We start from the raw sequence: 141,071 nt of genomic DNA, 5'->3' as shown, positions 1-141,071 counted from the left end.
GATTCAATCAATGAAAAACAGATTTGTAACTCTAAACTCAATTGTAAAATAAATCAGTTCTCACTGAAAATATTATCTAAGTTTTAAAACCCAAAAATCCAAATTTTTTTGTAAAATTCAAGTTAAAACCAGCTTTAAAAATAAGTTTAGATTTGTTCACAAAATCACTAATTCAAATCTCTTTGCAAAACCTAATTTTGCTCATCAAAGGTTTTATCAGGAAAATCAATTATATTTTCATATCAATTTATTTTCTTAGGTTTTTAATTATAGGTAATCAATCAAGAGTTAATATGAAGAACAAACAGAGATGGTGAAACAGATCTACTCAACAGAAGAATAAGAATTTCAATAAATCAACAGATCTAATTAACCATAAAACCCTATAAAAATCATGAATCTAACAACAGGTCTACTCAGACATGGTGAAAAAAAAATCATCATGAATAAAATAGATATCATAAAAGAATTGAAAAGAGAAAAACAAAGGAGTTTAGAAGTTTCTTTCAACAGGGTTGAGTTCTTGGCTTGTCTCTCTCTCTCTCAAAAGGTTACAAAAAATAAAACTTAGGTCTAAAGAATGACTTAAAAATCATATTTATATTCCTAAAACACGTCCAAGGACTAATGATGCAAATATTGAAACTTTAGGACAGCTCCGTAAATCTTCAAAAATTTAGAGAAAACTTCTAAGTTATCTTGTAAGCATTGCATCGGTCGATGCATCCTTTTGAACTCTTCTCCTGACTTCACAGCTCAGCCTCAATGCTTGAATATGGTCCAAATCGTCCTATTTAGCTCCATTATGCTCCATCAGTGCTAATAAGTACATAATCCTATAAAAACTCAAAAATAACCTAGATAACAAAACAAAAGACTGTAAAAGACTTCTTATATCATGGTTAAAAATCGTAAAAACCATGTTTTTAAATAGATGGACATAACATACCCTATGTTGCACCAAAGAAAACACTCTACGTAGCCTTGCATATATTGATGCATGTCTTTCAGCGACAAACACTAGTTCTTCATCTGGCACAATTTTTTTAAGATTCTCAAAGAACCCCATCCATCCTCCTTCATTTGCCCCATCAACTACTCCAAATGCCAAGGGAAAATTTGCATATTCCCATCTTGTCCACTCGCTGCAACCAAGCACCCTTTATAATTCCCTTTCATTGATGTGCCATCAACTACAATCACCTTCCTCAAATATTGATAACCAGCAATGGAAGCTCCAAAGGCAAAAATAGGTACTTGAACAAAGCATTCCCTTATTTGTCCACCGTAGTGTGCATGCCAATCAACATCCCAGGGTTATATGCCTTCAATAGGTGCAACTATGTTGACAGAAACCGATAACTCTCTTCATCATTCCCTCGAGCTGATGCAATTGCTAGCTCTTTCGCGTTTCATGCCTTCGTATAAGAGATTGTTATGTGTAATTCAAACAAAACAATGGGAGCTTTCACGAGCGTGAATGGCTGAAATTTTGTAGCTCTCACGCTCGGGATCTCCATACTTCGACCTAGCACCAACATCACACATATGCTTCGATGTAAATGTCTTTATTTCCAAGTTTTTAGAATTTTCGTGAGTTGTTGCATATATTCTCTACCCGCAGTTATTCTCTATGCAATTTTCAATAACTCTCACTGGATCTAACTTTGTTATTATGAAAGTAAACAGCCTTGTCATCACATAAAGTGATAGCATCTTATGCAACTCCTTTTTGTTTGCAAATATACGTCCAACAAATAGTGCATTAGTTGTCATTTTAAGATCCATGTTCCTTTCTTCGTTTGGTGCTCCTCCGATATTCTCATGCACAGGAGGAGCATCATTCAAAAGATGAGGATCGTCTTCCCTTATAATTGCTATGTTACTCCAGTTACACGTCATCTGCTCGTTGCCATGCTTAACCATGACTAAGCCATTATCCATCCCTCTGATACACTGCTAAGATATTCTTGTGTCTGACCTTTAACATTGTCACGCACTGGTCGTACATCACCCCATAGGAATGGATTGTCTGGCACTACTACTCCCCTGGTTATAGCACTGACATCATCACCTAAGACGTCCTGATCCTGCAATTACTCGTCTAGCTCTATCCCAAGTCCAAAACCTTTATGTTACATCCTCTCCACCCTTCCTTTGTAAGGATCTCATTCAGGCGAGTATTCTTTGTTAATCTGTTATGTCCACTCGTTAAAATTATAATCTAGCTCATCCTCAGAGCCCCCCAATGTTTCACCTCCTAGGTCAGCATAGTCTAACATCTAGGCTGGACCCTCATATTCTATTTGGGGTGAAGTTCCTGTCAAGTTTCTCAATATCGAACCCAGTGGACCATTTGCATCTTCATACAATTCGACTAACATGTCAACTGCTTCCTGTTCAATGTCCCCCTCCACAATATTTCCACGAGTATTAGACCATTCCACAATATCATCAATTGACGTCTTCGAATCACCTTCTTTTTTTTTCCTTGGTTTCCTCTTCTCTTTTACTCCTTTCCTCGTCCCATTCTTGTACCTAAGCTTGAATCATTTCCCCACTCGTCGTCTGATTCCTTGTGTAACTTACCTCACGGTGGGCTTCTTCAACATTTCTCAAATACTCTAACAAAATTTCATCATCATCGTCCATAGTTGCACCTTCTTTATTAACACTCATATTTGCTTCGACAAATAAATTGTTGTCCTCTAACAAGATGAACAAGAAGTTCGATTCACCAAGTTCGATTCACCGTTCTGTCAACACGTTATAGACAATGAGAGTTCACCACCAAAAGATAACATGTTGTTCACTGTTCTTTCCACATTTGGTAGACAACATGATTTGTCCACCCTCGACCAAGTTTTCCACACTGTTCTTCTCACCCGCGGTAGACAACATGGTTTGTCTGTCGTCGGTTGTCAACACGTTTTTCTTGTTCATTGAAACATACAAATACGGACCACCACACTCTTCATTCTTCACTTTAAACTGTTCAAACCCAACATTATTGTCTACTGAAACAGGGGGCATCTTACCTTGTGTGAAGACAATTGTGTCTCCTGGATGCCAAAAGCTTAACTCTATGTTACTTTCCTCTGGTTTGACACCCAACAACTCTCTTATATTTGCCTTTAACCCTACAAAAGTTGTCTCTCTGTCGATAAACAAAAATCTTGGCATTTGCCCATGACGGACAGAAAACTTCCACACCTCAGTATCTGAATATGTCCATTTACCAACAAGAACACACTCTGTCGTCCATCTACAGAAACATGAAAAACATTTTTAACCACAATTAATGCAATTTTAGCTTTTTTCCCCCAACCATAAACAACATTCTTTCGCAACCGGCCAAATTAAATGCTACAACATGTTTCTTTGGCAAACGCCCATATTAAATGCGAAGACATACCTCCGATTTTCCGACAACCACCAACTCCACTTTCTGTTCACCAATCGCGTTCTTCAGATCTATTTAAGTTTACTCCTAAACAATGACATCATTAACTACCATTAACTCTTTTTTAATACACTAAAACACTTAATTGAACGAGGCTTATTGTCATGAATGCATATCCCATCAGTATTAACATCGGCCATTTGAATCCGCTCGCCTCTGTTATTCTCTTCTTTTAATTAAGGGATACTGATAAACAGATTTTCACCCAGGGTATCAATTCCCTATGCAGTTGTAGTACAAAGGGTTATCAATCCAAATAGTTGTCTATTGCTAGCAGGAAGGATATGATCAGAACAGTGCAAGTCAAGCCAAGCAAATAGGGTTTTGATCTAACAATCCTAAAATAACTAAAAGTAAAGAATATAAACAAGAAACCACACGACCTAAGCACTCGATGCAAGCATTCGAGTACAGGATCGGGTGGGGTGATCGAGTAAGCAAATGGGATATGAACAACTCGAGGTGTTACTCGATGCAGGTTATCGTGTATCTGATCGGGTAAGGGATCGAGTAATGAAAGAAAATGTAAACAATTAAAATGTGAACGCTTCTAAGGATGAGGTAATCGAATCCTAAGTATTCTTGACTGGTACAGATGCCTTACATGCCTGAAGCAAAGATTTCCTAGACAATGAATCTCTAAACCTTGTTACCACACTCTCGCACTAGCAACAATCAACCTTGATCACTCCCCTACCCAACTCTCGTTGGAGAAACATGACCAAGTAGGCATTAAGATCCGATTCATTATTATCAGTAAACCCCTTACTCATCTAATCTCTTAGGCTAAGTGAGTAAACCTCTAACATTGGTTGATTCAAGCATCTCATCTACACCTCTCGGTGGTAAAATACCTTAGATCTAATCTCAACCTCTCGGTCTGTTGACAGCATTAAGAACACCAACCTAGAAGGAAATCTATCAAACGTATACAATCAAGCTAAGGCATCCTAACCGATCAAGAACACAAAATCATCTATCCCATCCCTAGAAACTTTACTACACTACTCGGACATAATAACAAGAAACATAACAACGAATAAGAATGAAAATTGCATTATAACAAATGGTAGAGTAGAGTAGAAAGAATACATGATAGAAATCTAAAGAAACGATTAAAAGTATGAAATAAAATGTAAAACAAAAAGGGAAACATGTTTGAGTCGCTCAATTCTCTCACAGAAGCTCTCGCTCTCTGGTTTGAGGGTCTGCGGCGTGCTAGTTTGCGAGCTAGGAGAGGAGGGATTTATATATGGAAACCACTTTGACCTAGCTTCCCAGACCTGCCCGATGGTCTACTCGATGGGGTACACGAGGATGAAGTCGGGTTACTTCTCGGGTAGATCTTCGGGTTGTTCTTCCGGCTCTTGGATCCTCCTCGATCGTGTTGGGGTTCGGACTTGTTCTTCCAGCTCGATGGCTCCTTCAGGTACATGCTCGGGTTTGTCCTTGTTTTCCCTATTTTAGGCTCTTAAGCACCTGTTTTCATCCAAAACATGCAAATGCAAAAATGCAACACCCTAAATGGCCTAAAAGTGAATTCCTACAATAAATGACCTAAAAATGCTAAGTTAAGGGTATGAACAATGCAAAATATGGACAAAAAAAGATGCTAAAAACATGCAAATTAGAGAGTTATCAGACCCCCAAACTTAAATCTTGCTAGTCCTCTAGCAAGGAAGTAAGAGGGTGCGGTTTGAAAGTGGGGACTCATAGCCTTTATATGCTAAGCGAAGGATTCAAGCTATAGTCCTTAAAGATAGTTTAGTGGTGCTAAGATCAATCAACATACTTACAAATATTTTTCTATGCTTATTACCATGCATCGATCTAGTTCAACCTCCAACTAAAAGTAAAGAACATCTCTTTCACATTAAATTAAGTGTTTGGCGAATTCTTGCAAATGGAAGGTGAATCAAGCTCAATCGGTTTCAAGGGTAAGGCTTTTTGGTAAGGTGGTTTCAAAATAAATTCTTTGGGTGGTTTTCTCTCAAAAGAAGGAATGCTAGACAGTTGTGAAAACTATCTAAGATTGAGAACAATTTGGGCATACAAAGCTTAACTCTTGATAATCTACCCTTTTCTTATTCACTTTTTTTTTTTTTTTTTTATATCAAACCCCCTAGAACTACACTACCCACATTCTTGATTTAAACTCTCTTTTTTTTTTACTCCCTAAGGTTTAGACTTTAAACTTCTAGCTCTCTACTCTTTTTTTTTTCTTTTCTTTCTTTGCTAAACTCCTAATATGTATATATATATATATATAAATTTTCTTTCTTTCTAGGAGACTATAGCAAGATTTCTTCTCTCTTTTTTTTTTTAAATTTTTATTTTATTTTAGAGACTTAGAGCTAATTGATTCTAACCTTAGGGACTCCTATTTTTTTATTCCTCAACCCAACCCCAAATAAACATTCTAACCACCTATCTTTCAAAACAGAATCTATTTGCTAGTTCAAACTCTAACTTAGCTAAATCAAGAGGCAGTTCTTTGTCATTCTCAATACTCTCAAGGTTTCACAACCTATAGCACAATGAAAAAGGCCTCACTCAACAATTCACAACAAGGTTTGAAAGAAAGGTTTGGGTTCATGGGTAGGACAAAAAAATTGGGTTAAACGAAAAAGATTGGTGAAATGGAATGTCAACCCGAGTTTAGAGTTACCATGAGCAAGACAATTGAAGTTCAAATTAAATCCAATAATATAGAGATGTTCTAATGTTCAAACAAGTGGAGGAAGCATTCAAAAGACACAAGGTTCTAAGCAAAGATTTTTTATTTTTTTCCAAAGATTGATCTAGCAAAAATGAACTGTGACTAAGGGCTATAGCTTCAATCCTAAGGTTTGATTTTAAACAAGGTTGTTTTAATCATTGACCCCTAAGATGCATATGCAACAATCCTATATGAAACAAACTAGACTCAATCCTAATATGTAAATGCAACTACATGAACACACTTTTTTTTTTTTTTTTTTTTTTTTTAAAAAAATCTTTAAATTTTTTTTTTTAAAAAAAATCTTTAATTTTTTTTTTTTTTTTTGGGTTTTTCAATGCACATAGATGCAAACTCAAATGAATAAAACTAGCATGCAAATTTAAAATAAGAAAATAAAATACAATGTTAAAAATATTCTAGGACCCTCCCCCAAACTTAAATTACACAGTCTCTGTGTAAATAAAAGTTGGAAAAAGAATCGAAAAATCACACAAAATGAAATAAGCTAAATGCAATGTTATTTACAAAGATCGGATGAAAGTGGTACCTCATGGGTTGGTGAAGAAGGAGGTTGCAGCGGCCTTCATACTCGCCAACGTGTAGCCATGGTCGTCTCCGGTTTCAGCAGGCGCCGGTGTTTGCTCGTCAGAGAACTCGGTGATATGCACAGACGACTTACTCGGACCAGCATCCGAGGGGTTGATCGAGGGTGGGATCGCGTAACTCATCGGGTAGGGCATCGGGTAGTATGACGGGTATGGCGGAAGAGGTCTTGAATGATCACCCATGTAGCCACTCGCAGGCTGCATCGTGTATGTCATCATGAATGGTATCTGGTAAGTCGGAGGGAAGAGTCCCGAGTAATCACCCGACTGGGTGCTCGATGGGTGCATCGGATAAGGCATCGTGTATCCCATCGTGTTCGACGTCAGATAGGCATCTGAATGGCTTCTCCGCGCTACTTCTGGTCGGGTGATGTTCTCCTTGGCTTGGGGCTCATATGATGATGCTTGGTAAGGTTCTGGAGGTGGCAGTCCTCGAGTTCCTCCTAGCGGTCCGCTTCTCCCCATCCAAGTTGGTGCATGTGCCGAGGTAGGAGCTGAGGCACAGCTTGCCTTGTCTTGCAGCTCCTTGATCTGACCTCCCATAGTCGTCACCGAACCTGTAAGGTCCTTTACCTTCTTCACCAAAAACTTGTTCATCCTCTTCAGCCATCCGATCCTCTTGTGGGCTTCCCTCACTCCGACCGGTTGCTTTTGAGAGCAAACACACTCCTCAAAATGGAAATTTCCGAGCTATCTCTCTGTCTCTGCCCGGTTTCCTCTCTCTTCTCAGCTTCGGACTCCTCCTCTGGATTGTACAGCTCCTCCAAAGGTGGTGCAAAGTCGATGTTGTCTCCCAGCCGAACCTTGGTGCACATGACATTAGGTAGGATCATTTGGGAAGCTCCGGCGGTTGGATGGACGAACTTGAAAAGCATCATATCATTAGGCCTCTCATGGGCCAAAAATCTCGCCAGCACGAGGTAATCTGCATCCAGCCATCTCGGTTCGTGCACTATTCCCTTCAAGGGCACATCGCATGCCACCAAGATCGGTGTAATCAGTCCTCCAATGGAGATCTATCCGCCTCCTTCTCTTCTCTTAATCACCCATGACTTGAGGTAGAGGAACTGATCGAGCAGTACAAACACCATACTAGTATCCGCGACATCTTCGACTAGTGGTGTACCATCCCTAGCATTGTCCAAAACTCCACACAATGCAACATCCAGCAGTTGAAGCTCGTGGTCATTCACATTCCCACTCTTTTTTCTAGCAAAAAGAGTGCATGTGAGGGACTTGTGAAAATCCTCAAGATAGGACTCCTTATTTGAGCGAATTTGGAGCTTGTGGATTTGTAGGGGAGCTTGTCTCCTATTGTCAGCCATAGGGACCTCATTTCCTCCTTTGCAACCTCCATTCCTTCTCCACTACCAGCTTTGAAACCATACAGCTTCACCATCTCCTTGAAAGTGAGCCGGTACTCTTTGTTCCTCATAGAGAAGATGATGAACTCGATCCCCCCCATCGGGTAGTAGGGTCGGGTGGTCCTCAAAGTAGTGCAGCTTCAAAGTTGAGAGAAAGTGGACCGTCTAATCCTCATAGGCTTCAAGGTGAGCTCGCATCATATGGCCCAGGTGGCACATGTCGAACAGAAACTCAACATCTCTAGCGATGCCCAACTGCTTCATTGTCTCACGGTGAGGGTATCGGGTACCAACAAAGCTCATCTTCCGGAAAACTTTGAAGAGTCTTGCCGGAGTCTCCACCTCCTTCTGCTTCAGCCTCCGCGAGGCTTGGCGTGTTCTCTCTCTCTGCTCCTCTTCTCTCTCTCGGTTCTCCTCCTCTGCGTCTTGATCCTCTTCCTCAGATGCTCTCTCAGCTACCCTCTCAGCCTTCTCTGAATCCGGTCTCTTCCCTCTTGAAATCGCAGCTCTGCTCCTTGATCGAGAGGTTTGGATCTCCCCTTGCTCTTCTCCACCAGCATCAGAATCGACCTCCATGGGGTCGGTAATGGTTCTTTCAGACGTAGATAGGTCCCTACGTCGAGGAGATCGGCGAACAACACTCGCCATTGGACTAGGTGAGCGAACTCGATGGTCTACACGATCGGTTGCTCGAGCACCGGATCGGGTGACAGATCGGGTTGAACATCGGGTTAGGGAGGCAAAACATCCAGCCTGCGTTTGGGAATGCGGAACGTTTCCTCTCCCTTGAAACTCTCGGGGTTCGGCGGTATCAACTCCGGTTGTAGCAGCCGTGGAGGTTGATCTTCTTCCCTTCCTTTGGTAGGTTTTCGCGTGTGACTCCATGTTCGAATCCTTGAGAAGAAAAAGCTAAGCTTCGAGGTTAATAGGATTAGTTCCCAAAGAAAATCAAATAAGACTTGAGATTTAGAGAGAATAGAAACTATGGAAACTTAAAGCTCTAGGGTTGAGAGAAGACTTATCGGTGATAATGAGGGAGAAGGGTTTCGAAACCCTTAAGTAGGCTAGGGTTTGGTTGGTGGGCTTCACCGAGAGTGGGCTTGGCTTGTGGAATTCGGAATCCACCCGCCACTCGAGCAGGGACACGATCAAGCGCGTCGAGTACGGTGTCGGGTTGACCCTCGGGTTTCCCAATTTCCTCTTTTACTTTTCCTTTTTTTTTTTTTTTTTTTTTTTCTTTTATGAAAATTCAAAAATAGAAATGAGATAAAACAAATAAATCAAAATTAAAACAAAGCAAAAGACACTTTTGGGACTTCCTCCCAAGTGAGCTTGTTTAAAGTCGCTAAGGTTGACTCTTCATGCTCTTTAAGCATGGGTTCTTTCAGGGAGAGGTTCTGGGATCCTCTCCACTGTAGCAGGCCGGTTCAACAGATTCTCCAGGTTTTTTCCAGGTTCTAAGGCAAATGTGGTGTTGACCTCCTCAAGATGTTTGACTTTCCTCTGCTTAGTCTTAGTGGAAAAAGCTTGACCATCAATGGTTGGCCTCTTAATTTCCTTCTTCACATCAAACTCCATCTCAAAGTGGTCACCATGCTCTATTCTGATCTTGCCTTGCTTTACCTCAATCACAGCACCAAATGTTGCCAAGAATGGTCTTCCTAGGATCAGTGGATCGTATGGTTCTTTATCCATGTCAAGGATCATAAAATCAGTAGGGACTTCCACTCTTCCAATCCTGAGAGGCAGATTTTCCAGGATCCCAATCATATGCCTCACCGTTCTATCAGCCAGAACCAAATACAGATTACTTGGTTTAAAACTGGTGAATCCCATCTTGTTGGCTACTGACAGCGGCATAATGCTAACTGAAGCTCCAAGGTCGCACAAACAATTCTTGAAGATCCGAAGTCCTATCGAGCATGGTAAAGTAAAAGAGCTAGGATCTTCCAATTTTTCCTCGATTCGCAGCTCAGGATCCAAGCACACTCCACTCCTGAGAATTTCAAACCCAACTTCTTTAACAGCTTCCTTAACCTCATTCTCCAATCGAGCTGCTTCCTTGGTAGCTTCCTCCTGAAGTTTGTGTGGTGGCAAAAGCTTAGGTGGTGGAGCTTTACGCTTTGCCATACGCTTTGCAAGCGCCTTCAGCTGGATGTCAAGTGCAACATTGAACCTTTCCTCTAGCTCCCCTTCCGCTGGTACGGGTAGTTGAGGCTGATCTCTTGTTTCAACATCTACTCGATGTATCATCCGATCACCATCATCGGGTAGGTCATTGGGTTCAGCTTTGGGTGGTTCTTCAATTTGTGATTCTCGAACCAGTGCTCGATCATCAACTCGATCAGTCTCCTCGGGTGAAAGCTCGGGTTCATACTCAGATATATAGTATTTGGCCTCATTTATCATTGGGTGATCCATATCCTCCCCATCTTGATCATCACTGTCCTCAGTGAGGTAATCCTCATAGTCATCATCAAGGAAGATGGCTTGGGCAGTGGCATAATCCTTAGGGTTTTGAACAGCCTTTCTTGGGAGTTGGTTAATCTTTGGGGCCGGTTGGTTGTTGTGGTGGCCTTCGAGGTATCTAACCTTAGTGTTGAGCGATTCGTACTTGGCATTCAAATCATTGTATCCTGAGTCGATCTTGTTGCTCATCTCTGCAAACCGTTTTGCGATGTCCATAGATGTTGAAGCCTGATTCTAAATCATCTGCTGAATGAGGCCGCGTAACTCAGCTTCTTGTGATTGGTTCTGCGGACCTTGAGGTTGTTGGAATCCAGGTGATTGGTTGTAGTTTCTAGAGTATTGTTGCTTAGGTGCATAACCTTGGTTGTACTGGACAAAAGGCTTCTGTTGTACCTGGTTCCCTTGAACTGCAGATGGGTAAGTTTGGTCCTAAGGATTGGCAACATTCGGGTTCCAATAAGATAGATTCGGATTCGGCTTGTAATTGTTGTACCCTTTGTTGTAACCTCCCTGATTGTTGATGTAGTGAACATCATCTATCTGTATAGTCTCCCCATCTTGTTGTAGAAACTGCTCTTCCTCTGATATTGAATGAACATGCTTCTGCTGGTTGAGGAGCTTGTCGAGCTTGTCATTGAGGGCTTGCATGTCCCTCTTGTACTTTGCATCTTCCTCTCCTGTAGATCGCACAGAGCGATCTTATTCCTCATTGTAATTGCCATCAGATTGAGCCAAGTTCTCCACTAGGTCCCAACCTTCATCAACATCCTTGTTGAGGAAGTTACCATTGCTTGCGGTGTCCAACAACATCCGTATCTTGGGTACCACTCCTCTGTAAAGTGTGCTCAGCAATGAAGCATTGCTAAAACCATGATGAGGACATCGGGTAGTGTATCCCTTAAAACGTTCCAAAGCTACACTAAACGCTTCATTGTTCTTCTGTACAAAGCTTGAAATGTCATTTCGCAGCCTTGCGGTTCTAGAGTTGGAGAAGAATTTGTCCAGGAATGCCTTCTTGCACGCTTCCCAAGTGGTGATGGACTCCTTGGGGAGTGATTTCTCCCAGATGTGTGCCTTGTCTCCCAAAGAGCATGGGAAAAGTCTGAGTTTGAATCCATCCTCACTAACTCCATTGATCTTGGTGAGGCTACAGAGCCTATCAAATTCATCCAGATGATCCAATGGGTCCTCCATTGGCAATCCATGAAACTTATTACTCTGTATCATCTGGATGAGACTACTCTTGATCTCAAAATTGTTGTTCTGCACAGCAGGTGGCACAATGCCATTCGTTTGAGTATGAGTGGATGGAGCATCGCCTGCTCCTATGTTGGTCCTTGCTTGAGGAGCTGGTGGACCGTTCTGATTATATATTATCTCCTCAATGATTGCTGGTTCTGGTTGAGCTTGTTGTTGTCTGAGTAGCCTTGGTCTGTCAATGTTGTCGATGAAAGGACTCAGGTTCTGGCTACCTCTGGATCGTGTTTGCATGCACAGGTAGGTGTCCGAGTGTGTACACGAGAGTCTACTCGATCCAGGTGATCGAGTGACGGGTCGGGTGGGTGCTCGGGTTGTACCTGAGATTCAAAACAAACAAGAGCGAAAGCAAACAAGTCTGATTTCGAACCAATATAAACAAAAAGAACTTGATCGAGCTAGTGCTGAAATCCTAAACGTAGCAAAATGAAATCAATCAAATGGCAACGACGCCAAATTGATAAACAGGTTTTCACCCAGGGTATCAATTCCCTATGCAGTCGTAGTACAAAGGGTTATCAATCCAAATGGTTGTCTATTGCTAGCAGGAAAGATATCATCAGAACAGTGCAAGTCAAGCCAAGCAAATAGGGTTTTGATCTAACAATCCTAAAATAACTAAAAGGAAAGAATATAAACAATAAACACGACCTAAGCACTCGATGCAAGCATTCGAGTATAGGATTAGGTGGGGTGATCGAGTAAGCAAATGGGATATGAACAACTAGAGGTGTTACTCGATGCAGGTTATTGTGTACCTGATCGGGTAAGGGATCGAGTAATGAAAGAAAATGTAAACAATTAAAATGCGAACGCTTCTAAGGATGAGGTAATCAAATCCTAAGTATTCTTGACTGGTACAGATGCCTTACATGCCTCAAGCAAATATTTCCTAGACAATGAATCTCTAAACCTTGTTACCACACTCTCGCACTAGCAACAATCAACCTTGATCACTCCCCTACCCAACTCTCGTTGGAGAAACATGACCAAGCAGGCATTAAGATCCGATTTATTATTGTCAGTAAACCCCTTACTCATCTAATCTCTTAGGCTAAGTGAGTAAACCTCTAGCATTGGTTGATTCAAGCATCTCATCTACACCTCTCGGTGGTAAAACACCTTAGATCTAATCTCAACCTCTCGGTCTGTTGACATCATTAAGAACACCAACCTAGAAGGAAATCTATCAAACGTATACAATCAAGCTAAGGCATCCTAACCGATTAAGAACACAAAATCATCTATCCCATCCCTAGAAACTTTACTACACTACTCAGACATAATAACAAGAAACATAACAACGAATAAGAATGAAAATTGCATTATAACAAACGGTAGAGTAGAGTGGAAAGAATACAGGATAGAAATCTAAAGAAACGATAAAAGTATGAAATAAAATGTAAAACAAAAAGGGAAAAATGTTTGAGTCGCTCAATTCTCTCACAGAAGCTCTCGCTCTCTGGTTTGAGGGTCTGCGGCGTGCTAGTTTGCGAGCTAGGAGAGGAGGGATTTATATATGGAAACCCCTTTGACCTAGCTTCCCAGACCTGCCCGATGGTCTACTCGATGGGGTACACGAGGATGAAGTCGGGTTACTCCTCGGGTAGATCTTTGGGTTGTTCTTCCGGCTCTTGGATCCTCCTCGATCGTGTTGGGGTTCGGACTTGTTCTTCCAGCTCGATGGCTCCTTCGGGTACATGCTCGGGTTTGTCCTTGTTTTTCCCCATTTTTGGCTCTTAAGCACATGTTTTCATCCAAAACATGCAAATGCTAAAATGCAACACCTTCGTCATTTTCTCATCCCCTAAAGATAGAAATTGACATTTTTCACAAGGCAATAATCAAACTGGCATTTCTAAAAAGTTTTTTCTCGAAACTGGCATTCTTGGCCAAATTCCCTTTAGAGATTCTGAGTTTGAAATCTTTCAAATGATTAAAAAATAACAAAAAAAACAAAAATTGTTTTTATGACTTTGAATATTTGATCATACAAAAACAACTTAGGTTAAGTATAAATTTATTAGATCATTGCCACATTGGCCATCCAGTCACCAGAATTCATAGTTAGTTAATTTTTATTTGGTTTAATTTTGATTAAGCAAGTTAAATGCAATTTAATATAGTTAGGTTATTTGAATATTTTGTTTGTTCAGTGTGTAAATGCAATGCTACTTTGTTCGCATAGAAAAAGACACGATTGGAATTGTTGAATGTGATATAGCCCCTTTTCCACTTCGATTAGTGTTTAGCTTTTTTTGACAAACTATTAGTGTTTAGTTTAAATACTTAAATCTATATATGGGTGCTTGAACAAAAAAACAAAAAAAAAACTATAACATGAGTATTTTATTCAGTGCCAGAACAAAACTTGTATGAATTTTGGATAATCGTTACCGCAATTTATTACAAGGAAAAACATCAGAAAGCCCAAAACCATTATGACAATTGAACCCTAAAAAGTGAAAACGATCAAAATACTTTCGGCTAAACAAAATCAACCAAAAGATATCTGCAAAAGCACTCAAGAGTAAAAGTTCTCCGACAAATTTCTTTCTCAACATCATCACTTCCTCGATTCGTCCCTTTTCTTCTTTGACATTATTGAACTACGTTTTCCAAAATCACAAGTCCAGCTTGAAAGAGGTAAAACCAGAGAGAGACAGAAAAAAACGTTGTGAACACTTGGAATTTTTGATCGATGACCGCAAAATAAATATTAAGAAGAAGAAAGCTTACTGGACGAGTAAGTTAGGTGCCCCATCAGATAACGATACCCTAAACAAAAGATTCATACTGATCAGTTCTTATGCCCCTGCACTACTGTCCTTTAAGATTAATGTCTTTTAAGATCATCTTCATAATGATGGTAGTCTAATGATAGAAATATAAGGACTACAAACCTCAGGAGGGTTAAATTGTGCTCCAAGATTGCTGAGCTTCGCATGGGCTACAGCGTAATCCTTGAAGAATGCATCCTGATCTGCAGCATACTTCTCAGCATATACCTGCAATTGCATTGCAGTTTTCAGTTTTAAAGGAAATGATTCGGCAAGTTCATTAGTATGGATGTGTATTTTTAACCTCAGTGTCTTATTTTACCTTGAAAGAAGAATCTTCAAAGATGGCAGCATCAGTGGGTAGGACAAGGAGATCTTCTTCTCTCTTTTCCTTGATTTCCTGTTACAACAGTTATATTAATAACAGACATTAAAAAACGGAAAAATGAAGACTTTCATAACAAAGAGTGAAGAAAGAGTTAAGTTCTGAAACGCAACCGTGAAGTAAGAATTATCAAACTTCAGCCACTCGGGTGTCCATGACTGTCCTCCTGGTGCCCCAGGTCCCTCTTTCTATAATGCAAAGAATAACACATGTAAGAACTAAACATTCAAAATGTACTCCATTTACGTTTTGCAGTACCATATCTTACAATACATTTAAGAACTGGATTATACCGTGTACTTCGTCTCTGGCTTCCCCCACCCGCTACGTTCTGGCCTAGATCTTCCCAAGGTGTGAGCACCAGATAATGCAACAATATCCTGCAGTCACAAAAGCCTTTCGATATAGATCATTCTCTTTTATTAATTGATATTTCATAACTCAATAAAAAAATTCGACGGCAATCACCTTGTCATCTAGTCCCATTCTGTAAAAAACTTCTCTGAGATGATTAGCAGGTGAAGGAGGACCGGCATCTATAGAACAAACATACAGCATCTGTAATTAGTAAAACTTAGGTATACTGATGTAACCAATGAACATCCACCAACGCTGGAAATAAAGACACTATATAAACCTGGGAGCCTTCCTTCTTCAGGACAATCCTCAGGACCAGATGCATCAACTCTTCCATATTTCATAGGTATTTTAGGTCCTCCAGCTTCCTGAAATATTCCGAAAAAACTTTATAGTAAATGTTTTCAAAACCACTAGAAACTAGGTTACAGAATTATCAACCTCACCTCAATAGCAGTAGCACTAGCCAATTGGAATAAGTCAGCATAAGTGATCCCAGAGTATTTTTCTTTGATATCCTTAATCAAGTTTAAAGCATTCACAAGACCTAATAATAAAAGCAACAAACAAAGCTTATAAGCAAATAAACGAAACAAACAAGTGTAAAAAGATGCTAACTAACACATATGGTATCAAGTGATATTTACCAGCATTAGCAGCATGCTTAAGCTCAATATCGAATCTGAGACTTCCATTAGCTCCACCTCTTTGTGGCCATTCTTTGATGTTCTTGTTGTACGTACCAGCATCATGCCACCCTAATCGAACCTTTGATTCAATCACAGCACAGACATAAAGATCAAAATCAATTAAACGTAGCAATTTCTTAGGAATCAGAGAAGTTTTTTTTTTTTTTTTTTAACGCACCAAAATTGGATGGCAGAATTTGGAGTTGAGAAGCTCTTTGATGTCTTCTCTAGCATTCTTCAACTGATCAGGATCCGAAGAAGCTGAACATTTCGTAGCGGCGGTGGAGCTAAAGCTCCGATTCACCGACGCAACTCGACATCTCTTCTGAAATTCAACAGATATGAATCAAATTAAGTCGTAAGATTATAGAATATGACTAAATCAGGCTACGATTTTGAAGAGAGAGAGAGTGAAAGCATACCTGAGAGAAGGATGAAGAAGAGAGAAGTGGAGAAGAGACGAGGGATCTGGCGAATGAGAGGGAAGTAGAAGCGGAGAGAGTGAGTGTAGATCTGGAGGAGGAGTAGCGGAGGAGACGAGAAGCAGCGGTGGTAGTGCGGAGAGAAGAAGACATGGTTGTGGTGGATTTGGGAGGAGGAGAAAGGAGGAAGCTGCCGTTGTTGAGTGTGAGAGACACACGCCCTGCCATTTTGGGGGTATAACAGTAATTTTGGTTTTGGAAGAGTCGGCTGAGATTAGCGGCAATGGATACGGCCACGCCGATAAGGGTTTTTGTGTTAAATTAGGTTCACCAACCCACTAAATGCAATGCACATTGTTTTATTTCTTCTTTAAGAGTTAATTAGGTAGATGATTAGGAGATACTGTATTAGCTATGAGACTTCACTGATCATATGGATAAAATATAGACAAAAATCAAAACCATAAACAAAGCTTGGTTGACAGTAATCTGAGATCTTAGGTTTTAATAAAATGATTTTTTTTTTGTGAAAAAAAAACAGATGTCTATCATATATTATAAATCGATTTAAGGACTTATGTGTTTGACGTTACTGTTTTACTAACTGAGATTTAAGAAAAAAAACCCCGTGGGTACCATAGTTTTATAGGGTAAACCCGAGTAATACTTTATTAATTTGGGTACCTATCCAATTTAAACCCATATTTTTTTGTTACAGAAAACAGGTCCCTAAACTTGATTTTAAAGACGGGTCCCGGGTACCCAATGGGTTTTAACCCATCTTTAACATCCTTAGTCTTCAGTTTATTCGGTTAGTTTGGTTCTTTGGTTCTTTTAAGTTTTGAAAATATTGTCGAAATTAACTGCCAAAAATTTCGGTTCGATTTCTCTCGCAATTTCTTTTTTAAATTTGAAAACCCAAATTTTGATTTTTTTTAAAAAAAAAAATCTGATTTTTCCATTATTTTGAGATAATTTTGGTTAGATTGAGGTAGTTCGGTTCGATTTGGTTTGGTTATTAACAAAAAGTTGTTTAGGTTTTTTTGTAAAACCAGTTTAATTGTGGTATACTATTATGGTTTAAAATAATATATATTTATTAGTATTACTTAATTTCAAATATTGTCGATCACTTGATGATTCATAACCTAAACCTAACCGACCAACCAGGATTCGCTTCGGTTAGTTATTACAGCTCTAAGATAATCTCCTATATAATAAAATGGAAGTACGTTAAATATAAGTTGGTTACAAGATAAGTTATACATTAAATATAGGTTGGTTACAAAAAAAATGTTACAAATTAATTGGTCAATTTGTGGGCTATATGAATACACTTCAAAATATCACAAAGAATCTTTCACCAAATTAACAATAAACTGGTCATAAAATTAATAGCACAGGTCATATTAAAAAACTTTCACCAAACATGTTCAAAAATTAAAATAAAAACAAACAACAAACATAACCATTTCTGATACATAAAATTACAAAATTAACAATATAAAAACTACAAAATAAGTATTTTTTTTAAGTCATCATATTTAGCATATGATTTTATTGCATACTGTTTTATTAAAAAAAATTTAATAAGAGTTCTAGTTGTACCGAAATAATCTCAGTTGTACATATAAAATCCAGTTGTACCTATGAGATCCATCTGATTTATAAATAATCCGTCTCACACTACATCATGCACAAAGATACTACTATGTATGGTAGGGAATTCAATTTTCAATTCAGAAATAAGTTTCATTCATGTGAAATCTTTGGTGTCTTCCTGAGCTTTTGCAGTACCAAGTTTCTTTTCACAAACTCTAAATTTACAATCAATTTTTTTGATAGTTTTTAATTTTGACTATGTGTGTTTGATTGTCAAGGAGGATGCAAAATATGATGAAAATTGATTAAGATTGTGAAAAAAGGGAGAAGATTTTGGAGAAGTAGAACCAAGAGAAAATAAGAGCAAATAGGAGAAAAAGAGAGAGAGATGAAGTTTTTTGGGTTTTAGATCTGTATAAAATAAAACCAGACTAAAGTAAGTTGTAGATCCATTGATAACTGGATTTGGGTGGAGGATCCGAAAAAGTAGTGGTTGAGTCAGTAAATATTGACAAGTCTTAAGGATTATAAGGTAGTTTCGTAATTTTATGATTAAAAAAAACAGAAAATAAAATAAATATGATAAGGAAGAGATTTGAGAAATGATTTTTTGGTGAAAGGATACAAAAGAATTAAATCTTAAAAAAAACATATCAAACGGTTAGGGTAAGGTACTATTTTCAGTAAATATATTTGAAAATGGGCAGTTGTATACACATATGACATAACGAAATAATATGTTAACGAAGTTATCAACATTTGGCAAATTTACTCAAAAGAAAAGCTGAAAATTATGATTCATGACAAGATCCATGTATAAATCTCCAAGATGCAATATAGAACTACAGTTATACAAATTCTGTGATAGAAAATTCTGAAAGAAATTTTCTTTTAAAAAATGACGTCGAATTAAAACTGAGAACTTCAAACTCAAAGACATATGGTAAGAGGTTTACCAAAGACATATTCTTCTCGGCTTTTTCTTTACATTTAGACAAAATCAGCATAAACTAGTTTGACTTATTAAACAATATAATTTCTCTAGTTAGATGCTTTCATAAACTAGTTTGACTTATTAAACAATATAGTTTCTCTAGTTATACGCTTTCATAAACTTCTGTAAACAAATATTCTAGTTGTTGCAATGTGTGCTATATATAAACTACCTTCTTTAGATTACAATTCATTCAATAACAGATCGGTTTCGAAGTAAGAATCATACTAACAAAAGCTAAGTCTAGAACAAGAGCACACGAATTCAATCAACATGGCCAATCCTAGTAATTGGCCATCTCTTCTTATGTTGGTTCTGGCCTTGTACGCCATTGCTGCTCATACAAGTGCTCAGTACACATACTCTCCACCATCACCACCACCATACGTCTACAATTATCCATCACCACCTCCTCCTTACGTATATAACTCTCCACCATATACTCCATATGTTTACAAGTCTCCACCACCCCCACCTTACGTCTATAGCTCCCCACCACCTCCTCCATATGTTTACAAATCCCCACCACCACCTCCTTATGTCTACAGCTCCCCACCACCTCCTCCATATGTTTACAAGTCTCCACCACCCCCGCCTTACGTCTATAGCTCCCCACCACCTCCTCCATATGTTTACAAGTCTCCACCACCCCCACCTTACGTCTATAGCTCCCCACCACCTCCTCCATATGTTTACAAGTCTCCACCACCCCCGCCTTACGTCTATAGCTCCCCACCACCTCCTCCATATATTTACAAGTCCCCACCACCACCTCCTTATGTCTACAGCTCCCCACCACCTCCCCCATATGTTTACAAGTCTCCACCACCCCCGCCTTACGTCTATAGCTCCCCACCAAGTCCTCCATATGTTTACAAGTCCCCACCACCACCTCCTTACGTCTACAGCTCCCCACCACCTCCTCCAAATTTTTACAAGTCTCCACCACCTCCTCCTTATGTCTATAGCTCTCCACCACCACCTCCATATGTTTACAAGCCACCACCACCTCCTCCTTACGTCTATAGCTCTCCTCCATATGTTTACAAGCCACCACCACCTCCTCCTTACGTCTACAGTTCTCCTCCATATGTTTACAAGCCACCACCACCTCCTCCTTACGTCTACAGCTCTCCTCCATATGTTTACAAGCCACCACCTCCAAGCTACAGTTATAGCTCTCCCCCTCCTCCAAAATACTAAACAAACATATACATGATATATTCGTTTACCAGCCATCATATTCATGGAATTAAATATTTCCTTAATAAATTTTCATATATGAAATGTATTTCTTTGGTTACAACCAAGTGCATTTTTGTTGTTTGATTGCTTCGTTTGATGTTATTTTACTCACTAAAAATCCATGTACTTGTTGTCCATCTTTTATTGTCTAATAAACTCAATGAATTTTATTTTAACAGACTGAAATAAGTCTATTAATCTTCGGGCATCTCAAAGTTTTTCAACTATCATAGTTTATACATGAGATATATATAAACTCTCAAAGTTTCTCTCAACTATAGATTTAAAAACTTTTTCACTCATAAGAAAACAAAGGAAATGTAGCGATAACCTATGTTTCCAAGGAATGTTGATTAGGTTTTAAATAATGAGATTACTTCTTCATACAAGCAATAACCTATATTTTGTTATTTTTATAATACTTAAGTAAATACGATGATATCTCTTATAATCATAATCATAATCATAATAAGAATAATATCTAAGCTAGAAAAAACTACAATTCGTCTACTTTTTAACCTAATTCTAGTCCAAAAAGGTGGTGACAAAAACAAATTAATTAAGTAGGCAGATTTAAATACTATCTTTTTATATCCTAAAATTAGGAAGTTGTATATGTCCCTATAACGACATAAAATGTTACAAAAAAAATCGTTTTCTATATAGTTAAACGAAGAATATAATTAATTGTTACTAAAAAGATATTGACAGTAAACCATGTGAATTGTCATTATATACCTAGTTAGATCAAAGTTATTTCTATCTTTCAAATTAATTATAAAGAAAATTAGAAAAATATATACCATGACATATCCATATTTCAAAATTACAAGATGTAATATAGAACTCCCTAGGATGAAACTCTGATGGAGGCTGATGACAGGTAAGAGGCGACATGAATTGAAGGTGATGATGCACAAGTGGATTGCGAGTGACGGCAAGTGATGTTCGAGAGAAAAAAGCAATGATTCGATGGTGAGAAGTGTTAGATGGTTATATGGATTTAAAAATAAAGCGAAGAGTTTCTTAATCACAAAGTGTTTAGAAACTCGGAATCATGAACGCATTCACGAGTTCGGATTGAGAGAAGAAAGATTCAACAATACTTGTTACATAAAACTTCTTCGCTACCAAACAAGGAGGCGTCGCTTTTGGGTTTTATAATCAACCCTAAGGCTCGACACTCCAAAGAACAGGAAGTTCAAAATAAAACAACAAGGCAGGTAAAGGAAATAAGAAAAACAACGAAGCGTCTAGGTGATCTGTAGTAGTACAGAAGTCACTTGTATTAGTACAGAAGTCATGGTGATTGTACATTATTCCCCATTGGTAATGACTTCTAGATAACTCGACGTAGTGATCCATTTGTCTCATTAAAAACCATACCGAGAAAACCCATTGGGACAAAACTCAGCTATGGGAAAAAGAGTACAAACTTCACACCTAAGTTATCTAGTTATCATTACCGGGTGAAGTCTTCAGGGTGGATATATTGAAGACTTGGATCCTCGGTAGATTGAATGACCCGTCAGCTATGAGTGCATGAGCTTCCTTGGCCATCTCCTTAGCTCTTGAACGAGTGATCCTTCCCACGATCTCCGGTTTCTCTGCAGCTTCTGTCTCCTTGCTGGCCACGATCATATCATCCTCCCCCTCTTCAAAAGGATTTGTCCTCAAGGTTTCTCTGCAGCAAGTCAGAAACATTGAATGTTGAAGATATATTATACTTACCTTGAAGATCAATCTGGTAGGCGTTGTCGTTGATCTTCTTGATGACTTCAAATGGACCATCAGCTCGTGGTAGAAGCTTGCTTTTCCTCTCTTATGGGAACCTATCCTTGCGTAGATGAATCCACACCAAGTCTCCTTCTTTGAAAACGATCTCCTTTCTGCCCTTGTTCGCATGTTTCTCGTACTGCTTGGTTCTTTTCTCTATGTTCTCCTTAGCTTTAGCATGTATCCTCCTGACCTGTTCAGCCTTTTCTTTGCCATCAAAGCTACACTTCACACTTAAAGGTAAAGGAATCAAGTCTAGAGGTGATTGTGGATTAAAACCATAAACAATTTCAAAAGGAGATAATAGAGTAGCAGAATGCTTAGCGTGATTATATGCGAACTCTACGTGTGGTAAACATTCTTCCCATGACTTGAGATTGCTTTTCACTAAGGTCCTGAGGAGTGTAGATAGCGTCATGTTCACCACTTCGGTTTGCCCATCTGTTTGCGGATGACATGTGGTTGAGAATGATAGCTTGGTTCTGAGTTTAGCCCATAGCGTTCTCCAGAAGTGTCCTAGAAACTTAGTATCTTGGTCTGAAACGATTACTTGAGGTATTCCATGCAGACGTACTACTTCCCTGAAAAACAAGTTAGCTACAATAACAGCATCATCCGTCTTGTGACTGGCAATGAAGTGAACCATTTTGCTAAACCTGTCAACCACAACGAAAATCGAATCTCTACCATTTCTGGTTCGAGGTAAGCCAAGAACAAAATCCATAGAAATATGAGTCCAAGGTTGAGAAGGGATAGGGAGAGGAGTGTACAAGTCGTTGGGCTGTACTTTACCCTTGGCCATTTTGCAGATATGGCACCTAGAACAGACTTTCTCAACGTCTTTCTTCATTTGAGGCCAATAGAAGTGTTCTTGCAGTCCAAGTAGAGTCTTTGACACTCCGAAATGTCCAGCTAGTCCACCTCCGTGAGCTTCTCTAATCAACAGTTCCCTTATGGATCCTCTTGGTATGCACAATCGATCCTTATAAAATAGATATCCATCCTGCCTATAGTAGTTTTCAAAAGCAAACTTATGGCATTTGCCATAGCTCTCAGCAAATTCTATGTTAGTCTCATAAAGTTCTACTATTTTATCAAAACCTTCAAGCTTAGAAGACAAGGTAGAAACGAGAGTGTACCTCCTGGATAATGCATCTGCGACTACATTATCCTTACCTTTCTTGTATTTAACCGTGTAGGGAAAAGTCTCTATGAAGTCCATCCATCTGGCATGTCTCTTGTTGAGCTTCTGTTGTCCTTTGAGATGCTTCAAGGACTCATGATCAGTATGAATAACGAACTCCTTTGGCCACAGGTAATGCTGCCACGTTTGAAGAGCCCGAACCAAGGCGTACAGCTCCTTGTCATATGTAGGATAGTTTAGCGTCGATCCTCCTAGCTTCTCACTGAAGTAAGCTACTGGCTTCCTATCCTGCATCAAAACAGCACCTATACCCACTCTGGAGGCATCACATTCAATCTCAAAAGTTTTCATAAAATTAGGAAGTAAGAGAATAGGGGCAGTGATAAGCTTCTCTTTTAAGGCTGAAAACACCTTCTCTTGTGCTTCCTCCCATCTGAATCCTACATCCTTCTTGATAACTTTTGTAAGTGGCGCTGCAATAGTACTGAAGTCTTGGACAAATCGCCTGTAGAATCCTGCTAGTCCATGAAAGCTCCTGACTTCTGCCACGTTTTTGGGTGTTGGCCACTCCTTAATAGCCTTGACCTTCTCATCGTCCACTCTAACTCCTTCTGCACTGACAACAAAGCCTTTGCTGTAGATGAGGATGTCGTCGAAGTACACAACCACGAAGACGCCAATGAAAGGTTTGAGAGCATGATTCATTAAACGCATGAAGGTGCTAGGAGCATTGGTGAGACCAAACGGCATGACTAGCTATTCGTAGAGCCCTTGCTTGGTCTTGAAAGCTGTTTTCCATTCATCTCCTTCCTTCATTTTGATCTGATGATACCCACTCTTCAAATCGATCTTTGAGAAGACTGTTGACTCACATAGCTCGTCCAGCATGTCATCTAATCTCGGGATCGGATGTCTGTACTTCACTGTGATATTGTTAATAGCTCTGCAGTCAACACACATCCTCCATGAACCATCTTTCTTTGGTAAGAGCAAGACTGGTACTGCGCATGGACTGAGGTTCTCTCTGATGTGTCCCTTGTACATCAACTCTTCTACTTGTTTCTGCAGCTCTTTAGTCTCTACAGGATTGGTTCTGTAAGCTGGTCTGTTCGGTAGAGCTGAACCTGGTACCAATTCGATCTGATGCTCTATCCCACGTATTGGAGGCAAGCCTGGAGGTATCTCTTCTGGAAATACATCCTTGTACTCCTCTATAATCTCTATCATCTCGCGTGGAAGCTCTTCTGCTGGCTTGGTACTAGCGAGTGTCTCTTTGTAGACAAACATGAATGTGGTCATCTCTGGGTCAAATAGCTTATTGAACTTGCTGTGATTGATGTACAGGCTGTGAGACACTTTCTCTGTATCCTTGCGGTTCATGTGAAGCTGATCCTTGTAGATCTCGCTTGGTGTAAGTGGTAGAAGAGTGACCTTGCGTCCTTTGAACTCAAATGACTGCCTGTTGGTGTAGCCATCATGAAACACTCTTCTATCAAACTGCCATGGTCTTCCCAAAAGAATATGACTGGACTTCATCGGAATCACATCACAAAGCTGCGCATCTTCATACTTCCCAATTGTGAGTTTCACTACCACTTGCTACGAAACTGTTAAAGCTCCTTTGTTATTCAACCATTGTAGCTGATAAGGTCTTGGATGTGAAGTGGTCTTGAGATTAAGCTTCTGTACCATCTCTTCACTAGCAGCATTAGTACAGCTACCACCATCAACGATCAAGGTGCAGACCTTGTCTTGAACCATACACCGGGTGTGGAAGAGATTCTCACGCTGCCCTCGATCATCTGGATGAGTCTGAACACTTAAAGCTCGGCGTGCTACTAACATCTCTCCCATGACTGCTGGTTCACCTTCTTCACCTAAATCAGACTCTGGTTTACTCTCTGAACTGTCTACAGGCACAATCTCTCCTCCTTCTTGAAGAAGAAACATCTTCTTGTTAGGACAGTCTCTGGAATAATGCCCCATCCCTTGGCATTTGAAACACCTGATATGACTTGTAGAGGTGCTACTCTTGGGCTTGAAATCGATCTTAACTTCCTCTTTGACTGTGGCTGTCGCGGGTTTGCTGTCCTTGGTGAAGGCGGGTTTACTGAACTCTCTTGGCTAGGGAATGTTAGGCATAAACGTTGACCTCACTCCCTTTCTCTTGATCTGTGATTCAATTAGCTCTGCCTTATGTACCATTTCTTGCACATCTTCATAGTTCTGCAGCTCTATCTTGTCTTGAATCTCTCTGTTCAAACCTCCAAGAAACCTAGACATAACCATGTCTTCACTTTCTCTCAGATCAGCCCTGATCATAAGCGTTTCCAGCTCCTGATAGTAGTCTCTTACAGACTTAGTGCCTTGAGTGAGACGCCTCAGCTTGTTAAGAATCTCTCTCTGGTAGTATGTAGGCACAAACTTCTTTCTCATCTGCTTGACTAACTGTTCCCATGTAGTGATAGCAGGCTCTCTCTGTCGATGTCTAGTGAGTCCCAACTGCTCCCACCACAACAAAGCATAGCCATTGAATTCAGATATGGCTATCTTCACCTTGTTCAACTCATAGGTACCTTGAACTTGAAAGTTTGACTCCATCTTCCTTTCCCAGTCTAGATAAGTCTCTGAATCATTGGTACCATGGAATGAAGGATACTGAATCTTGAGATGATTCAGCTGCTGCCTCAAAGGATCATAATCCCTACTGTGATCTCTGTTTCTGTTTCTCCTCATTGTCTCTTGGCTATGATCTGAGGCTTCCTCTTCTTCTGAATACTCTCTATTTGTATCAAAGTATATTCGATGCCCAGCTACTTATTCAGCTCGTCGTGGGCGTGTAGGATCTCTACCAGTTCTTCGATGCTCTCTTTCTGTGCTTTGAGTGTTTCTTCTTGGTTGAAACAAGTCTCTCTTCCCCCAGTAGGTGACTCAGCTGTTCTGATTCGTGTATGTTTGGAAGAAGCTCCCACGTGTGCCTTTCCTTTAGCTAAGCGGAGAGCCTCAATAGGACTCGGCGGTTCTGAAGAACTCTGATCTGAAGCGCTAGTTACTTGAGCTATATCTTTGATCTGCTTCTCAAACTTATTATTGAGCTGCTCCATCTGTTGCTGGAACTGAGTAGACATTGTCTTGTTTACTTTTGTTATTTGCTTAGCCATGGCTTGGTACAAAGCTTCCATAGCTTCTGGAGAAAGCTCCATTGTACCTGCAAAATAAAGAAGAAAACTCAAAGTAAAACGTTCCTTGAGTGAAAGAACAAAATAAACTCTAAGACTCGTAATCTAGACACGAACGAACAACAAAAAAACAAATCCTAAAACTAAACAAGACTCACAACGAAAGCTAAAAACAGCAGAGACTAACACAACAAAAGAATTTAATCAAATGAACAAAATCAAAACAACACAAAACGAGACTAGGGTTTAGAATCGCTCAGCCTTTGGCACAGAGTTGGCTCTGATACCACATAATACGAACTCCCTAGGATGAAACTCTGATGGAGGCTGATGACAGGTAAGAGGCGACGTGAATTGAAGGTGATGATGCACAAGTGGATTGCGAGTGACGGCAGGTGATGTTCGAGAGAGAAAAGCAATGATTCGATGGTGAGAAGTGTTAGATGGTTATATGGATTCAAAAATAAAGTGAAGAGTTTCTTAATCACAAAGTGTTTAGAAACTCGGAATCATGAACGCATTCACGAGTTCGGATTGAGAGAAGAAAGATTCAACAATACTTGTTACATAAAACTTCTTCGCTACCAAACAAGGAGGCGTCGCTTTTGGGTTTTATAATCAACCCTAAGGCTCGACACTCCAAACAACAGGAAGTTCAAAATAAAACAACAAGGCGTGTAAAGGAAATAAGAAAAACAACAAAGCGTCTAGGTGATCAATAGTAGTACAGAAGTCACTTGTATTAGTACAGAAGTCATGGTGATTGTACATTATTCCCCATTGCTAATGACTTCTAGATAACTCGACGTAGTGATCCATTTGCCTCATTAAAAACTATACCGAGAAAACCCATTGGGACAAAACTCAGCTATGGGAAAAAGAGTACAAACTTCACACCTAAGTTATCTAGTTATCATTACCGGGTGAAGTCTTCAGGGTGGATATGTTGAAGACTTGGATCCTCGGTAGATTGAATGACCCGTCAGCTATGAGTGCATGAGCTTCCTTGGCCATCTCCTTAGCTCTTGAACGAGTGATCCTTCCCACGATCTCCAGTTTTTCTGCAGGTTCTGTCTCTTTGCTGGCCACGATCATATCACTGTCCGCAGCTGGCAACACAGGGACAGAAACGGGTAAGCGAGGTGTTCTCGTTGCCACCACTGCCAAAGCGACCAGCGATTATGCCTAGGGTGTACTCGATCGCGGACGGCCAGGTGGAAGCGAGCACTTTGCCACTTGCCTTAGTGAAATTTTTTAGTGAAAAATTGTGTGTGTGTGTGGATAGGTTCTTAGCAAGCAGGATTTGTGTAGGGACCATACCCATGGGTGGTGTGGAAACTGATGTGATGTTTGATACCGGATCTACACATTGTTTTGTGTGCCTGGAGATGATTGGGAAAGGAGGAGTTCATAAAGAACACGGAGATCATTTTCGGTTGGTACAAACGGTTAGTGGTCAAGTGATGATGACCTATGGAGTGGTCAGGAACATCTCTGTCATGATGTGCGGTATGGACATGCAGGCAGATTTGGTCATATGCCGAGTGAAATCACACGATATGATCTTGGGCATGGATTGGCTCGGAAAACACATAGCCCACTTGGACTGCCACCGTGGGTGAGTTCTCTTTGAGACCGCTAAAGGAATGTTGGAATATCAGAGCATTAAGCTGATTTCAGGGAGTCTGTTAGTGTCGGCAGTTCTAGCTTAATAGATTATCAAAAACGGGTGTGAGGCTTACATAGCTTCGATAACAATAGAGGAAGTAGGAACTGACATGTGACTCCAGGACATACCAGTGGTAAGAGAGTTTGAGAGCATGTTCGAACAACTATGCAGACTACAACCTGTAACACCCCCTAACCGTCCCTATGGCCGGACAAACCGTGGACCGGCCCGGAGGTCGTCACATAGAGGACAGCTGCCCGCGATCCGGCAAAGGTTCCACCAACGAATTAGGTTCCTTAGCCAGTTCACTGGCAGTCGCCTACCCGTGACGTACGTACCCTAGGCTTTTCAACCCTTGGTACGCACAAGACGTTGTGGTGGCCCGGACTAGGCTATGTACCATTTCCACTTGTCCGAATATATACGAAAATATCTCGATTTATTACTTATGTATAATGTTTACATTTCAAAACAAAAAATACTAAAGTAAAATTGGATCCATTTTGAAGAAAACATGTGAAGGAAAATAGGATTTTCTTTAGTAAAAACACAACATGAAACATCCTATCCGGTTTCCTAGCTGCCCAAGTCTACCCACTTAGTCTTCCCTGCAAGACAAAAACATTATTGGAAAGGAATGAGTAATCTAAGATTACTCAGTGAGTTGGGTACACCTCTATCATGCTTTTCTCCCCACCCAACTACCCCAAACAACAAAAACAAACACGCAATGCGGAAGCTTTGACCAACAGGCAAACAAACATGCAAACAAGACTAGAAATGACCAAGACCCTTGACACTTCTAGACACTTAGCCACCAAAGGCAATCATAACACAACTCCCAAAACTCAAAGGGTAATAGTACAAGTAATGTAACAAGAAAACTTGTACACACTAGACTTTCCACACATACACATCCTAGGGCCCGATGATCTTCTGTCCCATTTCCTCATACCCACTCCGCGTTGAAACCACAAAGATTACCAACCGGTTCACCACATAAGTGCATCATCATGTAATAGATTGGGCACGAATGTCCTTGCCACGAGACCGCGAAGGTTCCCTCGCCGGACCATCTCATTCTCTTTAGGGACATAAGTCGTTTACTAGTCCAACATGACGTATGTGAACTAGCTAGACAAGTACTAAATTCTAAGCCTACTGACACAAAGAATTAGTACTTAAATTTTACAAACAATTATTTCAAGCAAGAATCAAGCAATGCATGCAAGAAAATCAAGCAAGAAATTCACCAAAAATTTTTAAGAAGCAAGAAATAAATATTCAAGCAACTTAAGATAAATCTACATGCATGCAATCGATTTTAAACACAAGAAAATATTGTGCATAAATTCTTAAATACTTTTCTTTAACATGCATGTGCTACTCACAAATTTTTCCTCCCTTTTTAACATGCATGCAAGCCATTTTTAACCCAAAATTATGCAAGAAAAATATTGCATGTTTAACTCATCAAATCACCTCATTTGTATTCTTTTTAATCAGTTTAATTTCTTAAAGTTTTGCATGCATATTCATCCATTTCGGATTTGATCATGCATGCAACCTCAACCATCATTTTTATGCAAACAATAATTTTTCTTCTCAAGATCTCATCTAGATCTGACTTCACTCCCATCTTTTTAAGCATTCATGTTCATTTTAATCCACTTTAAGACCACATGCACTTAAATGAATGAATGATAGTCTACTCTTAGATCTTAGCTTAGTTGACATGCAAATCTAACAAGAAGAACATGCAACGAACAAACAAACAAAGAGAGATACATGAGCTACAAAGCTCATGCATCCTCCAACACACACAAAACCGCAACTCACAGTGATTTAGGCAGAGATTCGATTGAGTCAAGCTCCACCACACCGCAAATCCGACAGCACTTCGCCTCTTCTTCAGTCTCTAGCTCCGGCAAACTCTCTCTCTCTCTCTTCCTCCTCTTGATTGGAAAAGCTCTCAACTCTCTCTCAAAGCTCACTCGAAAATTGGACAGAATTTGGGCGTGTTTTATTTTTGGTGTTGGGTTGCAAATGAGGCAAAGGGGAAGTATTTATAGGGAAGTTTCATCCTCCATTGCATGCGACACATGGGAGAAGAGAAGCAACACTTGGCGAGGAGAGTGGAGCATGTGTCGCCACGTGTTGGCTGCGTAGCCAATCACGCGCGTGACGCCCACTCTCGCGAGTGCACAACACTCACTCGCCCAAGACTCTTGGCATTTCTACCTTATTTTATTTGCTTTGGCCAATCATATTAAAACATGTGGCAACGCAGAACTTATTCCCCCTCTCCTGTACGCATAGTGCCCACGGTTTGCATGGCTTGGCCACTGTCGGTACTATCCCTTTTATGTTTGTATGGTATGTGATATCCGACTGGGTACGGTCCTTGGATAGTTTTTCTCGACCTTACCTCCACAGTTTGGTTTTCTTATCAGACTTGTCTCCTTTACTCCATCCTTCCTCTTGTCCCGACGTACTTGGTACATACCATGAATTACCTGCGACAGTTCCTCGGTAAATTGGCTGGTTCATCGGTACACGGCCATGTTAATTCCTTCGTCCGTTCGTCGTCCTTTCTTGTTTCTATCGCGGTGGTTCCTCCATTTCCCGACTTATAGATTTTTCTCCATAACTTTCTTGGTCGTTCTCCTTTATTTTTCCTTTTCCTCCTTTCCATGTTCTTTCCGGGTCCTTTTTAGCAAAATTTTTCTCTGGGTCCATATCCTTTAATACGGGTCACTACACCACTGACACGTTTGGACCCATTCACCATTGAGCTATAACCGGGTACAGCCCGAATACCCAAAGCTCCGTACCGGATGGCACCAGCGGAGATGGCTGAATTAAAGAAACAGTTGGGTGGTCTTGGTATAGAAGGGGTTTTGTCAGACCAAGCAGTTGACCATGGGGTGCACCAGTCCTCTTTGTGAAGAAAAAGGATGGAACCTTTCGTCTTTGCATTGTTTACCGGGGACTGAATAAGGTAACAGTTAAGAATAAGTACCCATTGCCAAGGATAGATGAGTTGTTGGACCAACTCCGAGGAGCGACATACTTCTCAAAGATCGATTTGGCCTTTGGAAAAAAGAGATTGGGTTCTTAGGACATGTCGTGTCGGACAAAGGAGTGTCCGTCGACCAGGAAAAGATACGGTCCATAACAGAATGGCTTAGACCGCAAAATGCCTCAGAAATAAGAAGTTTCCTAAGACTGGCCGGGTACTATCGGCGTTTCATGAAAGGATTCGCAAGTATGGCCCAGCCACTGACCAAACTTACGGGAAAAGACGAACTGTATGTATGGTCGGCCGAGTGTGAGCAGAGTTTCTCGAAGTTAAAGGACATGCTTACGGGTGCTACGGTTTTAGCCTTACCTGAACCAGATGAACCGTACGTCGTGTACACGGACGCGCCCAGACGGGGAATAGGATGTGTGCTAATGCAGAACGGTAGAGTGATTGCTAATGCTTCACAACAGTTAAGGAAGCATAAAGCAAACTACCCAACCCACAACTTAGATATGGCGGCCGTAGTGTTTGCACTAAAAATTTGGTGATCCTACCTGTAAAGCCCCCGATCCGTTCACACAGCCGGACTAACCGCGGGCCGGCCCAAAGGACGTTACCCTTGATACCTACACGGCATTATGATAGCCCGGACTGATCCGTACCAGCTCCACTTGTCCGAATTACATATGAAAATAATCGATTTATTATATAGTATAATGTTTACATTTCATCAAATACAAATTAAAAACGTTGGATCCGACTCGAATGCGAAAACGAATGAACAAACAAAATATGGACTTTGCAACACAGCACGAAAACATCCTATCCGATCCATTAAACTCGATTCTACCCTCTTAAACCCATGCAAGAAAAAAAATTGTGGAGAAGGGTGAGTAATCTAGTATTACTCAGTAAGTTGGGCAACCTTCTAACATGCTATCCTCCTATAACATGCTATCTCAACCCATCCAACTACCCCAACTACCCCACAATCAAAGCACACAATGCGGAAGCACAAACAAGCAGGCAAACAAATACACACAATCAAGCAAGGAACAAACAAGACACGACTCGTCTAATCCTTGACTCTAACTTGGCCTCTACGCCACTTCACCCGCAATCACTGCCAAGGTGGAAAAGGTTAGCAGTGTATCAAGATCACTTGACCACCCTAGTCACCACACCGTCAGGGATCCATGCCGTGACCGATGCTACCAACTCACCCAGGGATATAACAATCAACCTAGGGAAAACAACTCCACAACCCAGGGCCCATTGATCCTCTGTTCCGACCCAACACTCTTCCGCGTTGATACCACAAAGGCAACAAACCGGACACCCCCCAAATTCCTCCGCGTTGTTACCCCAAGTAAACAACCGGGCATTCCATGCCGCATCGTCATGCGGTTCGGGCTAGTAGCTCGCTAGGCACCAAATCTGTCCTGCCATGAGATCCCTCTGGATTAGCTCACCGAACAGTTTCCACACATGTCAGGAACATAGATCAATCATCTTGCTATGAGCTGAGACGTTTAACTGGAGAACTAGCAAGGACATCACTTAACTCTAGGACTTAAGACTCCAAGAATTAAGCACAACCATACGACACCCAAACATGCTAGCGTCACACGCAAGAAACAATCAATCACCATAAACAAGGCTTAAACCGCAAGAAAACAATCAAGCAACATAAGAAAACAATAAACATGCATGCATCCTATATGCTCCCAACCCCAAAGTTTTAACCTCAAGTTAAATGTAAAATTTTGCATGCATCTTAACCCCCATATTTTTCACATGCATGCGGCTCTTTCCATCCCGGAGCTTCTCGCATGACTTAAAAACAACATTCCACGGTCTGATCACCCATCAACACCATGAGATTATATTTCTTTGGTTTTGGGTACACATGCGGCTCTTTCCTCCCCGAAGATTCTCGCATGGCCTCAACAACAACCATCTTTCACAATTTAGAGGTTAAGCTTTTCCCTTTTAAATTTTTGAATCCTAATACGGCTCTTTCCACACATGATATTCTCGTATGGACTCACCAAAAATAGTATCCCCTCCACTAGACTGATCTCCCATCAAGTCTAGGGATTTAACCTCTCCCAAAATTCATGCAAAAATTAAAATAAAATTTAACATGCATGACACACCCCCAAATTACTCGATTTTAAGTAACAAAAATCTTACTAATTTTTCCATCGATCCCCATGACCGAGAAAAACCCAAAATCGAACATGCAAGGCATTTCACTATTGCATGTGATTTTTAAAATTATTTTCCACTTTTGGAAAAATCTCAAAACCCCCAAAATCAATCATGAAAGGCATTTCACACTTGCATGAGAGTTTTTTAAAAACTATTCTTTCACCCCAAATTATTTAAAACCTTTCGATCTAGCATGCAAGGCATTTCACACTTGCATCTAGTCTAAGAAAAAGCAATTCTTCCCCATGAATGCCTAAAACCCCTAAAAAATCCCTCTTGTATTCATGAAACCTACCAGATCTATATGCAACAAGGAATAATGCAACACACAAGGGCCGATGCAATAGCTAGAGAGCTAACGCACCTCCCATCAACACATCCACAACTCACCTTGGCTTTGAAGACCTTTGGCTGATTGGGACTTCACCACACCACGCCGATCTGACAGCACTTCCCTTGATCTTTAGCTTCTCTCACCGCCGAGATCTCCTCCTCTTCTTCCCCTTCTCTCGAATATCTCTTGATTTTCTTCACAAAAGCTTGAGAGAAAGTTTTTGGCAAGGTTTTGGTGTTTGAGAGAGTTTTGGTCGAAATGAGAAGCCAAGGGGGGGATATATATAGCCCCTTTGGTCGACTCTTGACTTAGGCAAGTGGCAAATTTCTCTTGACACGTGTCAATTATTTTGTATGTACTCTCTCCACGCGCGCGTGCATCTCAAACGCTGGCGGAGAGAGCTTAATCATGTGACACGTGACGTCTCTCTCCCATTCACAGACTCTTCCGCTTTCCGCATCCTTCCGCGTCTCTCTTGCGTCCTAAACTCCTGCACTTGTCCGCAGAAACAACCCAATCGTCTGCAAGTCTACTTCCTCGGCAGTCCCCGGTCCTCCCGACCGTGACATCGATCTTTCGCGACTTTCTTCGGACCTCTCGTCTGTGACACTAGATTGTCTCATCCATCTTCGGACCTCCCATCCTATACGTGTGATCCATCTATCGTCCGTCGTACATTGACCTTTTGGTCGGTACGTGGCCTTTCTGATCCCATGGTCCGTTTTACGTCCTTTGTACCATTTTCCACGGCCATTACTTCCCTTTTTCCTTCCTTTGGTCCTTCCACCATCTTCCTTGATCATTCATCGTCTGATGAACCGGATGTCCCAACAGTTCACTTTCGTTCTTTGGCTCTGGACCCTTCCGCGACTTGGTAACTTGAAACACAAGTTACTTAGGGCGTTCTCGGAAATTTTCTTTTCTGTCTTTCCGAGACATCTTTACGTCCTTTGCACACGTTCTTCGTGTCTAGTACCTACTTCGTGATACAAGTCATTATATTCTACCCCCCTTAAAAGAATTCATCCTCGAATTCTAGCGTCTTGATCCCCTCTTTGTGATGTCCATGACTTCTCGTCAGTTGCGTCTTCCTTTGAATATCTCCATGACCACCGTCATAATTATCACCCGCTGTATTTATTACCAATACAACAATAGCTCGATTGACTTGCGTCATCAAAGCTTCTTCATCTCAAACATTTTTTTCTTCTGGATCCCTACTTCTCTAGGTTATGAGTTTCTTCTCCTCATAGCTTTACTCAACACATCACCTTCATGTCCGTTTTTCTCACTTTCCGGTACGTTTTGCTCTCACCTCTTAACTTAGAGCCTTTTTCTTAGTCGTTATCACGAATCCGTGCGAATTTTTTCACTCTTTTTCTCAAGCTGGTTCATAAGAACTTCCTTTGGTACTAGACTCTTTACATAGAGTTTAAGTGCTCGATCCATGATCTTCTTGCACCCTCTTTCTTGCCACATTATCTTCTTGCACCCTCTTTCTTGACTTAGTCGATTATCGAATAACACTAGTTCGCTATTTCAGTTTCTAAACCACTCTCTTGGTTTAACCTTTGCCTCTTGTCCCAACTTGCCTTAGCATTCTCTCTTTCCCAACATTGAATTGCCCTTCCCGGATCAATCGTTCGACCTTTTACATTTTGCCCCTTGCAATAATGTCTTCTCTCATTTTCTCTTTTTCCCAATTTGATTGTCCCTCCCGGATAAATCCTTCGCCCTTCTCTTAGAGATTGCCTTCGCGACAACTCTCTTTTCTCTCTTTTTCCTCTAATCCCATTCACTTAAACTCGGCTCAGCGTCTCCGAGTGTCCTCCCGATCACTCTCATGCTGTCTCGAGTTTGTCAGATCACGTTTCTATGGTGTTAGGTGAATCCTCAATCAAACATGCCAAAACAAAACAAGCTCAAACATTTGGTTAGTTATGAAATCTATACCAACATGCAAGCTACCACACACAACCGCAATCAAACAATCACACAAGGGGTTAGAAAGCAATCACACAACCACAACCAACAAGGCTACACTTAGCACTTTTTCCTTAACATCTTATACCAAAAGATAAAAGGGTTTAGCTTGCTACCAGGTTCAATATCTATTCCTCAAGACCTAGATAGAATATTACACACCAAAAGGATATAATTTCTAACCTTCCCCAAAAGGTTTCCACAACACCCTATAACATGGCTAACAGGTGCCTACGGTTCTCTCAAGAACTTACACATCCTACGGTTGCACTCGCATTGTTCAGGCGACAAGTCAGCACTTGGTTCAGTAGGCGGGTTCACAGAAGTCGAGGCTGCAGGCTCCGGAGCTTCACTCTCACTTGGTCCACCTTCATCCGTCCTCACGGGTCTGGTCCGACAGTTTGGTTGTTGACGCCCAAATGCACCACACTCCCAACACACTACCATATATCCCGGTCCTGGAGTGCACAAAGCGGCTCTCCAGCAATAGCGAGCTCGGTGACCACTCTCACCACACGCCGCACAATGGACCGTGTTCCTTATTTGCACTCGGGAAGGGTTAGTCACTCGCTTCCTGGCTTGTGCACGGGTTCTCACCATTCCCCTCCGTGGTCGTATCTCCTCACGTTCCAGAGGTCTGATGATATCACTCATCAGCCTAGTCCGCTTCTCACTCGGCTGTCCTTGTTCCAGTCGGACTATTTCCTTTCTCAGCCGGCCCTCCTCGGCTAACCTCTCAACTAACTCCATCATAGAGTCCTTGAGTTCTTGGACCATTCCTTCCACTATCTCATCCCTTGATTCTTCGTCAGGTACCATCTCTTGGTTTCCTCTTGGCTCACCATTAGCCTTATCTGCTTCACGTTTCTTGGTTATATCATTATCCTCTTCAGGTTCACCCCCGACTTCTATTGTACCACTTCTCGCGTTGGTATCCTCTTGATCTTGGCTCGGTTCATCCTCGGCCATAGGTACAGGGTCATCCTTTTGTTCTGCCTTGGCCATACCCTCTCGTTGACCTTCCGGCTCCGTCTCACTCAATCTCAATTGCATCATCAAGGCCTCGTTGTTGATTTCCACTTCTAGCAACATTGGATCCTATTGGCCCATCCTCCTTGCCGCATCTCTTTGGTTCTCAATGTTTGGAGCCTCCACACTCTGGTTTTGATCATCACGGTTTTGGTTTGCCCTCATCACTGGGTCAGAAACCGTCTCTCCTTGATCTGGAACTAACATTGGTACTGCCACGAGTTTGGGTCGTGTACCCTCTCCGGTTGATTCTCTTGGCCTCCTTTTTCGTTTCGACAATGAGGGTTGGTACGCCCTCCTCGTCACTGGACAACACTTCCACGACTTCCATGTACTCCTCCTGGTCACTATCACTTGAGCTAGAGTTCCCATCACCCTCAGCTACATTCTCACTAATATTGGCTTCACCGCCATCATTGAGTTCAGGTCCACCGTTGGTTTCATCTCCGATCGGCTCCTCACCATCAATCTCTCCCATGATCTCGGCCAACATGTTTGTAACTCGGTTTCTCATTCCTTCTCTTTCATCTTCCGGTACTGAATCCGGAACTGTCACTAACAAGCCACGTCCATCAATGGTGATTTGAATTTGGAGTGGCATCTCGGCCCACACTGCCGCTGCCTGGTAATCCCAACCATTGTTGACCTCCTCGTCATCTCCCAAACATTCGGAAGGATCAGTCTCAATAGACGGGTCCATTCCGTCACCATTATCCTCTCCACCATATATCCGGTAGATTCGGACTCAACACGTTGGTCCACCTCCTCCTCATAACCATCCAACAAACCACTAACACCCCAATAGTGCACACGGGTACTTTCCGACTCCGTCGAAAGATAGCCGTTATGTGACCTTGGCTCCTCCTGCCCTGAAATCTGTCCTCCTGAACCAATGCCACCATTCACGCTGCCTGAAGACATTTGCAACACCACCACCACAACAAGGTTACCACAAGTCAGTCTAAGGTATTCCTCAAAACTTAACAAGCATAATGAATCGATTTCTAAGTATTGTGTGCGACTCATTTACTCGATAAAACATTTGAAAAGCCCAAGTAGACACGGGTTTCTCAACCCGTTCTGATACCACCCGTTGTAATGCCTCCGATCCGTCCACACAGCCAGACTAACTGCGGGCCGGCCCGAAGGTCATCACAATCAGACAACTGTTAGCAATCCGGCCAAGGTTCCACAAACGAATTAGGTTCCCCGGCCAGTTCACTGGCAGCCATCTATCCACTACTTACATTCCCTAGGCTTTTCAACCCTTGGTACATACGCGGCATTATGCTGGCCCTGACTGATCTGTACCAGCTCCACTTGTCCGAATTACATATGAATATAATTGATTTATTATATAGTATAATGTTTACATTTCATTAAATACAAATTAAAAACGTTGGATCCAACTCGAATTCGAAAACGAATGAACAAAGAAAATATAGACTTTGCAACACAGCACGAAAATATCCTATTCGATCCATTAAACTCGATTCTACCCTCTTAAACCCCTGCAAGAAAAACAATTGTAGAGAAGGGTGAGTAATCTAGTATTACTCAGTGAGTTGGGCAACCCTCTAACATGCTATCCTCCTATAACATGCTATCTCAACCCATCCAACTACCCCCAACTACCCTACAATCAAAGCACGCAATGCGGAAGCGCAAACAAGCAGGCAAACAAACACACACAATCAAGCAAGGAACAAACAAGACAGGACTCGTCTAATCCTTGACTCTAACTTGACCTCTACGCCACTTCACCCGCAATCACTGCCAAGGTGGAAAAGGATAGCAGTGCATCAAGAACACTTGACCACCCTAGTCACCACACCGTCAGGCATCCATGCCGTGACCGATGCTACCAACTCACCCAGGGATATAACAATCAACCTAGGGAAATCAACTCCACAACCTAGGGCCCATCGATCCTCTGTTCCGACCCAACACTCTTCTGTGTTGATATCACAAAGGAAACCAACCGGAGACACCCCAAATTCCTCCGCGTTGTTACCCCCAAGTAAACAACCGGGCATTCCATGCCGCATCGTCATGCGGTTCGGGTTAGTAGCTAGCTAGGCACCGAATTTGTCCTGCCATAAGATCCCTCTGGATTAGTTCACCGAAAAGTTTCCACACATGTCAGGAACAAAGATCAATCATCTAGCTAAGAGCCGAGACGTTTAACTCGAGAACTAGCAAGGACATCACTTAACTCTAGGACTCAAGACTCCAAGAATTAAGCACAACCATACCACACCCAAACATGCTAGCGTCACACGCAAGAAACAATCAATCACAACACAAGACTTAAACCGCAAGAAAACAATCAAGCAACTTAAGAAAACAATAAACATGCATGCATCCTATATGCTCGCAACCCCAATGTTTTAACCTCAAGTTAAATGTAAAATTTTGCATGCATCTTAACCCCCATATTTTTCACATGCATGTGCCTCTTTTCATCCTGGAGATTCTCGCATGACTTAAAAACAACACTCCAATGGTCTGATTTCCCATCAACACCATGAGATTATATTTCTTTGGTTTTGGGTACACATGCGGCTCTTTCCTCCCCGGAGATTCTCGCATGACCTCACCAACATCCACCTTTCACAATTTAGAGGTTAAGCTTTTCCCTTTAAAATTTTTGGGTCCTCATACGGCTCTTTCCACACATGAGATTCTCGTATGGACTCACCAAAACTAATATCTCCTCCACTAGACTGATCTCCTATCAAGTCTAGGGATTTAACCTCTCCCAAAATTCATGCAAAAATTAAAATAAAATTTAACATGCATGACACACCCCCAAATTACTAATTTTTCCACCGATCCCCATGACCGAGAAAAAGCCAAAATCGAACATGCAAGGCATTTCACAATTGCATGTGATTTTTAAAATTATTTTCCACCCTTGGAAAAATCTCAAAACTCCCTAAATCAATCATGCAACTCAAAAATGCCTTGCATGAGATTGTTTTAAAAACTATTCTTTCACCCCAAATTATTTAAAACCTTTAGATCTAGCATGCAAGGCATTTCACACTTGCATCTAGTCTAAGAAAAAGCAATTCTCCCCCAAGAATGCCTAAAACCCCTTAAAAATCCCTCTTGTCTACATGCAATCTACCAGATCTACATGCAACAAGGAATAATGCAATACACAAGGGCTGATGCAAGAGCTAGAGAGCTAATCCACCTCCCATCAACACATCCACAACTCACCACGGCCATTACTTCCCTTTTTCCTTCCTTTGGTCCTTCCACCATCTTCCTTGATCATTCATCGTCCGATGAACCGGATGTCCCAACGGTTCACGTCCGTTCTTCGGCTCTGGACCCTTCCGCGACTTGGTAACTTTAAACACAAGTTTCTTAGGCCGTTCTCTGAAATTTTCTTTTCTTTGTCTTTCCAAGACATCTCCACGTCCTTTGCACACGTTCTTCGTGATACGGGTCATTACAACACCCCCGAACCATCCCTACGGCCGGACAAACCGCGGACCAGCCCGGAGGTCATCACGAGAGGACAACTGCCCGTGATCCGGTCGAGGTTCCACCAACGAATTAGGTTCCACAGCCAGTCCACTAGCAGCCGCCTACCCGCTACGTACGTACCCTATTCTTTTCAACCACTGTGGCGTTGTGCTGGCCCAGACTAGACCATGTACGATTTCCACTTGTCCGAATATACATGAAAATATTTTGATTTACTTAAGTATAATGTTACAAATCAAAACAAAAATACTCAAGTAAAACAGTTGGATCCATTTCGAAGAAAAACATGTTACAGGAAACATAGGATTTTAATTAGCAAATAACACAGCATAAAACATCCTATCCGGCTTCCGAGCTGCCCAACTCTACCCACTTAGTCTTCCCTGCAAGAAAAAAATTATTGGAAAGGAATGAGTAATCTAAGATTACTCAGTGAGTTGGGTAATTCTCTAATATGAAATCTCCCACCCAACTACCCCACTACAACACACAATCAAACACGCAAATGCGGAAGCGGTAACAAGCAGGCAAACATCACACACACAAACAAGACTAGAAATGACCAAGACTCTTGACACTTCTAGACTCATATCCACTACGGGTAATCACAATACCAACATAACCACACCCGCCAACCCTACAATGGGTATGAGTGCTAGTAATGCAACAAGACAGCTTGTACAAAACTAGACTTTCCACACACACACAACCTAGGGCCCTGTGAAATTCTGTTCCATCCCCTCACACCCACTCCGCGTTGAAACCACAAAGGTTACCAACCGGTTCATCACTTCATTGCATCGTCATGCAAAAAATTGGGCTAGTAGCTTGCTAAGCACCGAATGTCCTTGCTAGGAGACCGCAAATGTTCACTCGGCGGACCATCTTATCAATCTTTGGGGATAGAAATCATTTACTAGTCCAAATATAAAATTATGTGAACTAGCTAGACAAGTACTAAATTCTAAGTCTATTGATTTTATGTGCTAAATTCCACATTATAAATAGGTCTGGCACATTTCTTAAGCAAAAAACACATTTCTTAAGCAAAATACAAAAACCGTTGGGACCATCAAAATTCAAATAATACCCATTACCAACCCACGTTTTTGATTTACTCATCCATAAGTAATTGACCACATGGATATGTATACTTATGTGTATTGAGTTTTCCGTTTTGATGTCATGGATTGGTTGCACCGATATAGAGTACATCTGAATTGCCATCGGGGTAGAGTTGTGTTTGAGAGGCCCAGAGCAAGGAGTTGGTTTTATGAGGGAGTGAGGCCGACATCAGGGAGTCTGGTTATCTCAGCTATGCAGGCAGAGAAAATGATCTGAAAGGAGCGTGAAGCGTACTTGGCTACGATTTCGATGCCAGAGTCTGTGGGGCAGGTTGGTGTGGGTGAAATTCCTGTGGTTTGGGAGTTTAAGGATGTTTTCTAGTTGTTGCAGGGGTTACCACCATCTTGGTCTAATCCCTTCACGATTGAATTGGAACCAGGGACTACGCCATTTTATAAGGCACCCTACAGGATGGCTCCAGCAAAGATGGCAGAGCTGAAGAAGCAGTTGGAGGACTTGCTGGACAAGGGATTCATTCATCCTAGTACTTCACCGTGGGGAGCGCCGGTGTTGTTTGTTAAGAAGAAGGACAGAAGTATCTGCTTGTGTATAGATTATCGGGGTCTGAACCGAGTCACTGTGAAGAACAAGTACCCTCTCCCGCGGATTAATGAGTTGTTGGATCAGTTTAGGGGTACTACTTGGTTCTCCAAGATTGATTTGGCGTCAGGTTAGCACCGATAGATGAGGTAGATGTCGGGAAGAAAGCTTTCAGGAAGAGGTATGGGCACTATGAGTTTGTGGTGATGCCCTTTGGTTTGACCAATGCACCAGCTGCGTTTATTAGGTTAATGAACAGCGTATTCCAGAAGTTTCTGGATGAGTTTGTCATCATCTTCATCTATGACATCCTAGTGTATTCCAAGAGTCCTTAGGAGCACGAGATCCATATGAGAGCAACTCTGAAGAAGTTGCAGGAACAGAAGTTTGTTGCTAAGCTGAGCAAGTGCAGTTTATAGCAGAGGGAGATGGGTTTCTTGGGTCATACTGTTTCTACAGCAGGAGTGTCTGTAGGTCCAAAGAAGATTCAGGCCATCAGGGATTGGCCTAGATCGCGGAACGCCATAGAGAACAGGAGTTTTCTTGAGTTGGCATGGTACTACAGGAAGTTATGTGAGGGGTTTTGCAAGTATCGCACAGTCGATGATTAAGCTGACATGAAAGAATGTTTCCTTTTTGTGGTTGCCGGAGTGCGAGACGACTTTCGAGAGCCTGAAGCAGATGTTGACGAGTACACTAGTGTTGGCCTTGCTCGAGCAGGATAAGCAATATACGTGGTGTATACAGATGCTTTCAGAGTTGGTTTGGGATGTGTGCTGATGCAGGAGGGAAAGGTTATTGCCTATGCTTCGTGGCAGTTGCGGAAGCATGAGGGCAACTACCCTACCCATGACTTGGAGATGGCAGCTGTAGTTTTCGCTTTGAAGATTTGGAGATCTTATCTTTATGACGGAAAGGTACAGGTGTACAGATCATAAGAGTCTGAAGTATATCTTCACTAATCCTGAGTTGAATTTGAGACAGAGGCGGTGGATTGAGTTAGTAGCAGATTCTGATCTGGATATAGCTTACCACCTCGGTAAAGCTAACTTGGTAGCAGAGGCTCTAAGCAGGAAGCAGGCGACGTCTGCTCAGGAGCAGGATATGGAGTCTCTGGTGAGTGAGATCCGAACTTTGAGGTTATGTGCTATCTCACAAGAGCCATTGGGATTGGAAGAAGTTGACAGAGCGGATCTACTGAGTAGAGTGCAGTTGGCTCAGGATATTGATGTGGGGCTGGTGAATGTCTCTAAGGCTGAGGGTTCAGAGTATCAGGTCTCTACTAATGGGACTATCCTGGTGCATGGTCAGGTTTGTGTGCCCAAGGATGAGGGCCTGAGGTAGTAGATTCTAAGAGAGTCTCATTAGAGCAAGTACTCTGTTTATCCTGGAGCGACCAAGATGTACCGTGATCTCAAACGGTATTATCACTAGGTCGGGATGAAGAGGGATGTCGCTATCTGGGTATCGAGGTGTGACAAATGCCAGCTAGTGAAACCTGAGAATCATGTGCTAGGAGGTCTGTTGCAGAGTTTACCCATTCCAGAGTGGAAGTGGGATATGATCACGATGGACTTTGTGGTTGGATTGGCTGTGTCGCGGACTATGGATGCTATCTGGGTGATTGTGGATCATCTGATCAAGTCTGCACATTTTCTGGCCATTAAAAAGACTGATGGAGCAGCAATTTTGGCTAAGACATATGTTAGGGAGATTGTGAGGTTGCATGGTATGCCTGTGAGCATAGTGTCAGATAGGGATTTCAAGTTCACTTCAGCGTTCTGGAGAGCGTTTCAGGCAGAGTTGGACACTAAGGTGCAAATGAGTACTTACCATCCTCAGACAGATGGGCAGTTAGAGAGGACGATTCAGACTCTGGAGGACTTGCTGAGGATATGTGTGCTGGATTGGGGTGGTCACTGGACCGATCACCTGAACCTGTTAGAGTTTGCTGACAACAACAGCTATCAGGCGAGTATTGGTATGGCTCATTATGAGGCGTTGTATGAGAGGCCATGTCGCACACCTCTATGCTGGACTCAGGTGGGGGAGAGGAGCATATTGGATACGGTTTTTGTTCATGAGACCACGGAGAAGATCCGAGGGCTCAAGCTGAACATGAGGGAGGCTCAGGATCGGCAGAGGAGTTATGCTGATCAGAGGAGAAAGGACATTGAGTTTCAGGTGGATGATAGAGTGTACCTCAAGATGGCCATGTTGCGGGGTCCGAACAGGCCTATCTCAGAGACTAAGTTGATTCCAAGGTACATGGGTACTTTCAAGATTGTGGAGCGGGTGGGATCGGTTGCATATAGGTTTGAGTTGCCTGAGGTTATGCATGCGTTCCACAAGGTCTTCCATGTGTCGATGCTGAGGAAGTGTCTTCAGAAGGATGACGAGGTGTTGACCATACTTAACTCTTGAGGCGAGACTGGTGAGGTTACTCGAGAGGTGGATCAAGGAACTTCGGCGGAAGAAAATTTCTTTGATGAGAGACCAGTGGGACTGCAATGGTGTGTTAGAGGAGACTTGGGAGCCATAGGCGCGGATGAAGGTAAGGTTCAAGAAGTGGTTCGAGAAGCAGGTCGAGGCTTGAACTTGCCTAATCTTGGTCCCAGTGTTGTGATGGTTTGAAGACCGTGGCTAGAGCGGATGGAGTATTTCAACCCATCTCTCTTGATATTTGGTCGCCTAAGGATGATATTTTTGAAAATCGTCCTATTTTTTTTTTGTTCTAAGATAAATAAAGAATAAGAAAACAAAAAAAATTATACAATAAGAAAAGGTCCATATAATGTACGATGGACATAAGATGATTGAGATACGAAGAGGACATAATAAAAAACATATCAAACGGTTCGGGTAAGGTACTATTTTCAGTACATATATTTGAAAAAGTGCAGTTGTATACACATATGACATAACGAAATAATATTTAACGAATTTATCAAACATTTAGCAAATTTACTCAAAAGAAAAGCTGAAAAATATGATTCATGACAACATCCATATAAAAATATCCAAGATGCAATATAGAACTAGAGTTATACAAATTCAGTGATAGAGAAATCTGAAAGAAATTTTCTTTTAAAAAATGACGTCGAATTAAAACTGACAACTTCAAACCCAAAGACATATGGTAAGAGGTTTACCAAAGACATATTCTTCTCGGCTTTTTCTTTACATTTAGACAAAATCAGCATAAACTAGTTTGACTTATTAAACAATATAATTTCTCTTGTTAGACGCTTTCATAAACTTCTGTAAACAAATATTCTAGTTGTCGCAATGTGTACTGTATATAAACTACCTTCTTTAGATTACAATTCATTCAATAACATATCGGTTTCGAAGTAAGAATCGTACTAACAAAAGCTAAGTGTAGAACAAGAGCACACGAATTCAATCAACATGGCCAATCCTAGTAATTGGCCATCTCTTCTTATGTTGGTCTTGGCCTTGTACGCCATTGCTGCTCATACAAGTGCTCAATACACATACTCTCCACCATCACCACCACCGTACGTCTACAATACTCCATCACCACCTCCTCCATACGTCTACAGCTCCCCACCACCTCCTCCATACGTTTACAAGTCTCCACCACCCCCGCCTTACGTCTATAGCTCCCCACCACCTCCTCCATATGTTTACAAGTCCCCACCACCACCTCCTTACGTCTACAGCTCCCCACCACCTCCTCCATATGTTTACAAGTCTCCACCACCCCCGCCTTACGTCTATAACTCCCCACCACCTCCTCCATATGTTTACAAGTCCCCACCACCACCTCCTTACGTCTACAGCTCCCCACCACCTCCTCCATATGTTTACAAGTCTCCACCACCTCCTCCTTATGTCTATAGCTCTCCACCACCACCTCCATATGTTTACAAGTCACCACCACCTCCTCCTTATGTCTATAGCTCTCCACCACCACCTCCATATGTTTACAAGTCACCACCACCTCCTCCTTACGTCTACAGTTCTCCTCCATATGTTTACAAGCCACCACCACCTCCTCCTTACGTCTACAGCTCTCCTCCATATGTTTACAAGCCACCACCTCCTCCTTACACGTACAGCTCTCCTCCATATGTTTACACTTCACCGCCACCTCCAAGCTATAGTTATAGCTCTCCTCCTCCTCCAAAATACTAAACAAACATATACATGATATATTCGTTTATCAGCCATCATATTCATGGAATTAAATATTTCCTTACTAAACTTTCATATATGAGATGTATTTCTTTGGTTACAACCAAGTGCATTTTGTTGTTTGATTGCTTCGTTTGATGTTGTTTTACTCACTAAAAATCCATGTACTTGATGTCCATCTTTTATTGTCTAATGAACTCAATGAATTTTATTTTAACAGATTGAAATAAATCTATTAATCTTCGGGCATCTCAAAGTTTCTCAACTATCATAGTTTATACATGAGATATATATAAACTATCAAATTTTCTCTCAACTATGGATTTGAAAACTTTTTCACTAAAAGATCCATACTCATAAGAAAACAAAGAAAATGTAGCGATAACCTATGTTTCCAAGGAAAGTTGATTATGTTTAAAATAATGAGATTACTTCTTCATACAAGCAATAATTAACCTATATTTTTGTTATTTTTAGAATACTTAAGTAAATATAATGATATCTCTTATAATCATAATCATAATAAGAATAATATCTAAGCTAGAAAAACTACAATTCGTCCACTTTTAATCTAATTCTAGTCCAAAAAGATGGTGACAAAAACAAATTAATTAAGTAGGCAGATTTATATACTATATTTTTATATCCTAAAATTGGGAAGTTGTATACGTCCCTATAACGACATAAAATGTTACAGAAAAAATCGTTTTCTATATAGTTAAACGAAGAATATAATCAATTGTTGCTAAAAAAAATATTGACAGTAAACAATGTGAATTGTCATTATATACTTAGTTAGATCAAAGTTATTCATTCTTATCTTTCAAATTAATTATAAAGAAAATGAAAAAAAAAAAAGATACATACCATGACATATCCATATTTCAAAACTACAAGATGTAATATAGAACTAGCTAGTGTATCCAAATCTGAATTGAAAAGTTTGGAAAGAAATTTTATAGTTTAAATTGAATTAGGAAGTTTATAGTTAGTATATGGTAAATTGGGCAAAGACTGATCCTAGTTGAACGCCTATACGGCAGCCCTATATTTAGGGTTTGAAACGCAAGCTAGGTCGATGAGAAGGAGAGGTTATGTAGCAGCCGAGGTAAAGTTACTTAAAGATCCGATCCCTGTTGATCTAGTGATGGCTAAAGTGACTAGTCCTCGTATGAAGAGCCACCAAAATAAAGTCCTTTGCCCAGTTAATGTTGAATCTAGAGTTCATTTGGAAGATGAGAAAGACACAAGAAGCCCAATTCATGACTTAGATTCGCTCCCTTTTGATCTAAAGATGGTTATACTAACTAGATTGCCTGCAAAGTCTCTTATGAAGTTGTGATGCGTGTCAAAGATGTGGTCTTCCATCATCCAAAGCCGAGGTTTCATTGATTCCTACTTCTCTATGTCCTCCAAGAAGAAGCAATCGCGGTTTGAGATGGCAATGCCTTCAGCGAGCTTTAGTTTTAACTCAGGATCGTGCACTTCTTTAGATGGCATTCTCGCTGTCTCTCGGAAGTTGCTCTGTAACCCTAACACGGAGCAATTCACTACGTTACCCGGTAACACGGAGCAATTCACTATGTTACCTGATAACACGGAGCAATTCACTAAGATCCAGTTATCGTGTGTTTTGATGTTAGGTCTGAGATGCTAAGTTTTATCAAAGCACCTAACATTGTCCTCCAATGGAAGAAGGATGCGATGTTGATAGATTACAAAGGGAAGCTGGCTTCCATTGTGAGATTCTCTTATTGTCAATTCACCAGTTTTGATTTATGGATATTACAAGACCGCAAGAAACATGTATGGTCAAAGCAAACTTGTGTTTTTCCTTTCTCTGTCTGGGATTATGTTGGGAATGTCAAAATATATTTTCCTGGCACCAACAAGGCTGGTGAGATCATTATTGCCACACAGAAGTTGTCACATGATGTTCTACCCTTCTACATTTTCTATTATAAGGTTGAAACCAAAATAATGAAAAGATTTAGTGTAATACCCCTAACTTTGAGCTAGTATATGGACGGAGGGCCACGAACGTGGACGTGCGAATGAGACTTGGAAAATTTTTCGAAAAGAAAAATCTGTTGGAGCCATCAGTGAACCAAGCCTTATCTGAAGGATTGATCGAAGAAAAATGGTTGAATTGATTGTTAAATCAAACCATAAGCGAGTGAAAGATTTCTATCGGCTACCTTCAAATATCGAGAAGGGAAGGACCGGCTATAAGTGGCAAGAGGCAGTAAGGATATGGGAAGATGATATGCATTCGGTCAAAAGACATGATCGAGTGTATACTAAAGGTTATGGAGTTGGCTATCAAGGGTTAAACAATTTGGTCGATGGTAAGATCAATTGTACCGAGAAAAATAGTTTTACCGAGAAAAAGCTGTTATGGCCGAGACAAGCGAGCGATGATCAAACGGGTATGGATAGGGGAAAACAAGGTTAGTAAGTGGTTAAGGACAAGCCACATTACATGTGTTTAGCTGTCAAAATCGGACGAAGAACTCTCGGTTCAGTTTTGGCCGCAAAGCTGCTTTGTCGTAGAGGTGCTTGTGGTGTAAGTAGCTGTGTCACCAGCTTGGAGTGTGCTGGCCACGAGGTGCCACACTTTTGGATGAGCTTGGTGTGTGTTGAGCGTAAGTTGGCGCAATCCTTAGTTTGGATAAAAATGGAAGAGGATAAGGATAAACTTTTTGATAATGCTTATCCACCACCTCGTGCTTGGCTTAGCTTGGGCACTAAGTATCCTCCCCCTATATAAGGCCACGAGATTCATTCATTAGTTCTCATCACCAAACCAAAATCCCACCCTTAGATAGTTAGTTAGATCGTTGAGCTTGCGGAGGCGAGTCAGATAGAAGTTGGTCGAGTCAAGAGTCGTGGTCAGGTTTCCAGTAAGTAAGTCCTGCCCTTAGTCTTTTATTCTTTTTAGAATATTTTTCTAAGTTTTTGGTTCTGTCCGAAGCTTAGATCCATCCTTGGAGAAAACTAGTCGGATCGAGATCAATAGGCGGGAAAGGGTAGATGTCGTTTTCTCGACGTTAAGGCCAAGGTGAGTACCGAAGCATGTGTAGTAGCACATGACTAGGATTTTATTTTATGTATGGGTTTAGGATTGAGGTTGCATGTTTATATTTGTGTTTGATAGTTAGATCTACGTTTTTATGTCAGATCGATTTGTTTGGTTGGTTTAGATCTAGCATCCTTGCTTGATCTATTTTTATTTTGTAAAGTGTGTGTGAGGTTTAGGAACTATACTTGGTATAGTTTGGAGATATATTTGTTGTTGTGAAGTTGCTTATGCAATTTTATGAGGTTAGACTATCTTTGGTATAGCCGTTATGCTGCTTAGTTGTTCATGGTCAATAATCGGTATTTATTGGCATGATAACCGAGCGTTGTGTGTGTTGTTGGTTAATTGTTTGTTTGATTGTTTGATTGTTTGATTGATTGATTGATTGATTGCTGTTAGTTAATCTTGTTGTTGCTTGATTGACTTGTTTATGTTAGTAGATCTGGTTGCGAGTAGTACTGACTTGATGTCAGGCTCGTAGTAAGTAGTATATGGTGTTAGTCATTTTTATGGCTAGTGCGTGGCGAGGTCGTGATTGTCCCAGCGGCTTGGAGCGGTTCCCTACCACCGGGCACTACTTGACGAAGTAGTAAATTTTGCTGTAAGGAATAGGTCCCTTGTATCGGAAGATATTACCTTGTGGGAAATCAGAATCGCATTATTAATATTAAAGGCCTTTAGGTTTGGTAGTGAGTAGTGTGATGGTTGTGGTGCCATTTTGTTTGTGTTAATTAGCTTTTGTTGTGAGTACTCTGTATGGAGTATGATTGCTTATTTAAGCTTGATTGTGTGTTGTGTGCTTGATTGTTGTTTGGGGGATTGGGTTTGGGGTTGTTGATTGTTAGATCCTGGACTCACTAAGTAATCTTAGATTACTCAAGATTCTACTTTTGTTTTTCAGGTAACCGTAGTTGAGAGTCCTTTTGGGAAAGCATGGACGCTGCACACCGGTGTAGAGTTTGTTGCCTTTGCAAAAAAATATTTGGAATATTTATTGTATAACTCGATTTGGGCATTAGGCCTTGGCGCCAAACGCGTATGTAATTTAAGGTATTTTAAAGATTAATAAAAATGAGTTTTTTTTATATTAAATGCCTTGTGTTCCACTCGATATTAGTCTTGTCCGGACTAACACAACTCGTGGACATGGTACGGGTTGAAAAACTTTAAACCGTGTTCGAGAGGAACGATACCCGCGGATGGACTGACTAAGGTGTTGGATTCGTTCTAATAACCTCAGTTGGATCGTCTACGGACATCACAAGTAACGCGTCTAATTCGTTCTTAGTCCTAGAACGGTTCGGGGGTGTTACAGTTAGGCTCCTAGGAATTGGAGACGATGAACCATTTAGGCGCTCTTATGGATTCGTTCACAATGGTGATTGTCTTGTTCGTATCGCAACTCAACATATCGAGAGTATTGCTTTTTTAAAGGATCTATGATTTAACTTGATTCACCAGTGATCCTCCTAATAGTACCAAACACCCAAAATTGATCATACTCCTCTTAACGGACTGTATAACTTATTGGCTATGGTGCTGGATTTGTTGCTTGTTATCGGCTTATTTGCTTTACTAGCATTATGGCTCCTGCTATGCATGATCATATTAACTGTTAATTGTTTATCGTATATCTAAAGGTCATTCTGAACTTGGTGTTAAATATAAATGAACAATGTGAAGTGTAACTGAATTGATCAAAAGCATGTCTCTACCATTTGGTTGATCAAAAGTAGCATTTGATAACTCATAGGCATCTGTCTGTAATATATGAAAGTCCAATGATTGAAACATACCATCAGTGTTCTAAGAAGAGTAACCTTAACGCATCTATTGTGTGCGTTCTTGTTTGGCTTGATATATATTGTTTCATGTAGTGTTTCACAACTCACCGAGTTAATGTAGCATTCCCAATTGGTAACCAGATCCCAAACTTCTGTGAAGAAATTTAACTGAAATTACCTGAACTTAAAAATAGCAAAAAAGATCAACGGAAATTTGTTATAGAGAGTATTGTATTCAGTCTTTTATGGAATTCGAGATGTCCTTTTTTGGACTACATATCTCTATATTTATAGTAAACTCGCGTTTAAACGTTTAAATTTTCCTATCATTTATATTTTCATTTGATAACTCAACCAATAGTAGAAACGATAGGACATTGCAAGAAAATCACAAAATTGGAAATCAGATTCAATGGTTTTTTCCGATGATAACTGGAAATAGTTCAATGTTTCTTTATAAACTATAGAGAAAATATAAGATTACAATATACGGTCTGATGACAAGATAAAATTCAACGCTCATTAGAACACTATCACGGTTGCACAAATTTGGCTAATATGGCCAGGTCCAGAATCTTGACGTCAAGATTATCATCTATCTTAACGATACCGTCTGAACCGTCGATTCCGATAAGCTTACCAGTAGACCCACGAAATTGCCCACCAACTATTTTGACACGGTCACTCTTCCTCGGAGGAACTATCTCCAGTTCGCTTGGGAGGGCCATTATGGTGTCACCTTCACCACTGGACCCGAGAGATACTTTACACGTTCCATCCTGACATTAAGTAGCACATAGGAAAACTCGGGGTTACGAAGGAGCTAATCATTCAGCTTAAACAGCATCCACAGTCAGCATCACTTCTAGCAAGATCACTTAATTTTTTTCCTGGTTTTGTTTATTACTAAGCTAGTAGTGTTTTTTATTGTTTTGTTTATAACCAAAAGCTGGAGTTCGGGAACGGCACAAGACTAACCGAAACATCTCGGATGACGCCCACATCGCTGTCCTCTCCAGCCTTGTGTATGTCAACCAAAATATCGGGCATGAACCACGCTTCAGCATCCCCACCTGTCGTATTAACAATAATAAGCTATGATAACCACCATAAAAATGAAACTTCTGAAGGGAACTGAGACAAGTAATATGCAAGGTCAGACTAAACAAATAAATTATCCTTCTAACTATAGTCTATACCCCAAGAATAGACATACCTATAACAGGAGACATGACATCCAGGCCGGTTCCTGGAGTCATTGGTTGTCCTCCAGGAGTTCCAGGTAAGTATGAAGCCGAGCCTGGTGTCATCGGTTGTCCAGGTGTCGATGGTAGGTAAGGGCTTGGGGCATTAGCTGCATAACAAGGTATGTGAGAAAAAAGACGGGCCAAACAAGAAGAGTCAACATTTTGAAAAATATTACACGCATCTTACCATAAGCTGAACCATGGTCCCTAGGTGTCCCTGCATCCGAGTAACTACCACCAGGAGTACTAGCCCATCCTGAGCCAGGAGTTGGTGCTTCGTATGCCCGTGAAGGAGGACTTCCCGGCTGGAAACAAGTGTCAAATAAACAACATTAGTGCACAATTACATATGTCAGAGATATGAAGCCAATAGTAAGGTTAAAAGCAAAATCATAGATGGATAAATCTTACCTGATATTGAGGACTTGTTCCCCAAGATCCCGGATTTCCGTCTTCCCAGCTATCCCTGATCCATAATAACCATAACTTGACTTGAGAGATATACAAGTTTATTCTTTTAATCAAGATTTACAATTCTCAAACATGCATTAAGAATTTCTGGAAATAATTGAAACAATTGCCATTGCCATGAATATAAAACATAACAAACAAACTCACAACAGGATCAACGAGAAACATAGGGGAGATGAAAGAGAAATTCAACTTCAGATAATAGAAACGCAACAACAAACTTACCTAGATGGACTCATAGGCGTGTAAGGATTCCAAGCTCTATCACGCATGGGTGTCCTCATTCCATCATGGATGGGTGTAGCTGAAATTTACACAATCATCAAGGAGCTTAATATGTCAGGTGAACATATTACAGAGGAGGTGCCATAGCACATTAAAATTGAACTAGAAAACAAACCTCCAGAGTCCCGCATTGGAGTCATATAAGGATGAAGTGGAGTCCGAGAAGGATGCATAGGTGTTTCGCTTCCCATACTATACCGAGATGTATCTCTGTAGAAGTCAAATGATGTAATTCCTTCATTATAGTTGGAAGTCAAAAAAACAAATGAGATATAAATTAGTATATTACCTAAACGGTGTTGTCGCAACATTATCTGATATTGCATTCCGATCAACTGCATATACAAACTATTGTTAGAACTCCTTCGACATGTAGAAAGAAACCCACATGCGGAGAAGTGAATACAAGGGCTTGCCTGTCACAATCTTCATCTCAAGTTCTACACGCACTAAATTTCCTTTCACTTCTACTACAGGTCCCCTATACCCCTTGAAAGGTCCTAGACGGATTTTAACAGTAGTACCCAACAAAGAATCGTCTCCCCCTCCTCTTCCACCCCTATGCCTCCCTCCAGCTGCATTTAAAGATACAAATAAGAATATGCACAACTCTACGTCGCTAAGTTGTATAAGCATTTGACCAATTATATGCAAAGAAATATTGGTTTGAGGCAATGAATGATTATTTTACAGAAAAACTGTAGCCATATATAGTATAAAACATAGCCTTATTCGGGAGAAATGGTAAAAGCAACGGACAAGTAAAGAATACAAATCAACTAAACAAAAACTTAGGTATTCTTACTCATAACCAAAATAGAAAGTAAAAATATGAACATACAGTTATATCCGCCTCTGCCGCGCTGGAATCTTCCTGGAGATGAGGGTACTGGAGCAGGCGCCTTGAAATTGCCATACCTTGGAAAAGAATCACCACCCTAGAGTAGAAACGTGCTGGATACGGTGACGCTACAGTTTGATTAAAATATGAAAACACATGGCCACATTACAAGACACTTACATTTCTATTAGCACCAGAACGTGATCCACCAACAACAATGCATGATGTGCATTTAGCGCAGATAAACCCGGCATGCTCAAGATGATGTCGATCATATATAAATAGGACTCCTTTGTAAATATGCTTTACAGGACCTTGTTTACCCTAGAATGTACAAATTAATTGTAAGATTATAAAGTTGAGCGAGGTAACCAACAACAACCAGACTGCAAAGGTACTCACTTTGCTAGGACCCTCAATGACTCTGACATCATCTTTCACAGCAATAACATTTTTGTAGCGATCTTGAACATTAAATTTCTTCTCAATTTTGCATTTGATTTCTCTGAGTTTGACAAGAGCAACCTCAGGTCTGTCAGGAACCCCTTTAAGAACCTAGGGATATTAAAACAGAGTTATTCCTAGATCCATTGGGTGCATATAGCAAGAAAAATATCTCAAAAGAAGATTTTTCAAATTATAGCAGTTAAGGGTAGACTTATCTATAGTGGTATTGTTGAAAAGTTGTCAACTTACCTGAAAAGCTTCATTCTCTAGTCGTATAATTACTCCAAAACTCAGGTTACTGCATCAAATAGATAAATAAAGCTCTCAGACGGGAAATATGTTTCACTTCAAGGTATGGGAAATATGTTTCACTTCAAGGTAATTAGGCATCCCACTTACTCCAGAAGCACAAGATCATGAAGTTCATAGTCCCCAATTTTGGTAACACCAGTTGTCACTTCTGAGCTCTCAACAACATGATCAGCAAACACACGGACCTACAAAAATATTCTCTTGGGATTTAATTACCCTACTAGTAAGAAAGAAGCTCAATATATAAACAAAAGTTGGCTTACGTGTTCTTTGGTAGTGTCAGATAAAATGATCAGGACATGTTGATCAACTTTGACAACCATGCCCGTTGCTCCTTCATGGGTCCCAGAAACCACCTTCACATGATTTCCAGGTTCAAAGTACTTGCAGAGCTCTTTCTCATTTACAGCAAGAGGATCCTGCGACACAAGAGTAATGCTCGTCAATTTTTCATGGCTGGATCATTTTAGAAATTTGCAAGCAGTAACAGCCACAGAGTAATGATGCTTACAGGAAGACCTTTCAGTTCTGATCTGATAAGGACATTTTCTTCATCTACTTTCTCAACCCAACCCTTCAAGTTTTTTAAATCCCCCTTGATAACAATAACCGCATCACCCTTCATGAAATGACCTTTCTTTCTGTTTGCGAATAAAGTTGACAGACCACCAAAGTCGCCCTCTCCATTTTCACTTGGTTTATTAAATTTTTCAAGTTCGTCAAAAGTTGGTGTAACATTCTGTACAGTAATGGACTTCAATGATACTGTTTTGTACAGGAAACCATCTTTGAAAAGCATCCCACCAATATTTTCAAAGTAATCACCCGTCATGGGATCACGCCGTCGCTCTACACGTATGTGCAATTCCCTATATGTTAACAATTATTAAAATCCAGCACTTTTATAAACCTTCTCCCTAACAGGATTTATAAAATTAAAGTACAACGTACAGTATCTAAACGGAGTACCTAGCTTCATCAATGTTCATGAACCGTGGAGGTGGAACAAAGGCTTTTTTCTTTGAAACTTCTCTTCCATCCTGTAATTAGTGAAGCAAAGTATGGCCAATTATTGTATCGTTATATTTCTGGAGGACACTACAAAAACCTTAGCATGCAAGGACAATAGGACAGTTGCCATGATTTTCGTAACACATTAAATTTAGCGATGTCTCTATTAGACATGTTTACCAAACACAAAGAGCACCATCTTTCTTATGCATGGACATAATCCATACCAGTTTACTGGCTAGTGCCTGCAGATCAATTCTTGGGATTAACTTGACTGTGACCCTCTGACGCACATTATCAACATCAACTACCTGCAAAGGACTTACATTTTAGCAGTCTGTGGGTACTTTTACCAATGACAACACATGAAAATGGATCATACCTTTGCAAGATCACCTTTATACGTCCCAATTTTCATTCTAACCCAGGTATCCCGAGATATATCAATTGCTTTGCTTTCAACAGAAAGAACATCCGTCATTTCTCTTATGGGGACAAGTAAGATCTTCTGATTAGCATATATATTCCTCATGCCCTTGATTGCCTAACACAAGTAAACGAAACAGCGCAAATACTGTCTTTACAACACCATTCACAACAATAATAAACACTATCATAGAGAGAAACTAATAAATACCTCTTTCACATGTGCTTCCTTGTCTGCTTCAACATATATATAATTTTTAAGATGGTCAAGGGCAACAACAGATCTGATCTGCAAATCTGCTCCTCGATCTATGAACTTTTGCATAAGACAAACAGCAACCTCCCTTTCGCGGCCAATCTGAGATTGCAGCGCAAAAGTCAGGGAGAGTCAGTTCCAAGTATCACAGAAAAGAATATTAAACAAGTAATGACGAAGAAGAAGCAATACTTATAACTTCTAACACGCAAATTATGTAAAACCATACCGCACATTTCACCATCCACAATTTTGGATCACGAACTGATGGCAAAAGCGCTTGTTGTTCTACATCTGTAGCTTCTTCATCATATTCTTCATGATGCCTAGAGAACCGCTCTTGAATTCTTCTCTCGAGATCTTCCACATCCTCATCATTTTCATCACGAGAAAGGAACCTCCGTTCATACCGTCTATCACCACGCTCATCCGGAAGGTCTGTTCCAGCATCCACTATAAAGTCTGCAATTTTCAAAAGAAACTCCAAGGAGTTAAAAATTTCTACTGACTAGCAAAAAGACGATAATGATAGATGCTTAAGTAGTTCTACGAGTAACCATTTATGACAAAAACATGTCAATTCTTATCAATGGTGACTTCAACGTTGAGAGTAAAAAAAAAAATCTCTTCTCAATCACAAAAATCAACTAGTAAGGACAAGACCACAGATTAGCACAAGACACATCTTCACAAATCGATCTAAAGAGAACATTAGCAGAATGGTGGAATTCGAATCCAAAATCAAAGAGTACTTACCGTCTTCTCCATCTTCTTCTTCCTCTTCATCCTCATCATCAACCTGGTGAGCTTCTCGGTCTAAGAAAATAGAAGCAGAAGGCTTCTTTCTCTTACTAGCTGCTGCACCTCCTTTACCTCCACGGCTACCATAATCTTCATCATCATCGTCATCTTCTTCCTGAGAATCCTCCTCCGCATAATCATCAATAAAACTTGATCTTCCTCTCTTCCGTCTAGAACCGCCGCCGCCGCCGCCTCTTCCTCTCTCCTCTTCTTCTTCTTCCTCCTCGTCTTCCTCTAAATCCAATCCTTCGTAATCTTCGTCAACATCATCGTCTTCGTCCCTGCTTCGAGGCATAGTTTAGGGTTCCGATCTGTGAAATCCCCAAATCTGTAAATTACAAAATTTGCTTTCTCTTGGTTTGTTTGTTTGTTTGTTTGAGCGAACCCTAGAAATTTGAGGCAAGTGAAAAGAGACTCGCGATTGTCCGAAGAGGCTGTCGTTTTTTTTTTTTGGGTTTTAACCGGAATGGTTTGCAATTACGGTTAATTGGTTAACCCCAATTGGTTTCTTAAGACAGAACTGAACCGGAATAGTTTGTAACGACAGTTTTAATGGTTTAACACCAAATTAAAGATGATGCTCCTTAAACTATCTTATTATATAAAGTTGGATTGGAACATGTATTAATATTTTATTATGTTGTAAATTATTAAAATAATAATAAAATTTTATTACAAGGTTGTAAAAGTTATTAATTCATAAGATCGCGATATACGTCAAAAAATTATTATATTATTAATTATTAAAACAATAATAAATTTTTTTTATTAAGGAAAAGGAATCGTCCAAACAAAAAAGTCCATAATTCAAAAACATAAAAGAAATCATACAGATAATTTTACAATAAAGATAAACATAGTTATTCTAAAGAAAATCCTAAAAATTCTACAATAATTAAACTTATACAAAAATAATCCTACAATATATTGAATTTCTTGGTCTAATCTTAAAAAAATATATAGAAATAAAGATATGTATTGATACGCCCAAATTCGAGGATCACTCAGCCGGACTAGAAAATATAGAAACTCTCCAAGGTGCAAGGTGCAACAAGGAAGATTTGATGGATTGAGGGCTCGCACAGCAGTTGCAGAAGCTGCTGATATTCCCAACTCCAATCGCTGCTAGATATGACACACTAGTCCATCAAGAGGAGGCTGTTGCTTGGATATTACACACCAAGAAACAAAAAAGTGTTATAGACAAAGAACAAAGAGATATACTCATAAAATGAAAAGAAAAATTGATAGATGATTCTCAAATGAGATTAAATGAGTTTATATAGGGATAAGAAACTTAGTAACAAAGCCAAGTATTGATTATTCTTGAAACTAAAAGACAATAAATATAGATAGTTGAATGAAGACTCAACTCTTGAAGTTTGCCTTTCCAATGTGTCCTTCCTAAGGTGAGTTGGACTCTATTTTCGTCACCCCTCTTAGACCACAAAATAAAGTAATTATTTTGGGCATTCTTGGGCTTGTATTAGGCTTAAAGTGGGCTGGACTTGATATATATCATCTCCAATATAATTTCTCATGCTATCTTTGGCCATAAGCTCTTGAATTAGCCCATTAAGTGCATTCCTTAGTTTTTTAGCTTTTGCTCTAGTTATTGGTCCTTCAGGTACAAGCAATGGTTTCTCAGCAAAAGCTCATCGGGTTTAAGCTCAGCTACAAGTTCCTCAGGTTCAAGCTCTGGTCTCAAGTCCAAGCTTCCTAACAAGAGTATCAATAGCAACGTTAGTACAGCTTCCACTGTCAATGATCAAAGAACAAACTTTATGTTGATCTAAACATCTAGAGTGAAAGAGATTCTCCCTTTGTTCTCGGTCATTGGACTTAGGCTGAACGCTCAATGATCTCCTAGTGACCAGAAGTGTCCCTTGAGTTGGATATTCAAACTATTCTTCCTCTTCGTCAAAGATTGGACCAAGATCTTCCTCTTTTTCTTTATCGTCCTCGGACTCCACTTCACCGTTGTCTAGGAGGATCATTATCTTTTGATTCAGAAACTTGTTGGCATAATGTCCAAGTCCTTGACATTTGAAACACCGAATATCCCTTGCCCGATTGTTGGTCTCGACTGCCTTTCCTTTATCAAGACGAGCATGAGCATTAGTCTTAAAAATTGAATTTGATGGGGTTGGAGACTTACCTTTATCTGGATAACTTGGTTTTGGAGCAAATGAAAGTTTAGAGAAACCACTCCTCTTGGTTTGTTGTTCGATTAGAATCGCCTTGTGCAACATTTCCTCCAATCTTTCATATTCTTGAAGCTCCATTCTGTCCTGAATATCCCGGTTGAGGCTTCCAAGGAATCTGGCCATGGTAGCTTCTAAGGTTTCATCTACATCCGTCTTGATCATTAAGCTTTCCATTTCCTGGAAATAGCCCTCCACAGATTTTGTTCCTTGAAGCAAGCGTCTGAGTTTTTGGTGGAGATCTCTGTGGTAATGAACCGGCACAAACCGTTTCCTCATCAAGGTAGAGCTCATCCCATGAAGTTATTGGTCTTCCACCTGTCCTTCTCCTGTGAGTCAAAACTTGATCATACCAGTTAATAGCATAGCCTATAAACTCAGTTGTTGCTAACCTAACCTTCTTGAGTTCAGAAATTTTTTGACAATCAACACTAACTCCATTTTCCTTTCCTATTCTAGGTAAACATCCGAATCGTTTTTACCTTCAAATGTTGGAATTTTAAGTTTTAAACCACCTAAATTGTCATTTCTTGTACCAAAAGGATTAACATCACCTTGATCACGGTTTCTACGACTTCGTCTAGGTCGGTTGATGGATCGATCATCTTCTTCATGGGACTCCTCTTCTTCAATTTCCTCCTCGGGCCGGTAAGTCCTCTTTGAACGTTCTCTCCTGGTTGCGGGTCTAGAACGGGTTGGTTGGCTGTTCTGAATCTCGTCAAGCCTCTGGTGTAGTTCTTCTAGACCTGTATTCATAAGGTTAGTAATAGTGTCATTCAATGCCCTCATTTGCAAGTTAGATAGCCTGGCGACAAAATTCCCTGGCCGATCTCTTTCTCCATCACTTTTCATGGTTTCCTGAAAACTTAACACGAAAAGTTAGCTGATAAAAAATCCTCACACACTCAAGTGTTTCTCTCAATTTTGGTATGTCACTCAAGAGCTTTCTCCCTAAGTTCTAAAAGAACAAATCCAAGCAACCCAATGGAATTAGCAACAAGGAAAAAAGGAAGATAGAAAGACAAGAGGATTTTGTGAAATCTGTTTTAACCACTCCAAGGCTGGATTTCTCTTTAGTCAGCAGGATTTCTCTTCCACCACCTAGCCAAATGCAAATCTTTGTTTTTTAATATTAGAATTTTTTTCTCTTCTCTTGTTTTTTTTTTTTTGAAAATAGAGATAGCGTAGGTAAGGAGATGGCCCAGATTTAAGATAGAAAGAAGAAGAAGTATTTAGAAATGGAAGATGAGAAGATGAACAGACAAGTATCGGTTGAGTGGCTTTGATACCACTTGATACGCCCAAATTCGAGGATCACTCAGCCGGACTAGAAAAGATAGAAACTCGCCAATGTGCAAGGTGCAACAAGGGATATTTGAGGGATTGAGGGGTCGCACAGCAGTTGCGGAAGGCTGCTAATATTCCCAACTCCAATCGCTGCTAGATATGACATACTAGTCCAGCAAAAGGAGGCTGTTGCTTGGATATTATACACCAAGAAACAAGAAAGTGTTCTCAACAAAGAACAAAGAGATAGACTCATAAAATTAAAAGGAAAATTGATTGATGATTCTCAAATGAGATTACATGAGTTTATATAGGGATTAGAAACTTGGGTACAAAGCCAAGTATTGATTATTTTTGAAACTAAAAGACAATGAATATAGATAGTTGAATGGAGACCAACTCTTGAAGTTTGCCTTTCTAATGTGTCATTCCCAAGGTGAGTTGAACTCTATTTTCGTCACCCCTCTTTGACCACAAAATAAAGTAATTATTTTGGGCATTCTTGGGCTTTTATTAGGCTTAAAGTGGGCTGGACTTGATATATATCATCTCCAATATACTTTCCCATGCTATTTTTTGCCATAAGCTCTTGAATTAGCCTATTAAGTGCATTCCTTAGCTTTTTAGCTTTTGCTCGAGTTATTTTACCTTCAGGTACAAGCAATGGTTTCTCAGCAAAAAGCTCCTCGGGTTCAAGCTCAGCTACAAGTTCCTCATGTTCAAGCTCATCATGTATTCTCTCGTATCTTTGTCATATATAGAGAGAGATGAAGAGGTCATTCCAATATGTCAAACTCAATTAGAATTTTCAAACATTTGCACTACTGATAGAAACCAAAACAAGGAAAATAACGAAAAGTCAAGATCATGCAAATTGTTTGGGATAGAAAAAGTTTCACGCATGCGTGGGTAAAATGAACATAATAAAATAGGTTTAGTTATTTTAAAATAAATTCAATAATAGTTAACATTAATATTGTAACTAAGATATATTAACTTTTTATTGTCAACAAGACAACAACTTAAATAGATTAGTTTAAAAGAGAAATATACTCCTACTTTCTCCTTTTAGAGTTTGGAATAAGTAAGATTAATATGTTGACTCCAAAAAATGGAAGATTAATATATGAATCTTCTTTTTCTAATAGACTAATATTATATTTTAAAATTTATTGTAGTAGTTTTAGATTATTTTTAATTTATATTTTTATCTTTGAATTATTTGAGATTCATATATTATTGTGCTTATAATTTTCTATTCTTTCTTTAATTATGTCAAATTAAAGTTTCTTCTAATTTCTCAACCTTGATTGGTTGGTCATATAACTTTGTTTTTGTGCAACATAATTGTTACCATTCGTTCAATCCCAAAATGAGATAAAGAGGAAAAGGTCATCAACCTAATGGTTGGATAAAACAGGCTAATCAAAGACAATCTTACAACAAACATAGATAGATTGTAAAAACATAAATCGTTGTTGTTGGATCCATAGGAGCTCGGAGACAGAGGTTACATCATGGTGGGTCAAATAAACTTCCACGAATACATTGGGAAATTTAACATTAGTTACTATCAAAAAACTTTTGTGACGTTGGAAAAGGGTATTTAGTTTCATTGGTTGTTGGAACAAGCCTGATGCAGCGCATCTTCAACGCAAACGTAACGGTCATCACGTTTGAGCTCATTCATTATTTAGATTTTGTTTCTTATGGGCTTAGTGCATATTTGGGCTTGTATTTGTTTGATTCTTCTTTCGGTTAGGGTTTTCATCCTCTTCCTCTTATTTAAAGAGACGTGACTCATTATTGTAAAGTTAACTATTGATTATTGAATAAACGTTGTTTTAAGAGAGCTTTTTCTAAAGCCTAGAGAGGAGGACTCTCAATACTAAGAGCTTGTGTTCAAGCCCTGCAAGGAGGACTTGCAAAACCAAGTCGATATCGTTCCTGATCTCGGCCATATCCTTATTGCTTCTTCGTCAAGTTACGACGTTCTAAGAAGGATCCGTTCGTGAATCTGAGTTCTCCTGGAGATCTAGCGTTCTCGTTCGTTATTAAGCTTCCACACTCTATCAAAGCCACTTTGAGATAACTAAAAGACGTGAATATGTTCTCTCCACACAGGAGGAGGGCAGAGTCGAGGTTCTCTCTATGGTGGAAGAGGTTGGACGCAAGACTACTCCCCAAGGGAGGAAGGTGGGGGAGGTTGGACGCAAGGTTATCTTCTCATGGGAGGAAGGCGGCATTAAAGTTCTCTCCATGGTGGAGAAGGTTGGATGCAAGGTTTTCTCCATAAGAGATGAGGGCAAAACCGAGGTTCTCTCCATAAGAAAGCAGGGCAAAACTGAGGTTCTCTCCATGGTTGGTCATGCACTATTGTGATGTAATTTATTTTTCATTCGAAATGTTTTTTTAGGTAATAATTTTACTGATTAAAGAAATTATGCAAAAGTGAAAAAAAAGAGACATATAATAGTTGACTTAATTTGTTCATATGGACATTTTCTAGGTGGTGGTAATTATATATTTGTAACATACAATATACCTAGGTGTAAAAAATACACTTTTAATGATAACATAAATAAAATATTTATATGGATATAAATCAGTGTATTATAGCAAAATAAAAATTTATAAATAATGTACAATAAATTTTAATTACAAAACTTTAAATCCGCACATCAGAATAGAGAACAATAATAAAAAAAGACAATATTTATTAACCAACAAACACATAAAACACAATATAAAGGAATAAAGACATAAAAAATAATAGTAATAAATAAAAAACATAACAAAATATTATAAATTAATAATAACACTCGCTCATAGCGCGGTCAACATCTAGTAACTTATATAAAGAAATCTAGAAGATTTTTATTAAATAAAAAGGAAAAAAGTAGAGTAATTAAGAAAAAAAATCCTTTGTAACATTTGATAAATCATCAATTATCCTAAAAATGCCAAGATGGTTTGACCAAAAAGAAACCTTTTTAGTAGGAAGATATTATATGTACTATTTTCTTATCAAGAATATGCAAAAATACAAAATAAATAAAGAGCCATGAATTAGAAAACGACTAAAAAAAAACTCTTCCACCTTCTTCATTGTGTTACATAAGGGAGAGAACGAGAGACACACAACACAATCAGAGATTATGAGCCAAACCAAAAATAGAGAAGATCAAACCCTTCAAACTCACAAAACCAGGAAACCAATCATCGAAATCTTGATGGGATCGATCGTGAAGCCAATGTTTGGAAATAGCCTAACAATGATTGGATCAAATATAGCTGGTCTCTTCTTCGTCTGGTCAACTCTCAAGCGATACTTCCCTCGACAGATCCAGCAGCTTCTCTTGAATGCAATCCAACGAGTACCCATTCTCAAGAAACTCTTAGACAAGATCCACGATTTCTTATCGCCTTATGCTCACATCAGTTTCAGCGAAATCGAAGAGTGTAGATTCAACTTTGCGTACGCAGCTGTCAAGACCTATCTTGGTGCAAAAGTTAACTCTGGAGTGAAGAATCTCAAAGGGAACCAGCTGAAGGAGAACACGTCTTTGGATTTGAAAAGGGACGATGTTACGATCGAAGAGGAGTATGAAGGTGTGACGATGTGTTGGGAGATTTTGTAGTGTGCTAAAGGGAAGAAGATATGTAAGCTTACGTTTCATAGAAGTAATTGGGATGTTGTCACTGGTTCTTACTTGAGCTACGTTATGGATGAAGGGAGGTCCATTGAGGCTAGGAAGAAGAAGGTGAAGGTGTATATGAATAATCCAAGCTTACATTGGAAGCATCATACGAAAGGTCTATGGACTAGTGTTGATTTCGAGCATCCTGCAACTTTTGATACATTAGCGATGGATATTGAGAAGAAGGATGAGATTTTGAGTGATATTTTGGATTTTAGAGATGGCAAAGAGTATTATGATAGGATCGGGAAAGCTTGGAAGAGGGGTTACTTGTTGTTTGGACCTCCAGGGACAGGTAAGTCTGCGATGATTGTGGCTATGGCCAATCTGATGAAGTATAATATCTTTGATCTTGAGTTGACTTCGATAGAGAACAACTGGGAGTTGAAGAAGCTGTTGATATCAACGACTAGTAAGTCCATCATTGTGATTGAGGATATAGACTGTTCCTTGGATCTCACTGGAGAAAGGAACGGTAAAGACGTGAAAGGCGATAAAGAAGGGAAGAAGAAGAAAACACTTACACTCTCAGGCTTATTGAACTTCATAGATGGGATTTGGTCAGATTGTGGGCAAGAGAGGATCATTGTGTTTACAATGAATCACTTGGAGAAACTTAACAGAGCTTTGATTAGAAGAGGTCGTATGGATATGCATATTGAGCTATCTTATTGCACATTCGGTGCTTTCAAGATTCTTGTCAAGAACTATCTGAATCTTGATTCACATCCCTTGTTTGGAGAGATAGAGTCTTTGCTTAAAGAAACGAAGATAACACTAGCTGATGTTGCAGAGAATCTGATGGTGCAAGATCTTCAAACTGAAGTTGATGGCTCACTTAATGGTTTGATAAGAGCTTTGGAGATAATCAAGTGGAGCCAAAAGTTGAAGGCTGATGGACAACACAACAAGGAGATTACCCAAATTTAAAACCAATGATCTTCTCCTAGTAATAATATATATTAACCTTTTAGTAGGAAATTTTCACAAAAGGTTATTTATAATTCGAAATAAAAGTTAGGATTTTGAGATCTTGACTTTTGTTTTTACGCTTCAATTTTTTTTTTTATTTTACAAATCACATATGTTGTAAGTGCACATTTAAACATCAAATGTATTCAAATTAATAGAATAAAAAAGGGATTTTAGTAATAAAACCCCTCAAGTAAAGATAAATCGTAGAAAAACCCCTCAATTATATATTTAACGGAAAAACCCCTTAGCTAAAAATCTGTTAATGTTTAACCCCCCTCCCCCCTAAATTGACGAACCCTAATTTATCAAAGTGAAATTCTCAGATTTTTTGTGGTGTCGAAGTCAATTAGGAGGTTTCTACTAGAAATTGATCGACGAAAACACGAATCTCGTCTAAGGTATCAAATCCTCTGTTTTTTAAATTATTTTGTATCTTCTTGCTATGACTCTCGTTACTTCTCTTTTTTTTTTATATAATAAATCTGCTTTGAGGTTGTAGCCTCTGTTATTCATGAGAACGCTTTTTTTTTGTGTTTAAATCATGAGAACCTCCTAGACGATCGCCTCAGTTCATATATAGAGTATTTTGTCTCATTTATGGTTCACATTGCTCTGCTTCACTTTTTGCTGATGAACATCCTCGACAATCGCCGCCTCCACCGCAGCAAAAATAGTCACAAATGCAGTAACAACCATCGTAATCGTAAAAACCACGTTCACAACCACAATAGTAGGGTTCACAACCGCAGTCCAATGATGAATCTCAAGGAAGTCATGTATTTCTGAAGCTTCATGAGATGAAGGATGTCACTTTGTCGCCACCACCACCAGAGTCTAAATCTGGTCAAGCTGATAATACATTTAATGTGTTAGGAAATGAAACTTCACATCCAAGTGGAGCTGAATAACAAAGACCAAACTAGAATACAAAAAATATATTCACAGAGGAAAATTGCACTACAAACACAAAATGAGGTTAGTGTTGACTGTTTAGATTGAACCTTGATTAAAACCTGCAACAAAGAGAAAAGAATTGAGAAGAAGATATGAGACTCATGATCGACCCTAGAAAGTAAAAATTGGGAATACATAATTAAAAACTATATAACAAAGATCAAACAAGAATACTTGAGTTGAATACCAAAGACCAACAAACAGGTACCGTGGTTGAAATCAGCGACAGAAACTTCACCGGTGGAGAAGGTGGCTGGTGATGGGTGGAATTTTTTTGCTTAGAGCTATCGTCGGAGTTGATTGAAGAGTTTATGTCTGTTCAGTTGTATCAAGTGTCATTTTTTCCTGAAATTCTTTAAAATTTTACCTTTTTTGTATGATTTTTTTTCAACTATAAAAGAAAAAAAAAGTCTTGTAGAATCATTCAAAATAAGGTTTTTTAAAAAAATTGTGATATTTTGAATACAGTAGTTTTAAGTAAGTTTAATAAATTATTGATTGAATAATAAGAGATTTTAGTTTATTTTAAATGATTTTACATAGTTAAATAACATAGGATTTTAAAAGATTTCTTTTAAATCATCAATTGAATCCTACTATATTAATTGAGAAATAAAAATATGGAACTAACCTTATAAAGTGTAAAAAATTACATTGTCATGCCATTGGTCTTCAGACAAATGTTTTTTTTTTTTTTTCATTAAACACTCCATTATATTAGATTAAAGGTTTACAAGCTTTCTTTGAAGAGGAGCCAAATACACCAATAAACTTACACAGGAGGACAAAATAAACTACAAACAACAATCTTAAAACGTACATAAAACAAGCTTTAAAGCTTGACTTGAAACCATAAAAGTGACAAGATACATAAAGAGGACAACAAGTCCTAAAGGTAAAGAGTTGCCACACAAAGTGAGACCACTCATGGTGAAGGATGACCGAACACTGCCACATAGTCAGCCACCTTGATAACCATTGCCGCAGACGTTGCAAAAGAACGAACGCGGTGTTTGGAATTCGTGCGTGCGCCAAAGGTCTCTGAAAAGGGTGGTCACACGCTGGACAAGACGAGAATCTTGAAAACCAAGAACCTGAAAGGATACTTGGAGAAGGTGTTGTATTGCACAAAGCTTCAATTGTCATTACTATGCCTTCCAAAAGACACAATCGAAGAGGAGAGGAAGCAAACTCCTTAAATAGTTGTAAAAGCCATATGCCTACCTTTAGAGGGGCTTTCTTGAAGTATTTCCTAACAATATTGGCACACGCTCTTCCATTTGAGATATAGAAGAGGAAGGAGCTCTCCTCAAGGGAGGAATTAGGCATCATAAGCGCCAAAAAAAATCCATTTCATAAACAAAAACAATGTTAAAGACCAAGACAATAAAGTCTCGGCTTACACATGTAATTCGATGAAGGAAAACCAAACGCTTATTACGTGGTAAAACCGGAGGCGTACTAGTAGTTTTATTATACCAAAGGACATAGGGATTAAACCATGGAAAGGAGGTAGGGGAGAAACCTGGACAACAAGTCTCTTTGGGAGGCTTATCTTCGAATATGTCAATGTGTGACCATGATAATAATTTTCTTACTTGATGGACACAATATTCTCTCTTTTTTGAGATGTATAAGAGGAAAGTGCTCTCCACTAAGGAGGAGTTAGGCATTTCAATCCATAAAAGGAATTGGATTTTTAAGTTGGGCCTTAAATCTAAATTTCTTATAGAATTAATAAGAGTACATAACCAAAAACTGATGGACCTAGCCTCATCTGATATTAATTTGATTGGCATAATTGGCTTTAAACTCAAAACATATGCTAGTCCAGTTGAGAAATTCTTGGGCTTGGCCCAGAAGTGATTTAATAATTGCAACCTTAATCCACAGGTTTGATGACCTAGATTTCCGACACAACAACGACAACCGTCTGAAGCGAGGTTGGCGGTTAAGCACACGCGTCGGAGGCCACGACTGACACAACCACCGCTTATTATATCTATATCTCCGATGCATAAATGAGACAATGTTAACGGCAAAAACAACTTGCGGTTAGACATGGACGTCACCGGCGACGTCGACACCGGAACTGGAAGACCCGAACAAGGGGCTCCGGAGCAGCCAACAGAGCAAAGATCCATTCCCTCAAGATTTTTCACATCTAGATCGAAGGATATCGGAGGAGGGATGGGGCAAATCTCTCCGGCTACCAGGGAAAGCTGAGGAAGGAGGGGAGAGATAGCTGACGCGGAAAGATACTGATCTCCGGCCACCAAATCTAGAATTCCTAGCACTGCCTCGGAAAACGAATATAATCCGGCAAATCTCACAGCAACAAAGATCGAAATATGGGTTTGGTCCTTGCGGAAAATGATATAGCATCCATCGTCTAAGCTCAATCCCCGTCTAAGGGAATCGGAAGCATCAAGATCTTCTGCAGGTCCATGAGAAAAGGCTCTTCGGCTAAACGCCGAGACACAATCTCGACTACCGCAGGTCGGAGTAGCAGCGGATGGGGTTAGCAAATAGAGTAGTCGAGATAACCGGGAACTCAGAACCAGAGATCTCGGTTCGGGATATGAGGCGGCGAGAGATCCTACAGGCGGTTGTTGTAGATGGATGTCTACAACGTTTCCGACCACCAGATCTGGACAACGAGATGAAGCACAATGGTCGGGAAAAGAACTTCGGTTATAAACCGAGAAGGAAACAACTCCAAAAGAGAGTAGTAAGCCGTTGAAGTGCAGGTCGGAGCATAGACGTCTAGACAGCGAGGAGACCGAAAACATCAAGGAAACGGAGGGTAAGTAGAGAGGAGGAGACTTTGTCCGACGCCGGCGAGCAAAAGCTCTACCGACGTCGGAGAAAGAAAAAGTCTTTTCCTCCCTTCTCTAGTTCTCTAAAGTCTAATCCTATAGAGTCTTTTCCTCCTTTTTTTGCTCAGCGTCTCACCAAATTCTCCGTGTTTCCTTTCTCTTCAGGTTCAAATTTTTAGACAAATGTTTAATTTTTCAGTAAAAGTACACATATAATTTTAATATTAAACTAATAAAAACTTTTAAATAATTATTAATTTTCGAAAAATATATTTTTTCTCTCTCATTAATTTATGGACGAAAATTACTAATTAATTTTAAAAAATTGTAAATTAATCAGAATTTTAAAAAGTAAGATTTTATATCTAAGTATCCAAATTATTATTTTAATAGCTATGCTTGGAAGATTTTGTTAAAATTTTAAATTATGATTCTCCTATCATCTTTATTTTATTTCATTTACAAATTCAGTTGAATTATCATATAATGTATATGATAAATAAAAATGTAGATTTTTTCCTGCATATGTTGTGATTTGATTTTTTTAAAACAAAGATATATTACTCAACCTCTGAATTTATGTTTTAATGTTCCACATCGGCGGATTGGTAAAACAAAATTTGTGTGGTTGATAAATTAACCAATTTTGTTTGCTCACAATTAGAATAGAATAATTAATACTTCAATATATTTCAGCAAAAAAATGATGCAAATACAACAAACAATATAAAATGGTAATATACATTTAACAAATTAAAATACTATGATATTCTAAAATAATTAGTATTTAAAAAGATATATGTAGATTTACAATATTAAAAGTAAAACTAACTCAAACAAAATAACTTTTTGAAACAAATCTAAATATATTAGAATTTTTGGAGAAAATATTGATTCGTGCTTTATAGCAAGAGATATTTCCTAGTAACAACTGATTTTTAGAATACTTTAAAATCTTTTAAAATATAAATTGAATACCTTCCTCTTAGTTAAACCATCTGGTTAGAGGTGGTCTTATATAATAGTTTAAATATAAGATTAAAAAAAAAAAAAAAAGAATTATATATTTATGTTTAAGTTAGGTAGAGAGATTTATGTCAATACTAGTAATAGTGCATATGAATCCCTTTTTTGGGCTCAGTACCTTCTTTCTTATCTAGAGTCTTTGTCTAGGGTAAGAAGAGAACATTTGTCCGGAAAATACTTTTCCTGCAGCCGTTTTTCACTGTTTTACTCTTTGTAGCCTCGTTTTAACTCAAATCTGTGAGATCTAAAGTGTTTGTTTGAAGTTGTTCTTCGTTCGAGTTCTATCTGTGACCTTATATTGAGAGTTTTTTTTAATCCACTTAAAGTCCCACAATCTGTGAGAGTATGTCGTCAGCGATGGACAAGGCCTTGATGGCCATGTCTTTGGAGGAAGAGGAAGAAGATGCTCCCTTTGTGATGCCGGACCTACCGGAGTTTATGTCTATTCATAGGAACGCCTTAATCCTTGGAAGAACCTTAAATCTACCGAGTCAAAAGAAGAAGGATCTGACCCAAGATATGCCTAGGAAGTGGCAGAAGGTTGGGAAAATGAAAGGAGTAGCTCTGTCGAATGAGAGATTCCAGTGCTTATTTAAGTCTGAACATGATCTTCAAGAAGTGTTTGACAAAGGTACCCACACGTACAATGACTGGTCTCTAGCAGTTGATCGGTGGTATGAAAATCATCTTCCCAATTATCTGCAAACTATTCCGATTTGGGTTCATATTTGGAACCTCCCTTTAAACTACTACACAGTCAAAGCCATCACATCTATAGGAGAGCTTCTAGGAGAAGTGAAAGAGGTAGCCTTTGACCCGGAGAAGCCTCAGCTTCAAGGCTATGTTCGGGTAAAGATCCAATTTGATGTTTCTAGACCGCTGAGGAACTCTAAAGAGATATTACCTGGAGGGGGATCTACTACACTTCGGTTCCAGTATGAAAAGATTCAAAAGTGGTGTTTCCAGTGTCAACGTCTGACGCATGAGATGGAGGTTTGTCTGATCGTGGTTAAGAGGACCCAAGATGAAGTTTCTGCCAGAAGATGTGGGAGGTCTACTCAAAAGCCAGAAAAGTGCCCTTTCCTTAAAGAGTCAGACCCTTTGTTTGGAGTCTTGAGGGAGGATCAGGTGGGGATTGATCCAGCCACATGATGACTTAGGATCTCAGAAGATGTTCTTGAAAGAATGCGTCAATATCTCAGGGCTAACACAAGTGAGGACCTGCAAGTTAAGATTGATAGAGTAAATAAATCAATAAAGGAAGTGGAGAAGGATCCCTTGGACCATAAATCACTTCTTAGGCTTGAGCAGCCCCCTCTTACTCATCTGGACGTGAATAAGAACAAAGGCATTGTTTTTGGTTTCGAGAATGCGGGAAGAGCAGAGCCCTATTTTTACCACCCTGCCAAGAGTGATCATTCACAAAGCTTTGCAAACCCTCTTAGCTCAAAGGAAGATTGAGTATGGATGTGATTCCCTCAAAGTGTGATCATATCCCTTTGGCTGAGGACCAAGTCTTTTCCTTGCCTTATCTCAACCTTTTCAGGATAGTGCAACAGTTTATAGAACTGGTTTCTATGAAGCTGGTTCTCTCGGCTCTATTCCTAAAAAGGTTATAGCAAGACGTAGCCCACCAAAAAGCGCAAGAAAACCCAAACCGAAGTTGTCAAACATCGGTTCTCCACCTATTGGTTATGGTTTAGGGTTAGAGAAAGGAATTACTGAGAAGAGAAAAGCAGTTGAGGAGGGTACAAGCATTGTAAAACCCACCAAGCTTAATTCCAGAGAGGTGATCCCAAAGGGGGATTGCCTAACGTCTAATGAGCCTTTTGAACTAGAATTTCCAGGGCTTGGGACGGTCTCAAGACCTGGCTTTTCCTTGTCTCTAGGAGTTGTGTAAAAAAAATTCGCTGAGATGTTGTTCTTGATGGAGACAATTCACAATAGAGATGTTTTAGTTGATTTCCAATCGACTCTAGGTTATGATAGAGTTTTCACGATCCAGCATGTTGGGAGGTGTGGTGGCTTAGCTTTATTTTGGAAGAATAATGTGAAGATCGACTTCAAGTATGCTGACAAGAACCTTATAGATATGCTTGTTCAGTTTGGAGCAGCTACCTTTTTTGTTTCGTGCATTTATGGTGATCCAGATTTCAAAAAAAGACAAGTTGTTTGGCAAAAGATGTCAAGGATTGGGACCATGAGGAAAGAGACTTGGATCATGGTTGGCGATTTCAATGATATTTGTCATAATGGCAAATAGTTAGGTGGCCCCAGAAGATGTGATTTCCTTTTCAAACCATTCAGTGAGATGCTTATGGTGTGTGATATGGAGGAGCTTCCAAGTAATGGAAATAGTTTCACTTTGGCTGGAAGAAGATATGATTTGTGGATTCAAAGTAGGCTTGATGGGGGTTTTGGGAACAAAGCGTGGTTTGTGGATTTCCCTGCTTCAAATCAAAGGTTCCTGAGATAAGGGGGTCAGAGCATCGTCCGGTGTTGATTAAACTCGTGGCCTCTCAAGATTCTTATACTGGTCAATTTAGATTTAACAAAAGGTATGACAACCCGCTCGTGGACCCCACTAGCTTACCCGCTAGCTTGCCCCCATAGGCCCCAAACTGGCCCTGCATGGCATCGATCCTAACCCCTCACTGTGGATAGGAACTATTCATCCAAATCCACCAGTAGGTTATTGGTGCGTCAGGCGTTCCTCGAACCATGGTCCCCACCCTTTAACAATCTTCCCACATGACAAGCTGTCACCAATTGATTTACATATTTTTAAATAATTAATTTTAATTTTAATTTTAATTTATTCATTTTAATATGTTAAATTTAATTTGGTTTTAAATGATTTTTTTAGAATTTTTTTTTAAATATATGAAAATTAATTTGTTATTATATTTAGTTAGTTTTAGTTCAATTTCAATAACTATATGTAATTATATGTTTATTTAATTTACTTTAATTTTTATCATATTTAATTTATCAATTTTTTTTTGGTCGATATGATGTTTGTTTGCCTATCGTTGGATCCAGCGACTAGTTTCAGCGACTGATCGCTGAAAAGTTTAGCGACTAAAAATTATGGTTGCTGATCGCTGATGACAGTCGCGATTAGTCGCTGTAATAACGACAGACAAGCGAATAAATTTCTGTCGTTGTTGCTGGCGACATGCAAACAAACATGCTTTAAAAATCATAAGTAAATTCGCAAGAAACTGCAACCTTCACTTTTTGACATCTGTTTTTTGCTGACTCTAATAATTTTCTCTAATTTAATTCATTTTACAAAAAAGAAAAAGAAAACACTTTTTTAACTTCTTCTACGCTCCTAACTCCGCATCTTCTTCCAATTTATACTAATAAAAAGTATGAGTTATAAGCTCCTAAGGCCGTCCACATAGGATTTTAAACAACCAATAGAAATTCGACATATCACTTATTAATATTTTATACAATTTCCTGAATTTTCTATATTAAGAATTATTTTAAACAACCTATCATGATTTGACATGTCATTCATTAACATTTTTTAAATTTACAGAATTTTTTAGAAAAAGGAAAATTTTTAATTTATAGAAATCAAAGAACTAAGCATAATATCCCACATCGGCTAGAAATTTTTTAGACAATGGTTCATAACCAGTATAAATAAGATTAATATGCTTCCAACAACGAATGAGCAGGAAAGCTTGATTTATCAGGCGTCCAAGTTTAAAAGTTTTATATGGTTTGATCTGGTTTTTTATTTGATCAAACTAAAACTTTAAACAGTTTCAAAAAAATATTATAATATTTAAAAATTTAAAAAGTTTAAATATTATAAATATTGAAACTTTAAAAAGTTTTTAGCTTTTAAAATGTTTTTAAATATTAGAAGTTTTAAATTTTAAAAGTTTAAAATATTATAAATATTGATGCAAAACATAAATTATCTTATTTATCTACATTTGTGCTTTTTATTTCTAATGAGCTGTAAAACATATTTTTGTGTATGATTTTAGAGATGAGTTGATATTCTTTCATTAATTTTTTATTTTTGGGTCTAAGGAAGAAGGATTGACATCTCAAGACCTTAATTTGATGTTTGAGTCAAATTTTGAGGTTTAAAGAAGAAAGATGGACGACAAACACACATGTTTTATTAGGTATAAATAGACATGATCAGGGTTACAGTTGTCACGGTTAAGGTTTATTAACCATCGGTTATGGTTAGAAATTTTTGTAACCTTAACCAGAACCGTTTAACAAACGGTTAAACGGTTACGTTTAAATACGGTTACGGTTCAAGCGGTTACTGTTATATACGGTTATTTGATAATATGATATAGTTGATATTATTTGATAATATAATTAATTGATATTATTTATTTATAATTAATATGTTCTTATAGTGTACTCATATTTCTATATATCATATGATTCATATTAAATAAATAATTATTATTATATTTTATTATGTTTTTAAAATATTATAAACCAAGTAAGGATTTTGGTTTGAGAAGTTTCTAAACACGTGGATCTAAAACCAAATAAGTATATGGATAAAATTGTCAATAATTGGGTGCATGTGTTGACTATGCTGGTAATCATGAATTTCACAAATTTTACGAGAAAACAAATGATTTTGTTCTTGGAGTTTGATGGGTTAACAAGTTGTGTGGTAGTCTAAAAAAAGGTTTTTCAGTGGAAAAATGTGAAGAAGTTGACGAGGAAGAAGAAGAAAAAGAGTATAACGAAGAACCAAACGGTAAAAGTTACGATGGCAATGAACACAAAATTTGACAATGAAAATGACAAGAAAGAATATGAAAAATAAGAAAACATTGAATAAAAAACACGAAAACATAGGTGGTAGCGATCAATTAAATATGAAAACGAGTTAAATTCATGATTATAAAATTGTTTCGTTTTTTTGGTGGTCAAAGAAAATAGTTTAGGATATGTGAGGTCATCAGTTTGATTTGCCTCGCCTGGATGTCAAGTTAAATTTATGATTTTTTTTCAGATTTGATTTTATAACACAACTGATTTTTATATTTTAAAAAATTGTATATCTGAAATTTAATTTTTTTTCTTAGTACTAATTTTAATTTTTTTATAAAATTATATTTTATTATTGTAATTAATTATATATAATTTTTATCAAAATATATTAAATAAATCCACGCTCAAAACCTAGTTTTATGAAATGAAATAGTTATTTAAAAATCTTGCCCACTAATTGTTAACGAACAAATTAAATTTTGGCCGTGCAAGGCACGGACGGGCCTAACACTAGTAAATAATAAATGTACAGAGAATATTTAAAACTAAAAGGAAAAAAGAAAAGAAAATTAGATCTCTGACTACTTCGAATTCGATCGTTACTAGAAACTGCGACCACGATATTGGTCGTGGAGGAGAGAAGAAGATGTCAAAGTCTCCCGAATCGATTGCGACACGTTCTTCTTCATCAACCTAATTCCAAAGCCTTTTTCCCGATCGAATCATTTCAGGCGTTTAACTGAGTGATCTTGACGACGATGGAGAGATCGGCGTCGGTGGGTGTTAACGACGGCCGTTTTGGGGGAAACCACTTCTATTCTCCATCTTTCTCTTCGTCTTCTTCCATGAGACATGTCAATTACAGGTTCATATCAATTTGATTTGAATTTTTGTATTGTATCTTGTGCCTTAATCTACTAGCCCTTTTTTTTTTTTTTTTAAATTTAGGGTTTTTGAGTATTGATACTTTTATTAGAAAGGATTGTTCTTTTTTAACCCTTGGAATGATAGTAAAAAAAAAAAAATGAAGCAGGTTTTTTTTTTTTTTTTTTTTATACAGTGTTTTGTTAAAAACTCCGCATTGAGACAGAACCCTTTATCTTTGTAAGTGTGTTCTTCAGAAGAGTTTTGAGAATTTTGATGTTTACATATTTAGCTTGAGGAGAGTTTTACCATGTGAATCAGGAGTCATTAAGCAATTTGATTTGATTTGATTGTTTTATTGAAACTTTATAGGTAGTCTAGGATTTGTGATTCAGGGTTTTGATTGTTGATTTTGTTAGTTAGAGTAGTTTTTGATTTAGTGGGAAAAGATTGTTCATTAGTTTATGACTACTTGTAGTTGGAGACAAGGAATCATGTGAATCAAGAATTTTTTAGTTTGATGGTGATTGATGATTGTTAAAATGTGAATTTTGTTATGGTGAAACATTAGTTGTTGTCTATGACCTCTGATCTTCAGTTTTTTTTTTTAAGATAAATGAGTGATGGGTTTTTAACTGTCTTGCAGTTGCGGATCTTGTGGGTATGAACTGAACTTGAGCTCCACTAATCGAATCACATCAACAATCGGATCAAAATATGGTAAATCCATGAAGAGTGGAATCATATCCTTCTTCAACATCGACGAGGGTAGATTTAGTGAGGTCGATGAGTTCCAATGCATGCCTCACTTCTCCAGATACTCTTGGGGTTTGTTCAGACGTAGAACAAAGCTTCTCTGTCGCAAATGTAATAATTATATTGGAAATGCCTCTCAGGAGAAGGCTCCTCCTGAGTACGCACTTGTAACACATAACTCAGATCCGACATCGCCTAGGACTGGTAGTAGTATTACAAAGTACGATATCAGGATCCGCTCGCTTCAACCCTCCTCTGCTGTCGCGTTGCTGTGAGTGCTTCTTCTACTGCTGTATATACCCGCCGAGATTATACATCTTCTTCAAAGCATCCAATTTAGATCTTTGGTGGAGTGTTTGTTATCGGCTTGGTACTGTTTTGATAAGGTTGTTTTGGATTTTCAGTTGTATAGTAAAAACAGTTTACCTCTTGTTTCTCGGAATATTTACTAGCTCAAGTTCGGTCAAAAAACTGTGAACCACCACCATCCGAATGATGTATGTATCTGATAGTTAAATTTTAATTTCAAGTGTAATGCAAAAAAAAAGGTTTTATCAACAAGATGCCAGTACTTCCCATCATCATTTTGTAATAACATGTCACTTCACTACATTTTTGATGTTAAAATTCAAATACCTAACAAAGTCTTTGTAGCACAAACTCAGAAATTAACATCATAGAATAGAATCACATCATGTGATTCTAAGGTTGATTCCCAGATGGTCTTCCATGTACACCGTTATTATCTTGAGGATTATTAGAACCAGTGCCTCCCTGTGATCCTCCTCCAAACATCTGCATCATTGATCGTAATGCACCTGATAAGTCTTCTGGCATTTGCTCTGTGCCTCCGAGATCGATGTTGATATTCCCACCTACACGAATCTCAGGCTCATCCGAACCATTTCTGTTTCCATCTGCTCCTGCTCCTGCCTCGTTATGGAAATGATTTCCCGGGAATGTGTTTCCCGCCGTGTTCATGAACATGCTCATCAAATCGGGGTTTAAAGGCATTGAGAACTGAGATGGTATTCCTTGTCCTCCTCCCATTCCCGGTTCTTGATTGTGACCTGTGCTTGTATTCTGCTCTTCCAACACCACAAAACTTTAGGTTCTCGTCTTATTTCTAATCCATGAGATGATGACTGAGAGTCAGAGGTGTAACTACCTGACCGCGTCTCTGTCGCTGCTGTTCTTCTCTTAGTTTTTGTTCAGCCACCTGTGTTTCGCAACATGTCAATATCAGATTCTCATGTATATCACAGAATGATCATATTCTTGCAGAGAAATTTATTAAAATAATAACCGACCCTGATATTTTCTTTCACAGATTCGTTATGCGGATCCAACTGCAAAGCTGCCATGAGTGTAATGAAAAAGGTTACACAGAATAAATGCTAGCTAACTCGGAGAAGCGAAGTTGTAGCCCCTTTTCTAAAGCAATCGATCCTATAAAAGGAATATGCTAATAAATTCTAAGAACACATACATACCTTTCTTAAACCCTTTCTCGATGGCATCAGCATATTTTCCTTGAGCATAATATGCTAACCCAAGACGACTGTACGCCTTACTATAATTTGGATCAATTTCAATGGATTTAAGACAGTCCTTAATTGCTTCCGAGCACCTGTTGATCTGGGTATATGCAGCAGCCCTGATAAATGATTTTTTTATAAGTTAAACAGATCATTGGACGACGGAAAAAAATATCTAAGCACATCAAAATCAGATTTATGCAGGAAGCACACTGCCACCAAAGAGCTACAACTTAAAACTAAAGTTGACGAGTGATCACACACCTGTTACAGTAGAAAACGGCGTTCTTATCCGTCAGTGCAATTGCAAAAGAATACAGCTCAATTGCCTCCAGATAAAGATTTGACTGCATAGCCTTGTTACCTGAGAAGCAGCAAATGTCACATAGAAGTAACAAGGACACAAAGATACCCTTCATCGATCTCATTCTAACATAGGCTTTTGGGAACAACTAAAGACTAAGAAAAAGGTTCCCATGATTCCAAGAAAATTGGACTGACTACATATTTTTAAAACCAAACACGTTAAACAATTTCTCAGTTATCAGATCTCAGTATGACAAGTCTATTATATATTAACAAGATATCACAAGCAATCACAAGTACCTTGGCACTTGAGTGTTTCTGCCAAGCTTTTCACATCAAACGTCTGGCATCCAGACTTCTCCATTTCCTAATATGCAGATACGAAACTTATCACCAACTCATTACCAGATAGCAATAGTAAACATTGAAACAAGTCAACAACGAAATCAAACCTACATTGACAGCATCATGAAATATTCTTGTAGCTTTTTCCAGCTGCGCAGGATCATCATCACCCTCAGGTGTATTCCTGAAATACCGTACTTTCTCAAGCGCACCAAAGAGTTGGCCAAAGAGTTCATCTCTAGAAGTCCCTACAGGTAGCATAATCAACAATATAAATCAGAACAAGCTCCATTACAATATCCATCACTCACATTGGTCCAACGAGCATAAAAGAAACCATTACTTACCAGTAAAAATAGGCTCTTTACTCGTATCAACAGAGACATGAGAACCCAAAAAGTCAGAACCTGAGGAGGAACTAGGATCCTGAGTAGCAGCAACAGGTGGTGGTGGTGGTGGCCATGATGATGATGGTGGTGGTGGCCATGATGATGATGGTGGTGGTGGTATGTTTTCTAGAGGTTCACTTTGGTCCAATGAAGTGAACAAATTGACAAGTGAAACAGGTTTCAAACGATCATCTCTCGAAGAATCTGAATTCACTTTAAACGCTTCACCTAAACATTCTCTAGCAACCTCAAGCCCTTCCTCATCAACACCTGGAGAAACCTCAACTACAAAGAACAAACATAGAAGATTCAAAACCCTAAATACCAACGAAACCATTAGTTCTATCTCTAAATCAAACCCTGATGCGAATAGTGAAATCGATTTACGCAATTCGTAGAAAATGAGTGGTGGTGCTTACCGGAATCGAGAAAATCCAAGAATGAAAGGACAATTTTATGGCAGATAGGTGAGTCCGTCGTAAGTTTCGCCATTGGAGAAAGAGAGAGAGAGAGAGGGAGAAGAATCTGGTTTCTTCCTTCTTCTCAGCGATTTGAGTGTTGTCGAAGAAGCCAATTGAAATCTTGTTTGGAAACAAGGTTATGATTGTTTAGGTTATGATTGTTTGGAAAGCTTTTGATTTTGAATGAATAAGATTTGGTACTAAACTATTTTATATATTTTTTATAATTATTTTTAGATATATCAAATTATTGAAAAAATATATTTTTTTGAAATTGGATTAATTGTAAAAATAATGGTTTATCCAATAATAAAATATAAAAATACACTAATACAATAAAAAAAAAATAGAAAAATCTCAAATAGCCTAAACCTAATGTATGTTCTTTTTTTTTTTTCAACCTAATATTAATTAAAATAAAACTCTCTGATTGGTTGCCCAAACTGGCGGAAAGTTGTTTACAAAAAGCGTATCTAACAAAAACATTCTAGAAGAACGGGCTAAACAATCCGCCTTCAACGTCCGCGAGATCTTGAAAAGAGTAAAAGGAGGCAAGGAGGCACTAAGCAACTGGAACTCATCAAGAAGCGTAGAAAAAGCCGGTCACTCCTCTGGGACATACACCATCGCTAATGTATGTTCTTATTTTTATTTACCTTTTGTTAGAGATATATTAGTGTAGTTTGAATATGTGGTGTGTTTTTTTTGCAATTTATACACATTTAACCACATCATTGTTATATAGTATTTTTTTGTTGTTATAAAAGTTATTATTTGTAAAAGTACATAGACATATTTTTACTTTAGTCTCTTTTTGTGTATTATTTAATATTATTAGGGGTATTTGTAAAAATACCGTTATTCAATACCCTTTTGCAAAAATACTTTCTCTTATTATCTATTTTTAATAATACATTCTTTCAATATACAAAATGACTAAATTATAAACTCTAGACTCCAAATAATAAATCATACCCCTTAAAACTATACCCTAAGGTAAAATAGAGAACCCAAACCTTAAATAAAATCTACAAATCAATTTAACACATTGTAATTATGCAAAATAGGAAAAAAATGAAAATGACCGAAAAATTGATTTTTTTTGAGAAGGAGTATCTATAAAAGGGTCTTACTAACATTTTCTCATATTATTATACTTATGTTGAATAGCATAGCAATTAGGTTGATTTTCAAAGTAATTTTTAAGTCACTGATTTTAAACTAAAATATAAAACCTTCAATTCTGGAGCTTAAATATTGTTCAATTTATCATTAGTTGGTGTTATTATATATAAAACTAGTAGTCTACCCCGTACTACGTACGGGGAAAAAAGTTTGTTAAAGTTTTTTATTTCTACTTGAAAACTTAAACAAACATTAACCGAAAAAGAACCATACAAAATAAAAAAATGTTAATGCATAACCAAGAAAGTAAACTAATCTAATTAAATAATGGTATGCTTGCAAAAGTAGACCTCTAACTTGAGTCAATTGCAATGTTAGACCCTTCTTTTTCTTTCTCCAACATTTGCCACTTTCTCCCTATTAAATCCTTGTTCATTCCTTGTATTCACAAAAATGTCATTATTTCTGATTTATTTAAATTTCTTGCGAAAATGTTTATTACATCCATATCTTCATCTTCTTCTTTTATTTACGGTTGTGCCACCGCCATCAATTTTTCAACAACCATGAACAACCAAATTTGAAGCTCTTAAAGCTTCAACAACCTGAATTGTAAGCTTAAATAACACCCAATGCTATAAGAACTTCATTTTCTTCCATCTCCTCTCCATTTTAATCCAAGAAAATTTGCAAGTGCATTCATCTTGTTATATGTCATGATTCTTGGATAGTGATTAAATTGGTGCTGGGTTTCTTCCGTGGTGACTAAAGACAACGTCCTCGGTGTTTGATATTGCGAAACAACCACCGATAAGGTTATTTTCCGGTAGATTTCGTGATTTTCCTTGATTTTTTTGCGAAATTAGACTTCATTTGTTAGTCTAACCGTCATAATATCATGTAAAGTCTACTATGTGGTCAATTTTGCAATTAAAAATTTATCGAATTTTGAGTCCGTAGACTGAAATTTCAGTCTCCTTAATTTCATTTGAAAACAAAAAAATATGGTTCAGAGTGCATTATAATCTTTATGTCGGATACTTTGTTTGCAGTCTACTAAGGTGTATTTTTGCAATTGACCAAATTCTTGACTTTTTAGTTATGACTGCCGGATGAAGTCTTCTTCCGATAATAAAAGAGTAGACATCTATAGTGGCTATATTTGACCAAAATATAAAAACATTGACCGTAATATTATTGATATAAAATTAATTAGTTGACTGCAAAAGAAGTCTACTAGTTAAAAAATTAAAATGTTGGTCAACCCCAAAAATGACCACGGTAGACTGCAAACGAAGTCAACATTCCTGGAGACTTTGTACGTAGTCTACTTGGTGAAAGTCAAACTTGGTCAATTGCAAAACTAACCACAATGAAGTTTACTTTTTCTAGTTGACGGATAGATGAAGAAGTCTACTTATCAGCTAGAAGTCTACTACCAAGTCAATGGTTTGGTCAATTGCAAAAATAGCCAGAGTTGACTGTAATCGAAGTTAACTTGTTGAAACTTCCTAAGAAGTCTATTCTGTTCTATGTTTTTAATCGCAAAACTGACCAAAAAGTTAACAAAGGAAGACAACAAAATAAGTCAACTATCCTAGTAGACTTCATCCAGTGTCTGCTTTATTAAATTGTAATTGCAAAAATAGACCACACAAAATAGACTTCAAGGGAAGTATCTTCATTGAAAACCAATTTATTGCAAATTGGTGAATAATTTTTAAGATTTTCTTGTTGTATTCTTTGATATATGTTATGTACTTGCCTCTATATGTTTTTGAAATGATTATATATTATACATATGGAGAGATCAAGTTTTTGGTTTTCTTAGGCAGTTAGGTCATTAACTTAGACTTAATTTGGAAGTCAACGTGTTGGAGTTCTGTGTGAAGTCTGTATTGATGACAAGAAAAATAATCTCGGTTTTAGAAAACCAATTCCGGTTTATTTGAAACAGTACCAGAAAAATATAAAGAAACCGACTTCTCTGGCAGACTTCTTTACCAACTAACGTCAAATCAATTAAATCAATTTAAACCTTGTAATGATTATGTCGACGATTTCTCTGTCAGACTTCTGCATGGGAAACTGAATCTTCTACAAATCAATCAAATTAATTTAATATTTGTAATGATTATGCTGAAGACTTATCCAAAAGACTTCTTCAAAGAATGTAGAATTCTATAAGTGATATAGAAAATTTCTAAGAATTACCCAACCGTGAATGAGTTCAGTCTCCAATACTACAATGAAGTGTATTCTTAGTTATTAATTGTTACACTAATTTTTATTGAAATTAAAAATTTCTATGATTTTTTTTTCAGTTTTTCTATATCAATCTTGGTTAGTATTTTTTAGAAGATCACACTACAAAAAATATAGGCTTTATTAGCACTAAAAAAACTGTTATCATATGTCATTGATAGTGAATTATCAAACCCTATCTTTGCCCCAGGTATAATAGGGTCACCCCGTACAATAACATTTTTTTGTATGCTATCGTAAGTTGTTCTATTATAGCGTTAATTCGAATGCCTTAATATATTTTCTTGTAGCACATGTTTAATGCTGTTCTATATAGTGTCATAACACTATTATTTGGCTATATGAATATTTAATTCGATTTGTATTATTTCTTCTATTGAATTTTGTTTTCCAACATTTATTTAATTGGATTTACATATAAAAATACATAAAATTATTATTACATTAACCAAACACATCTTATTACATAACATTCCCAAGTACAATGATGGCCGACAAAAAAAAAACACTAATCAAGAAAACAAGAAGTAACTCTTACACAAGAACTTAACCATTCAAAAAAGGCTTCTTCCATTCGTTTCCCAATCCCATCCCATTCCAAGTGCATATCAGCATATAGCTCGACCTAATTGTGTTGCTAAATATACCTCTGCATAAGTCAACGAAACAAGAAAATCACTATACCATCACAAAGATTGGTTGATAAAAATCCAATTACATATTACATTAACAAACGAATCCAGCATTTTGTATAGAGTTTACAAGTATACACAAACTCATCATCAAGGTAAGATCCAAACATATCATTTATGCATACTCACCGCTAAGTGACTCTTCAACACCCTTTGACTTCAGCTCCTGCTTTCTCAACGACTCCAGGCACATGAAAGTGATATTAACCTTTAGTCCCTTCCCTGTAAAAAAACAGAACACATGTAAGTAAGAAAAAAACTTTTATATGAAATTAAATCAAAATGCAGTAGCAAACAAGAGAAACCAAATGGTGATGGTGAACATGGCTAATGATTTTGACCTATGTCTTAACCTCACGGTCCCCTAGTCCTCTACCCACCTTAAGCTACTTAACAGCAACGCGGCTATTGATTAAAACCCTCCTTCGCCGAGTATGTATTGCTTAAATTCTTCAGTTATGTCCATTAGCTCTTCATAGGTGAATAGCCTCTAAACACTGTCCACCACAGCTGAATCTGAGACAAAGAAAAAAACTAACACAACTTAACTACAAACCAAAAATCTGAATATATAGCCAATCAGATTTCATAATCAATAGATAAACATATCAATTACATATGCAGAACTTCAATTAAGGTTTACTAAAATAAAGTATCACGAAACAAAAATAAAAAGAAGCAAACCTTGGGATTATGTTTAGCATTCCTCGCCTGCAAAGCAATGGCTTTAAGATCAAGCTTGCTGGAAATATATACAAGAGACACATAGAGAAGTCATTGAAGAGTAGGAACAATCCCAAAAGGATGCTTAGTAAGGTCAACTGATCAAAGGTCAATAACGAATAATAATAATCAGAACATCAAAAATTCCTGAACCAAGAACAAGAAGAAACCTGTTCACCAGCCTCAACAATGGCAAGTAGATCTGCACAACATCAAAAGTTAGATCTTTTAATTAAAACCCAGAAACTGCAGAACCAAAATCAAAAATGAATCTAAGTGAATAATGGATAAAATTTACCTCGTTCATAGTAGAGTCTGCTTTTAGTGGAATCGAGTATTTTGAGAGACACTACATCAGCTGCGGTAATACCGTCGGCGGCGTCAATATCATTATCGACATCGTCGTTCAAATTCCACCAGATCTGGCTCTGATCTAGCCGCCGCTACAATCTTCAGATCTGTCAAAATAATAAACCATCCACACATTAATACACTGATTAACGAGAAGCAAACAATAAAGCATCAAAAAGAGAGACATAGGAGAAGACAAAGAAAAGAAGAAGACATTACCGTCTAAAACTCGAGATTAGGGTTTGGACAGCTAAAAGGTCGATCTCTACACCATGTTTGAGAGAGAGAAGAGCTGTAGATGACGAAGATAAAGAATTTGATGAGAGACGGATTTTTTTAGTCTTAGAATCGCTTATCGAGAGGGAGAGGCAGAAGGTGGAAGAGGAAGAAATAAAGTTATTAGGGTTAGGGTTAGTGAAAATTAGGTATATATAACTCGGTTAATTAAAACCGATCGGTTATGTGCTCTGCCAAATCGAACCGAATCGGAAACCGAATCGGAAACCGAATTACCAAATTAATTTCGCTGATCGGTTTGTTGATCCTCTCACAGATACTGCCAAAAATCGAATATCTCGGTTTAATCGATTTGGTTCTCTCAGTTCTGACCGAACGCCGAGGATTATTAATAGTTGATGACATAACAAAGCCAACCACCAATAGTCTATAGAGAAGTCTACTTAATCAAACCCTAAATCAAATAATTTTAAGCTAATCAGCCTTTCCTCCCTTAATTTGACTTGTTTATATGTAAATTTATTTTATTCTATTGTAGGAAGTCTATGTGTTTATTATTTGGTCAATAGGTTTAACAAATTATTTTTTATAATTTTTTAATTAAAATTTAAACTATAATTAAAGAGTAGACATAATTTTATGTCCTCTAGTTGACGTCAATTGGAATCTCCCTTAAATGAATCTATTGCAGACTTCTTCCGGGTTACATCGGTCATTTCGGCTTCTGTTTTTTGTTTGGTCGTAAGGGAATCAACTGTAATTTCAGCATCTTTAGTGGTCATGTTTCTCGAAAATTGAATATGGGTCTATGATTTCATTCAAAGGATACAAAAAAATGCAATTGTCATAATATCTTACATATATAATTCCATCAATGATGCATTCTTGTGTTTTGCTCTCCTTCGTGACTGATTTCTAGATGCAATTTTTTTGATGATACATTTCCTAGGTAAAGTGTTAGTTTTCCTGTCGTCTAAATAATCTAATCACAGCCATACAGACAATTTTGAATCCTGCATCAATTAATAACTGCTAATCAGTTGTTAGCTATAAACGATTTCTTCAAGCATACAAAAGCTATATTAAAAAAAAAATAAAAAAAATAAAATGATAACATGAGAGATAGAAGGAAAAAAAACCTTGATTATTTCATTATGACTCCTTTTGTCTCTCGACTTCGAGATAGGTAAACCCTACTTCTTCTGATCTAAGAAAACTTTTGCATGTTAGCAAGACTTGTTAAATAGAGGTCATAGAAGTATAATATAGTGATATTTAGAAGAATCGAGAAATAGAAAAATAAAGGAATTGTATGAATTAGCAATTTACCTTTTCATGCCTACATTGGATTTTTAGATTTGTACTTGAGAATAGATTTTGTGTGTATGTGTGTGTTTTTTTTTTTTTTTTTTTTGTGGAACAATTGATATGCAACACACAAAAATAAATGATAGAACACCTTGAGGTAGTGATCAAGAGATTGCTCGTATATGGTGATCTCTTATGGCTAGAAAAAAATGGTCTCAGACTCCCGTTAGTCCTATGGTGATGAAAAAACACTATTTAGACATCGATGATTGGTTCTCCGATTGTAAGATTATGCTTCACAGCCCGTGGTAAGTCAAAGAGCTCACAAACGTAAAGATTCCATATACATTTACGTTGTATGATGCACCGGAGAAGAAGAGCGCCTTGGCATCATATGTTCTTGCCTGCCACACACAATCACAAAGTGAACGGGTATATATTGTGTATTTGTGTTCAATATGTGGATTTGTTTCTAAAATCTAATTAATTATGTCATCTCAATTTTTTTTCCACATAGCAATGACTTCAAATTGAGTAAAACAGTACATGGCAAGGAAATGTCTACTGCAGACAATGAGGGAAGTTGAATGAACTAATCAATTATAATAGTACCTTCGAATTCCTATACACTGTCGAAAATGCAAGCCCCTTCCATGGAAAGCATATGTTCCATACTATTAACCACTTTTCTCCAATCCTCTACTTCCTTCCATTCACGAAGATTATTTTGCCTTCAAATTAAAATCCTCAAATTACATAGAAAATTATTGGAAAATCTTGAAAAATTGAATTAACAATAAGATTTTAGTTCCCACGAGATGAAAGAAAATGATATTCTAACTCACCGGGAAGCTAGCTTTTCCAATCTCCCGTGGCTGTGCTCACAGTCCTATTACCAGTGATAGGTTACTTAGAAACTCGTTGCCAACGTCCACGGTAATTAGAAGAGGCTGAAGACGTTTTCAAGTTGGAGACGGAGCCGATCGAGACATGCATCCGATCGAGACATGCATATATCTCTGGAATTTTCTGGAAACATAAACAACGTAACAGATTGTGAAAGATGAAATATAACAAAAAATAAAACTTTGCTTTATTTTTTTTTTTGTTAAAAAAACTTTGCTTTACTTGAGTAAATGAGTTTTGAGTTCATGGTGAGTTAAATTTATAGAGGAAGATGAAACAGTTTCTGCGATGTAGAGATCGTGGTGATTGTGGGAGAGAAAATTTAGGGATTTTTATTAGAAAATTTGGTTATTGTTTAGTTTTTTTTTTCTCGCCACGATTTCGATTTCTTTTCAGAATTTTTTTATGAAATTAAAATTAAAAATAAAATAAAATCTCATGTGGCTTAATTTAATTGGACATATGACTTGTGCTTTATAGGATAAAGGATCACTATCAACACTAATCTCAAACTTTATTTTATTTACTTGTTGTGGGAGATATATTAGTGTAGGTTGATTTTATGATGTATTATTTTTGTAGTTTATACAATTTAATCACATAATTTTTATATAGTTTTTTTTTTCTGAGAGAAGTTATTTATTTCTTTTTTTTTGTTCTTTTTTTTTTAAATATAATTGTTTTGTTTGATAATAATTCCATGCAAGTCAATATACAGATACATAGTTTTACTTTAGTTTGGTTTTGTGTTATTCGTGATTAATCTTAATTTATATTCTATTTAAATTATATTATTATTATTTTATTTGTATTATATTTATATTTGACTAATATTATACTTTACTAATATGATACTTATGTTGAATTGATTTTATTATTATACTTGGTTAACATTAGCATATTTTTAAAAGTTATAAATGAATTATTAATTTATTTTAAATTTAAGCTATAATTTTAAACCTTTGTTTTTGGAAAATATTGATACGACATACACTGATTAATATACTTAGTTGATATTATTATATTTTTAAAAATTGTAAATGATTTATTAATTTAGTTTAAATTTAGGCTATAAATTTAAACATTTGTTTTCCAAAATTATTGATGATGTTTATTATTTCTCATAGTTTAATTGGTTACACAATTTAAATGATGTGTTAGTTCCTAAAAATTTAGAAATGCTGATGTGGAACATGAAATAATTATTATTGGGTGAGAGATATGAGTTGTATTAATGAAATGTTTTCTTTGGTAAAGAAATAAGCTGATGTGTCAACTTCATATTTCACCAAAATGCTGATGTGTAAGCATTGGAGAGAAACATATTGTGTTTTCATTGTATTGATTAGTATATTTTACCTGAAAAAAATGTTTGATTATCTTTGCTTTTAATCATCAAATTAATTATAAAATTAAAGTAAACCTATAATTTTTTTGTATATGCTATAGATTGAATTTTAAAAATAAATAAATTTAAATCTATACTATTACAAGAAGAGAAATGCAAATGAGTTAACGATCATAGTTTTCAAAGTATTACTATTTACTTAGAAATGCCATATATACAGTAAAACCTCTATAAATTAATATTGTTGAGACCATAAAAATCTATTAACTTATAAAAGTTTTAAAACCGAACCTAACAATAAAATATGAAAACCAATTTGAATTCGTAAAAATTCTAAACAATCCAATTTGAAAAAGAATTGAATTTTAATCAGATACTAGTCGGATTTTATACATCTTAATCCAAAAAATCTGAAATTCAAAAGTCTAATCTAATGCGAACCAAAAATCCGAGCGTCCATGCTTAGTCTCAAAGACACAACAACCAAGCCTGAAGATTGTCTAAGAGTTTGGTTTAGTATTGGATTATATTAGTTGTTGAACACAAGGCCACATTCATTGTACACATTTTAGTTTTTTTTGCTTTAAATAAATTTAACATTTTTTGGTTGAGATAAATAAATTGGCCAATTTGTCCAATAACCAAATTCAAATATTTAATTAAGAGTATACTAACATATTATTAAAAAAAATTAGGAAACTAGGATGAGGGATAAAGAGAATTACCATTTTTGTGTTGGTGGTGGTGATGGTTGGTGGCCGGAGGTGGTGGTGATCAGAAGCGGTGACCTGAATAGTTGCCAGAGAAAGTGGTGGCCAAATACGGTGGTCAGACCGATTGTTGAAGGTGGTGGCGACAGGAAATAGCAATCAAAACGGTGACCAGAGGAAGAAACGGGGTGGAGACGAGGATTGATTCAAAATGCTTATTTTTGTAATTATTGTATAAAATACATGAAATATAATATTTTTATGGTTAGTATGGTTTTAAAGTGAAATCAAGAATTTTTTTGGGTTATTTCTAGTTATTTCTATCAGATTTTCTGACTAAATTTTACTTTTTAAAAGAAATTTTCTTTTTGCGGAGATAAAAGAAAAAGCAAATTGCAGATATATCCTTTGACCTCACGGAATCATGATTTTGACTAGGCCTGGGCAAAATACCCGACCTGAAATATCCGTATTGGAACCGAACCGAAAAACTCCGGTTCGGATCGGGTATAGATCTTCTCCAATATATTAGTTGAATCTTAATTGTAAATACTTTTGGGTATCGCGTATTACCCAATCCGAACCGATACCCAATTAGTACTTATGTATATCCAAACCTATGTTGTTTATCATTTCACATATGTAATCCTTATGTGTGTTTATCAGTTGAGATTGCATTGAAGAAGAAGAATCATATTTATCAGTTCGTCTCCACTCTCCACTACCTATATGGCTATATCTGCGGAAGATTTGTTTTTCTTTATAAATTCTATAACCCTAATCCACAATTTGAATCTGGATTCTTTAATTTTTTTTTTTGATAACTGTTAATTATATTACCAAAATGGAACTTGAGGTTTACAAGAGTTTATATCATAAGCTACAGCCCAAATAAAAATAAAAAGCCATAGCGAACATTAGTACAAATTCGAAAGAGAAAGGAGCTAAAAGCAGAGTAGCAGAGCTAACAAATTTTGGGATTTCAGCCATTAATATGGGTAAGCCAATTAGCCAGGAGACCTTTTCCTTGTTTATTGTATTGGTGAGCAAGGAGAATGTCTCTGATGGATCTGTCCAACGCACGGAAGATAGTGTCAGGGGAGGATAAAGGTCCTTCATCAAGTCGGAAATTCTGTTCTTGCCAAATTGAATAGATGGTAGCCTGAGTAGCAATCTTCTTCAGCGTTGAGCGGAGGTCTTTTGTGATACCTAGGAGCCAATATACTAGAGTCTGCCAAGAGGAGAAAATGAGAGAGGGAAGGCCCAATCGAGAAAGAACCTGACTCCAGAGTTGTACTGCAAAATTGCAGTGAAGGAATAGATATCTCTTGTCTCTTCACCATCTGAACAGAGGACGCAAGCAGTGTCTGCAGTCACTCCCCAGGCGTGAAGCCTAGATTTCACAGGCAACCGATTAAGATTCGCAACCCAAAAAGTAAAAGAGTGTTTAGGGATACTACGCTTGAACCAGACAGCACTATGCCAACGTTTGGTTGTAGATGCAGGTCTCAAAGCTTTCCAGGTGAGCTTAGTGCTGAAGAAAAGTTTCCTTGAACCATCTTGACCCCAAGAAAAAACATCTGGTCCGTTAGAATCCGAAGGTGGGTCCAGCAAACTGAGAGTGTTCCAGACTGTGAGCAGTAGAGGGTTACGGGACCTGCATGAAGGAAGTCTCCAACCATGCGGTCCAGCTCCCTGCGCCACCTTAGCATCCCGAGGAATGCCCATTAATCGTGGATCATCAGGACCAAGGAAGTCAATTAAAGGGCCCAAGAAGCACCAGTTATCATACCAAAAACTCGCAGTTTGGCCATCTCCTGTGGAACTCGCCAAGAGAGGCTTCACCAACAGATTCAGTGCATGAAGGTAACGCCACATCCAGGAGGATCCTTGATTTGTCTCGGCTATCCAGTAGTCAGTGTTCTTGAGCATGTGTTCCTTCATCGAGGCAACCCAAAGAGATCCACTATTGGTGATTAGCATCCAAATGAGCTTCATAGTCAACACTTTATTCCAGATAGCAAAGTTACGGAGACCCAATCCACCTTCTTTCTTTGGCAAACAAATATCCTTCCAGGAGACTTTGGCAGCCGGACGTTTGATGATATTGCCAGACCACAAAAATGCATTAGACATCATCTCGATAGCTCTCAAGCAACCTTTTGGTAAGGCAAAGGTTGAGGACCAGAAGTTTACTGTGCTGTAGATAATTGCAGAGATTAACTAGAGTCTACCAGCGAAGGAGAGGACTTTAGATGACCAAGCAGTGAACCGCTCCTTAACCTTGTCTAGAAGCGGGGCAGACTCTTCTTTCTTGAGCTTACGATGAAGTAAAGGGAGACCAAGATATCGTACCGGTAGAGAACCAAGGGGGTAGCCGAGTTGGTCAAGTCCATCTAACGGGACTGTTGCCACAAACAGTGTGGATTTGGCTCTATTCATGCGCAAACCTGACAGATCTTTGAAATTGTCAAGCAAGGAAGCAATCTCTTGGTGCGAAGTGATCCCGCCATCATAGAATATCATGAGATCATCCGCAAATGCAAGGTGGGAGATAATAGGATTTCTTCCGAGAGGATGATATCCTATTTGTCCTGCCGCAAACCTAGAGTTGAGCATATTGGTGATGACCTTCATAGCAATCACAAAGAGAGAGGGGGATAACGAATCCCCTTGTCTTAATCCTCTAGTTCCTCTGAAAAATCCACATAGCTCCCCATTGATATTGACAGAGAAGGAAGTGGTAGTTAGACATTGCTTAATCCAAACAATGAATCGGGGAGGGAATTGTGCAAATTCGAGCGTTCTCAGGATGAAATCCCGAGAACGCTCTAGGAGTGATGAAATCCTGAGAGCGTTCTCCATAGCAATCATAGGTCCACTTTCAAAAGAGCTCTAGGAGTGATGTTACTTCTCCCGAAACCTTGGACCATCTCCGTGGCCAAGAGCACATTTTCAACGAGCAACCTACCCTTGACAAACGCAGATTGGGAGTTGGATATCATTAGGGGCAATAAGTTCTCCATCCGCCGCGCAATTATTTTGGAGATGGCTTTGTAGATCATATTACTGCAGGAGATAGGTCTAAACTTGGTGATGTTCTCAGCACCTATCTCTTTAGGTATCAGGATCAAAGCTGTTGCATTCGTTTGCTTGAGGAGATTGCTTGTGCTAAAGAACTCTTTGACAGCCGCGATAATATCATGACCAATTATATCCCAAGAGGCTCGATAAAACTCCCCCGTGTAGCCGTCCGATCTAGGAGTCTTGTTAGACGGCATAGAGAACACTGCTTGCTTGATTTCAGCATCCGAGACATCATCTGTAAGGGAGTCAGAAAGGGATTGGTTCAACCTGAAAGGCGTGAATTCCCTAAGTTGATCAAGCTCAGAAGGGGAGAGGATGGAAGAATCTCCTCCCAGAAGGACCTTGTAGTAGGACACACAATGTTGCTTGACATCCTCCATATTGCTTAATCGCTGCCATTGAGAATCTACCAGGTAGTGAATCTGGTTTTTGGCTCGCTTGGTTGCTACAACTCTATGGAAGTAGGCTGTATTGAGATCCCCACACTCGAACCACTTAATCTTTACCTTTTGGTACATAAATTTCTCCTCTGCCATAACTAGAGTTAACCACTTTCTCTGCAACCACAACTACAGGGGAAGGATTGGTCAAGAGAAGAGACTGGCAGTGAAGGAGTCATTCTTGAGCTTCCTTGGTTCGATTCTCCAAATCCGAAAAGTGCTCTATGTTGAGGTTTCGGATGATGTTTTTCAGATCTTTCAACTTCTTTGCCAAACAGTATTGAGCAGATCCTTGGTAGTGAGTTGTATGCCAAAACATCAGAAGCCTCGGGAGGAACTCCTCATGCTGAAGAAGGTAATGAGAAATCATAAAATGTCTACGACCTCTTTGCCTCGTGTCAAGATCAATTATGGCGGGGAATGGTCTGAAAAATCAGGTTCAGCAAAGTGAGCAAATGACAGAGGGAATTTGACCATCCATTCATCATTAATAAGGATTATATCCAACTTCTTAGCAATAGGGTTCTGCTCCTGATTATTCCATCAAGTGAACTTGTTTCCTCGAATGGAGAGGTCTTGGAGACTAGCATAGAGAAGACAATCTCTAAACTCCTCCATCCCCTTCCTGACTCGAGTGCCTCCCGAGGAATGCTCTGAGGGATTGAGAGTTTGATTGAAGTCCCCTATCACTGTTCATGGTCGTGAATTGATGGAAGAGTCTCGGGATAACGAGCAAACTTCCTCCCATAGCTGCTGTCTCCCGTATCGACAGTTGACTGCATATACAAAGGAGACAATGATTTCACTGTCTTCGTTTGGCAGAGTTACTATGCAAGTTATCATCTGTTTCAATTTGGAATGAATAAGGAGTTTCACTGACTGATCCCATACAACCCAGATTCTACCCAGCTCTGCAAACTCATAATTAGCTTCAAAATTCCAACCAGCAAAGGTGGACTGAACATACTTGTGCGACTTGTGCTGCTTAACACGCGTCTCAACAAGACTGCCAAAAACCGGCTTATACTGCCGTAGCCATTTCCGGAAACTTCTCCTCTTTACACTATGATTAAAACCTCTAACGTTCCAAAAAAAAATGTCGACCCTTGTCATTATCTAGATGATTTGGGGGGTGAGCTCTTCCCTGTGGAAACACGCTCGAATCGTCTTTCCTTCTTAGACAGAACACGGATAAAGTTAGCATTATCAGCTGGGTTATCGTCTTCTTCAGACGAAGGGTCCGAAGAAGAGGATTCCTCTACAGTTTCAGGATCCGAAGAGGATGGAGCTGAGGATGAGGAGCACTTAGAAGGCAATGGCTTTTTGGAGGGTTTTAGCTTTTTGGAGGACTTTGGGGTTTTGGAGGAGTTACCCAGCTCAAAAGCCAATTCTAGAGTACCTGATTTGGGATGAGAGGAGGGAAGCTTTTGGGAGGGGATGTCATCAACTTCAGTTTCAGAGAGTTTTCGTGCTCTTTCTTTGCGTGTCCTGCTCAGGTTTTTCCTATTGAGCCCCTCTGTGGAGGATTTTTTCGTGCGAGGGCAGTCTTCACCGGAGTGAACCGTTGAGTTGCACCGGGTGCAGAGAATTAGGGCTGTAGGGCAACGTTTGATGGTATGTCATATGCCCTGACAGAAGTCAAACGTCGGAGAGAGCTTTGGATTCTTTAAATTTCTTCGCTTCTTCTCCTGAATCTCCTCTTTCATAGACGTTAAAGATTCATCCAAAGGTAAATCACATTGCTTAGTGAATTTACTTCATCAATTGACACTTATATTGTATATAGAGTTAACCACGAGAGTTTGATGCATTTAACCACGAGTGTTTGGTACTTTAGTTCATCGATTGATTCTTTAGACTGTATATAGAGTTGGTTTAGTTATTTTGGTATGATTTTTTTAGTTATAATTTCATGAAATTTGATATAGTTATTCAATTTATATAGGATATTTTAGTTATATATATGGATATTTTGGTTCTAAATGGGTAAAAAATACTTATACCGAACTGAACCCAAAACATATTAGATATATTTCGGTATTCCAAAAAAATACCCGAACCAATCTTAACCCGAAAAAATCTGAACAGAACCCGAACCGAAATTTTCATAATACCTATATGATTCTATAAACTATAAACCCGAATTACCCGAAAACCAAATTAGCCGAACCGAACCCGAACCAAAAAAATCCCGAATGCCCACCACTAAATTTTTGATTATTATCACCTTTTTCTATGATGTTCGATTCACACTAAAGAGGTAAAATCTGCTTTTTCTACTATCACAGATTCTTCTTCTACTCAACTTCCTTTGTCTTCTAAGAGAAATGTCTAGCGGCGACTCAACGATGAACACGGCCAGGGAGATCGCCGGTGACAAGGTTGATTCGAAGGATGTTGAGGCAACAACAACAAAAGGAGATATCGAGTCCCAGATTCTCGCGGCTATGCAGTCCCGAGTAACCTACCTCAGAGATAAAGCAGAGTAAGAAATCGTTGCTTAAGGCATCTCTCTCTTCGCTTCGATTTCACGGAAATTATCACTGTTGTTGTTTTGTTTTGAATATGGTTAAAGATGGTTGAAACGAAGGAAAATGAGGATCTAGGTCTGTGTGAATTGAGTTGTTCGAGGTAGCATTCAGTGTATGTGGTAGACTAGGTTTGTATAAGATTGGTTTGGTGATGATGCAGGGAGTTTGATTTGGGGGAGAAACTAGGGTTTTGTGGTCAGCGATGTTTGTTAAATTTGGTGAAATATGGTTGAAACGAAGAAAAATGAGAATCTAGGTCTATGAATTGAATTGTTGTAGTAGCATTCAGTGTCTGTTTTAGGCTGGGTTTGTATAAGATTGGTTTGGTGATGTTGTAGAGTTAGATTTCGTGGAGAAACTGAAGCCTTATGGTATGGTTCCAAAGCATAGTTTTGGTGAAAGCTATAAAATGAGATTTTTAGGTTTGTGAATTGAGATGTTCGAGTAGCAATCACTGCCCTTGGTAGGATAGCTTTGTGTCAGAGCTTGGTGATGATTTAGTGTTTGATTTCGTGGAAAATGAGGGCTGTAATGGTTTCATTTCGTTTAAGTATATGAGACGAAGATTTTCATTCAAAGGAATGGCTGAAGATTGATGATATCTCCAGTTTATGGTTTAAAGGGTTTCATTCAAAGGAAAGGTTTTCTGAAGCACAATTATCTGGAATTTGGTTTTTGCAGCAGCCTCACCTGTGAGAGTGTGCGGAGGTTGCTGGAGGAGGATCTGAAATTGGAGAAACATGCTTTGGATGTGCATAAGAGCTTTGTTAAACAACATTTGGTTCAGGTATCCTTTGCTATAGTTAATGCCAAGTTTTGCATGAAATAGAGAAAATATGTTACTACTTGCAGCTGACTAATTATGCCTCAATATGTTTTCTTGGTGATAACAGTGCTTAGAAGGTGCTGAGAATGATGATACTTCAGAAAATTCTCAAGAAACTGAGAAGAAAGATGATGTAACTCCATTGAAAGAGGCAGCAAAGTTATCGGAAGAGCACAAGGTGAAAAAAGATGTCAAGGCAGATATGACTGGTGATGATGACAAAACAGAAGATTCTCCTGTGATGGGACTTCTGACAGATGACAACACGTCCAAATCTATAGCTGAGCAAACAAAAGATGAGGAGAGCAAAGAGGTCCTTCAGAGTGACATAAAGAAAGCCCTTCGTAAAAGGTCTTCTTATATTAACGCTAATTCTGAGTAAGTCGATTCTGTCTTCTTATCCTTTCTCAGATGCCATATTTTAACCGTTAGGAAACATTTTTCTATATGTCAGTTTGCTGTCGTCAATAATTGTGGGAAAGGGACTATCTTTGTTTATAATTGCTTGCTTTGTTTCAGGAAAATTACAATGGGTTTACTTCGTCGACTTTTGGAGCAAGATCTTAAATTAGAAAAGTATTCTCTTGACCCCTACAAGAAATTCATTAATGAAGAATTAGATGAAGTAAGTAACTATAATTTACTATGTTTCTTGTTATAACTGAGAGACACATTCTTCTTATAGCTTTTCTTGGCTAATTAGGTACTACAAGCTCTTGAAACTACAAAACCTATAAGTAAGGCTATGGCTCCGAAGAAAACTACAAAACGTATGACTAAGGATATGGCTCGGAAGACAACTGTAACCAGGAATGTCAAGAGTACACCAGCTAAAAATTCAGACAATGAAGAAATGTCTGATTCAGATGGTGAAGACGAGGAGGAGGACATGGAAGTAGCTGTGAAAAAGAAGACGGCTGAGAAAAGAAAGTCATCAAAGTCAGAGGGAACCGGAAAGAGGAAACGTGAAAAGGAGAAAGTTTCATCTCTGAAGAAGACAAAACAAACAGATTCACAGAGCGACAGTGATGCAGGAGAAAAGGCATCATCTTCAGAAAAATCTGTGAAGGTATAGCAGCTTTGTTGTAGCTCCTATCTCGATTCCTATAAAAACAGCAGTGCACAATATACATCGCTTGTTTTCTGTTTGTCTAATATTTTTTAACTGCAGAAACAGGAAACTCCAACGACTGGCTACGGCAGGCGTGTTGAGCATCTTAAATCTATCATAAAATCTTGTGGAATGAGGTTTTAAATCAAAACCCGGTAGATCTTAAAAATCTGTGTTGGTTCATACTCCAGATTTTTGATTTAATCTCTTTCTTGCCAGTATTTCTCCATCGGTTTACAGGAAAGCCAAGCAGGCTCCCGAGGAGAAACGCGAGGATACTCTGGTAAAAGAACTCAAGGAGATACTCGCCAAAGAAGGATTGTCTGCAAATCCTTCAGAAAAAGGTAATGTTCACACTAACGAAGTTTCCTCTACCATTAGGAAAGCGTAAGACACCTTCGAGATATTCTAGGGTGAAACCATATAAATTATGAACAATGTATATGTTTTGACCTGGTGACAGAGATCAAGGAAGTCAAAAAAAGAAAAGAAAGAACAAAGGAGCTTGAGGGTATTGATACTAGCAACATTGTGTCGAGTTCAAGGAGAAGATCCACAACAAGTTTTGTGCCGCCTCCGAAGCCAATAAAAGCAGAAGAAAGCGAGAGCGATGAATCAGAAGATTCTGATAATGAAGAGGATGAGGAGGAAGATGAAGAAGTAGTAGGTGAAGAAGAAGATGAGGAAGTAGTAGGAGAAGAAGAAGATGAGGACGAGGAAGAAGGCGAGGGAGGTAATGAAGAAGGCGCAGAGGGAAGTCAAAACGAAGGAGAAGCAAACACTGGTGCGTATCCTTTGTGTTATATCAATTTTCAGCAGAATATATTATATAAAACTGATGATTATCTTGGTTTTGTTGCAGAAGATGGTGATGAAGAGGACAGGGAATAATTTTATAATCGTCGGCTTTGCTTAGCTTTGTCGCAGGAACAATGTAGCTTAGTTTCTCTCTGTGTTGTTGTAGAGTGGTGATATTTTCTACTTTTAGAAGTGTTTAATCATGGTCATGACATTAGGATATGAATTTTAAGAGATGCACTATAACACTGGATTAGGTTTCAGCTAAAACTTTGAATGGATATGTTTTGGCTTTTGTTCCACTAAATCACGTACTGTTCCTAGTTCGATACCAATTGTGAAAATAAGAAAAAGAGCATTTCACTAAGTTTCAACAACCTGCTTAAGCCTCAAAAGTTTCACTAGTTTTTCATTTACATAATCTTAAGACTTTGCGTAAATGAGAGTTGAGTAGTCGACACTAATTAAGAAACACTATTGCTTAATATTAGCCAATCTTTTTACTTTTTAGCATGCAGTCACAATGAGATACACACGTTCCTCACTCAGATCCAAGATTAGTCTTTCCATCTCCGTTCCAGTCCTAATCATTTTCTTGAACTTTTAAACTTGTAAATCAACCTAAATATCTTCTTAATCGCCATGTCAACCAAGAACGTTTAGTTCTCCATACTTTGCAACAAACTTTTTTTTTAATATTTTAACAACATCATCACTATACGTTTCATAGGCTTTTAAAGATTAATCTTGTCAATACTAAGTTCATATTTGGCGTCTAACGATATATTTACCAAATTAAGGTTTCTTTCATTTCCGTGATATTCCACAAGTACAGAAAATATACAACATTTTTTATATAGTTGAATCTAATAATTACCACAAGATAGCTTGAAAATGTAAACAACATAAAACAAACAAGTAAGATAAACAAATTTCCCTTCTTGGAAATTTGGTCTTCCAAAATTTGAGAGCAATGTCTTTTTGTTTAGGTATTGTTAGCCACACCTTTGTCTACTGCAATGGGAATACAACCAGTACCCTCTGTCTTTGTGGAGATGTTGGTGATTGGCAGCTCCTGCAATCCTGTTTTCTCCTCAACCGAAATCACTTCGTCCTTAGCTTTTCCCCACACGACGCTATATAGCCCAAACACGATGAAAATCGCCCCTATTATACTGCATTGACAAAATTAAACAACTACTTAGTTACATATATTGCATATAATCTAATCGTTTGTACTAGTGTCGTTTCCATATAACTATAGCTAGTTTACCTTCCGAGGTGGATCTTTTCAGCCAAAACTAGCACGCCAAGGAAGGCAGTGATGATCATGCACATAGGACTGAACGACGTAGTAAAAACGGGGCCTCGTTCCCTAATCACAATGCTTTGTATGTAATACGCCATACCAGAACAAACCACTCCCTGATATTAACCATTCAATTACCATTAATATCAATATTTACTAGCTAGTGTGATTATATATAAAATCAGATGGTTTGGTATTAAACGGTTAAAACTTACGGAGTAAACCGCGGCAAGTGTGCCTGAGTCCATACCGATCTTCCAGGCGCTCAAGTCACGCACCATCACGACCGAAGCAATGGTGTTCAATATTGTTCCCATGCCGCAAATCCACATAACCAATGACAGTTCCGCAGGATATTTTTTTAACGTGAATGACTGAAAAAATTAACCATTTTATTAACTTTAATATATACTATTCACATTTTGTTAAAATGCCATGTAAATTATGTATAGCTTTAACCAATATATCACAAATTAGTTTACATTACCCAATATATATATGTATAAATTAGGTACCACTCTTTGTCTGAACACACTAATTGAGAATCAAAATATAAGAGACTAATTTTCGCTTACTTGTAAAATGAAAAAACCTGCCCAACTGGTGATACTACCCATAACCGCTAGGGTCCCGGTGACCCAGTTCTGGTCAGTGGTCTCGGATGAGCTGCTGGAGGAGCCACCGTGTAAAGAGGTATGAGCACTCTGAAAGAGCTCAATGGCTGGACCTTTGTACAACGTCATCACCATCGCTCCTACTAAGGTGATTGCTGTTCCAATCACCTTTGCAAGACTTCGTATCTTCTTCAAGTTTACAGTTTCTATCCTGATTATATTAAACAAATACATGATTAGTAAATTAGTAAAATAAAACAATGTTTACGTTTGCTAGTAAAAAAATTTGAGAAAAATATTAAATCTAATTAGAAACAAATTACCTGAAAATGACAGCCATTATAAAAGTAATGGCAGGAAGTGCATTAACAAAGGCAGAACTGTACGTAGCTGACGTGGCTTTCATTCCTATGTAGTACAAGTTCTGGTCCAAAAGTGGTCTGAATAGACAAGCAACAACACTGACGAATTGATCAATTTATTAATTATGTATCTAATCATATGCTTCAATTTTGCATCATCTTTTGCTCAACCAATCATATTCTAGTTTTTTCACAATCACTCTTAAAAGATGAAAGGAAACACAAATAAGTGAATGACTATGAGAAGACGGCAATGAGTGATGATCTCATCAAATTCACCACTAGAATCTTTTCGTATAGATTCGACCAAAATAATATTGTTTTACACCTCATTTCTATGGAAAAAACTTTGTTTATTTAAATTATTGAATTGGCTTTTATATAAAAACATTGTTTTATTTATCGATTTTTAAAATCTTACATGAACAAAAAAGACAATAGGTCCTCCTCTGTAGTATTATGCAAATCGAAATTTTTAATTTTCATTTGGTATATTGGTAAATTATGTATTTATAGTTTTATTGTTTCTTTTATTTAAATTTTTTATTTTCATTGATTAAGAAACTAATTTGAACTGTCTCTAATATTTTACAAAAAGTGCTTTAAATGTTAGGCATGACGTATATATTATCATGAAAATATATCAACATCACAATTTTTTCATTCGTTTTTTATTAGGCCCCGAGAATCCTATATAATTATTTATAAAATTATATTATGTCGTTAATCTAAATGTATCGTTTGAATATTATATATATATAAGTATATGTATATATATGTGCTATGTCTGCACATGTTAATGTATAAACACATATATATACTATTATACACACACATATTGACATATATATATACTATTATACACACACATATTGACATATATATATATATATACTATTATACATGTACATGAAAAAGGGGATAAGGTTTATGTATACGGAGCTTACTCTAGGAATCCGAGGGAAAGAATCCTAAAGAACAATGGCCATGTCATCTTAGGCCTTATTTTCCTGAAAAGTATGCGATAAATTAGTATTGAGACACATATATATAGCCCACCATGGCTTTAGATATAAAAACCAAACTTAACAACGCATACAATATCATGAAACATACATACCTCTCGAGAACGAGGGCAAAAGGAGCAATGACAATGGTGGCGACGACGTGACGATAGGTAGCAAGGATCCAATGGTTCATGCCATGCTTGAAGGAGACCATGGTAATGATGTACATGCCTGCATATCCGAATTGGAGTGATATGATTGCTATTATTGGCTTCAACTTATCCACTTTCCCACATTGTTTTTCTCCTCCCTTCATTTTTGTGCCCTTCATTTTGAGACGTAAGTATTTATTTATATGATTCTATATATATATATATATATATTGTTATATCTCTCTCTAGATACAAGGTGTTTCGTGAACGATGAAGAGATACTTGTTTAAGCATACAAAACCAAATGGGAAATGATCCTTCTTATAGTCCATCAAAAGTTAGATTTAAAAGATAAATACCATTATTTTGTTGGTTCAATAATACGTCTACGTATCTTCTCGAATATTATAATGCAAAGATATGAGTAACAAAAACAAAGGGCATTATTTATTTATTTTTCATAAAACAAAGGGCAATATAGAAGAAAAAAAAAGACATATTGGGAAAATTTTAATTTCTTTTGTTCCTACGGAAATTTGCAAAATAGAAGGACCAATAAACTTCTAGAGTTTGTGCATTAATTGATTATATATTATTTATTTTTTTCAAAAACAACAAATCATGAAAAACTGTAAATAAATTTTGTTTATCGTGTATGTTATTTTCAGTTGAGGACACATTATTATAAATATTATCACTCTATTTATCTATGAAATCCGAAAATGTCATCTAGATATTAAAAGTACTAGGTTAGACCCGCATGATACCGCGAAATGTTATTCTATACATTTGATATTCAAAGTATGATTTTTAATTTTTAAAATTATATTAATCATGAAAATTATGATTTACACAATGCTAAGATATAGAAATGAACCGAAAAAACCTACAATGGTTTGTAACTCCGTAGTATTTGTTATTACAATCATTTACTCGTATAATTGGCTTAACTCTACTATATGCTATGTTTTTTTCTCCTATTATTATTGAAGATATATTAGTGTAGTGTTATTTTGTAGTGTATTTTTGTAGTTTACAAATTTAATCATCTAAGTTTATATAGTTTGTGTTGTTGTTACATTATTATTTATTTGTTTCCTTTTGTAAATTACTTATTCTTTTTTTATAACAAGTCCACGTATATCAAAGTAAATAGACATATTTTTACTTTAGTTTGGTTTTATGTTATTATTTAAATATTATACTTATGTTAAACTGTATACAACATTTATAAGGATTATGCTAATTGTCAAAGTTATTTTAAAAGTTATAGATGATTTAATTTTTTTTAATTAAAACATTTAATTTTCGATCTTAAACATTGTTTAATTTGTCAATGGTGTTCTTATATTTAAATCTTGAGAGGCAAAGAACCTTTATTATTACACGCCAAAATTCAAACACTGCAATCATCACTATGAAAAGGAATCATATAGTAAATGCATAAGCAATAAGATAGACATATGAGAATTTTTGATAATACGTAACTAATTTTTTCTAGTATATATATGCTTCAGAAAGAGAGTTTATCCTCCAATCACGCTTGAAAGATTATTCTAGTTTGGTTCATATCCTTTATATGTATACGTTTTCTCACAAAAACAAAAAAATATAGACATGTTGCGCTCACAAAGCTTGAGAAATGATTTATCTATTTGTCCTCAGTTTTTAATAGTATTTCTATTTACATACCACTGTAATTTTTTTTTAAATGACACCCAAAATTTAATTCTTTTATTTTCTTTATAACTTAATTGTATCCCTTACTTACATTTCCATAAAACTTTAAGAACTTTTGATTCATATGGTGAGATAATATAAAATTCATATTATAATAATTTCCATAAGTTAAATCTTAATTATTATACAAGAATTTTAGATATTCAAATAAAACTAAAAAAATATATACTATACAAATAAAATTTAGATCCCAAATAATAATTTTACCGATAAATATTATAGTATAGATTTTGTATATATAAATTACAATAAAATTATTTATTAACTATTGTATAAAATAAAATAAACTGCCAAAATGATGTTAGATTACAAATAATGCGTAACCAAGATGTTTAAAAAACTTTGTGTCCCTTAATCGTCACCTTCCTCAGTTGCCATACTTAAGTTAATTTGAATTCTTTTACTATTTTTCTTGGACAATATTGTAATTGGGCTGGACCCATAACAGAAATCAGAAGGAATGATGTGGAATGGAGAAACATTTTTTTTTTGTTCAACCGGAGAAAGATTATTATTGGACAAAAATCTTGAGCTATATTAATCTTTATAATTTGATTGGCTAACTGTTTTAAATAATTGTCAACTCCTTCTTCAACTAAAAAGTTGAGGTGTCAACAATGGAGAGAAACACATTCAGTTTTTATTGTATTGTTTCAAACTATTATTATCTTACTCATTTTTATTCTTTTAAGTCTTTCATTACCCCTCGTTAGAGTCAGTGTAAATTAGGTTAGACAAATCACTTAACAATTTGTCACCTAATTAGGCAAATCACGTAACACAAACACCTGATTTAATTTTCAGGGTCTCTCAAACTGCATGTGCATGTTTATTTATATGAATCAAACTATAAGAAGGTAAGAAACAGTCGATGGCTAAGGCCATCTTCCATTAGTGTGTTTCAAATGCTAGGTAACTTGGCAACGTACGTAATATGGGATAAAAGAGTCTTGAAGATTAGTAACCACATAAATCTGCTGGTTCGCCGCGCGAACTAGACAATTATCCAACCAGTGAACATAAGCGAGGGCAAATAACTCCGCTTTACCTTTAATGGTTTATAAATACCTTTAAGGAGACAAATAAATCAAAATTAACCTTAAAATCAGAAACATCATATCCTTTCTCCATTTTATTATAACTTATAAGTGTTGTCAATTAAAAGTTTTCACACAATTATAAAAATTAATTTTCATTGTACCCTTTATTAGTACACTTAATATTTCAACGGTGAATAGATTAAAAAAATGAGGATAAAATAGAACTATTAACAAAAATCTGCAAAAATATTTAAACTTAAACAAGTATATTTTTTTCTTTTTCTTTTGGAGAAACATATATACATTTATGTCTTACTTTTGTGTGTTGTGAGCAAAAAGGATCAACGAAATGAACCAATAGAATTCTAAAAGACAAGAAAAAAACATCAAACACGTCTATAAATACATTTTAAATTATTGTTTCATGCTTGTTCATTTCTGGACCAAATGCGAGAAAACTGACTCAGACAACAATACAAGTACTATACATCCAAAATTTTGACATTAGATATAGACATATAGTATTCTCTCTCTTATATATATATATATATAGAATTGCTTTATACCCTTTTTATTTTAATTTTAACTAAAAGATAGCCTTATCCAGTAGTGATAAAATACCAGACCTAATACTTATATCAAGTTATATGTTCTGAATCAGAATATATTCCAATGGTATAATAAAATATAGATAATTTGTTAGAAATATCCTTTTGGGCTACCTCTTTTCAAAAATATCACTTTTCTTGGTTATTTTCATTTTTGTATTCTTTTATACAATTACAATATGTTAAATTAGCTTATAGAATTTTTTTATAGGTTTGGGTTCTTTATTTTACATTTAGGGTATAGTTTTAAGAAGGTAGGGTTTAGTAATTTAAGTTTAGAGTTTAGAATCTAGTCATTTTGTATATAGAAAATAGGTATTTTTGAAAATAGAAAACATAAAGGAGTATTTTTGAAAATATCCCTACAATATACATATTTCAAGGAAAAAAAAAAAAAAAAACAAATCTTAGATATAACAAAACCCAAAGGAAAGAAAGAAATGGATAGCTCAAGTGGACCTCCTGGTAATGAATAATGTTTTCCTGCACATTTAAATTTATGTATTCAAGTGTTGTGTTTTGTTGGTTTCCTATTTAAATTTTTTCATATTAGAAGTTGAGTGTTTTCCTTACTGACCAACAAGTGCTGTCTCGTCTCAGTGTTCTAACGTGACGCAATTAATTCCACTTGATCTCGCACTAAGCTTAAGTGAAGATAGTAAGCAAGGATTTAACTGGATGACATAGAATAATATTGTCTGGTCTGGCATTTAGCCAAAGGAATTGGTTTTAGATCCTTTAAAATTATCTCCATATGGAAGTTTCTTTCATAATTTCCAAAAATGTGAATTCTTTTCATCGAGTATCTTGAAAGGTATATCAATTCTGAGACAATATACTTATACATGTGTCAAAAACTAGGTTGCATAGAAATTCTCTTCGATATTTGTTTGTTTGTTTCTGAAACATTAGGATATGGAAAATTTTGAAAACAGGAAAAAGTAATACGCAATTCCTAAAAACCTAAATTTATGAATCTGATGAGTGATTTAATCTTTATCTTTCATCAGTTAAACTATTTAATATTTATATCTTAGAGTGGTTTCAAACATTGTTTATTTTATATGGTTTTAACGTTTGATATTTTATTTTAATATATACACGTTTCCAATTTGTATCTATTTTTTACTTTTATGAAAATAATTTTTTTGTTTTCAAAATATTTCTCTTCCAGGTATTCGTTTCTGTTTTTCTACAACATAGATCAAAGACAATATTTAATGTTTTCGGTAGTAATACATTTGGAAAACTAGAATCTTGTTCAAAATGAATGTACATTAAGTCATTTATGCGCCTTCCATATGGAATTACCCATGATAAGAAGAAGGTGCACTTTTTTTGGTCTCGCAAAACCCTTTTGTTTTTTAATAACCCTATCAATTGATCAGGTAGATTCCGTAGAAATGCATCGAAATGCTACAAAGTGAACTTCTCTCGGAAAGACTACATACCACACTGTCTATCCATGAAGGTTATAGTCTGAGACTGGTAAGAGATTAATTCTCTTGAATTGGCTGGTTAAGCCAGATAGCCGAGGGTTTATTAAGATCCGGTTTAGGTTATGTGATCCGCTAAGGTTGTGCCATGCGTCCTCTCTTCTCTCGGCTATTCTACACGCTTTGAATGAGAAGGGTTGTTACACCTATGCGTATCTCGTCTCTTCTTCTTCCTTTTATGATTCATACGTATTTGTAACAAAAGAGAAAAGATTGTAGAGAAAAAGAGAGAGAGTAGATCGGAGAGATCTTGTAACAGACGTGATAAGCTCAAGTTCGAGCTGAGTTAGTGGATTCCGGAGTTCAAACTCTGGCGAGACGTAGGTTAACCACATCGGTTAACCGAACTCGTTAAATCGTGTGTGTGTTCTTTCTCGCTTTATCTCTCTTCGTTTCTATTTTGATCTGAGAAGACCTAAATCAGCGAATTCAATCATAACAAATTGGTATCAGAGCAATGTTCAGGATTCGTCTGTTAGATCTGATAAGAAGGATGACGAATACGAAACTCAAGGTGGCGGTGTTCGATGGTTCTGGTGACTTCTCTCTTTGGAAGACACGGATGTTGGCTCACCTGAGGATTTTAGGTCTCAAGGAAGTCTTAAAGGAGCAAGAGCCATTTGCTCCTTTGACGGAGGCGGAAGAAGACGATTCGGAGAAGAATAAGAAACAGATCGAAGATGAAAAGTCAAGAAGAGAGCTGTGTGAGAAGGCGTTGGATATTATCTTTCTAAATGTTGGTGATAAAGTTCTCAGGAAGATCGATCAGTGTTCGACTGCAGCAGAAGCATGGTCAATGCTTGAGAGATTGTACTTGGTAAAGTCTTTACCAAATCGGGTATATCTTCAGCTCAAGGTTTACAACTATAGGATGCAGGATTCCAAGAGCCTGGATGATAACATAGATGAGTTATTGAAGATGATCTCGGATCTGAGCAACCTCCAGATTCAAGTTCCGGATGAAGTTCAAGCGATTCTAATCTTGAGTTCGCTTCTAGAGAAGTACGATATGCTAAAGGAAACTCTAAAGTACAGACGCGATGGAATCAAGATGGAAGATGTTATCAGTGCTGCTAAGTCCAAGGAGTTGGAGCTTCGTGATGAATCAGGTGGTTCAAACCAGATTGGTGAAGGCTTGTATGTTCGCGGAAAGGGATTTACAAGAAGTTCTACATATCAAACTGATCAAGGGAGCAACACTGGTGGATCAAGATTTGAATCCAGAGAAGGAAAGAAGGTTTGCTGGATCTGTGGAAAGGAGGGGCACTTCAAGAGGCAGTGTTACAAATGGATTGAGAGGAACAAGACCAAAGGTCAAGGTAATGATCCTGGTGAAGCTGCGATGGTCAAGGATGATGCTAAGTATCTTGTCGACTTGGTGGCATCTGAGGTCAATCTGATCATGGGGGAGATCACTGAAGATGAGTGGATTATGGATACTGCCTGTTCATTTCATATGACATCAAGAAGGGATGTGTTCATCGAATTAGAGGAAGTGTCCTATGGTAAAGTCGAATGGCCAACAACTCGTATTGTGAGGTCAAGGGAATTGGTTCAGTTAGGTTTCAAAACTCAGACGAATCCACTTTTTTATTGCATGAGGTCAGATACATGCCAGACATATCGAGGAACTTGATTTCTGTTGGTACTCTCAAAGCTAAAGGTTGCAAGTTTAGAGGTGGTAAAGGTGTTATGAAAGTGGTTAAGGGTGACATTGTCTTTATGAAAGGAGTCAGGCGTCAGTCTCTTTACATATTTCAAGGCAGTGCAAAAGTTTCAGAGGTCTGTGTTGTCGAATCCAGGAAAACTGCAGAGGAGGTCAAAGGAGATGAGAAGGTCAGGTTGTGGCACAGCAGGTTGGGACACATCGGTCAGAAGGATCTTCAAGTTTTAGAGAAGAAGGGTTATCTGGAAGGTTGCAGGACTACAGAGATAGGGTTCTGTGAGGATTGTGTTATAGGAAAAACACACAAGGTCAGTTTTGGATCGGCTCAACATGTTACAAAGGAGAAACTGGATTATGTTCACTCTGATCTTTGGGGTTCTCCCAATGTTCCTTTGAGTTTAGGGCGGTGTCAGTATTTCATATCTTTCACAAATGATTTCTCAAGGAAAGTATGGATATACTTCCTGCGTTTTAAAGATGAAGCTTTTAAAAGCTTTGTTAGCTGGAAGAAGATGGTTGAGACACAGTCAGAGCGAAAGGTGAAGAGGCTTCGAACAGATAATGGCCTTGAATTCTGTAATCATCAGTTCGATAGCTTCTGCAAGGATGAAGGTATTATGAGGCATAGGACTTGTACTTACACTCCACAGCAAAATGGGGTTGCTGAGAGGCTTAATCGAACCATTATGAACAAAGTGAGGAGTATGTTGAGTGAGAGTGGTCTTGGTTAGAGGTTTTGGGCCGAAGCAGCTTCCACAGTGGTTTATCTGATAAATAGGTCTCCGTCTTCGGCCATTGACTTCAAGAATCCTGAGGAGGTGTGGACTTCAGCAATGCCGGTTTTAAGTGGTCTGAGGAGGTTTGGCTGTTTGGCATATATTCATTCAAATGAAGGAAAGCTTGAGCCTCGTGCTAAGAAGGGAGTTTTTACTGGTTATTCAGAAGGTGTTAAAGGTTTTAAAGTCTGACTTCTGGAAGATAAGAAGTGTGTCATCAGTAGGAACATCGGGTTCAGAGAAGATGTCATGTACAAGGAAATCAGACCCAGACAACAGTCAGGTAATGAATCTTTTTCTTTGGATACTGATGATCTTTCTAGTTTTGATTTTGCAGGTATGTACAGGGACACTCCGGACATTGCTCAAGGTGGAGACATCACAGATGTTCCAAATCAGGAAGTAAACAGTCAAGGGAATCCATCTAAAGGACTCAGTAATTATCAGTTGGCTCGAGATAGATCTAGAAGGCAGATCAAGCCTCCGGTCAGGTTTCAGGATTATGATGTAGGTACAGAGGAAGAAGATCTCACTACCTACGTCTGATGTATAGCTGAAGATGGAGGAAGCACAGAACCTTCCAGTTTTGACGAAGCTATGAATAGTCCTGACAGCGACAAATGGTTAGAAGCTGCGAATGAGGAAATGGACTCTCAGAAAAAGAATGGAACCTGGGACTTGGTCGACAAGCCTCCAGGGCAAAGTGTTATCAGTTGCAAGTGGATATTCAAAAGGAAAGTTGAGATTCCTGGAGTTGAGGATCCTCGCTTTAAGGCTAGGTTGGTAGCTAGAGGTTTTTCTCAGAAGGAGGGCATCAACTATCAAGAGATTTTTGCTCCGGTGGTGAAGACTGTTGTCTACAGTAGTTCATTTCAACATGGAGTTACATCAGTTAGACGTGAAGACTGCTTTTCTTCACGGCTATCTGGATGAGTATATCCTGATGGAGCAACCCGAGGGTTTTGTTGATCAGAGACATCCTGAGAAGGTATGTCTGCTCAAAAAATCGTTGTATAGCTTGAAGCAGGCTCCTAGACAGTGGAACAGAAGATTTGATGAATTCATGGTTCAAAATGACTTCATTAGGAGCGAGTATGATTACTGCGTTTACTACAAGAAATTTCCAGGTGACGTCTATGTTTATCTCTTGCTCTACGTGGATGATATACTGGTGGCTTCTACTGACTTGAGGTAGATTGTTGCTCTCAAGGCAATGTTGAGTTCAGAATTTGAGATGAAGGATCTCGGAGAAGCAAAGAAATTTCTAGGCATGGAGATAATCAGAGATAGGCCTGGTGGTAAATTGAAAGTTTCTCAAGAAGGTTATTTGATGAAGGTTTTGAGTAACTTTTGAATGGATCAAGCTAAGTCAGTGGATACGCCCATGGGAGGTCACTTCAATCTAAAGTCGGCCACAAAAGATCAGTTGAAGGTGGAGGCTACTTTTATGAAAAAGATGCCATATCAGAGTGCAGTGGGAAGCGTTATGTATGTTATGCTTGGTACCAGACCAGATTTGGCATATCCAGTAGGTCTAATAAGCAGGTTTATGAGCAATCCAATCAAAGATCACTGGCTTGCGGTTAAGTGGGTTCTCAGGTACATTCCTGGCTCATTAAAGACTTGTTTGGATTTTAGTAGAAAAGGAGATTTTGTTGTTATTGGTTATTGCGACTCGGACTATGCTGCTGATATTGATCATAGAAGATCAACGTTTGGAATGGTTTTCACTGTGGGAGGTAACACCGTGAGCTGGAGATCGTCTCTGCAAAAGGTTGTAGCTTAGTCATCAACTGAAGCAGAGTATGTTGCTCTGTCAGGGGTGGTAAAGGAAGCTGTTTGGTTGAAAGGGTTAGCAGAAGAACTTGGTTTTCCACAGAAGACGGTAGAGATTCACTGTGATTCTCAGAGTGCAATTGCACTTGCTAAAAATGCGGTGTTTCATGAGCGAATGAAACATATCTCAGTAAAGTATCACTTTATCAGGGACCTTATCAACAAAGGAGAGATCACAGTTGTGAAGATTCCCACCGAGTACAATCCAGCTGACATACTTACCAAGGTATTGCCTATTACTAAGTTTTAGGAAGCATTGCAGATGCTTCGAGTTGCCAGAAACTAAAGTTGTCCTGCTGGACATTAAACATGTATTCGGGTTTGGGTACAAGGAGTTTCACCATGTAGAGTAATCTCAGACTAAGGTGGAGATTTGAAGGTTATAGTCTGAGATTGGGGTAAGAGATTAATTCTCTTGAATTGGCTGGTTAAGCCAGATAACCGAGGTTTTATTAAGATCTGGTTTAGGTTATGTGATCCACTAAGGTTGTGCCACGCGTCCTCTCTTCTCTCGGCTATTCTACACGCTTTGCACGTGAGAAGGGTTGTTACACCTATGCGTATCTCGTCTCTTCTTCTTCCTTTTATGATTCATACGTATTTGTAACAAAAGAGAAAAGATTGTAGAGAAAAAGAGAGAGAGTAGATCGGAGAGATCTTGTAACAGACGTGATAAGCTCAAGTTCGAGCTGAGTTAGTGGATTCTGGGGATCAAACTCCGGCGAGACGTAGGTTAACCACATCGGTTAACCGAAATCGTTAAATCGTGTGTGTGTTCTTTCTCGCTTTATCTTTCTTCATTTCTATTATGATCTGAGAAGACCTAAATCGGCGAATTCAATCATAACAATCCAGAATTTGAAATGCTTTCTGACAAATGTTTGGGAGTAGGCAGATCGTTTGATAGTGGATTAACATTTAACAGGGTAACAGGTTGGGCCTAAGCCTAAATTCAAAATTGTTATATAGATGAGAATTTTGTTTTCAGAAAAACTCAACCCCGTAAAAACTGTTTTAGCACATTTTCATTTCTCACCAACCATTGGACCACTACAAATCTTATCCAATCCAACTACAAATATGATCCATTGTTGTTCCATAAGACACCTACTTGGTTCTTAGTAGTATCCGAACACGAATTTTAATATTCCAATGTCCAATTCACACTATTGTTTCAAAAGACATCCATAGTTCTTATCACTAAGAAAACACGAATTAAAAAGGTATAATTGTTAGAACTTCACCAAAAAAAATTTTGCTAAACAGTTTAGTTAGAATATTAAATGCTAGCTTAAGCCTACCTCAAAGGTTGAATTACAAAAATTGTTGGTAAGCCAAGTACGAAGGTACTCCAAACTCAGCTTTTGAGATTGAAGCTCAAGGAAGAATAAACATTTTTTGGCTTTTAGGCATGTAGGGCAGTGTGACTATAAAACATGAACAATGAACATGAGAATCATTGATAGTGCTTTCATTGTAGTGATCGTGCGAACTTTAAAAATCATACTCTTTGAGTGCCCTCGACACTTGAATGTTGATTACCTATGTTTCCTTTCATCTCACATGTGTTTTCGCCACTCTTTCTGTTAGCCATACTTTTTGAAGTGTCTCTCGAACCTTCACCTGAGTCGTTTTGCTTGGGAAAATTTTTGTGGATTTAATCTTAAGACATGGAGAAAAACTTCATGTCTGAATTACCTCGAAATATATGTATATTAAAGAGAAAATAACATATACACCCAATTTTCCCAACTTTAATAACAAACACATCTACTTTTTGCTACTCCTATACTTTCACTATGTAAAATTACATGTTACCCCCTCTAAACTATATCTTACTCTTTTTCTCTCTCTATATGTATCACTTTCTCTTCCTTTTCTCTTCTACTTTATTTTTTTTATATAACCTCATTTTTTTTTCAATCAAACAATAAATATTCTTCTATCTTATTTTCTTTTTTTGCTCTTCTATCTTTCTCTTTCTTATCCAACTTCATTTTTTCTTAGTTTTGTTTTAGAAAATTCAAAACAACAAACAAAAAACTGAACATCAAAACAACAAACAAAAAACTGAACATCAAAACTTAGTAATTTTTAAAGAAAACTGGATTGCAAGCACTCCCTTGAAATTGATTTTAAAAACTCGATTTGACATTAAGACCCATAACTTTATGGAATTACAGACAAGACATGAAGGTAAGAAAAAACTCTACAACAAAGCAAAATAAAGTCACAAATTGATAGATTCATTGAAGCCTTACCTCAGTTTGATTGTCATTGCATTTGTCTCTCTTCTTCTTCACTATCTTTTACATCACAAATTAGGATTAATAAAGTTTAGTAGATAGGCTTATATGGAAATCATGAATATTAATGTCTTGATATGCTTTGCATTTAGATGCAGTGGTTATGGGTTTCCATTTTTCCATGTCCGCACATTCTTTTGAACATGCAACAAACTTGTCATGTTGTTTAGGGTCCAACAACCACATCATATGGATACTATTATAATTCTTGGATACAAGTTACACATGTGGATAATATAAAATTTGTCACATTGTTTTGTAATAGTATTCACATGACCATGGTGGTATGGATTTGATGTTGTCATTGTACCCTAAACCAAAAAACTATATCTAAAAACAAAATTACACCATACACTATAAACCAGAAACCAAAAAATATACTTTACTCCTAAACGTAAGACTTAAAGCTTTCACATTTTGTGTCTAGGTCTAGTTTTATGGTTTGGGTACAACGACACATCGAATCCATATGACCATGATCATGTGGATACTATTACAATTCGTGGATACAAGTTACACATGCGGATAGTACCTTCAAATCCAAATGGAGTTAGTGCATTAATGTTCACTTTTTAATATACATGGTTAGACTTTCACATTGTGTGTCTAGTATTTAGTGTGTTATGCTTAAAGATTTAGGTGTAGTATTCTACTCATGTATACATAACCACATATATATGGATTTGATGTTGTCGTTGTACCCTAAACCCTAAATGTAAGTTCTAAACCCTAACCCCTAAATCCTAAACCCTAAACCCTAAACCCAAATCATTGACACATAATCCACATAAGTCCTAAAACATAAATCATAAATTATAAAACCCTAAACACTAAAACCTAAACCATGAATCTTTCCAAAAATCCAATACCCAAAACCCTAAATCCTACCCATGAACCTAAACCCTACATCATCACATGGTGATGTGTTACTATTATTCACGAATTGTATGGTAAACCCTAAACCCCACATCTTGAACTCTAAACATTTTAAAGCTTGAATCTAAAACATAGACACATCATCCAAAAATTTATTATATCCATAAAAATACTATCCACTTGTTAACGAACAAATGTTCCGCTAAAAATACATAATATATAACTTATTCACCTAAAATATATCAAAATGCATATTAAAATATAAAAAAAATATAATCATAATCTATTGTGAAAAAAGATATATACAAATTTTTGATAATAACTACACAAATAACTATGAAAATAAAAGTTAGAAAAAAAAGAGAAAATAACAAAAAATATATTAATTTTTGTGCTACAAAAAGAATCAAAGGCAAAATAGTTATTAATTGATGACAAACTTGTCTAACCACCCTCCAAAATATACCATCGTCAATAAGTGGATGTAGATGAAAGTATGTCTTAGGAAAGCGGGTGTATTTGCCATTGTCTCCATAATTTATCTACCCGATCTACTCTTTATTTTTAGTTTATGATGAAATAATTATTATGCTCGTCTCGAAATTTTTATATCTCTCTCATAAAAACACTACAATACCACATTGATACATCCTGTTTAACAAGCATTCATGCTTGCCGTCTAAACACAAAACTGTTTCGATTTTGGAGACATTTTTTTTAATCATTTTACTTTTATAACTATATTAAAAACAAAATTGAGTGGAAGTCAGAAGAATTAACGAATAAAAAAAATGTGTGATCCAGGGCACTGTTATCACTTCGTCTAACTCCATTAGCTTATTGTTTATTTATTTATGTTGAGTGAATGTACTATAAAAGTTGTGTCTGAATTTTGCTTCCATATTATTATTACATTTGTTTACCATGCGGCTATTCCTTTCTATGATAATAAACTCAAACCATTCTCATTTTAATAAAATATCTACTTTCTTAGCCCAATTAAAAACAAAAACAAGAAAGAAAAATTAAATAATGTGACGAAGTGAATGACAGCACTAGACAAAGTTGATTGGTAGGATCAATTCAGCTTTTAATCAAATCAGTCATCAATACGTATTAGTTAATTATTTTAAATATATAGATTTTTTCTTAGGTTTTATTATACACTGTTACTCCCATTATTTCATAAAGATTAATGTTTAGAAAATTTTACTCATTTTAAGAAAACAATGATTATTGAGTTTAAATATATTTTTTTTTTGACTAAAAAGATATTATTTAATTTTAAACCAATAACAATTCAAAATTTTAAATATTTTCAATGATTACTTCTCGAAGTTTACAAAACATCAATCTTTGTAAGATAAAAAAGTATCCCAAAACATCAATCTTTATAAGACAAAGAGAGTATTAGTTAAGGATATCATAATACTACGTACACTTCTACAAAGTAGTTAAATACTATTGGTTTATAATTATAAAACTTTGTTAATCACAGAAATTAATGTATTTATTATAGTAAAATTTTAATTTATCAGAATTTAAAACTTGGATTAGTTAGGAAGAGAGGAAGTATAAAATTTACATGTGTCAGCTGCGATTCTAGTTTTGCTCAAGCTCAACATGGATCCATGCTCTCTTTTTGTGAAATTTTTCTTATTATTGATCTTAAACAACGGATCCTACATAATGAATTGAAAGTGATATAACTTTAATGGAGCTAACTGGAGGTCGTTGAGAATGAAGAGTGTACTAATGACCTAAGCAATCACAACAGGACGGGATATTCTAGCCGTATAGTATAAATGTTATGACGTATGTTCTTAGTTCGATTCTTATCCAGTGCTGGAAAGTGATGAGCCTGATCTCACCAAGCACAAACATGGACCCCGAGGACATTCAATGATTAACACGATTACACGACATAGAATGGATTGACTCAAAGCTGTGCCGAGATCAATAGAGACTTACGACAAATTTCAAAACTGTGGCTTCACACGTTTTATTTTTGAGAGAACAAAATTATTGTTCACTTCAAAAAATTCCTTCAAAACGAGATTTGGTAGTTAGTTAATGTAAAGGAAAAACAAGCAAAGTTTTTTATGAATGCTTCAAAGATATGAGTTTTGTTAAGAAAATAAAAAAAGAAAAGCCTGAAACACTATATGAAAATAAAATACTCACCTTATTAAGGAAAAAGTCTGGTCTCTTATTTGGTTGTTTTTTTTTTTTTTTTTTTTTTTCAAGGCAAATGCCTTCTTTTTTTTCTAATGAAGCACGGCTCGTCGACTCGGTAACTTGAAACTTGACAATCACGTGTAAACAAAGTTGGAGATGACCATGACGGCATAGCGTATAATGTGACTTTGGCTACCCGTAAAGGTTTTAAGTGACGATATGATGTCTAGTGCATGTAACCTCCCTCACATATCCCTCTTTCCAGGCTAGTATTTCATCAGATACATGTGAGTTTGGCTACCCGTAAACGTTTTTAAGTGACAATTAACATATTTCTACGCTTGCAAAGCAATTCTTTTTTTTTTGAAGGAAAAAAAAATAAAAGAAGATACATTGTTTATTACTAGAAATTTTAAATTAGACACACCTAATCATGAACCTTGTATTTAATTTAGAGTGATTCCTACCTGATCAGTTACATCTTACATGACTGTCAAAACATAAACATAATTTAATAACATATGCATACAAACACATACAATTATTTAATTTATTCATGGTCGAATACAAATATGTATTTATAACTCTTGACTGCTTTCTTCATTTATATTCCCCAGAGGTGTTGCGATGAACACCATCGGGAACGCTCAAATTGCTGCCGTCGGCTATAGAAGAAGCCAATCTGGTGTCATCGTCACCTTTAGTTGTGATTGGCAATTCATGGAGGCTACTCTTTTCAAGGTTATCTAATCCTGATACTTCATAGTCTTTTCCTTTGCCCCAAACCACCATATACAAACCCGCAGCGATAACTACCCCTCCTATTACACTGCAACATAACCAAATACAAGGATCAAGAACGTGTATCTTGATGGCATTTATTAGATGTGTACTAATAATTGCAATGTGTGTTAACGTACCATCCGAAATGGATTTGTTCATGAAGAATAAAAGAAGCAAGGAGAGCTACAAGAACCATGCAAAGAGGGTTAAAGGCAGTGACAAAAACTGGGCCTCTCGTATTCATTACCATTCCTTGCACGTAGTACGTTATCCCTGAGCTTACTATACCCTTCAATATTTAGCCAAATTTGGTTAGTATATATATATTTTTTTAGTTTTTTCTCAAGAGATTAGTTTACCCGCGGTAAAAACTGATATTTACTAACCGTATAAAGAGGACCGTAAAGCCTTGCATCCCATCCAACCGCCCATCCGCTGGGGTGTCGCTCCACCACAAGTGCTACGGCGAAGCTTTGGACAGCCCCAGCAAGGCATATTAAGGATGATAGTGAAAGATTGGCGGGATAAGTCTTTATTGTTATGGACTGCATTTCAAATATATAAATGTTTTTAAGTATTTGGTCGATGCGGTAAAAAAAGCTTCGACTTTTATATTATTTTGGTTGATTAGTATATATTACGTATGAATCAAAAAAGTAAGGAGCTAACCTGCAAAACATAGAAACCAGACCAAGCAACACAACCGATGAGTAGTAACAAGGTTCCAACAACCCAATGGCTATGGTCTTGTGAACTGTTGGTATGTCCGTTTTGTTGATCCATACTTGGGTTAGACCATGGTAAAGGAATAAGCGGACCTTTGTACAGTGTCATTACCAATGCCCCTCCAACACCAATCAATGTCCCAATTATCTTTGCTTTGCTTCGTACCTCTGCTATGTTCACTTTCTCCATTCTGTATATATATCACTGTTAATTATAATATTAAACAATATATATATATATGTGTGTGTGTGTGTGTTTAAACCATAGATTACCTTAAAATCCAAGCTATTATGAATGTGACAGAAGGAAGAATGTTCATGATAGCAGATGCATATGTTGCTGATGTCATGTTCATCCCCAAGTAACCAAAACCCTGATCCAGGACTGGCCTACACACAGACCAGACAGTTATCTATTAAGGGTACTTGCCACATTATAGTATATCATGACTCTGTTTTTTGTTTCTTTACCAAAACATAATATTTACTGTTTTGAGACTTATGTGATGGGAAGCTTATTCTTACTCTAAGAAACCAAGTGCCATTATTTTCCAGAAAACTGAAAATGTCATCTTCGGCCTCACTTTCCTACAAAACCGAAATCGAAATGAACATTCAGTTTTCAACGCTTAGAGGTTTTTGTTATTCCTGTCCAAAATAATTATCTGATTCGATGTTTTAACAACAATACGAATCACTATTATTAGGCAACAACATGCTAATTAAGAAACATCTCACTTTGTCAGCATTAATAATATTGTTTAAAACATAATACTGACCTTTCAAAGATGAGTGCAAAAGGTGCAAGGACAAGAGCAGCCACAAGATTACGATACACAATAAAGACATAACGGTTCTGGCCTTGGTTGAGAGTGGCCATAATGACAATATACGCTCCTGCTGCTCCAAATTGCAAAAATATCATTAAAAAATAAGGCCTACACTTCTGCATAGTTGCACTTATACCCTCCATGGTTACTTTGTTTATTTTGTTTTCTGTCAAGGTTATTGAAGAGAGTATGATGAACGGGTCTTCTTATATATAACACATCAAAAAGGTGATATAGAGTTTTGGATAAATGTGAGAACTAGTTTTCCCCCCTGATTAAGAGTCATGTAGATTACCAAAAAAAATAATAATAATAACTATAAAGTATACATCTATTTGAAATGTCTATTGGGACACGACCAATGAGATACGTAATTCAATAAAAAGAGGGCGTAATAATTGCTGTTTTTGATTGGTATGGGTTCTTGCAAATTGTAAAGCAAACAATAACATATAATGCTCTGATGATTCTTTTGCTATAACACTAATATCTGTTGCACACGTCACAAGCTTGTAATTTAATTTTATCTTGTTTTGTTAAAAGTGTTTGGCCCAACTTGATAAACAAGTAAACCTAAAATCTACACGTCTAGTTTTAGCTACGTGTATGTTTCGTTTAAGTGTCCCGAAGAGTCCGAAGTCCGAACGTTTTTTTGTTGAAATATTTCATCACAAATCACGTGGGAGCGACTTCGGGTTTCGAGTATAAACCGCTGGTTAGTTATTTTTGTGTGTCTTTTTCTTTGTACGAAAAGCAGAGAATGATGTGTAAATGTAATATGAGATTAAGCAGCCTAAGTTATTTATGCTTGTCTTTTTCTTTGTACGAAAACCAGAGAGAGAATGATTGCTTTTGGTTAATTTCGTAGCTTCTCTAAATGTTTATAATGTTTAAATTGATTACAAGTTAAATATTACTCAATACAGAACATAATCTCAATATCATAGATTAGATATGCATGTTTGTTTAGTAATCGCTACATCAGCGACAGAGAATCAAATGCATGCAAAATTATAATAGAGACACTATAACTGTCGTTGAACTTGAATATAAACATCGATAACGTTAATAGTGAAAAAATTGAGTCGATGTTATTTTCAGCATACAATATGCATCACTATAAATATCGAGTTACTCTTTCTGGCATGATTTTTTTCACGCTCTCTACATACTTGTGTGTTAATTATAACTGGCTTTTTTTATTTTAATTTCAGCGAATGAAAAATGAACAAAGTCGGTATAACTTTTTTTTGTTATTTTTGTTAAAGAGGGCCGATATAACGTTCACCAAAAGATCATAATATAGTTAGCCCTGTTTGTTTGGTGCATTAGATACTATGTCTTGATACTGTATCAAGACATAGTATCTGGACGTAATATCTGAACATCTAAATGATGTTCGTTTGTGTTATTGGTTTATGCGTCCAGAAATTGTATCTGGATAAAATTATGTTTGTTTTGTAATTTGATTTATGTGCATCTGAATACAATATACGTAAAATGACCAAAAATCTCTTTATTTTATATTGAAGATTTAGTGGTTATAATTTATTCATGTTTTTAGCTTATTTTTATATTGAATTTAAACAAATATTTTAAAATGAAGTTTTCTTGTCTTGACGGAAAACAGATATTTTATGTTTTTAACGGAAAATTGAGATTTTTTGTTTTTGGCAGAAAACCGAGATTTTGCGTTTTTAGCCGAAAACCCAAAATTTTGTGTTTTTGGCAGAAAACTGTGATTTTGCGTTTTTGGCAGGAAAGGTGATTTTGCAGTTTTGACGGAAAAACGTATTTTTGTGTTGTTGCGTTTTTTGGCGAAAAACGTAATTTTGGGGGTTTGATGGAAAAACAAGTTTTTGTTGTTTTGGCGGGAAAATGAAATTTTGCGGTTTTGACGGAAAAATGAAATTTTGCGGTTTTGGTGGGAAACAAGATTTTACGGTTTAGGAAGGAAAATGAATTTTTGCGGTTTTAACGGAAAAACGTAATTTTTGCGATTGTGGCGGGAAAACGTAATTTTTCGATTTTGGCGGGAAAACAAAATTTTGCGGTTTTGGCGAGAAAACGTAATTTTGCGGTTTTGATTGGAAAACGTAATTTTGCAGTTTTGGCGGGAAAATGAGATTTTGCGGTTTTGGCGGAAAAACGTTATTTTGGTTTCGACGGAATTTTGTGTTTTTCCGTAAAAAACGTAATTTTGCGGTTTTGGCGGGAAAACATAATTTTGCGGTTTTGGCGAGAAAACGAGTTTTGGTGGAAAAACATAATTTTACGATTTTGGCGGGAAAATGAGATTTTACGGTTTTGACGGGAAAATGTAATTTTGCGGTTTTGACGGAAAAACGTAATTTTTGCGATTTTGGCAGAAAACGTAATTTTGCGGTAATGAGCGGGTTGATTGATGAAGAATTGAGATTTTAGGGTTTTGTTGATATTAGAATTGAGAAAAAAATACTTTGTAATTATTTAAATAAAATAGGGGTATTTTTGATTTTTACCAATTTTGGATGAGTTTACCTCATCTAAACTCTCCAATGAAACTCATTCAGAAATTTAGTGTTTTTTGGATGAGTTTTCAAAACTCATCCAGATACCTAATCCAGTTATTATTTTAATTATCACTAAACGAACAACAATCTGCATCTGCGTCCAAATACTGCGTCTGGTTCACCAAACGAATAGCACCTTACTTATTTGGATACACAAATAGTCATATATCATTTGTTCTCATACTTAACAACAAAATTGGTAAGATTGAGTTCGCCCTAGCCGCTCTCTTTCTCCCTGGCACAATCTCCGAGATACCTTTTTCCGGCGGCGTCGAATCCGATCGGTGCCGTTGGGAAACTGCATCTCCGTTCTCTTGTCCTCTATTGCTACCAAAGCTTACTCTCTACCTGTTTCTACGGTGAATCCACCGGAGATTCACCAAAGCCCGAATCAGCTATTTCAGCCATACTTCAGCTTTATCCTTTCCCTACCCCTCTGTCTCATCCGGTGGATTTTCTCGGTGAGTCGATTCTCGCGAGTTCCCAGCCATTCATCGCCAAATCTGAGATCCCATAACATACTGCTAGCCTTTTGTCTAGTATCTCTCACCGACTCCCCTCGAACTGAACCCTAACAACTCTCTACTCCTTGGATCTAGAATCCCCCACCAAGTGTTTTACTTGGCTGCGTTTGGACAGGAGCTCTGGTTTGACTCTGGAGTTGTGCAAGATATTGACGACAAACCATTACCCATACCTTGTGCTTCAAAAACCCAAGTTTGTTCTAAATCTTTTTTTGTCTATCCATAGAATACCTCTATGTCCATCCATGGTATCAATTGTCCGAAGACTGCAATTTGAACCTAATCAACCACTGTTGCTCTATTGCTACAAAGTATTTTTGTGAACCCTATCATTAGAATCATCTAGAGCCACTATCTATGATTGTCAAAGGATGAAGAGGACCGACATTATGACCCCATTCCTATGAAGCGAAGGTTACCAGAACCTCTTTGATATATCCTCTATGTTTTACTTGTTTCCTGAATCCTCTCAAGCGATAGTATTATGCCCTGAAACCGTAAGACCTAGGAAGTTTGGCATTATGACCTCTTCCCTTTGGAGAGGAGGTTACTGAAGCCTTCCCAACCTTCTCTCCACCTCTTCCTTGTGTCCCGAGCTTTGTCAAGTGCAAATAAAAAAAACCAGGAATATGGTTCCCCCTTGCATAAGTCTGAAGATTATCGACATTATGACCACAGCTCCATGGAATGGTGGTTACCGAAATCTCTTCAAACAAGCCTTATCCGAAATTCAACCTCTAATCACCCTCCTCCTCGCCTTTGAGCAGATCAATCCACCTTGTCTCTCAGCTTTGGAAACCCTCTCAACGTCTCACTATCAACTGATAAGGATTATCTCCCATGTTCCTGCCTTGGTCTTGAATATGGCATCGACTCCCTTGGAATTGCTTGTGGCTTGGTGTTTTATTGCCCAAGTCTCCAATATCTCTTAGATATGTTGTTGATTTATCTATCTTTCACTTTGCTTCTTGTTGTTGTATCAAGCTTTTCTTTCGGAAAACTCTTAACCTTTGTAACCCTTTATCTTGTTGTTTGAATGAATACAATATCTGTTTGTCCAAAAAAAAAAATTTGGATACACAAAGAATTTTTTTTTTCTTTGGACAAACACAAACAAAACTAAATATTATAACGTAGAACAAATCTTTTCTTGATTTTCCAAAAAGAGATAAGTACTTTTATCATAAAAGGAAAAAATAGAGAAGTCGGCTAGTCCTCCCATAATAAATGAAAGAAAACAACATACAATTACAATGATGAAACAATATAATATGTAACAACTAACATTTCTTGTGCGAATGCAACGACGCTTTACTACGAAACAACGATGGAACTAGAATATGTTGTTAATGCATCGATAAATAATGATAGAAATGTTCATCGTTGAACTATCGTCACTTAATATAGTTATGAAAAATTGACAACGTAACTTAAACAAACTATCGCTAAATCTATCAGTTCCTTACTGAATCTATATGTTTGCTTCTAATTAAGTCAGAAAGTTGTCAATTAATGATGTTGTCGATTAATGCATCTCATGGTTTATGTTTTGTGTTACTTCGATTGAGTACAAAGTTCTTTTGAATGGTCAACCAATTTGATTGATTGTCCCGAAGAGGGGGTTACGACAGGGGAATCTGATATCTCTTTATTTGTTTATTTTATGTACGGAAGATTTAATTGTAAATATCCAGAAAGCGCGCGGTGATGGATAAACTGATTATAGGGATCAAGGTGGCAAATAAATATCCACCGATTACGCATTTGTTGTTTGCGGATGATACTTTTTCCTTCAGTAAGGTAGATAAGGAACAATGTGGAGTTATTTTGGATATTTTAAAAAAATATGAGGCTATCTCAGGACAACAAATTAATTTTGCAAAATCTTCCATTCAGTTTGGTCATACGGTTGATGAGGGGGCAAAGACGGAGATGCATGGTATCCTTGGGATCACAAATTTGGGCGGTATGGGTTCATATCTAAAGTTACCTGAGAGTTTGGGAGGGTCTAAAACGAAGGTCTTCTCCTTTGTTCGGGAAAGATTGCAGGATCGGACAACTGGTTGGACGGCGAACTCTTGCAGGGTGGGACTGATGAGGAAACAATAAATCATGCCTTTTTTTTTGTCCACCGGCTCTTCAGACTTGGGCTTTATATCAGGTTCCGGTGGGATCCAACTACTTTTCAATGGAGTATGTGTATGCAAATGTGGATCATTTTTTGGGCCCTAAGAACCCGTGTTCCAGTGTCTTGGCATTCCCTTGGATTATGTGGTATATCTGGAAAGTGCGGAATGCATGTGTTTTTGAGAATGAGGCTGAGCGGCCGGAGGAGATTGTCTGGGTAGTGGAAGGTGAAGCGACGTCCTGGCAGTAGGCACAAGAAGAAGCTCATCCTCACTATAGGCCCTCGACTGAGGGTGACAGTAGCTCCTCCTCCCACTATTTATTCGGGTTATCGGTGTTTCTTTGATGGATCTTGGAAGGCGGGTGACTCATTTGCTGGTGCAGGATGACTTTGTACGATGCATAAGGATTCGTCGCCAAATATGGGAGCCACCAATTTCCGGCATAGTCTCTCTCTTACATGCTGAAGTAGAAGCTTTCAATTGGACTACACGGTATATGATCGGACATGATTACCGCGATGTGGCTTTTTTTACAGACTGCTCAGATTTTCGACTGACCGGCTTTTTCGCCATACCTCAAAGTAATCAAGATTGACAGAAATGAGTTTTCTTTTTTTGTCTTTATCTCTTATTTCAAAAAATATAAATGTAACTGCGGATTTTTTGGCACACTTAACATGCACATCTCTGCAGAATATCTTATATGTAAACAGTTTCCAATTCAACCGACTCATATGAGCTGATCTTTTATTGCAAAAAAAAAAAAAAAAATGTTGTCGACTAATTGTGAGAATCAATACTAGTCCGTAATTAATTGAGCATAAGGTAAACATGGGATTTAATATTCAATAAAACATGAATAAATGTATTAGTGATGTTATTTAATTATACTATATTTTAAAAAGTTTTGTTAATTTTAGTGTTTTTGAACTAGTAATTTGGAAAATACGTTAAATCACTGAAAAATATAAATCTGATGGTTTTAACTAGACTTTGAAATTTTTTACAAAAAACAATAACAATTTTTTTCAATTCATTTAAAATCGTCAAAATCATATAAAATTATTTAAAATATTGTAATCGTGTATACAAAGGCCATTGCCTAAGTGGATAAAATACATGTTCGATAAAATCAAGTTTTCTCAAGTTCTTTCCATTCCCACTTTACATCATAATACCCAAATATATATGAATCCTATTGGTGCTTTAGTTAATTGGGTATTAAGTAATTTCTAATTGCCTTATATATGGATCCTCCCAATATATTTAATGCTACCGTTATCCCGACAAACTACGAACAAAAGTTAGAAAACATGGAAGTCTACTAAGTAAAGTGTTTTCTTGAACTTTGGCTTGAAGATTATCTTTGCAAAACCTATTTAAAGTTAATAGGAATATAATTAATGCACTACTTTGAAAACCCAAAAACCTATTTAAAGTTAATAGGAATATAATTAATGCACCACTTTGAAATTAGAATTGTCCACCCATTCATGATATCATTAGGCTTGATTTAAAAAATAATTTATTAAGAAAACAAGACTTATATTATATAGGGTTCTTATCACAAATTATTGGAAGTGAAATCATTGTGACTCATATAAACTTGACTCTTACTAGTGACAGTACTAGTGATCACTGTGATACCAATAACTTATACATATGGAGGAGAAAACAATTCAAGAACATATTTCGAACTTATGACACATGTTGATTTTAGGATTCAGGGTTGAACCGGATTAAGACACACTTCATCGAATCTTTGTTGTCTTTTGTTTAGAAATTTTCTTCTAGCGGACCTTTTTATTGTGATGTCTAATTTTTGTATATAATTGGCACTTTGTAGGCAATGCTAAAAAGAAAATAAGAGTTAATTTTGTGGATAAATTGTTGTATATATATTAATGAAAATAGAAAGTGAATGATGATTAAGTATTCAATTATGAGGAATTGAAAGGGCTAGTGGGGGTACCTTACTTGCATTAATCACAAATACTTAAAAGAGTGGAGTTCCATGTGTTTGTTCCCATCTCCTCATTTTCTTCTCTTTCTTAACCACGTATGAATACTACTTGATGCTCACCACCATTAACCCATAATTTTTCATATATATCTTTTAAAAAATATATTATCATCCATATTTTCTCTTTTTAGATTTATGAATCTGCCCCCTGGAGCTAATGACAGTTAAGATATGGGCTTCACTATCGAAGATACTTAATTTGTACTGCTTTTCTATACGAAAAAAGTAATCTGACAATTGCATTTTCCTTCAACTCACTGATATTTTTTTTTCAGCTAAGAAATTACATGTATATATCAAAATTTTCGAAATCTTTGAATATTCGAAATATGTGGAGAGAGAGAGTCATATGAAGACATAAAGAAATGGGCGCTTGAAACTTGAAAGTGTGGTTTGGTGGTTGCTGTGTATTAAGCATGCATTATATGGACTTCCTTATCCCCAATACTTTTCCTTTAACATGAAAGAAAGTCTCCATTCTGTTTTACGTATAACAAGAAGAGTACTGCACCCACTCAACATTTCTTTTCATATCTATATTATATATTAAAAAAATGGTGTAATTTAGTATTTTGTATGATATTTGAAACAGTTCAAATTAGTTTATTAATCTTAGTCTTGATAAACAAAGTTCACTTCTGCGTCAATCTTAGTTAAAATGAAAAGAAAATGATAATTATTTATTTTACAAATAAACCATCGTATATATATGAGTATTAAAAGATGTAATTAAAATGATTATCAGATCTAAAGAATTGAGGCCAATTATTTATCTTTAGCAAGAAAAGGTTAATAGATTTATTTATTAATGTTTGAGCAAATTAACATTGATTTGGTAACATATACTCCATCTGTACAAAAATAAAAGAAGTTTTGCTTGAATGCACACTGTTAAGAAAACTTGTAAAACTTAGTTTAAATACTCACTAGGTACCAACCCGCACATAGTGTAGGATAAATCAGTTCAAATAAAATATTATGGATAATATTATTATTTGAGATTTAAGATTTGTTTGTGTAAAAAATACGTTTCACTTATGAAATATTAAAACGTGAAAAAGAATTTCAATGTGGTGGAGTAGGTTTTGATGTCTTTTTGTGTTTCTAAATCAAATTCACATCTTTTATGTTTCACATTGTTATTTACATCACTATGCCATTAAATAAATAAAGCAATATTTTTTTGACGAATCAATTTAATTTAAACTAATCCAAAATGTAAAAATGCAATGGGAAAATATATAAAAAGTGGTAAATAATCAAAGTGTAGTTCTCTTGAAAATTTATAGGGAAAACTGATTGTCTAGGGTTTTCAAAAAATTCAGTAACATAGATACCATGCTAAGATTGCTGAGTCACATATATTGTAATAGTCATTAGAATTTTTAAATAGGAGACAAAAAAAATTTTGTTTTTCAAAAATTTAAATTCATGAACAGATTTAAAATTGTTTGTGAAATGTTAGTTATTTTTAATATTATATTGTGATATTTAATTTTTATTATACTTGAATAGTTATCTGATTTTTTTAAACCGGAGAATAAGTTTTGCGTTTCAAAAAGTTAAATAGGTGAATAAGTTTAAATTGTTTGTGGTATGTAATTTAATTTTATGATTATTGTGATAATTTCTTCAATTAAAGATTTTAAATATATTTGAATAGTCAATAGACTTTTTCAAAATAGGATAGGAGAATAACTTTAGCATTTCAAAAAATTAAATAAATGGTTTATATTTTTTTGTGAAATGTAATTTACTTTTAATAATTAAATAGATTATGAAAGTGATAATTAAATACATTTTTGGATTTTTATAGTTGATTAAAACTTTCATTTAAAAAAAAAACTAATAGAAAAAAATATTGCCTCATATATTTCAATGACATATATATGTAAATAATAATGAGAAGTAAGTGCACTTATTAAAAAAGTACAGAAGATCTGTGAGCGCGACACCTCAACTCTTTAGTGAGAGTGCTTCTCTGTTAATATAGAGGGGATGTATTATGTTTCCTATTTAATCTAAATTTTAGATTTTTTATTTTAAAATTATAACAGGTTTAAAAAAGATTAGATGCATTTTTATTAATTAATGATGGTGCATTACAAAAATTCAAAAAACAAATTAATAAAATAAAACATTTCTCATCAAATTTTACATTTATAATAATAAATTTTGATTCGTTTTCTTAACCTTTGAAAACTTTAAAACTTACTAGTTAATAACAAAGGACTAATTATTAGTCTAACTACTACATGTAAGTACTTAAATCTTTACTGGAAATATAAATATCACTTTTAGTAAAGCTAAAATATCGTTTCTTTTGACACACAAAAAAGTATATATGCATAAAATGAACAATAGGTTCATCAAACCTACAAAATAATCCATATTGTAGATATCAGATCGAGACTTATATAACTACTTATCAGAAATGATGATTTTTTAAGTTTTTCACATAGATTAAAAAATAATTAATGTTTAGTCATGAAGGTATTTTTATATATAATAACATATTTTTCATATCTATTAACCAATTGTAGTTCATTAAAATTTTAAATTCTCAATTAATGAATCTTGAAATCTACAATTTCATATCATTAATTAATAAAAAGTAGAGAAAATCTATCTTTGTGATACACGATAAATTTCTAAAACATCATCTATTCTAATACATAGGGAGTATAAAAAAAATGATGGTGAGAATAGCGAATTGATGTACATGTAGATGAGTAAATGAAAAGTTTGTGTGATTTAAGAGAGTGCTTAAGGGTAGATGAAACGACCCGACCACTTTTTTTATAAATAATAAATAATAATAATAATAAATACTCTACAACTAGTGGTCTCATACCCACTAGCCACCTAACCACAAACACATACAACAACGTATAACAATACCAATAAATAACCAATAATCCAATAACCAATAATAAATAACCAGTATTAAACCATAAACAATATTCAGTATTCAAACAACAGGAAACATAGAACCAGCAACCTAACAATGTTCTAATGACCCAACTCTAGCAACCTAGCAATGTCAGACAACAACAGATCGAGGCCCTAGAACATCCTCCTCTTCATTGTCATGATTCCACGATCACATTTTGTCTTTACCTGCACCACAAACACAAATTGAGATGCATGAGTATTTGATAAACACTCAGTGAGGCAATCCTGCCATCTACTGAGCTATACACACAAGCAATAAGATCTCTACATGTCACAATCAACAAACAATATAAACAAACCAGGCAATAACCAAAGCAACACGCCATCGTCGTAACTGAAGAAGGTTGTCGACCGACACCAGATGGTGTCGATCGACACTAACATGTGCTCGACAAAACCCGAAACCCTAGTGGTGTCGACTGACACCTCCACATGGTGTCGATCGACACTCGCCAAAGTTATCGAGCCGTCCTCGCGTTGGTGTCGACCGACACCCCAACTGGTGTTGATCGACACCGATGTCGAACATCAATTTCCTTCGATCAGAAACTCCGAATCTCGCCTCCAATCTTCTCCAATCCGCTCCAAGCATCCCTAGAAGCAAAACCCAGCTGCAGCAGTCACGAAGAGCCATAGAAAACTCAAAGGGAACTAGAGATCTTAGGTTAGATAATCCATGGTCATGCACTCACCTCTTTGCAGGAAAATTCTGACCAACAACAACAAAATCAACCTTCCTAGCAAGCTTCTACCTCCTTCCTAGCTCCAAATCTCCCAAGAAAAGCCAACAAATCTCCCAAAAACTCAAGAACTCTTCTTTCTCTCTTTTTCTCTCAAAAACGTTAAGCGGCGACAAAAGAACTTTTCCAAAACCCTTCTTGGTCGACAAAACACTTAAGTATCTCGGTTCAATGGTTTTCTCTAATTAAATTGAATTAGTCGAACCAAAAATAAATGGTGTCGACCGACACCCATCCCCAAAACGCAGAATTTTGGTTCACACAGGAATAATACTCATAATTGAGGTTATATACATGCGGAATGATTTAAAGCAGATCAATATTGTTGGTCTTATTAGATTGCCATTAAAATAATATATTTTACTTTATATTATATCTTTGTGCAGTCAATAATTTATCATGTGAATAATTTGATTTGGTATCTAGAATATTCTCAAATACATCAAACCCTACTTATGATTGGCTGGAGGAACTTTACCAAGTGACAGTATATAATATACATAGGATTTCCTAAATACACGTTTCAGAAACATCGTATAAACGATGTATAAATGCCATAACATACGGCAATTTTACTCTTTCCACAATTTTTTTTTTCAGTGTAAGTAAAATTTTAATTATAAATTTTTTTTTGTTACATAAGTGTGTTCTTTTCTGAGTTTGTAAAATATCAATAACTTACAACTTAGAAACGTGCAGAAAACCAATATACGAGTTTCCACAATTTTACACTATACTGTACATTATAAGAAGAAAAATACATTAGAACTTGATATATCAAAGTGAGAGATGAAATAAAGCATTATTTAGAATTCCAAAACACAAATTAATTAAATAGTTTAGGAAAACAGTATCGTATTAAGGTGGTGACAAAAGATTTATATATCAGTAACAAAAGATTGGCCAACTTTATCCTCATGAATAGGAGGATATAAATATGATTTTGAGCTCTTGGTCAAACTAAGGTTAAAACAAAAAAACAAAAAAGATCTCCACAACTATATGATTATTGTGAACAATGATGTTATTTGCTTTCTTATCTTACCAAACCATTGCTACTTCACAATGCACTATGGTGTAAAATAGGTAAGAAATTGTCTCCAAAGTTCAAATTTGATACGCGTTAAGAATTCACATCGACAACTTAAAAAAGATATAGAACAATCAAACCTAGCTCGCAGGAAATTATCTACTAACTTCAAGGATAACATCATATGCGTAATCGGGCTAATCCGTCCATTGCCAATGAGGAAAATATAGAAACAGATTATGCGGAAATGCATATTACTTGTACCAACTAGATACACAAGAGTATGCCTAAAAGCTAGCTAATTGCTTTTATCACCCACCCTATAAAGATTATATAAACAATACTTTTAAAGAAAGAATGATAAGAAAAAAAAAAAAAAAAAAAGAGAATGAATAATTCAAGATACGACACTATCATCAAACTTTTTGTTCAACTAAACAAAAAGATGTTTTGTTTCAAGCAAATATTAGATTTTGCACTAACGAACATGATGAGTATATGATCAAGACTGATTCTTTCCACGAAACCAAAATCCTATGGCTCTTCTACTAAATAATACAGCCAAAAGATGCAACCACTAATTGATCGATACAGATTTTTTATAACATGTAAAAAGGCTTATCAGGTAGATACATTTACAATGAAGGTGACAAGTGAAGAAAATATGTCGTAGATGCAGGGACCATTTTAGGCTGAGGACCATCAGGATCTCTATTATATACAAAATCAATTTTCTTAACCATTGTTGTCACTCAACACAAATGCCCCAGCTTTTTTCGTCTAATATAGTAATATGTTATCATAGTATGAATGTAGTAATATATTTGTTGAGAAGAGCGAGAAAGGGATCATAAAACCAGAGTGATCGACAAATAACATAAGAGACCTAAATGATTGAACAACTAGCAGATATTTTATCCCAAGATAATGAAAGCTTACATAAGCAAACTTGCTTTCAGTTTGACATAGAGAAATAGAATTCTGAGTTGCAAGGTGTTTAATTCGAAAGCACCTATATTGGGAATGACATTGCACACAACATCATGGTCAGTCATGAAAGTTATGGAAAGAAAAATTAGTGTTGCTTGACAAATCGCAATCTATACTAAAAAGTAGATAAATGCGGAAAGATATACAAATCAAACTAGTTGATTAAGGACTGGCAGTTCCGTGAAAGTCATAGAGATGTTTAAATTCAAAATGATTAACGTAATAATGTAAAGACTTCTTCTGAGGAAACCTCTAACCTCACAATCAAATTTGCCAACAACAATACCTTTCATGATCAAAAGAAAGTTCATCAAGCCTTTTTCTTTTCGACACTAGAAGAAAGCAACAACATAATATAAATGGTTATAAAGAAACTGAACAAGTTAAGTGCCTAGTAGACGTCATAGTATTGGCAACAATCAAAACCAAAAGCTAACAATAACAGTACAGAGAAAGGAAAAAAGAAAACTATGGCGACAATTCTAGCAAATTCACAAAAATTAATGGATTAGTCAAAGAAGCAAAAATGCGGCTAGCGTAGGAAACTGGTCATTCATATAAAGCAATAAAGTATGAAGAGAAAAGACACGGTTCTTGCAGATGAAAGTAGCTGCTACGTGCCTAGTGAGTAGCACAGATACGAGTACAAACTTACACACTTTTTCTTCTTTTTTTTTTTTTTTGGCTGTCGTGCACGTAATTGATCAACTAAAGGCAGAAAGTAGCTTCTTCTGTATGATTCCGCACTTAAACGTGGAGATAACCTCGGCAAAATTTCCTACCATAACGTAATCATTGGATATGAAATCTTTTACAGTTTCTACACAACAAAGAAGGGTTTTGGGTTAAGAACTGAACAACACACACAAACCTCTTTGCCATCAGAGTTCTCTATAGCCAAAACCGGTATCTCATACTGATAAGCTCGTTCCCACTCGGGATTCGTAGTGATATCCCTTACCTAACAACAATGCAAAATCACATCAATCTCACAAAGGAGTCACTCCCAAATTTCAAATTTCTTTTAGAAATCATTGCTTCCGACTCGACATTGTGTTAAATCATCGTCAACGAAGCACTAATACCATTTTCAGAACCACAATGATTCCCCATAATCTAACAATTCCCAACAAAATCAAATTCATGTTCATATGTATCCACTTAATCAATCTAGAATCTTCAATTCACCAATAAAATCATACTAAATTATGAAAAAAAGGCGAGATTTAAGGTTAGTGAGACCTGAAGAACAACGTCGTTGAGTGAATCGGAACCGGAGGAGAGAGAGAAGACAGCGTTAAGCTTCTCTTTAAGACCATCGCAGAGACAACATCCAGGTTTAGAGTATAGAACAAGCCTTCTCGTGTTTGTTGGTGTCGAGGAAGACGATAAACTATGGGCCAAAGGACGACGTCTTGCAGCGAACACCAAAGTCGCTGATATCGCCGCCGCCATTTGCGTTGTTCACCATTTTTGTCAGATCATCCGATTTTTTCTTCATATTCTTAACGGACTTTTTGGGCCTTTATTATCGATCAAATGATTCGGCCCATGATTTTAGTTTTAAGATCCACAAATTCATTTTTTTTTACTTCACCATCACAAGACATTGGTTCACAACCCTTATTCAAAAATTCACTAAGGCTGCAAATGCAAATGGTTGTAGTTCAACGAGGTTGAATGAGTTGAATGTACTTTTTAATCTTGTTCAGCAAAAAAATCACCATTTAACATAAATATATTTTCAACCTACATTAATTGGGTTTCATCCTGTGGCTGGAAAATAATACTTTTTGGTTGAAAATTGTTCAACCACAAAATAGGAGATGAATAGATTGAGCGAGATGAAAACTAAAAAATATATATATTTATTCAATTTATATATTATATTAATATTTTTGGCTTTTTAAAAAAATATCATTTAACAACAATCGTGGAATCTAGATTGTTATTTCAATAATCTAGAGGAAAGTCAAAGATTGTGAGTTTAAAAATCTGCTTTTAAATTATATTTAATCATTACATATATATATATATATATAATTTTTGAAATATGTAACAAACGAATCATTCACTTATATTTTTTTTGTTTGCAAATTTTTTCACATTATTTAATTTTTAATATTAAACTATATAATTTAAATTAGCATTATTTGTTACAAATAAAAGATATTCTAGTAGGCAAAATAAGCTGCATTTTAAAATCTTTTGAATAATTATTTTTATTGATTAAAATCGAAACTAAAATCAGATCCTAGATATATCTTTTTTAAAAAATACCTATAAGCTAAACACTTTTTTCATAAACAATTGTAGCCATGAGTAACTATATGAAGATCGTCCATGATCAAATTATTGAGCAAATATGGTCTGCAAGTCGACGTAGTTTTCGTCAGCAACGTATGATTTTATTTTATGTAATATTTTGTAATAAAATATTTATTTCCAAATAAGAGTTAATAATATATTAATTTTTTAAAATTTTTATTTCTAATATTTAAATATATATATATAATTTCAGATACTATTATAGATATATTATTAATATTATATTTTTATATTCAGCTATTCAACTTAATGGTCACCATTTAGCATACTAATTTATTTCTCTGCAGTTTATTCAGCTCATTCAGTCCATCATTGTTCAACCTATTCAGCTGGTTCAGTTTGTTAATCACCATTTGCAGCCTAAGTGTTAATCTGGATAGATCGCCTAACAATAAAACCAAAAATTGAATATAAATTAGTTGAAGAACTTTCAGGTTATTACTTAATTAATAATAAAATAAAAATATATAGTTCTAATAAAAAATATCAAATCAATATAAAGAAGATTGTGTTGCTCTCCTCATCTGACACATCAGCTTCAATATTAAAGTATGGCTTGACACATCAATTAAAATCAGTAGCCAATTAAAACATTTCGATTAATACACCTAAGATTTATTTTCTTCCACATCATTCTCTTTATTCACACATTCTCTGACCTTAGGAATAGAGATGTTAATTGAGCCTTTATCCCGCGGACATAACCCAGTAAGTGATATAACGGGTCGGGTATGGGCCTTGCTTTTGAAGCCCAAAATTTTGCGGGTCTCGCAGACTCTATCCGTTTGGAATGCAGGTTACGCGGTCATGCCCGTCGCGAACTGCGGGTTTGTGGGCGACCTGTAGAGGCAATGTAAGGTTCTTCATCTTCATCTTCAGTCTCCAAATCGGACAGTGAAGTGGAGGATGCTAACGACTCTCACTTTGCAACGACTCCTAGCTAGAATCATTAGTGTCAAACCCCGTTCCTCTTACTATGTCTTCTCAATCTCGAAGTTGTTCGTGAAAGCTAACAAATACTGCTAACAAGGCAAGTTAGAAATTTACAACTGAATTTAGTGTTTGATGATTTCAAATTGTGCTAGCAAGAGCTATAGAAATGGTGAATTTAAGTCTACATGGGTGTTGACTTCATCTGTCAGGTTCTTGTGATACAGGCTTGGACTCTTGGTGTCCCGGAGGTTCTCGTTGCTTGAGTTGTTATGCCCTTTGGTAAGATTAAAATCAGATACAGAAAGACCACCACGGAGGATTATTCTGTTATGTTTTTCCTCATGTGTATCAGAGGTGTTCTCAGACAGTTGAATAGGTGGAGAAGAAGGAATGACCTGAGGTTGTGGTGACATCAAATTGAGAAACATTGGTGCACATCACTGAACTGAACATTGGCCCTATCAATTGAAATGTGTTTTTTCTACTGCTCCTTAGTCCGTTGATGTCTACTTCAAGCTTCTCGTCAAAGAGACCAAAAAGCTGGTTCTAATCTTTTTATGCTTTTGTTTTTCTGTTTGTTGGCTAAATGGTTTATTGAGATTTAATCGTTTTTGTGATAACTTTGGAAGCTTTATTGTTTTTTGGTGAGGTTGCAGGTAAGCTCATGGTAGTTGGTGAGTTTTCAGCAGATGGAAGAGGGTGTTAAATAGTGCTTTCATCATATGGGGGATGGTGTTATATAGTGTTGAGGTTGCAGGTAATTTCACGAGAGTAATGTACTTATAGTAACTTAAAGTATTTGGATGACTTGTTGAGATTGGATTTAAGACCTTAGACTTGCTTTTTAAATTGTATTGATACTTTATTTTGGAAAAAATAGTAAGGGAGCTCGAAATGGCAATATTTCGGTAGGTTCAATGCAACAAAGAGATCAACAACCTCGTCAACCAAACTCTTACAAGCACTTTGGTATTGTTCAACTGTTGCTCACTTATACAGTAAACAACTACCTATTTCTACATACTATAATAATATGTTAAGCATTAAATGAATTGTCACAGTCCAATCATGAATGTTTTTCTCTTTTAACCTATTTTGATTACTTCTAGAATAGAATATTATTTTGTCTCTCGAAAAACTGATGTTTGGTTTCTCTCAGTGTGAACTAGACCTGAGTTTTCTTCTTAAACTGCAGGTGAAAGTGGAGAATAGTGTTTGGAAAGTTGATGTGATTTGGACATAATTTATCTGTTTCAAAGCTCCATTTTGTTGTCTTTAATCCTTTGTTATTGTAACTTTTGAACAATGCAATATGGGAGTAGAACTATTTATCTGGAGCTGAGTACATTAACTAGAACTATTTACTATTTCTTCTCTTTTCTGATTTAAAAAATAGCGTTGAGGCAAAATTGTGAAACTCATGTTCAAAATGAGCGAAGTACTTTTCTTTGAATGTTCTGATTTTGCTGCATTTTAATGTATTATTCGCTACTCTTTTTTCAACTATGTTTTACATCTCTTTTTATTCAAAAAATATAGAATAAATTTCAATAATAATTGATAAAAGAACAATTTATTAGAAATCAAGATAAAAATCAACCTTACATACAATAGTCCTGAACGTGAGAAATTATAATAATTTTGTTTTTTTAGTAAATGATAATTATACTTTCTATAGATTATACAATTGTTTCACAATATATTAAAATGTAAAAATATACTTTAGTTAGACAAAACACCTTCTCTAATTGATTTCAAACAACTTGAAATAAATTATGAATTCAAACGTAAAAAAATAAAATAAATTAAAAACAACCTGCGGCGTAGCGAGAGTACCAACCTAGTAAAACATAAAACTATAATATTATCTTTAAAATTAGTGAAATACCCTATAATAGCATTTTTCTAAGTTTTTCTTTCAACATTAGCACACATGTTCAAAGTTTCCAAAATTAGTATTTATATATTGAGATTATTATTTAATTAAAAAAAAAATTTCTAAAATCATTGTCATGAATTTTAAATCTCAAAGCTCCGACGAATGTTACAGTGAAAATTCCAAGCTGAGATATTCATTTCCGTTCTCAGATCTTTTCAATTAAGTGCCAAATCGATCGATTGATTCCAATACCATAAAAATCCACATCAAAATCATCTTCATTCACCGGATTCCGATCGAAGATCAGAGTTTAATTAAGCTAAACGGTGCTCATGTCGTCTACGATAGTGAGTGTGGCGGAGGAGAGTATTCCGGCTACAATTACGGCGGATGATTAGAGAAAAGTATCGGCAGTTCCGTTTGATATGGATGGTGTCCTTTGTAATAGTGAGAAGCTTTTTAGACGCACTGTCGTTGATTTTTTTGCTGCGATAGGAGTTGAAGTCATTGTGGATAATTTCATTCCTCTTACGAGAACAAGTAAAAAAGCTTTAGAAAATCAATTTGTGAATCTGTTTATATGGTAATTTGTGTTTAGATTGATTTCGTTGATTTCTTGGGCTGGGTAATTCTTAATTTGCTCAGTTTCTCATTATCTTCTTTTTCGTAGTTATCCTTTTCTAAGTTATCTTCATCATCTTCGTTGTCTTTGACATGATTATTCAAATTTAGAGGTCGTCATATGAGATGGCGAGTTGGGATAGGAGCAGGGTTCAAATCCAAATCTTCTATTTGATTATCAAAAGGCCAAATCGAGATAGATCTCATACTCTGTTTCTCAGATCGAAGATGTTTACGCATTTGCTCGATCGTGTGCCTACACAGAATAGCTGACTGGTCAACGCCGGAGAAGATGAAATGGCGACGGTGTTTCTCCCGGAAGTTGTCGAAGATGAGATTAGAAATAAAAATCTCGGATTTGAGTGATTCACGGCAAGCTTCACCAAAAAAAATCTAAAATTGTGTGTTTAATATTTAAAATAATACTTTTTGTACTTATAATATAATATTACAAAATGCTATATTTGGAAAAATTAAGAGTGTTTGTTAATTTTGGAAGAAAAACCTAAAATAGTGCTATCCTAGGGTATTTCTAAAAAAAAATGGTATTCAATGGTTTAAAATTTAAACTTTTAGGTTTGAATTAACTACTTTAAATTAATGGTAATTTGTAGAGGATATGGTCTAGTGTTTAGGATTTAATTTTGAAGATTTAAAGTTTAATTTTAGATGGTATTTTTGGAAAACAAAAACTTAAATAAAATTTTGAAATATGATGATAAGTTTGGACAGCCAAAACTTAAATTTGGTATTTTGATAACTGCCATTAAAACAATATATCGATTTACGAAAAAAAAAATTGTACATAGTATATGATTACACAATATAAATTGTACATGAAACATATGACTCAACATAAACGATACATTTAGCATCTGGCTTAAAATGGTTGACCAACACCATTTCGATGTGTATTGATTTTGACTAAAACTTGATAGTTTATATATTTTATTTAAATTGTATTCTACTTATAAAAAATTGGTATATAGTTAAAACACAATGATAACAATATAGGTTGAAATAGGCCATTTAAGCCACATAATCAAATGCCCAGCTCGGTTTTGTGCATGTGGTACGGGTGTATGTGCATGTGCACATAATCCATTTCATTTTGGGCAATTTTTACAAATATCACCAAACTAATTTTTTGTTTTCAAATTTAGTACTTAATCTATAAAGTTCTAAAATAGCACAATATTTTAAAATTAAACTTTCAATATTAAATTTTAAACTCTAAATATTATAATTTGCCCTTTTCAAACTATATCCTAAATGTAATATAGAGAACTCAAACCTAAAAAAAACATTCTAAAAGTTAGTTTAAAATATTGTGATGTGTTAAATAGTACTATTTCAGAAATTTATGGGGTATGTGTTATAATTATGCATAAAATTTGTTTCAGTGTTATTTTTAAGGTATGAGAAGATATTTTTTACATCATTATATTATTTTTTATATTAATATTAGGGTCCTAAATTTTTCTTTTCCTAAAAACATAGAAATAAGAACCAATTCTTTTAAAATCTCAGGATCCAAAAATTATTAAACTGGATACAATGAATTTTTTAGTGTATATATCAATGCTTGGTTTCCTTTCTAGGGGTGAATCATTTTGTTCACCTCTTTTGTTTTAAGTTTTAACCAATGAATATGCACCATGTCATATTATATGTAAATTTTGTTTTGTTTTCTTGATTTGTTTTATTTGCATATTATAGTGTTTTAAATTGGCTAATTAAGGGAGAAAGCTTTTTACTGCTTCGAATCAATGTTTTTCTTGTTTTAGCCTGTTTTCTCGGTTTAAGCCTGTTTGGTGACAAAATGGGTATAAGTGTTGTCTAAACATTCCAAATTCAACCCGAACTCTTATAATAAGTCAAATGAATTGGATTGTTACATATTTTTATCCTATAAACAGTAACAAAACTGTTTACTGCTTCAAATCAATGTTTTCTTGGTTTTAGCCTTTTTCAGGACAAAATGGGTATAAGTGTTGTCTAAACACTTCAAATTCAACCCGAACTCTTGTAATTAGTCAAATGCATTGGATTATTACATATTTTGACCCTAGAAACAGTAACAAAGCTGTTTACTGCTTCGAATCAATGTTTTCTCAGTTTTAGCCTGTTTTCTCGGCTGAAGCATGTTTTGGGATAAAACGGGTTTAAGTGATGTCTAAACACTCCAAATTCATCACAAACTCTTACAATTAGTCAAATAAATTGGATTGTCACACATTCTCACCCAGAAATAGTAACAAAGCTTTTTACTACTTCAAATCAATGTTTTCTTGGTTTTAGCCTCTTTCGGGACAAAATGGGTAGAAATGTTGTTTAAACAATTCAAATTCAACCGGAACTCTTCTAATTAGTCAAATGTTTTGGATTGTTACATATTTTGAACCTATAAAAATTAACATAGCTGTTTACTGATTCGAATCAATGTTTTCCTTGTTTCAGCATGTTTTCTCAACTTAAGTCTACTTTTGGGATAAAACGGGTTTAAGTGATGCCAAAACAGTTCAAATTCATCACGAACTATTACAATTAGTAAAATGAATTGGATTGTCACAAATTCTCAACCAGAAACATTAACAAAGCTTTTTACTACTTCAAGTCAATGTTTTCTCGGTTTTACCCTGTTTCAGGACAAAATGGGTATAATTGTTGTCTAAACACTTCAAATTCAACCCGAACAGTTATAATTAGTCAAATTCATTGGATTGTTACATATTTTGACACTAGAAACAGTAACAAAGCTGTTTACTGCTTCGAATCAATGTTTTCTCGGTTTAAGCCTTATTTGGGATAAACCAGGTTTAAGTGTTGTCTAAACACTCCAAATTCATCCCAAACACTTACAATTAGTCAAATGCATTTGATTGTCACACATTCTGACCCTATAAACAGTAACAAAGCTGTTCACTGCTTCAAATTAATGTTTTCTCGGTTTTAGCCATTTTCGGGACAGAATGAGTATAAGTGTTGTCTAAACACTCCAAATTCATCCCAACCACTTACAATTAGTCAAATGCATTCGATTGTCACACATTCTGATCCTAGAAACAGTAACAAAGTTGTTTACTGCTTCGAATCAATGTTTTCTCGGTTTTAGCCTGTTTCGGGACAAAATGGGTAGAAGTGTTGTCTAAACAATTCAAATTTAACCGGAACTCTTCTAATTAGTCAAATTCTTTGGATTGTTACATATTTTGACCCTATAAACATTAACAAAGCTGTTTACTGATTCGAATCAATGTTTTCCTTGTTTTAGCATGTTTTCTCAATTTAAGTCTTATTTTGGGATAAAACGGGTTTCAGTGATGTCTAAACAGTTCAAATTCATCATGAACTATTACAATTAGTCAAATGAATTGGATTGTCACACATTCTCACCCATAAACATTAACAAAGCTTTTTACTACTTCAAATCAATGTTTTCTCGGTTTTACCCTGTTTCAGGATAAAATGGGTATAATTGTTGTCTAAAAACTTTAAATTCAACCCAAACTCTTATAATTAGTCAAATTCATTGGATTGTTACATATTTTGACACTAGAAACAGTAACAAATCTTTTTACTGCTTCGAATCAATGTTTTCTCGGTTTAAGCCTGTTTTGGGATAAAACAGGTTTAAGTGTTGTCTAAACACTCCTAATTCATCCCAAACACTTACAATTAGTCAAATGCATTCGATTATCACACATTCAGACCCTAGAAACATTAACAAAGCTGTTCAATGCTTCAAATCAATGTTTTTTCGGTTTTAGCCTTTTTCGGGACAAAATGGGTATAAGTGTTGTCTAAACACTTCAAATTCAACCCGAACTCTTGTAATTAGTCAAATGCATTGGATTGTTACATATTTTGACCCTAGAAACAGTAACAAAGCTATTTACTGCTTCGAATCAAAGTTTTCTCGGTTTTAGCCTGTTTTCTCGGTTTAAGCATTTTTTTGGGATAAAACGGGTTTAAGTGATGTCTAAACACTCCAAATTCATCACAAAGTCTTACAATTAGTCAAATGAATTGGATTATCACACATTCTCACCCAGAAACAGTAACAAAGGTTTTTACTACTTCAAATCAATGTTTTCTCGGTTTTAGCCTGTTTTGGGACAAAATGGGGATAATTGTTGTCTTAAAACTATAAATTCAACCCGAACCCTTATAATTAGTCAAATGCATTGGATTATTACATATTTTGACC

The 141,071-nt window shown here is 36.8% G+C and overlaps 11 protein-coding genes, 3 long non-coding RNA genes, 1 other non-coding gene and 4 pseudogenes across 27 annotated transcripts; 11 read left to right on the top strand and 8 right to left on the bottom strand.

Annotated features, from left to right (window-relative positions):
* Positions 1-11,488: 11,488 nt before the first annotated feature.
* On the top strand, positions 11,489-11,595 carry LOC147940086 (small nucleolar RNA R71). Its single transcript, XR_015564852.1, has one exon. It is a non-coding gene; the product is annotated as a small nucleolar RNA R71 (small nucleolar RNA).
* A 2,616-nt stretch (positions 11,596-14,211) lies between these two features.
* On the bottom strand, positions 14,212-17,082 carry LOC104707160 (L-ascorbate peroxidase S, chloroplastic/mitochondrial). Of its 6 annotated transcripts, none has more exons than XR_015564280.1 (12): positions 16,514-16,892; positions 16,270-16,416; positions 16,050-16,170; positions 15,849-15,949; positions 15,683-15,770; positions 15,514-15,581; positions 15,339-15,425; positions 15,159-15,233; positions 14,983-15,060; positions 14,784-14,888; positions 14,620-14,703; positions 14,212-14,516 (listed from the first exon to the last, which is right to left on the bottom strand). XR_015564280.1 is itself a non-coding variant. In XM_019228466.2 (12 exons), exons 1-11 carry the CDS (start codon positions 16,739-16,741, stop codon positions 14,644-14,646), a joined length of 1,113 nt encoding a protein of 370 aa, XP_019084011.1. In that variant the 5' UTR covers positions 16,742-17,082; the 3' UTR covers positions 14,212-14,516; positions 14,620-14,643. The 6 variants fall into 6 exon arrangements, 4 of the variants coding, with proteins under 4 accessions (XP_019084011.1, XP_019084010.1, XP_087318781.1 ...); XR_015564279.1 differs by having other exon boundaries at positions 14,620-14,695; XM_019228466.2 differs by having other exon boundaries at positions 14,620-14,658; positions 16,514-17,082.
* Positions 17,083-19,306: 2,224 nt separating this feature from the next.
* LOC104707159 (uncharacterized) lies at positions 19,307-20,552 on the top strand. The gene has a single exon (XM_010423443.2). The coding sequence runs from the start codon at positions 19,383-19,385 to the stop codon at positions 20,310-20,312; it is 930 nt and encodes a 309-aa protein (XP_010421745.2). The 5' UTR covers positions 19,307-19,382; the 3' UTR covers positions 20,313-20,552.
* A 22,227-nt stretch (positions 20,553-42,779) lies between these two features.
* On the top strand, positions 42,780-43,217 carry LOC104709529 (uncharacterized). Its single transcript, XM_087461138.1, has one exon. It carries the CDS (start codon positions 42,780-42,782, stop codon positions 43,215-43,217), a length of 438 nt encoding a protein of 145 aa, XP_087317264.1.
* Positions 43,218-45,208: 1,991 nt separating this feature from the next.
* On the top strand, positions 45,209-46,265 carry LOC109126058 (uncharacterized). Its single transcript, XM_019229131.2, has one exon. It carries the CDS (start codon positions 45,285-45,287, stop codon positions 46,032-46,034), a length of 750 nt encoding a protein of 249 aa, XP_019084676.2. The 5' UTR covers positions 45,209-45,284; the 3' UTR covers positions 46,035-46,265.
* Positions 46,266-47,112: 847 nt separating this feature from the next.
* On the top strand, positions 47,113-50,559 carry LOC104709528 (putative F-box protein At1g30780; annotated as a pseudogene).
* LOC109126052 (uncharacterized) lies at positions 48,826-50,202 on the top strand. The gene is made up of 3 exons (XR_002033127.2): positions 48,826-48,937; positions 49,014-49,095; positions 50,018-50,202. It is a non-coding gene; the product is annotated as an uncharacterized LOC109126052 (long non-coding RNA).
* A 780-nt stretch (positions 50,560-51,339) lies between the features above and the next one.
* On the bottom strand, positions 51,340-57,593 carry LOC104709527 (putative transcription elongation factor SPT5 homolog 1). Of its 2 annotated transcripts, none has more exons than XM_087462652.1 (22): positions 56,953-57,593; positions 56,426-56,658; positions 56,152-56,298; positions 55,897-56,058; positions 55,742-55,825; positions 55,473-55,543; positions 55,015-55,372; positions 54,767-54,922; positions 54,591-54,688; positions 54,441-54,489; positions 54,147-54,299; positions 53,925-54,068; positions 53,745-53,841; positions 53,320-53,478; positions 53,193-53,238; positions 53,019-53,113; positions 52,844-52,922; positions 52,559-52,613; positions 52,335-52,452; positions 52,117-52,254; positions 51,879-51,973; positions 51,340-51,679 (listed from the first exon to the last, which is right to left on the bottom strand). In XM_087462652.1, the coding sequence occupies exons 1-22, from the start codon at positions 57,290-57,292 to the stop codon at positions 51,434-51,436; spliced, it is 3,123 nt and encodes a 1,040-aa protein (XP_087318778.1). In that variant the 5' UTR covers positions 57,293-57,593; the 3' UTR covers positions 51,340-51,433. The 2 variants fall into 2 exon arrangements, with proteins under 2 accessions (XP_087318778.1, XP_087318780.1); XM_087462654.1 differs by having other exon boundaries at positions 55,455-55,543; positions 56,953-57,424.
* Positions 57,594-63,574: 5,981 nt separating this feature from the next.
* LOC104709526 (AAA-ATPase At3g28570, mitochondrial pseudogene) lies at positions 63,575-65,283 on the top strand (annotated as a pseudogene). The gene has a single exon (XR_015564609.1). The product of XR_015564609.1 is annotated as an AAA-ATPase At3g28570, mitochondrial pseudogene (transcript).
* LOC147940085 (AAA-ATPase At3g28570, mitochondrial pseudogene) lies at positions 63,764-64,129 on the top strand (annotated as a pseudogene).
* A 5,037-nt stretch (positions 65,284-70,320) lies between the features above and the next one.
* On the top strand, positions 70,321-71,115 carry LOC147940084 (uncharacterized). The gene has a single exon (XM_087461137.1). It carries the CDS (start codon positions 70,321-70,323, stop codon positions 71,113-71,115), a length of 795 nt encoding a protein of 264 aa, XP_087317263.1.
* A 4,073-nt stretch (positions 71,116-75,188) lies between these two features.
* Positions 75,189-76,914, top strand: LOC104707157 (uncharacterized protein At4g08330, chloroplastic). The gene is made up of 2 exons (XM_010423441.3): positions 75,189-75,601; positions 76,247-76,914. Exons 1-2 carry the CDS (start codon positions 75,495-75,497, stop codon positions 76,629-76,631), a joined length of 492 nt encoding a protein of 163 aa, XP_010421743.1. The 5' UTR covers positions 75,189-75,494; the 3' UTR covers positions 76,632-76,914.
* On the bottom strand, positions 76,906-79,580 carry LOC104707158 (uncharacterized). Its single transcript, XM_010423442.2, has 9 exons — positions 79,354-79,580; positions 78,893-79,219; positions 78,657-78,793; positions 78,501-78,567; positions 78,159-78,258; positions 77,850-78,013; positions 77,667-77,713; positions 77,525-77,575; positions 76,906-77,439 (listed from the first exon to the last, which is right to left on the bottom strand). Exons 1-9 carry the CDS (start codon positions 79,424-79,426, stop codon positions 77,059-77,061), a joined length of 1,347 nt encoding a protein of 448 aa, XP_010421744.1. The 5' UTR covers positions 79,427-79,580; the 3' UTR covers positions 76,906-77,058.
* A 3,629-nt stretch (positions 79,581-83,209) lies between these two features.
* Positions 83,210-84,967, bottom strand: LOC104707156 (uncharacterized). 3 transcript variants are annotated; one of them, XR_754565.3, is made up of 7 exons: positions 84,771-84,967; positions 84,499-84,658; positions 84,371-84,402; positions 84,162-84,219; positions 83,858-83,993; positions 83,607-83,699; positions 83,210-83,434 (listed from the first exon to the last, which is right to left on the bottom strand). It is a non-coding gene; the product is annotated as an uncharacterized LOC104707156 (long non-coding RNA). The 3 variants fall into 3 exon arrangements; XR_754566.3 differs by having other exon boundaries at positions 83,819-83,993; positions 84,771-84,955; XR_015564278.1 differs by having other exon boundaries at positions 83,858-84,011; positions 84,771-84,954.
* Positions 84,968-94,751: 9,784 nt separating this feature from the next.
* On the top strand, positions 94,752-98,160 carry LOC104709523 (uncharacterized). Of its 2 annotated transcripts, none has more exons than XM_087462650.1 (9): positions 94,752-95,072; positions 95,800-95,905; positions 96,012-96,322; positions 96,464-96,569; positions 96,648-97,013; positions 97,116-97,192; positions 97,275-97,399; positions 97,519-97,839; positions 97,921-98,160. In XM_087462650.1, exons 1-9 carry the CDS (start codon positions 94,915-94,917, stop codon positions 97,944-97,946), a joined length of 1,596 nt encoding a protein of 531 aa, XP_087318776.1. In that variant the 5' UTR covers positions 94,752-94,914; the 3' UTR covers positions 97,947-98,160. The 2 variants fall into 2 exon arrangements, with proteins under 2 accessions (XP_087318776.1, XP_010424421.2); XM_010426119.3 differs by having other exon boundaries at positions 97,918-98,160.
* Positions 98,161-98,639: 479 nt separating this feature from the next.
* On the bottom strand, positions 98,640-101,653 carry LOC104707153 (WAT1-related protein At4g08300-like). 2 transcript variants are annotated; one of them, XM_010423438.3, is made up of 7 exons: positions 101,259-101,653; positions 101,086-101,148; positions 100,100-100,216; positions 99,738-99,987; positions 99,378-99,536; positions 99,127-99,278; positions 98,640-99,028 (listed from the first exon to the last, which is right to left on the bottom strand). In XM_010423438.3, exons 1-7 carry the CDS (start codon positions 101,474-101,476, stop codon positions 98,839-98,841), a joined length of 1,149 nt encoding a protein of 382 aa, XP_010421740.1. In that variant the 5' UTR covers positions 101,477-101,653; the 3' UTR covers positions 98,640-98,838. The 2 variants fall into 2 exon arrangements, with proteins under 2 accessions (XP_010421740.1, XP_087318777.1); XM_087462651.1 differs by having other exon boundaries at positions 100,100-100,237; positions 101,259-101,617.
* A 14,545-nt stretch (positions 101,654-116,198) lies between these two features.
* Positions 116,199-118,654, bottom strand: LOC104707152 (WAT1-related protein At4g08290). The gene is made up of 7 exons (XM_010423436.3): positions 118,107-118,654; positions 117,853-117,915; positions 117,601-117,717; positions 117,272-117,518; positions 116,989-117,147; positions 116,740-116,891; positions 116,199-116,648 (listed from the first exon to the last, which is right to left on the bottom strand). Exons 1-7 carry the CDS (start codon positions 118,298-118,300, stop codon positions 116,420-116,422), a joined length of 1,161 nt encoding a protein of 386 aa, XP_010421738.1. The 5' UTR covers positions 118,301-118,654; the 3' UTR covers positions 116,199-116,419.
* A 9,639-nt stretch (positions 118,655-128,293) lies between these two features.
* LOC147940083 (uncharacterized) lies at positions 128,294-128,871 on the bottom strand. The gene is made up of 2 exons (XR_015564277.1): positions 128,640-128,871; positions 128,294-128,505 (listed from the first exon to the last, which is right to left on the bottom strand). It is a non-coding gene; the product is annotated as an uncharacterized LOC147940083 (long non-coding RNA).
* A 2,762-nt stretch (positions 128,872-131,633) lies between these two features.
* Positions 131,634-132,596, bottom strand: LOC104707151 (uncharacterized; annotated as a pseudogene). Its single transcript, XR_015564276.1, has 3 exons — positions 132,343-132,596; positions 131,972-132,061; positions 131,634-131,878 (listed from the first exon to the last, which is right to left on the bottom strand). The product of XR_015564276.1 is annotated as an uncharacterized LOC104707151 (transcript).
* Between the last annotated feature and the right edge of the window lie 8,475 nt (positions 132,597-141,071).

Source organism: Camelina sativa, chromosome 8 (assembly GCF_030686135.1).
Source record: "Camelina sativa cultivar CO46 ecotype springtype chromosome 8, ASM3068613v1".
Classification (NCBI taxonomy): domain Eukaryota; kingdom Viridiplantae; phylum Streptophyta; class Magnoliopsida; order Brassicales; family Brassicaceae; genus Camelina; species Camelina sativa.
This window is presented reverse-complemented; position numbering and strand designations above follow the sequence as displayed.

Excerpts from the sequence above, each read along its gene's own strand:
- LOC104707160 (XM_019228465.2), bottom strand. The coding sequence starts at position 16,741 with ATGGCAGGGCGTGTGTCTCTCACACTCAACAACGGCAGCTTCCTCCTT. Across the intron at positions 15,582-15,682 it reads TGAAGAAGGAAGGCTCCCAG|ATGCCGGTCCTCCTTCACCT; the intron begins GTTTATATAGTG and ends TTTGTTCTATAG. Across the intron at positions 15,426-15,513 it reads GAATGGGACTAGATGACAAG|GATATTGTTGCATTATCTGG; the intron begins GTGATTGCCGTC and ends TTGTGACTGCAG.
- LOC104707159 (XM_010423443.2), top strand. The coding sequence starts at position 19,383 with ATGGCCAATCCTAGTAATTGGCCATCTCTTCTTATGTTGGTTCTGGCC.
- LOC104709529 (XM_087461138.1), top strand. The coding sequence starts at position 42,780 with ATGACGGAAAGGTACAGGTGTACAGATCATAAGAGTCTGAAGTATATC.
- LOC109126058 (XM_019229131.2), top strand. The coding sequence starts at position 45,285 with ATGGCCAATCCTAGTAATTGGCCATCTCTTCTTATGTTGGTCTTGGCC.
- LOC104709527 (XM_087462652.1), bottom strand. The coding sequence starts at position 57,292 with ATGCCTCGAAGCAGGGACGAAGACGATGATGTTGACGAAGATTACGAA. Across the intron at positions 54,689-54,766 it reads CTGACACTACCAAAGAACAC|GTCCGTGTGTTTGCTGATCA; the intron begins GTAAGCCAACTT and ends ATATTTTTGTAG. Across the intron at positions 54,300-54,440 it reads TAGAGAATGAAGCTTTTCAG|GTTCTTAAAGGGGTTCCTGA; the intron begins GTAAGTTGACAA and ends TAATATCCCTAG.
- LOC147940084 (XM_087461137.1), top strand. The coding sequence starts at position 70,321 with ATGGACAAGGCCTTGATGGCCATGTCTTTGGAGGAAGAGGAAGAAGAT.
- LOC104707157 (XM_010423441.3), top strand. The coding sequence starts at position 75,495 with ATGGAGAGATCGGCGTCGGTGGGTGTTAACGACGGCCGTTTTGGGGGA. Across the intron at positions 75,602-76,246 it reads ATGAGACATGTCAATTACAG|TTGCGGATCTTGTGGGTATG; the intron begins GTTCATATCAAT and ends ACTGTCTTGCAG.
- LOC104707158 (XM_010423442.2), bottom strand. The coding sequence starts at position 79,426 with ATGGCGAAACTTACGACGGACTCACCTATCTGCCATAAAATTGTCCTT. Across the intron at positions 77,576-77,666 it reads CTGTGAAAGAAAATATCAGG|GTGGCTGAACAAAAACTAAG; the intron begins GTCGGTTATTAT and ends TGCGAAACACAG. Across the intron at positions 77,440-77,524 it reads AGCGACAGAGACGCGGTCAG|AATACAAGCACAGGTCACAA; the intron begins GTAGTTACACCT and ends TTGGAAGAGCAG.
- LOC104709523 (XM_010426119.3), top strand. The coding sequence starts at position 94,915 with ATGTCTAGCGGCGACTCAACGATGAACACGGCCAGGGAGATCGCCGGT. Across the intron at positions 95,073-95,799 it reads TACCTCAGAGATAAAGCAGA|CAGCCTCACCTGTGAGAGTG; the intron begins GTAAGAAATCGT and ends TGGTTTTTGCAG. Across the intron at positions 95,906-96,011 it reads TTAAACAACATTTGGTTCAG|TGCTTAGAAGGTGCTGAGAA; the intron begins GTATCCTTTGCT and ends TGGTGATAACAG.
- LOC104707153 (XM_087462651.1), bottom strand. The coding sequence starts at position 101,476 with ATGAAGGGCACAAAAATGAAGGGAGGAGAAAAACAATGTGGGAAAGTG. Across the intron at positions 101,149-101,258 it reads TTTGCCCTCGTTCTCGAGAG|GAAAATAAGGCCTAAGATGA; the intron begins GTATGTATGTTT and ends CATACTTTTCAG. Across the intron at positions 99,537-99,737 it reads CAGGTTTTTTCATTTTACAA|TCATTCACGTTAAAAAAATA; the intron begins GTAAGCGAAAAT and ends TAATTTTTTCAG.
- LOC104707152 (XM_010423436.3), bottom strand. The coding sequence starts at position 118,300 with ATGGAGGGTATAAGTGCAACTATGCAGAAGTGTAGGCCTTATTTTTTA. Across the intron at positions 117,718-117,852 it reads ATGGCACTTGGTTTCTTAGA|GCCAGTCCTGGATCAGGGTT; the intron begins GTAAGAATAAGC and ends GTCTGTGTGTAG. Across the intron at positions 117,148-117,271 it reads CTGGTTTCTATGTTTTGCAG|TCCATAACAATAAAGACTTA; the intron begins GTTAGCTCCTTA and ends TTTGAAATGCAG.